General features: G+C 43.1%; 2 protein-coding genes and 2 long non-coding RNA genes across 9 annotated transcripts; all 4 read left to right on the forward strand.

Moving 5' to 3' along the window:
• Positions 1-6906: 6906 nt before the first annotated feature.
• Positions 6907-33604, forward strand: FMR1 (fragile X messenger ribonucleoprotein 1). Of its 6 annotated transcripts, none has more exons than XM_083486124.1 (16): positions 6907-7760; positions 11977-12029; positions 14801-14894; positions 16928-16999; positions 17654-17802; positions 18422-18515; positions 18610-18726; positions 20032-20202; positions 20320-20398; positions 22269-22378; positions 24604-24666; positions 27500-27586; positions 28318-28513; positions 29377-29556; positions 30477-30559; positions 31650-33604. In XM_083486124.1, the coding sequence occupies exons 1-16, from the start codon at positions 7710-7712 to the stop codon at positions 31809-31811; spliced, it is 1761 nt and encodes a 586-aa protein (XP_083342250.1). In that variant the 5' UTR covers positions 6907-7709; the 3' UTR covers positions 31812-33604. The 6 variants fall into 6 exon arrangements, with proteins under 6 accessions (XP_083342250.1, XP_083342252.1, XP_083342251.1 ...); XM_083486126.1 differs by having other exon boundaries at positions 6944-7760; positions 31655-33604; XM_083486128.1 differs by having other exon boundaries at positions 7103-7760; positions 14801-16218; positions 16406-16999.
• Positions 24018-24331, forward strand: LOC310698723. The gene is made up of 2 exons (XR_014521717.1): positions 24018-24154; positions 24203-24331. It is a non-coding gene; the product is annotated as an uncharacterized lncRNA (long non-coding RNA).
• Positions 33605-45015: 11411 nt separating the features above from the next.
• Positions 45016-64962, forward strand: FMR1NB (FMR1 neighbor). The gene is made up of 7 exons (XM_083486672.1): positions 45016-45043; positions 45528-45576; positions 47031-47108; positions 49877-49990; positions 54255-54395; positions 61696-61789; positions 64798-64962. The coding sequence occupies exons 3-7, from the start codon at positions 47042-47044 to the stop codon at positions 64949-64951; spliced, it is 570 nt and encodes a 189-aa protein (XP_083342798.1). The 5' UTR covers positions 45016-45043; positions 45528-45576; positions 47031-47041; the 3' UTR covers positions 64952-64962.
• A 23252-nt stretch (positions 64963-88214) lies between these two features.
• On the forward strand, positions 88215-91914 carry LOC310698946. Its single transcript, XR_014521849.1, has 3 exons — positions 88215-88682; positions 89424-89529; positions 90786-91914. It is a non-coding gene; the product is annotated as an uncharacterized lncRNA (long non-coding RNA).
• Positions 91915-144179: the final 52265 nt, after the last annotated feature.

The following is a 144179-nucleotide window of genomic DNA, read 5'->3' on the forward strand; positions in this document are numbered from 1 at the left end:
CTGACACCTTAATTGCAGTGGGTATCGTAAGAAGAACCTGAAAGGGACCCTCCCATGACAGTTCAAGGGTGTCCTTCCTGAAGGACTTGACAAGGACCCAATTTCCCAATTGAAAAGCATGGGCATCTACATCCAGAGGAACATTTTGACCTGCCTCAGCATACTGGTGCAGTTCTTTAAGATTCCTCTGCAGCTGTGTGACACAAGTAGTTAGCTCATTCTCTCCCACATCAAGTTCAGAAATTGGGAGTTGGGTAGTGTGAGTATGGGATTGGCGCCCAAACAAAAGTTCATAAGGGGAAAGTTTCAAGGATCCCCTTGGCTGACTCCTGATGTTGTGTAACACAAGGGGAAGGGCATTAATGCACTTGAGTCCCATTGCTGCACACATTTTCCCCAACTGATTTTTTTATGAGTCCATTCATACATTCAGTTTGTCCTGAAGACGGGGGATGATATGACGTGTGCAGATGGCATTTGATACCGAATGCCCTTGCCACAGCCTGTATTACTTCTGCAGTAAAATGAGAACCAAGATCGCTATCCAAGCATCTAGGCACCCCATACCTTGGGATAATTTCTTGCATTAGGAGGCGTGCCACAGTTTGTGCAGTTGCATGTTTATAAGGGTACACCTCCGGCCAAAAAGTCAGCTGATCTGTGATGACAAGTATATGTTTGTAACCCAAACATTTAGGCAGTTCTGCAAGGTCCAACTGTAGACTCTCAAAGAGAAGGAAAGCCCATGGTCTGGAGCCAGGGGGTTTTCAGGGTTTCCTTTTTGGGTTGTAGCTGGCGCAAATAGTACAGTTCTTTGAAACAGCCTTGGCATATTGGTGAGCGCCTGGGGCATACCAGTGTCTGAGAAGGCTATCAGCCAACCTATTTGCCCCCCAATGTGTGCATTGGTGTAGAACACATAAATGTTTGGGAACCCATGCCTTTGGCATTATGAGGCGGTCCTCAGAAGGGTCCTAACCTGGCCATTTTTGTGCCCCCATAGATCCTGCCATTTTTTAATTTTTTCAGCCTGGGCAGTGTTATACATCCATGTGTAATCAATGTCTGAAGGGGCTACGATAGCTTGAAATTCATTCTGGGCTGCAGGGAGACTGCGGCTTGTTGAGCCGCTGAGTCGGCAAGGCGGTTTCCGAGAGCTAGTGGATGCAATGGAAGCTGCAAAGTAAGATTTCTTAGCAGCTTTCATAGCCATCTCATAGCCATTTCATAAGCGTCCTATAAGATGTTCTTGAGGCTCCGTCATGAGTCCGTCGCCATACTCGCTCTAGCCGCCTGAGATCCTGCTTCATTTTCCGGAGCTCCTCAGTAAACCAAGGGGCCCGGTTTCGACGGGGTCGCAGAGGACGCTTAGGGGTGATCTCATCAATGGCTGCCAAGAGCCGGTTATTCCAGTCCTCAACAAGGTCATCTAATGAGTTGCCAGGAGGAGCAGGGTCCCGCAAGGCTTGTCGGAATCTATCAGGATCCATCTGTTTTCGCGGATGAGCCCAAATAGGTTCACCACCCAAGCAGGGGATGGAGCAGGGGATGGAACAGATGGCTCCGTCACGATGGACTCGTGACGGAGCCTCAAGAACATCTTATAGGACGCTTATGAAAGCCTATGAGATGGCTATGAAAGCTGCTAAGAAATCTTACTTTGCAGCTTCCATTGCATCCGCTAGCTCTCGCCCGGCACAACTTTTTAGAATAATTAGGTCGATAACGTCCTTAGGACAATCAAATTTAAGCACAAATTTGACCCACAGCTGTGAGGCATTCACGAGCTTTTTTGCGGAGAAAGTCCTGTTGCTCCACCATGACCTCCCTACCAATTTAGATACAGTGACTGAAGTGGAGGCCCCTTGACTGACTTCAGGTCCAGTGTTGGACCATTTCGATCGGATACTCCCTGCTGATGTGGATAGATTCCTCCAAGTTGGTAGGCCCACCACCTGCCTCCTTGATCCGTGCCCGTCTTGGCTGATTAGGGAGTGTCCAGATGTTGCGCGGACCCCCCTGGTTGAAATTATCAATTTGTCCCTTGACACGGGGACATTCCCAGGGGAACTGAAGGAAGCAGTGGTGTGTCCACTCTTAAAGAAAACTTCATTAGATCCCTTAGACCTATCCAATTACCGTCCAGTTTCAAATCTTCCATATCTGGGTAAGGTAATTGAGAGAGCGGTTGCTGAACAGCTTGGTAGGTTTCTGGAGGAAACATCAGCTTTAGATCCATTTCAGTCCGGTTTCCGTCCTGGTTTTGGGACCGACACGGCTCTGGTTGCCCTAACAGATGATCTCTGTAGACAACTGGATCAAGGTGGGTCAGGACTGCTGATCCTTTTAGATTTGTCAGCAGCCTTTGACATGGTCGATCATGATCTTCTGGACCACTGCCTCTCAGACGTGGGGATACAGGGCATAGCCCGTAACTGGCTGTGCTCTTTTATCTCTGGTCGGGGACAGAGGGTGGTACTAGGGAGGGAAATGTCACCGCGCCATTCCTTGGTGTGTGGAGTGCCGCAGGGTGCAATTCTCTCCCCGATGCTTTTTAACATCTTTATGCCCAGATTATCCGGAGCTTTGGGCTGGGCTGTCACCAATATGCTGATGACACTCAGCTCTATCTGCTGATGGATGGCCACTCCGACTTGGTCCCGAACACACTGACCAGATGCTTGGAAGCTGTGGCTGGATGGTTTCGTGGGAGCCGATTGAAACTAAATCCTTCGAGGACAGAGGTCCTATGGCTGGGTCGGGATGGTATGGGGATGAGGGACCAACTCCCTTCTCTTGCGGGGGCCCAATTAGTGCCATTGCCTTCCGTTAAGAGTTTGGGTGTAATCCTTGACACCTCCCTTTCCATGGAGGCGCAAGTTACAGCAACAGCCAAGGCGACATTTTTCCACCTTCGCCGCATCAAGCAGTTGGTCCCTTACCTTTCCCGCCCCAACCTGGCCACAGTGATCCATGCGACGGTCATCTCCAGGCTTGACAACTGTAATTCGCTCTACGCGGGGCTGCCCCTGAAGCTGTCCCAGAAACTCCAGAGGGTGCAGAATGCAGCAGCGAGGCTCCTCATGGGGTCTCTGCCATAGGAGCATATTCACCCAGTGCTTTTCACACTGCACTGGCTCCCGGTAGAGTACAGGGTCAGATTTAAGGTGCTGCTTTTGACCTTTAAAGCCCTTCACGGCCTAGGACCCTCGTACCTACGGGACCGCCTCTCCGGTATGCCCCACGGAGAGCCTCAAGGTCCATAAATAGCAACATCCTAGTGGTCCTGGGCCCTAAGGAAGTTAGATTGGCTTCAACCAGAGCCAGGGCCTTTTCAACTCTGGCTCCGGCCTGGTGGAACGCTCTGCCTCATGAGACCAGGGCCCTGCAGGATCTGATTTCTTTCCGCAGGGCCTGTAAGACAGAGTTGTTCTGCCTGGCTTTTGGCTTGGAGCCAATTTGATTCCCTCCCTCTCTTTCTTTTTTCCTTTCCTTCTCCTCCTGCGATGAGGCTACATTTTAATATTTTAATGTTTCAGTATTTTAATGTTGTATTTTAATTTTGTTTTTAAGTTGTAATCATTCAACTTGTTTTTATTATTGCTTGTAAGCCACTCTGAGCCCGGCCTTGGCTGGGGAGGGCGGGGTATAAATAAAAATTATTATTATTATTATTATTATTATTATTATTATTATTATTTTCCATCTAAGGGATAGCGGGATTGAGGGTATTAACCCTTTTGGTACAGACATTTGAGGGGGTCAGCAGGGCACCTTCATATTGGCTGAGTCTAACATTGCTGAAATGTTGGCAGCCGCGTAAATTTAGCAAGGTGCCTACCGCATGAGGGACATTTAGAATGAGTTCTTGGTTCTGTACGATTTCTAGAGCTCTCTCCACCAATTCGGCTGCTGCTGCTATTGCTCTCAGCCTACTGTCCCTTTTGCAACGCTGTCTAGCTGGATATTATAGTAGGCAACTGGTCTCTACCATCCCTAGAAGGTTTGGGTTAGAACACCTGAAGCTACCCATCTCTGTATGGGGAGAGGAGGTAGTCAGGGAGTCCCAGAGCGGGCACTGATCTCAGTTCACATTTTATGGTCTCAAAGTTTGTGAGGCACTCTTTATTCCATCTAAGGGGTTCTGGTTCATCTTTATTTGTCATTTGTACCTGCGGTTTTGGTAGTTCACCATACATAGTGCTGGCTTTTACTTTTATACCGCAGTTGGGGTTTTATCCCCACTTTTCCAGGAAACACAATAAATATCCTACAGACTCAATGTGGACAACTCCAAGGATTAGTACTGTGACACACTACCGTTTGTCTGGCCTTGACTTACTAGGCTGGCACAGTTGTTGGCCTTCCTGGCTACCAAGCTAACTGTGCGGTCAGTGAGCTCACCCCCTCGGTCATTAAATCAGCCGGGGAGCCCACAGCAACCTCCTGCCTCTTACAATCTAAACTCAGAGTTCCCTACTGGACGCTTGCACAGTGCAGTGCCAGATCGGGACTCAGGAACAACAGAAAGGAAAGGAATCAGACGCCCTTGCGTTCTCTGGCTCATAGGTCATCTCTAACAAAGATAGCCATGGCAGAGGTGTGCCTGCGTGTTATAGTTTTGGAATTATAGTTTAGTTCAGAAGTATGTGCACAACCTTTTCTGGACACCCTCCAAGAGACTAGGTCGGCAAATAGAATTAAAGGGGAAGAGACACACAAGACCCTCCTCTCGGCAACTCTGATGGATTCAGGTCTGTGGTGAAAATTAGGTGATGGAAAAGGGAGGGAGAAAGTTTAGATTTTGAAGGAAAGGAAGGAAGAGTTAAAGAATTTTGGTGGTTGTGGTTTAGAGAATGCAACCCACTTTCCTACTTATACTCACTTCACAAGCGCGCTGTCCCTCTTCCCTCAGGGAGCTTCCGATTTTGAAGACAGGAATGCCGAGAGAAAAACCAGAAAGAAACTCCCCAAAAAACAGCTGGCTAGATCACCATTGCTTTTTCCTGGTTGGTCCCACTGAGGACCCCAGTTAGAGCTGGGATTCAAGGTCTGCCGGGGAAAGATAAGCCCCCCCTTGCAAGAGGCTGTGCGCGCTTGGGCTCTTAGTCCTCGACACCCCAAAATCCCAGTAAAACCGATTCTCCTGGCTGGCTTGCCAAAAATGAAATAAATATTGTTGCTTCCCCAAGGGGGTCCTAGCCTCATAAAGAGGACCGGACCCTTGGAAGGAGCACAGTTGTGAAGGCTCCGAACTGGTTGGGAAATGACAGAGACCACACCAGGATTGGTGAAAAAGCAAAGTTTGATCTTTATTTTCAAAGAACAGAAGACTGTTGCAACAGGGTTCCCGCTCACGTAACAGAAGGATGGTGTGAGAACCTTGAACAAAGGAACTGCCTAAATACCTAAATACCTAAATTCATTTCCATACAGATCAATGTACAGAAAAATGACAGAAATGGCACGAAGAGAGGATTAACATAAGGTAAGTGGGATGTTGTAAGATCTTGGGCGGTTTAATGGAGATGTTGTCCACTCTGAGGTTGGGAACAAAAGGTGTTGAGTGGTTTTTCCTCTTCAGCGGATCTTGAGTAACAGTTCTGTTTTTGCTTCATTTTCAAGAAGTTTTGGGGTGATCGGTATGAAGATTAAATGGCTGGATATTTGGGAAACGGTTATCGGTGTGAAATCCTGTTCCTGCATAATTATCAGTGCTGGTGTAAAGTTCCGCTCTGCATACTTTTATTAATTAAACTGATTTTACGTTGCATTTTGTGTGTATTCACGATGTCATTTGTAGACCCAGTAGGTGGCGCTGTGGTCCTTGAAGGTATTTTGACAGATTGTGAACAGCAGAATATTGACAGATCAAGTATTCGGCAATGGAGAGTCAGACAAGAATATGAAGTCTTTTGGCTACATTCTTCCAGTTACATTTTTCTATTCTAGTTACATTTTCTAGTGTAAGAAAACACTTTTTAGAAAGATACAAAAAGGTGATACATTTGATAAGTCAACAGTTGCATTCCTCAGCTACATTCTTTAGTGGTATATTACAGCGATACAGATGTGCAAGATACAAGTAAAAAGATATTTTTTTGTTAGCATAGAAATACATAACACTGAGAGGTTCATTTATTAACTCCCCTCTCTGATCATGGCTTCTCTTATGACACATTGGAAGACTCCTGAGAGGAGAGGCCCAACGGAAGTCCTTCTTCCTGCAGCACACAGTTAACCTGTGGCGGTGAGGGCCACCAACTAGGATGGCTTTCAAAGAGGACCGGTCAAATTCACGGAGGGTTAACATTGGCATAAGACTGCCAACGGCTACTAGCCACAATGGCAACCGGTGCTGGAAGCCATGTGTGAAGCCAGGGCTCTTGCGCCACAAACAATGACGGGTAGGTCCCTGTGGGGACAGGATGGGGGACTAGATGGGCTACAGGCTCTTTTTGTGTATTTGTGATTGTCACACTTGGAAACAACACACACACAGTGCAAAAACCAAAGCCTCTTATATGGTTTTGACTGCGTTCTTATTTCAATTGTATGTTCTGGTACTTTTCTTCCTCTGAAAACAAAATGCATCCTCTTCCTTCTCCCATTGTTAAAAGAAAGAGTCCAACAACAAAAACCCTCGCTTCACATTTCCTCCCTCAGCCCGCCATTAACGGCCCCATGCGCTTTTTGAAACCTAGGAGCGCCCTCCCGTTCGGCGCCGACTTCCAGGATTTGAGGGGGCAGCTTTCTCTCCCTAACATTTCATTGGGCGGCGCTGCCGTCACTCTTTATAGAGTATATTATGAAAAGGCGGGATTGGCGGAGGAGGCGTCGGCGTCGCTAAGCAGCCGTTCCGCGCTCACGACTCGCGCGCGCCCGCGCGCGCCCCCGCTTGGCCTCAGCCTCTCTTGACCCGCCATGTTCTTCTCGCTTTGTTGCGCGAGATCGCGCTCCATCCATCCGCCCACCCGCCCCGCTGCCGTTGGCCGGCGCGTGAGGGAGCTCAGCCTCTTGGCGTTCGCGGGAGCTCTCGCGAGAGGGCGCGCGAGGTTAGCCCCGTACTCGCGAGCGCGAGCGCGCGCTCTTGCCTCCGCGCAGGCGCAGTCGCGAGGCCTTTTAAACCCCTCTCCCCTGCTGCTGCCGCCGCCCCCTACCCCCCCCCTCCGCCTCCGCCGCACGCACTAACTACTGCTGCCTCTCCGGCCGCCGCCGCCGCCTGCTTGGGGCCCCGCCGCGTCACGTGACGGCGCCAGGTTTTTAATGTTTACATTCGAAGCGGGCGGCCCGCGGCGGCGCCCCTCCCCCGCTCCCCGCCTCATTCTCCTCAGTCGCCTCAGCAGCAGCAGCAGCTCCGGCTTCAGTCTCCTCAGAGGCGTCCTCCCCTCAGCGACCGTTTCGCTTTCATTTCCGGGCAGCAGCGGCGGCGGCGACTCTCGGCAGCCCCAGCCCCCAGCACCACGACAACGGCGGCGGCGGCGGCGACGGTGGTGGTGGCGAGCCGCGTCGAGGAGGAGGCGAAGGAGGAGCAGCAGCAGCCGCTCGCCGGCCTAAGCCGCCGCCGCCTCTTGCTCCACGCGCCCGCCAGGGACACGGAGCCCGGAGGCCACAAGAAAGGAGGAGCAGGCGGCCGCGGCGCCGCCGGCTGCCTCAGCCGAGGAGGGCCTTCCAGCGCCGCCAGCCCAGCCTCCTGCCCGGCAGCAGACATGGAGGAGCTGGTGGTGGAGGTGCGCGGCTCCAACGGGGCCTTCTACAAGGTAACGGGCGGCGGAGGGGCGGCCTGGCGGGGAAGCGGAGGTTCAATGGGGTGGGGGGCAGGCGCCCGACTCGCCAAAGGGGCTCCGGGGCTGCAGGTAGGGACCTCCGGCGACCTCGCCACCTGCGCCCTCGCCCCACCGTCGCCCTTTGGCGATGGCCAACAGCCTCCTGTGGCTGAAGGGCTGCGGGGGTTGGGTTTTTTTTGGGGGGGGAGCCCTGGCCCCTCTCAGTTTGGCGGCCGGGGTACGAGTTGATTAGGGTGAGTTGGGGCGCGTCCACCTTGCGCGTTCCTCTTCCCTCAGGCTTTGGGCTGACTGGTGTCCTGTTGCCTGGGGGGGGCGAGTTAATGGTTTGCTTTGTGTCTGTGTTTTAATTATTATTATTATTACTACGCGTTTTGTGTTTCCATCTTGCATTACTATTCCTTAAGTTTGTACACCGCCTTTTTGCGCCGCCAGCCGCCCCGCGGTCTGCAAAGGGAAGGTGGGCGTATGAATTTAAAGCGTGATTTTTAAAAAAGTGCATCGGACCCAGCCGCTCCTCCTCCCGCAGCTCGGTCCTGCCGCGAGCCGGGCAGAGGCGCCCCAAATGGGAAGCGCCAAAGACCCCGAGCAAGAGAACGGGGCTCCCTCCTTGGGGCTTCCAGCAACTGGAATCTTTTACTGCCTCGCAGGCGGCGGGGAGGGTGTGTGCGCGCACTTTGTCCGTGGTTTTTGTTGTCATCAATTGTACTTTTTAGTTGCTTTATTCAGCGCACGGCAACCCAAAACTGCAGACGGACAGACGACACACCCACCTGCCTGACATAGATAGGATAACTAATATGGAAAAAAGAAATGCATGAAAAACATCCCACCTGCTCCCAAATGGCCAATATTGGTGGTATATGCAGTTCATTTTGGGTGTCTGTATATTATATGCGTATGCTCATGGGGTCGTTTTGGTAAAGAGTAGGTGTCTGAGTTGGGCAGTAGTTAACCCAGCTGAGTTGGGGATACCTAGTTTTGATGAAGGGGGTTAAGGAGTTGAGAGGGTAGGAGGCTAGTGATGCCGTGGTTTCTTTCCCTGGATGATTGAGGCATGCATCCCAGAAGCCTTAAAGGTGTATTTGGGGACCTGGTTAAATATAGAAACGAGTGGGGGAAAGTGTAGGTTTTGAGGAAGAGTTGCAGGAGACATTTAACTTGGATGAGGGGATTCTAGTAGGTGAAGTTGAAAGAGTGTGGCAATACATGGTGAGATGCCCAGTCTTTGTTGCTCCAAGTGCACCCAAAATTTGTAAAAGTTTTTTTAAAATTGAATCCCCATGAGCGCCTTTTTGCATAGTGTTAACTAACACTATCACTTGCTTCAGGTAGGTAACCGGGTTGGTCTGACACAGTTGAAATGTATAAAAAAATTGTCCAGTAGCACCTTAGAAACCAACTAAGTTTGTTCTTGGTTTAAGCTTTTGTGTATATTTCAACTATTTCTTGCACCTGTGGTTCAAACTTGCATTGGTCTTAGGTTGGCTTCTGCAACAAATCAATAGTTAACTTCAAACTGTTAATACATTTGTATCAGTTGGCTGAAGGTTCTTTTTATTTTTCCTTTCACAAAATATTCTCAACCAAATTATTCAGGCATCCTCAGCCCTGTTTTAGCCCTATTGAAATCAAAATCACAATTATTGTGATTCAGCTGCTAGCATATTAGAGTATTAGACGTATTCCATTTGATAGTGGAGAAATTGGTTTAATGGCAACATTCGGAACATGAAGTATCATTTATTGTGGATTTAATTCAATTATCTGTAATTTCCAAAGGATTCAGTGGTATCAACTTCTTAGTTTTCCTAAGAACAATACCTAGGGCATACCTAGTCCTCTAGGCATTGCAGTTGGTATAGAAATTGAACTAAAAATCCTAACTTGAGCAGCTAGGATCTGCTTAGATTCTTCGAAGACATTTGTGCTTAAAATAGTTTATCACTGTTAACTTTCACTTTTTATATAAACACTAGAAGGTAGCTCTTAATGCTTAACACTAGTAGATATTTGGGCATTGTTTCTTCTCTCTGTTCTTTTTGCATCAACTTTGACAAAAAGAGTTAATACTTAGCCTCTTAAATGACCACATGGTTTAAGAATATAAAACCAATCAAACAGGCCAGACCTAACCAGTAGTTCAGGTGGAAGCTGCCTGCCACATACACTTGATGGAATTTTCTATTTAAACGATGCAAAAGAATCAAGAAAGAAGTTGGGAATTGGTTTCTGCAAAAGTTACCTACTTGTTATTTCCAAACAAGACAGTTAATTTCAATGTATCAAGATAGTTGTGTCCAAACAAGACCATTGATAGTTATTAGTGGGGGTTTCTGATACTATTTCTTTTATTCCGATGAAATAAGTGTGTTTTTACTTTCTAAATGTGCAGGTTTATTAATGCTGCTCTTCAGCTGCAATATGTACAGTTAAATTAATTTGAATCCAGCTACAATCAGCAACTTACTTAAATAGTACTAAATAAAAACATCTGCCTATAATACTAGGGAAGCATGCAGTGGTTCTTAAAAGTTTTCTATTTCAGGACTGCTGTGGAGGGTTGCTTTTTCTGAGTCAGAGGACTTGTGAAAAGATTCCAGATTAAAATTCAGAAGTTACATTTGTCCTCTCTGAGCCTAATCTTGCAATGCTAGTGCTCAAATAGTGACAACTACTTATTCACTGTGTGTGTGATACCATACTTTCTAAACATTTGAGCAAAGATGTTCTGGGGTGACTGGATAGTAAATCTGCAACTTTAAATACTAACTTTAAACAAACTTTTTGCTATAACATACCATATTTTTCGCTCTATTGGACCACAGGACGCACCTAGTTTTTAGAGGGGGAAATCAAGGGGGAAAATATTATTCCACCCCCCCAGCCCCAAAGAGCAACGGACAGGCTGTGCGCTTCCTCTTTAGCCTTGAGCAGCATCTGTAGCCTTGCACAACGGGATGGATCGTGCCCGCTGTCCACCGGGGCTGGACTAGATGACTCCTGGGGTTCCCTTCCAACCCTGCAAATCTGTGACCTCGGAAGTTGTTGGGGGTCTCCACCACTGGAGGCTTTTAAGCAGCGGTTGGGGGGCCATCTGCCTGGCGTTCTTTAGCTGTGATTCCTACATTGTGAGGGGGCTGGGCTAGATGACCCTCGGGTGGCCCTCCCAACTCTATATAGTCCTACACTTCTGCGGCAGGAGATCCACAGCCACTTCACACAATGCCCACTCCCAATTTTCATTGGAGAGACATGTGGCTTCACTGTCTAGATAGGTAACCCCCTACCTGCCACTCTTCCCTCACCTCACTTAAGCCGAGGGAATTCCTGCCCAGAGAAGCTCCCAGGTGAGGCAAGGGTTAAGATCTACCTTTGTATCCTCCCTCTTTCCCTTTTCTCTTCTTCTTCTATGCTAGTTCCTTTTCTTGTGTTTTGTTTAATCTGTTTTTATTGTATACGGGATGGATCGCGCTCGCTGCCCAGGCTTCCTCTTTAGCCTTGCGTAGCCCCCGCGGCTGGAGAGGCACGCACGGCTAAAGAGGAAGCCCAGGCAGCGAGCGGGATGGATCGTGTTCGTTGCCCGGGCTTCCACTTTAGCCTTGCACAGCCTCCCGCGGCTGGAGAGGCGCGCACGGCTAAAGAGGAAGCCCGGGCAGCGAGCGGGATGGATCGCCTTCACTGCCCGGGCTTCCTCTTTAGACTTGCGCAGCCTCCCATGACTGGAGAGCTTGCGCAAGGCTTTTCTAGAGGAGGGAGAAGGGACTGACTGGCCGCGTCAGTCCCTTCTCCCTCCTGGGGAAAAGCCCGCAAGAGCTGCACGAAGCTTGTGTGTGGCTCTTGGGGGCTTTTCCTGCTTGCCTCCCCCCCTGCATTCACTCCATAGGACGCACAGACTTTTCCCCTTAGTTTTTAAGATGGAAAAACTGCGTCCTATGGTGCGAAAAATACGGTAATAGTGATAACATGCATGCCATACATATATTTTGGTACCCTTTTGCATTTGTCATTTTTCTCTTCCATGCATGTAACGTGCATAAATTCTTAGCATAGCCAACCAACTGCTATATTGTGCCAGTTTGTTGCATTTAGAATAAGGGTTCAGAGTTTCCATATTATACCATTAAGAATAATTTGTATTTAAATGATATCTCAATACTAATACCTGTAAATTCTCACTTCTCTTTTGCAGGCTTTTGTGAAGGATGTGCATGAAGATTCAATAACGGTTGCATTTGAAAATAAGTACGTATGGTCCTGGTACTGACTTGAATAGTTTTAGGAGATGCACTTATGAATTTTATATAATCTAGAAATGTTGTGGCATTGCGGTAGTGAATAAACTTAAATATTTCTCTTGCAGCCTTGCAACCAGTGTTTGAAACTCCCTTTGTTCTAGGTGCATTGTTCGACAGGGAATTTCATTAGCATGAGCAGTTTCTGAGCTCTGGGCCTAATATTTCCTATTAAAACTGCAGAGAGGAAGGAAAGGAGGACCTTTTTCTGCCTCACTTCCAGCTACTCTCTGAAGACTGGAGAAGAAACCTTCTTAAGTATATTAGGGGTGGGTGGGCAGGGGAAGGACTAGACCATGTGAAAAATGAACATAATATTTCAGCTGCAATTCATTCATTTTCAGCTTTGTATTCTTGTTATTAAAAAGCACGCCTAGACATTCTGTTCTTGCACCCATAACCTAGGTTTAAGGTGCCATTTAGCTCCTAGCTTTCATATCTCTAACACTGCTTGCAACTACTTACAGAAGCGGTTGCCTGCCATTGCTGGCATTTTCTTTGGAACTCGAAGGCACTTGGTCAAATGTTGGGGGCAAATGCATGCTATTAATTTCTCACAAGTATATCCTCACCATTAAGCACATGGGAAAAAATGAGTTGCTGTACACTTAAATAACTCCTCCCCTTTATACCCATAGCTGAAGAGTTCTGTGCATAGAGATGACTATGTAGGTTGGTACTGGGATATTTTTTTCCATGTAGGGGAGACATTTCCCTAATGCTGTAGAATAGTTTATAACCTGAAGAATTGTTGAGAAGTTTTATATAGGGAGATGAATTAAAACAAACAGCATGTCTGTTAAAGATTAATCCATTTCAGCATTTAACATTATTGAACACTAAAAATTGTTTTCTTGAATGATTTAACACACTAATCTAGTTGTCTTTGGTGAACGAATTACATGTATAAATATTATTACACTGCTTAGATAGTTTTATAATTAAGTAGTCTTAATCTTAAGAAAATAATATCAATTGCAGGTTCAGTTGCTCCTTTGAAAGCTACCTTCAAATGCTAACCTTTTGCATTTCTTTCTTGCTCCAAGATACGAAGTTGCATACCTGAACTCAGGAAGCCATAGTTTGTGGTTTTTCATGAACATTCCTTTCTTGGCTCATTGTCTCTTCCCTGCCAGGCTACGTAGGAAACAAGTCACAATCCATGGTTCAGACCTTAATGTTAAGCCAGGAATTGTGTTTTCTTTTCTCCATGCACTCTCATGTAGGGGACAAATATACCAGAAAGAAGCAGCCAGGGTAAACCATTAATTCTGGTTTATTGTGACTTACAAATGATACCTGTGAAAATGTTCTGTCTTGACCTCTTGTATGACAAAGTGATAAACTCTAACCAAAATGTGCTATATTGAAATCAGTGAAATGTTCATGTGATGCATTTCACTCATGGCACTCATCTTTTGCTGCCAACTCACATTACTTTTGGTAATATACTGCAATGCTTCTCTGCGATATCTCTTAAAATGGGAGGTTAACTGTTTAACAGTCGAACACTTTGTTTCGTGTAACAATGCAAACCTGAAAGTCTTAAGAGCACCTAAATCAGGACATGTTTTTTTGGCTAAGGGTTAAGTTACTATGATTAATAAAGTAAAATATAAATATTCTGAAACCTGTCTTTCCCCCCCTTTTTGATGTCTTTTGTTAGGGTTTGTGATTTTGTGTTGACTTAAAATAGTGCTTCAACTGTCAATATACTGTTCTAAGATTGATTCCTCCTTTGGAGTTAGTTCAAGAAGCTGTTGTGCTATGACTATTACTCCTATGCATTGAAAGTGAGGATTGGAGAGAGCATTTATACAGTTTGGGGCATTTTAAATTGGAGGTGCACAACTCGAATTAATAATAATAAGAATTTGAGTTGTGCACCTCCAATATACACATTTGTGCACGAGCCTTCAAAACATTCTATAACATTAGGTATAATGCTAATAGAAAAGCATGTGTCTAGAAGTTCTTCCTCTGCCTCCGTTTCAAATATTTTTTCAGCTCTTATCAGAAACTGATGAGAAATAAACTTCCTGATATCTTCGCCTGCCAATCTGCACCATGTAGGATCCCTCTTTAAACTTTTTTCAGACATGTTTTTTGCTCCACCACTGTAATGACTTTTCAGCAACCTTATTACAGTACTTCACTTTTTTCCTCAGCAACCCATAGCATGATATTTTCACTAAACTCAAAATTAAGATGAAGGAGAAGCTGTGCAGTCATAATGATCCAACCATTATTCTATTTTTGATATTATTGAGTGCATTAAACAAAGATTAGAAAATTAGTGTTTTACATTCTTGGTGGGGGACTACAAGCTGTCAGGAAATAAGTTACAGTTAGTCCATAGGCCTTCCATTGTGCTGGTTTGCCTTAAACTTTGTCAAATAAGTCAAAAGAAATTTATCTGGGACAATGAGTAAAACAGCTTTTGGTTACACTTTTAAAAGGCTATTTTTTACTATTTCAGAATTACAAAGATAAAAATCCATCTCTTTCCCTCATTTAACACTCTTTCCAAGTTAGTTAGCTTATATAATCAGTCCATTGCAGACTCCTAATAATTTTGAATTTGTTCAGATTATTCCAGCTCACAGGGTTAGGGTCCAGGTAAGTAATCACTGGCCACTGTTCTTTATTGATGTTGTGTACTTTCTGCTTCAACTGATTCAGTTACTATTTAATAGCCTTTGCTTTTATTTTGTATTTCAGTTGGCAGCCAGAGAGACAGATTCCTTTCCATGATGTCAGGTTTCCTCCACCTGTGGGTTACAATAAAGATATAAATGAGAGTGATGAAGTTGAGGTAATAACTGTTTTAATTGAAGTTTTTAGGTCAGGGAAACATAGATAAAGTTGTAGGGAAACATAGATAAAGTTGTAGGTTTTTTAGAGGAACATAATTGCAGTCTTTGTTAAAACGTTGTTAGGCTACTTTTTCAAGCAGTGTGCATCAGAAGCAATTCACACCCATTAAAAATCCATTTGAAAGAAACAATCACACAAAAGATCTAAACCAAAAGAAATCGTACAGGCATAAGAAATCCAGGAAAACAGTAGATGTCAGTGTGTGGACATAAAGGTACAGGTGTGCATGCAGTCAAAATAGAACATTTTTCTGTTTACACTTAGATTTTCACATTGAGAATCTTACATTATTACTAGTTGACAGCTGATGGTGTATGCAGGATGAGTGATATTACATGCAGACTCCAGAAGTGTCAAGGAGATCATTTTTAGCAAAAAATGCAATTCTGCTAGCTAGGTCTTCAAAAGAACCCCAAAGTGCCATACTTTCATCATTCTGGGTTTAATTTTTTAATTGCTTTTTTTTTAGAAAGATAGCTTGCCAGTTTGAGGTAATCTAGAAATAAAACTGTAAGTAGAAAAAGAAATATTAACAGAATAAATCTGGTTATTTTCCACAACTTCACTAATTCAGTGGAAACAGGACTATAAACCGTCTTTTCTATACCCATCAGAGATAATTTACTGTTGCATGTCTCTCCTTAATTGTAGCCTCAATCCCACATGCTACATGCATCGAGAGCTTCTCATAGAGATCTGTCTTAACCCATCCTGATGCCAGGCTGCTGCTGATTTGCACTTCAGCACAAACCCTATGTTGGGCAATTAGTTCAAGTCCAGCAGAGATTCTTTTGCATCTCAACTTGGAACATCCAGCAACCTGTTACTCAGTCTCTAGCCCTTGGCTCTAATCGTCGAGCAGCTTGCATGCATTGGATTTAAAGCAATGCTGTGGGTTTTCTAAAAAATTTTGAGGATTGAAAACTTTTCATTGACCCCAGCTGATATAGTTCTAACATAGTGTGCTTATTTGCCTGGTTTTTATTAAACTAAAAGCATGCACGGTTTTACTTGATCTACAAATATTTCAGACCTTTTCCAATAACCCAAAATCATTTGAACTGCAGTGTTTGTTTAAAAGCTTTACTTGGAAATTCCTAACTGCACAATCCTCTACATGTCTCCTTAGGAGTTAGTCCAGCTGAGTAACAACTGGCTTACTTCTGGGTACTTGGTTACAGACTTTCAGCAATCACATATTTTCCCCATATGTTTAATGAATTTGTTGAGGGTAAGATTGTGCCCACTGGTGCTGTCCCACAGTTTGCACGTATTCAGCTGTTTACACCATGCACAACTGTATTGTCTGGTACAAACTATATATGCATATAGTTGTACAGAACCTGCTCAGAGCCATTCTCAACTTTCTCACACTGGCTGAGGCAAAGCCTGATGCTACAATCCAGTTCCCCTTCCATGTATTCATTGAACATGTATGAAGAACCAAAGTATAACTGAGAAACTGCTCAAACTGACTCTTAATGCATTCAGTTTGGTTTTTTGAAACACTGTATATTTTAGAAATAGAAAGCTTGCTATTGAAAGAGAGTAGAAAATATACATTACAGATTCTTTCCCCAACACACTTGCCTTGAAAAAACTAGCTTGCAGATCACACCCAGATGAAGTGCAGGATGGCTTTGAATATGGCTAGACCATGTACATTTAATACAGCAGAATGGTTATGGTGCTGCAACTCAGTGGTATGTAGGGGGATATGAATAATAATCTCTTTTCAACTCCTAATTTCCAGTATAGTGGGGAGCATTATTAGTGTGGTGTACTGTTTTTCCACTAGATCATAGAATTGTAGAGTTGGAAGGGTCCAAGAGGGTCATCTAGTTCAACCGCTGCAATGCAATCATTTGCTCAATGTGAGACCTGAACCCATGACCCTGAGATTAGGAGTCATATTCTGTGACTGTGTCTACTGCATAATAATAAGATATTCTACACTGTGATTTTGTTTAGGTTTATTCCAGGGCTAATGAAAAGGAACCATGTTGCTGGTGGCTGGCTAAAGTGAGAATGATAAAGGGTGAGGTAGGAATATATATATTTTAATATTCTGGGATTGACATGTTAAGTGTAGCTTTTGGGTTTCAAGTTCTTGTGGGTCTCTTTTCAAGTACTTCCAATTTATTGGAAATTTCCTCCTAGAACCCTAGTTTAAATATCTGTCAAAGGGATGCAGACGGCGCTGTGGTCTAAACCACCAAGCCTCTTGGACTTGCCGATCATAAGGTTGGCAATTCAAATCTGTGTGACAGAGTTAGCTCCCATTGCTTTTTCCCAGCTCCTGCCAACCTTGCAGTTTGAAAGCATACCATTGTGAGTAGATAAATGGGTACCACTGCGGCAGGAAGGTAAATGGTGTTTCTGTGCGCTCTGGCACTCATCACAGTGTTGCATTGCTCCAGAAGCAGTTTAGTCATGCTGGCCACATGACCCAGGAAAGCTGTCTGTGGAAAAACGCAGACTCTTAGCCTGAAAGTGGAGATGAGTGCCATACCCTGTAGTCAAATTTGACTGGACTTAACCGTCCCAGGGTGCTTTACCTTTTACCTTAAATATATGTTAAAGCAAAAAAAATGTAGTTTCTCCCAGAAGTAAGTGAGACCCCTTCGAAGTACAGTTGTAGCACACATCACTTCTCAGTTAAACATTCTCTTAGACAATTTTGTTCTTTTGAATTAGTTTTATGTAATAGAATATGCAGCCTGTGATGCTACCTACAATGAAATTGTCACAATTGAGCGCCTACGATCTGTGAATCCCAACAAACCTGCAACAAAGGATACGTTTCATAAAATCAGACTTGATGTACCAGAAGATTTAAGGCAAATGTGAGTATAAAGATCTTTTATAAAGAGTTTTAATCCATTTTTTAAAGTTTGTAATACCATCTCATTACAGTTTTTGTTCTCCTCCAGTAACAACAAATGCATGACTTTTACAAAGATGTTTACAAATGCATTGCAGTTTAGATAGTTCTGAAAGCCCTGAAAGGCATTGTGTACAGCAACATAACATTTAATTAAAATATTGTATTCATTGCAATGTATTCATGAATATGAATGATTAGGATGCCACATCTCACCTGTCACTATTTAATTGCCTGTACATGTATGGGGCAGATAACCTAACTAGTTGAAACCAAATGAAAATATGTAAGTATAAATTTAACTACTGTTGGAGGCTTGTGAATTATTTCACTTTTAGTCACTTAAATATCATACATGACTCAGGTCTTTTTGCTAGACTGTGGCATTTCATTGTTACTTGTGATAAGGGCAGGTCAGCTAAGAAACACAGTGGAGCTCTTGGGCAGCTCTTCTCTTACCTCACACTATGGTGCAAAGCATACTAGGTGATACTGTTCTTCATGCAATCCTGTGATTGCTTTACGATAAGATGGTTCCATTAAATGAACATTCTGAATTTTTTAAGTACTTTGTGTTTTAGGTGTGCTAAGGAATCCGCACACAAGGACTTCAAGAAGGCAGTTGGGGCATTCTCAGTCACATATGATTCTGAAGCCCATCAGCTTATAATTTTGGTATGTGTTTCTGCTTTTGATGTATTCAAACTGTTTTACATTGGATGTGATACTGATCAAAGATCTCTTTTCCTCCCGTCCCCAAATTCTTTAGTCTATTGATGAGGTAACAACAAAACGTGCAAATATGCTCATTGATATGCACTTTCGAAGTCTTCGCACCAAGTTATCATTGATTATGAGAAATGAAGAAGCAAGCAAACAATTAGAGGTACTGTATCCATTTTTATTTGAAAAAAACTGTACTGAAACTCCACTAAAGTTGTATATGCTCTACTGATACCTCTGTGGAGAGTTTTCAGGTGGTATACACTTCTGGGTTTGCTGCGTTCGCAACCCAAAGTTTACGTATCCAGAGGGATATGTAAGCGGAAGTATGACTGTATTGGCCTACTGTCCTAAAGAGGTAGATAACACTTTGATATTTAATTCATTTCTAGCAGTAGCCCTTGAAATAGTCCACTGTAGTTTCCATTTTACAGGCTTGCCTACCAGTAACTATTGAGACCATATAATTTGAACCTAGCTCAACTTTTGGAATGGTGAATACCATAGATTCCAGCGTATTAGGTGCCAATTGGGGGGGGGGTGTCGTCTTATACGCTTCGGCAGCTTCGCTGGGCAGCGGCAGTGGGCGATGGGCTGCGTGCCGGAAGGAAGCTACCCAGCGATGCTAAGCCGGCTTTGCTGGGCGGCTTCCTCCCGGCGCGGAGCCCATCACCCACTGCTCCTTCGGAAGCTGCAGCAGCAGTGGGCGGTGCGCTCTGCTCCGCGCTGGGAGGAAACCGCCCAGCGAAGCCGGCTTAGCATTGCTGGGTAGCTTTGCCAGGCAGCTTCCCCCAGCGTGGAGTGGAGCCCACCGCCCACTGCAGCCATACCCAGCGTATAAGATGACCCCCAACTTTTTAACCTCTTTTCTGGGGTTAAAAAGTCGTCTTATATGCCAGAATCTACGGTACTTTAAAATGCTAACAGATTTTCCACACGTAATTGCTTTGCTAGCTTAACTGATTCTATTTGGTACTTTTTAAGGCGTCTCAAAGAGAGCGTGAGGAACTTTGCTGATTTTGCACTCCTCTAAAGTTTCATTTCTAACGAAGAATGCATCTTTCCACAGAGTTCAAGGACGTGGGTGGCACTGTGGGTTAAACCACAGAGCCTAGGACTTGCCGATCAGAAGGTCGGCGGTTCGAATCCCCGCGGCGGGGTGAGCTCCCGTTGCTCGGTCCCTGCTCCCGCCAACCTAGCAGTTCGAAAGCACATCAAAGTGCAAGTAGATAAATAGGTACCGCACCAGCGGGAAGGTAAACAGCGTTTCCATGCGCTACTCTGGTTCGCCAGAAGTGGCTTAGTCATGCTGGCCACATGATCTGGAAGCTGTACGCCAGCTCCCTTGGCCAATAAAGCGAGATGAGCGCTGCAACCCCAGAGTCGGTCACGACTGGACCTAATGGTCAGGGGCCCCTTTACCTTTATCTAAAGTTTCATTTCTAACCAAGAATGCATCTTTCCACAGAGTTCAAGGCAGCTTGCTTCACGATTTCATGAACAATTCATTGTACGTGAAGATCTAATGGGTCTGGCCATTGGCACTCATGGTGCTAATATTCAGCAAGCCAGGAAAGTACCAGGTGTGACAGCTATAGATCTTGATGAAGACACTTGTACATTCCATATTTATGGGGAGGTGAGTTGCATCTGTTTCTCTGTTTCTCTCTCACTCTCACACGCACAAACACAAACACAGCTCTGATTCTAAGACACTGCAACCCTTTAACATCCATTTTATTTGCATTTCCTATAGGATCAAGATGCAGTAAAGAGGGCAAGAAGTTACCTTGAATTTGCTGAAGATGTCATCCAAGTCCCCAGAAACTTAGTAGGTATGTTGATTTGAACTATGATTTTGAAGCTGTTCGGAACCTAAGGCCCAAAGCAGGGAGTAGTCGAGTGCTGGGATACCAAAGAAGGATGTCAAAAATGCCATAATGTTTTCAAAAATGCCAAAGTTCTAGTGCTTTATTAAAGAAAAGTGCATGCTTATGAGCTTGTAAGTTTTGCTAGACTTTACAGAAACGGCAGCAAGGAGATGGTGTGTTCATACCCAAGCAAACATTCACACACTTTAGATACAAAGCAACATAACCACTTTGGCCTGATTTCCCATCACTGCACCTGACTGAATGAGGGCATAGGTGGCAAATACCCAAATCTCAGATAGCTTCCCATTTCCGTTCTCAGAGCCCAGCAGCCAAACCCCACAGATAAGGATAACATCAAAGCTAGCCAATTAGTCGATATCAAAGCAAGCGAATGTGAACATATATGAGCTCATGATTACATCAACTACCAATTAATTGTGGCATTTTCAGAAAAAGAAAAAGGTCAAGAAAAGTTCACTGTTGGTTCAAAAGCTAAGTCAGTGCTCTTTTCCTTGGAAAGATCAGAAGACTATTTGAAACATGGCTATACTATTCTTTAAGCTTCAGTTGTGATACATGTGTTGTGGTTTAACATCCTAACAATACACACCATAAAAAGTCCACACATAGCTTCTCAAAACCATGCATTAGACAGCTTTGAGTTAAAAGATGCTTATTAATAGAATAAGTGATATATTTTATCTATTAATTGTGTCTCTTACTGGATCCAGCGTCTAGCAATTGATCACATGCACTAGAGCCAGGAGATGCCATCCTGCATATTACAAATATCTAGGAAGCCCATATGGATAACTTTTTGCTCCTCTTTTGTGCCTTTCCACTATCTGAGCATTTCAGTTCTCAAATTATGAATACTTGACTTGCTAACTAAACAGCATAATATTTACTTTTCCTCATTGAGAGAGACATTATTTTGTCCACTGAATCAGCACTTGCTTACTTAACATTCTGCACCCCAAAAGCTGGAAGAACCACTTTGTTTAATTGAAATAAGTGTTAACATATTTGAATTTGATTTCAGTTTCATAATTAATTAGTTTATTTATAAATGTTATAAGTTTATTTTGTTTATAAAAATATATCATAAAAATAACAAAGCAGTTTACAATAATGACTATATCTAATAAAACACACCCAAAAATCCAAGACCCTCTGCTAACTGTTATGGAGAGATGGAGTCTTAATTATCCTATTTTTATATTCTTAAAAGTTTAGAGTCAAACAGAAATCTGCCTCTTGCGTTTAAGTAGGTATAATCCTGCAGTGCATGAGGATCAAATAACTGCAAGTTATAGGGTTGTATGAAGACTAGTTACAGTAACCAGGTAGCATACTTGCATTTTCAGGAGATAAACTGATTAAAAATGGGGATATGAGATTGAAGTTACTGTTTTTAAAATTGTGGTTTTTTTAAAAAAAATTCATTATGCTAATCATGATCTATAACATCTGGAACACCTGATTTGGATTAAGATGAATGTACATTGCTGTTTTGTAATAATGTGGGGTTTTTGTTGTTGAGTTAGTCCAATTTTTTAAGCCATAGGCTAGTAGAAAAGCGTAAATACGATAATCAATGAAGATGGAGCATGTGTGTGTGCATGGTTCTCAATCTCACAGGAAAGCTTCTATGTGCACTCAACCAAATTCACTTACAAGCCTCATGGAAGGGAGTGGTTGGTATGCAAACTTTCTGTAGCAACACATGGTTGAAACTTTCAGATAGTTGCTGAAAGATCTTTTGTGCTAATATTTCTATTTGTCTGAGCAAAACCCTAAATTTTCCATGTTGTATATGTTTTTATAATAGGAAAAGTTATAGGAAAAAATGGAAAACTCATTCAAGAGATCGTGGATAAATCAGGTGTTGTAAGAGTGAGAATTGAGGCTGAAAATGATAAAAATATTCCACAGGAAGAGGTATGTGAAGTGAAATAAAGTGGACTTGGTTTATATGCTGTTTCATATTTAGCGAGGGTGGGGGGACAGATGCAATTTCCTAAGCACTGTCCATTTCTATTAGAAAACTTATGCATATAGGTTCTAAGTAAACAACCCTGCCTAATTATGTTTGATCTTTTTAAATAAACCTCTGTTTTAAGAATAATATTTCATTGTACAGTGGTACCTCTGGATGCGAATGGGATCCGTTCCAGAGCCCTGTTCGCATCCTGAAGCAAATGCAACCTGTGCGTGCGCGGGTCGCAATTCGCTGCTTCCGTGCATGCACGTGACGTCATTTTGAGTGTCTGCGCATGCACAAATGGCGAAACCCGGAAGTAACGCGCTCCGCTACTTCCGGGTTGCAACGGAGCGCAACCCGAAAATGCTTAACCTGAAGCTACTTCAACCCGAGGTATGACTGTACTTAAAAGTGCCATTAGTTATCCTTATTTTTAGCCTGGTGAAATAGGTCGCTATTTCCATTTTAGAGATTAAGACCTTGAATTAGGAGAGAGGGGAACTTTCCCCATGAATACACAGCAGGTCCATGGCAGAGGTGAAATTTAAACCAGGATGCAAGTCCCCGGAGTAGCTTATCTGATAACATTAGCTTGATATTGTTGAAATCTGAAGGTTTTCCTTTATTATGTTTGGATAATTTGTACCAGGGTGGATTTGATTTAAATCAAATTGATTTAAATCATTTTTAATTTTTTTATTCAGAAAGACTCATTCTTGCTGGTATAATCTTAATATTTACAACCAGAGGAAGGTTTTATTTTAGGAATAATAAATTTTCAGAGTAGTTTTTTACAGTTATATTAAAAATTACTGATTTGGTTATACTATTAGAAATACATAGGCAGATAATTATGAAATTACTGTGAGGTTTAATCAGTAAACTGTTTATATTTGGACAACATTTCTGCTGTACTTTATTGGAAGGAGAAAAATGATCATTTCCTAAATAACAATTTAAGCAATTTCTTTAACTAAAGCAATAACATTGTAGCATATGTATACATGTTTGTTAACTGGTGTGGTTAAATGTTTTTGTTTAAAAAACAACAACTTAGTTTTAGCACACATGAAAAACTTAAAACAAATCCTCATTTCCTGATGCATAGCCTTTGGACCATAATGTAACTTAAATAGAAAACTATACTTAGAAAGATTTTTACTCCAGAAGCATTTTATTTTTAAAAATCTGATTTAAGTCAAAGAAATCCTATTTAAATACAAAAAAAATTGATTTTTAAAAAATAAATAAAAAATCATGGATTTTTATCCACTCTGTCCTGTACATTAATAACAAACAATTTTCCATGTATAAATTATTGTGTAGTAAAATGTCACCATGCACATACAAGTCAGTATCAGCAGACTTGTGTGAATCCCAAGTTTTTCAAAGGTATAATGAGGATTGCTCAATGGACATAAAAAATTAGTTGACTGAGGAGGGGGGCGGGTATGAAATGGAGAATTGTGAAAGAGACTGGCTTAGAACCCAGGCATCTTAAAGGTCATAATACAGACTTCCCTTTTTTAGGTTCTGAAAGAGCAACAGATTCATGTATGGGAACATCGAGAGTTGTATTTCCATTTCAGAATTTAAGTATATCTCACAGCTTAGGTTTTGGTGATGGTCTTTATATCCTGCTGTATCTTATGGGCTCAGAACTTTAATAGATTGAGTCCAAAGTTTGGTGGTGGTATTAAGCCAAAAAAATTGTATTGTAATTTTTTTATACAGTTTTGTACAACTGTACAGTTTTGTACAATTGTAATTTTTTTATACAGTTTTGTACAATTGTACAGTTTTGTACAATTGTAATTTTTTTATTGTACAGTTAGTGCGAATAGCATACTTGTCACTTGCCTTTGGTTTTTTTATCAAACACATGTATTAATAAATATTTAAAACACAAATCTGTTGCATTGGCCCATTGCATAGTTTCTTTGGAACTATAAAGTGCTTGTATGGTGACCATATCTCAAAAAGCAGAAAGTAACTACTGCAGAGAGATACTTGCACACCAATGTATACTGTAAATTAGGCATATACCTATTTGCAGTTTTCAAATGCTTCTTTAAAAGGTGGGTTGCAGTGTTTATATCCTGTCAAGTTTTGAGTTGAAGGTTCTGTGTTAACTCCTATGTATTTAATGACATCACTAATACTTGCATTCCTTACACTGCAGGCGTTAGTTGTGTCATCAACTGTGGCAGGGAGAAAGCAAAAACCTGAACTCAAAACTTGGCAGGTAAGTAACATTGAACCTCCCCTCCCCTCGTTTTTTCTCTCTTCTTTTGCAAGTTGATTTAACACTTAACGTAAGTGATAACTGAAGGATCATCTTTTAACATGTAACAATGGAAGGGGAAGGCATTGTTTGCTGGGGAGAGGATACTGTTGGAGAGGTGGGGGACCCAGATTTCTACTGGCAATCTGCTCCCAATCTCTTGCCCATTCTCTATGTTTAACACTCGATTGGAAGCCACCCAGAGTGGCTGGAGAAACTCAGTGAGATGGGCGGGGTATAAATAAATTATTATTATTATTATTATTATTATTATTATGTTAATCCCTTTCCCCCTGGAGGCGTAGGGGAATTAGAGGTGTCACTGAACTGTCTTTTTCCTCTTGGGAAGGCTGCAAATCCTTCTGGACTTTGCTCCCTAACTTTACAAAATGTAATGTGTCATTTAAGTGAGGTAACCACTCCCCTAGGACTATTGTGCCCTCTGATCTGCTGGTCCTGTTGATGAACACCAGGCCGGTACTTAACAAAATCTCAGATCTGATTCTGGATAAGGGAACAGACCTGCCACATATTACCAGGACCTGGATGAATCAGCTGGTTAAAATCTATCTGACCCAGCTTTGCCCACCTAGGTACTCAGTGCATCACCAATCCAAATTAGATGGTCTGAAGGGGACTCATTGTCCACAAGGGTAATTATGTTCAATATAATAATAATATAATAATTTATTATTTATACCCCAGCCACTCTGGGGCAGCACCCATCAGAATATTAAAAACCTGATAAAACATAAAATATTAAAAACTCCACTAAACAGGGTTGCCTTCAGATGTCTTCTAAAAGTAAAATAGTTGTTTATTTCCTTGACATCTGATGGGAGGATGTTCCACATGGAGGGCACCACTACTGAGAAGGCCCTCTGCCTGGTTCCCTGTAACCTCACACCTTGCAGGGAATTGCCAGAACATGAAACCCCCTCTCTTCTTTCCTGGGCGATGAGAGTTGTACCTGGTGTTTGGTCAGAGAAATTGATTGGGGCTGCTATGGGTGTCCTGTCAACCTCAGAAGCCCACTGTTGAAATTCTGCAAGGCAATCTGAGGAGATAATTGCCTGCCTCCATGTGAAGCTAAGTGTTGCCATTGATAAAGTTTCTGAAGTGTTCAGCGTATCATCCTGTCCATTTTTATGGAATCTGTTGCAGTTACTCATGTCTGAAGATGTACACAAGATGTATGCAGCTTGCTATATGCTCTCTGCCCATGCTCAGCTCATCTGGTTTGCATCTAAGAGTTGGGAACACTGTTTTTGGATTGTTTCATTCCTGTACAGGTTCTCTCCCACCTTGTGCTGGACGACTCTGCCTGGGTCCCTTTCATCATTCCCATTGCTATTTAATACTTATATGAAGCTGTTGGGTGCATTCATTTGGAGGTTTGGGACAAGGTGTCACCAGTATGCTGAAGATACCCAAACAGCTACTAAATTCTTACAACGTGTAGACACTGTGGATGGGCAGTTTCCAGGCCCAGCAATTGAGTTGTATACCAGCTCTGGATGGAGTTTTACTCTCTCTAAAGGAGCTGGTGCATAGTTTGACTCTGCTGCTCAACCAGTTGCTACCTCTAGAAACCCAGCTGGCCTCATTGTCTTGGAGCGTTTATTACCAATTTCAGTTGGTGTGCTAACTTTGACGGTTCCTGGACAGGGATACCCTTGCCATGATGGTCCACGCAATGATAAACTCATGATTAGACACTTTCAGTGCTCTGCACATGGGGCTACTCTTATGCCTGGTTCAGAAGTTGCAACTTCAGATGTGTTCATGGCACACTCAGCATTGAGATCAGCATCTGCTGCCTACTTACTTGTGAGCCAAATTCAATGTTTTGTTGATTTTATCCTGGGATGAGGATATCTAGCAGACCACCTCCCACAGTACAGATCAAGCTAATTTGTAAGATCTTCTGAGGAAACACCACTGGTCAGTTCAGGACCAGCATGTTGTCACTTTAGGACAATGCAAAAGTGGGGCTTTTCAGTGATAGCACCCACTTTCTGGAATCCCCTTCCTCAAGTAATTCATGAGGAAGCGATAGTACTGACTGCCAAAGAATTCTTTAAACCTTTGTTGGCTTATACCTTCCTCAACTGACTTGTTTTTGTCTTTTTCTTTTTTACACTGTTTGGCTTTAATTGAGATATACAGGTAGCTCACAACTGCTTGCATGTGAGATTTCAACTTTGCACAGTAGAAATAACACAGATTAAATACACGAAAGGCAGAGTGGTTTTTTTGTGCAGTTCCCCCGCTCAGAAAGAGCTTTTAAGTTCTTCCTCGCTTGCGGGTTGGAGGGTAGGCCTATTCAATGCAACAGCTCCAGAAGATAAGGTTGCTCCCCCAGGGGCAGTTCCAAAGCGTGGTTTTTTGTATATATGCACCATCTCCAGAATGTAACCCTCATGTAAGTTGTGAGTTATCTTTATTATGAATAAATATAATTTTATAGAATTGTATCGAAAGTTCTACTCAGAGAAGACCCATTGAAATTAATGGACATGACTAACCTAGGTCCATTAATTTCAGTGAATCTACTCTGAGTAGAACTTAGTTGGAAAGAACCCACAGTCTTTATGTAAACCACCTGGAGACTGATACTTTATTATTTGCTTGTAGTATTTTATGTTGCTTAACAAAATTCACATAGATTTTAAATGCCATCTGGAAAGTTATGAGTATCGATAGAGCTAGGAATGTTCATTCTTTTCCTAAAGAAATTGCAATTGCTATGGCTTTGCACCTGAAGATCTCTGATTCACCAATTTCTTTCCAGGGAATGGTTCCTTTTGTCTTTGTGGGAACCAAGGACAGCATTACGAATGCCACAGTTCTTTTGGATTATCACCTCAACTATTTAAAGGTAAGGAAAAAGAACATACTTCGTGGGGAGTGGAAAAGTTAGCTTAGAACAGCAATGTCCAACAGGTCGATCGTGATCTACTGGTAGATCCCTGTGAGGTTTTGATAGATCGCGGTCGATCTCTGGCTCCCTTTCCTTAGTGCCCCCAAACTGACTCCTGCCCCCCTCGCCCCCCCTCCATAGCTGTATGATCTCTGGGAGGGAAGATGGAGCTTTCTGGAGCTTTCTCTGCTGCTGTTTTGATCCATAGTGATCTTTTTGTGAGTGTCTTTACCCCTTTGTCCCTAGCCTTTCCTCCCAAAAAAGCTTTTTTTTTACCCCTAATAAAAGCTCAACAGATTTGAGCTGACCCCCCCCCCCAAAAAAACCCGGGGCTTTCCTCCTCCCCCAAAAAAGCTCCACAACTTTGAGCTGAACCCCAGAAATACCCCAAGGGTATATCACTGCCAGTTTTTAATTCTGAAAGTAGATCTCTGTCACTTGAGAGTTGGCCGCCCCTGGCTTAGAACAATGGTTTGTGATATTTTTCTGAGTTTCTAAGCTGATTCAAATTCTGATGTTAAATAGCTATGTAGGAAACAGAATTCTTAACAATGCTGAGTAACTGGTTTAAATCCTGACATTATCATATATTTCTTAAGCCAGTTGTGAAAGAAGCCAAACCTCTGACCAAGACACTTAATAAGATTGGTTAAAATGGCAGCAACGTCCTGTAACTTATTTCTCTATAGGAAGTGGATCAACTGCGTCTAGAGAGATTGCAAATAGATGAACAGCTTCGACAGATTGGGGCCACTTCCAGACCACCACCAAACCGCACAGATAAAGAAAAAGGATACATGACTGATGATGGCCCAGGCCTTGGAAGAGGTAGCCGACCCTACAGAAACAGAGGGCATGGGAGACGTGGACCAGGCTATGCTTCAGGTAGGTAACTTGGATTGTTCAGACTTGTACCGTTCTGATTTGTTATGTGCCTTTATTTGTTATGTGGTTGAGTATGTCTAAAAATGTGAATGAGTTGCAGATATGGAAATAAATGTGACTTCTGCATAATAGTTGTGACACCTACTATGTTCATTGTCAGGTTCATTTGGTTATGTCTTAATGTCCATTCTGAAATACTATACAGATTGAACATCTATAAATTTAGCTTCATTAATGTACTAATGTACCTTAAGTTGAAAGTAATGTATTGAGTTCAAAGATCCTAATTTCTTATCTAGAAGGAAAAATTACCTATTCCATTATCCATAATTGGATAGTGAGGTTCTCATTTGTTTCTGGGTGCTGTATAACAAATTACAAAAACACAATGAAAAGCTTTTATTTTTACTGAAATTTTGACATTGTCATGTGAGCTGTATTGGTCAGTGTCTACAAACTGTTGTGAATATAAGTCAGTCTACACATTGTTCTTGTCACTACTTGCAGTAGTCTTAACAAGCCGTTCTGTACAATTTCTTCACACATGCTACATGTAATCAGGACTCTTATTGCCGCTATGTTAAAGCAAATTTTAAACAGCAGCTCATATAATAAATTCCTCTTCATTCTTAGCACTAGTGAATTGAGCTGAGATCCCTTTTCTGAAACAGATAAGCTGCTTAAATTAAGACTAGAACTTTACTTTTACATTGCCCTTGCTGAGAAATATTACAGAAACTATATGAAATCAATATTTTAGAAAGAGGCTAGTTTTAACCGGTGGGTCATTCAGTTGGTTGGATTTTTCTAAAATATTGTGAAAATAGACTGTGGTATGTCTTGGTTTTTTTAAACTTTGATAGGAGCTAATTCTGAAGCATCAAATGCTTCTGAAACAGAGTCTGATCACAGAGATGAGCTTATTGACTGGTCATTAGCCCCAGCAGAAGAAGAGCGTGACAGCTACCTTCGTAGAGGAGATGGGCGAAGACGTGGTGGAGGTGCACGTGGTCAAGGAGGAAGGGGTCGGGGAGGTTTCAAAGGTGAGTATGATTATGATACTACATGGCAGATGAGCTATTAGAGCTCTTGATCATGTCCTGTACAACTGGTGTGTGTCTGAAATGAAGAAATGAAGCTAGTAGATTTGCTGAACAACATTGTAGCAGTAACAAAACAAAAAAAACCCTGTTTAAAACTGAATCGGGCTAAACCATATTCCATGCAAACTGAGGAATGGTAGAGGCAAAATAGCAACTGGAATTTCCAGAAAGCAAGGAGTGAGAGAATACAGAGGAGAAATACATATCATTAAATACTGTTGTCCACTCACAAGAAGGACACCAAATCTGCCCAATTAACAAGCTGTTTTGTTCCTACACAATATATGTCCCTAAAGTTGCACAGCTTGGGGCATATCAAGGCAGGTTTGCTATAGGTCCCACCCTAAGCTACTGATTAGAGGTTTTTCTGTGACTCATTTCCCTAAAATGTTTTATGATTTTTATCTATCTTAATGTGTGAACATCTAATTTCCACCAGAAATGTAAAGCATTCCTTTTTTTACATTTGTATATCACTTTCCTACCAGTATACTCAGTGCAGTTTACTATTTAAAAAGTACCGTATTTTTTCCATGCATAAGACACCCCCCACCCCAATGTATCAAGACGACACTTTTTTTAATCAAAGCACCGGTATATTTAGTACCATATATTTAAACAGTAGCGATCAGGTTGGACAAAGGTGTTGAGCTTTTCTTCAGCAATCACAAGCTTGCCCAGTCCACCACTAAGCCTGCACTGAACACAAACCCCTGTGCATTCACCATCTGTGTATAAAACAACCCCCAGTTTTTGACTAATTTTTTAAAGCAAAATATTGTCTTATACTCAGAAAATACGATAAGATCCAAAGAACAATAACAGGGAAGACTTTTCTAAAATCCATTTTTGATGTGCAGGAAATGATGAACAGTTGCGAACAGATAACCGTCAACGTAATTCAAGAGATACTAAAGGGAGAACAGCAGATGGGTCACTTCAGGTAAAAAAATCATTTGTTTGTTTATTTATTTATTTATTACCTATGCACTCATCAGCATCTGCATAAATGGAGTTGCTCTTGATAGTCATGGAGTGATGCATCCATGCACACCTATCCCTGTCTGCATAAGAGTCCCACCCCCCTGGCAATTCTGCAACTTCACATTTGGTCATTGGAAGTTGCCTCAGTAATGGTATATTACTACCAATGACTGAAGATGTTCATTAGCCCAAGGGGGAGGGCTAATTTTTAGCAATTCCTCCTTCATTCCCTTGTGTGCCCCTAAATCTGACTGGGTAAAATGAACACTTTGAGCTGGTGTAGGAGGGATGGGAATTACCGTATTTTTCTCTCTATAACACGCAATCGACCATAACACGCACGTAGTTTTTAGAGGAGGAAAATCCGTAGGCATGCCATCCGTAGGCATTCGCTCCATAACACGCACAGACATTTCTCCTTACTTTTCAGGAGGAAAAAAGTGAGTGTTATGGTGCAAAAAATACGGTACCTAAAATTGTCGTCGCCTCCCCCAATTCCGCTGGTGGTTACCATCCATCAGTGAACAGACACCATTTGGTACCACCCAAAAAAATTTTATTTAGGTTTTTAATCTCCATCATTCCCAAAGGATCAAGTAGAGTAATACTTTTGAACAGTTGACTTAATAAAAGCTCTGAAATGCATTTTTAGAAATTAGAAATCCTGTTTTTCTAAAAATATACAAAAATAAACCACTGCTTAGCTTTAACTACTAAATGCTTACCTGTATAAGATCAACTTCCATCTTATTTGGAAGGTAAATTCCAGGTTTTGTTGGGTTTGCCTAGGAAACCAGTCCTGCAAAATTACTAATAGCTATGATACATACAGTCAAGTGTTGCAGAAAGTTCTGACCTTTGTACAAGCCTAAATGCCTAAACAGTATTAAAAATAAATTTGGTTCCTTTTAACGTTACACTTCTAGAATATATTTTATTTGAAGAAGGGGAAGAACTTCTTAGATAAAGTGCTCTCCAACGAGTCTTGATAAATGTTCCTTTTTAAATTATCAAAGGGGTATGCTTTATATAACTCTAATTTGTTTCAGATCAGAATTGACTGCAATAATGAAAGGAGTGTCCACACTAAAACATCACAGAATACCTCCAATGAAGGTAGCCGGTTGCGCACGGGTAAAGATCGTAACCAGAAGAAAGAGAAGTCGGACAGCGGGGATGGTCAGCAACCGTTGGTGAATGGAGTACCCTAAACTGCATAGTTTGAGAAGTTATATTTCCTAAACTGTTTCAGTAAAACTTATTCCACATTAGATAAACTTATTAGGCCAAAGACAAATAGTAGGCAAGATGGCGCAGGGCATGAAATGAATATAAAAAGTTCTTTTCGCCTTTTTTAAACATCAGTATGCAGTTTTTTCAAAATAAGATGTTTTACTTGCATTAAAAATACCTTGAACTTCTGGAAAAATTGCTTTTAAGTACATATTGCACTTCAAACGATGAAATAATCCATTTGTTTGTTTATAAAATAATGAAACTGTACATAGGTATTTCTGTTCAGTTGTACCATTTCAATGAATTGGTCAAAATCACTGCTAAATTTCAATTTTTAGAATAAATAGTGTTTGCAGTAATCAGATTGGGCTTCTGTTTTCAATCTTTTAGGAGTTACTCACCTTAAACATTAAAAGGTTCTGTTTTATGTCCTGTGTCAGTTCACATTTTGGTTCACTTTTTCAGTATTTTAGTGAACCTCTCGATATATGTGTAATGTAACTAAATTGTCATTTTCCTTAGCAAAAAGTTGTATGATCTGTGCCTTTTTTATATCTTGGCAGGTAGGAATACTATATTTGGATGCAGAAATCAGGGAAGCTGAGTTGGAAACACTAAATGTACAATATATGTAGCAAAACTTCTCCAACAATTAGTACTTTATTAGAAGAATGCATGCTTTCCATATTTTTTTCCTTGCATAAACATCCATTTAGGCAATTTTAAGAACATAAAATTTATTTTGCACTGAAATAATGGCAGATTGTGTTACTGAGATAGTGTGTTTTGTTTTTGTTTCCTTTTCAGACAGGACAAGAGAAGTTTTTTGTTTTGTTTTTGTTTTGTTTTTTTAAACCTATTTCCATTTGTGATAAACTAAAACAATTCATGGTTACTGAGGGAACAAATTGTAACTTGTTCATAAGCTAGTAGTTTGTGCCTGCTGTTGGCCAGAGGACCAATTTTAAATAATAGCTTTCTTTTTAGTTCCCCTACATTTTTGTTTGAAATTTGGAATCTGTCTCAGATGAGAAAGGAAGTTGATTTCTATATGTGAAACTTAGAAAAATTCAGGGATAGTGTAGTTCAACAGCCTTGGAAACAGAACAGTCTTACAAGGTCTCGTGTACAAGTAGATTCAAAACATGTTACTGAAGTTGGCATTAAGTTTAGTTGCCCATAATAGGGGTGGGGGATGCTTTTTATTTCTGATCATGAATGAAATTGTACTTGCAAAAAAAAAAAAAAAAGTGTAATAGGACTTCCATTTTAAGCTATTCTGTTTTTCTTAAATTACTCCAGTAGGAGTTTGGGTGATTATGTACAGAATTGTACAAACCTGGCCCTTGTATCTGCATGTTGTGCATTTTTGTTTCTCTGCTGCTTTTTCTCCGCCCATCCACCCCCTTAGATACAAGCAAGTATATAAAAATGGCAACAAACTGCACACAACTTAACAAATATTAAAAAGTCTTAAATATTGCCAAACTTTAAATGTTGATTTCTAGTTATTTATTTTGGGGGAATGTATAGTATTTGAAAAAACTGAAATTGGTACCTTGCACACATCATCTGTAAGCTGTTTGGTTTAAAATACTGTAGATAATTAACCAAGGTAGAATGACCTTGTAATGTAACTGCTCTTGGGCAATATTCTCTGTACATATTAGCTACAACAGATTGGATTTTATGTTGACATTTGTTTGGTTATAGTGCAATATATTTTGTATGCAAGCAGTTTCAATAAAGTTGGATCTTCCTCTGCTAATGGATGTTGATGCAATCTTTATAAATGATTGCTTTTCAAAAAATCAACTTAAAAAGAAGCAAGAACCTATTTTATTTCTGTGTTAAATTGGAAACATTGTTTACTCCAGATGTGTGAAAGCTGAAACATTTTCAGTTTCAAGGATTTGGCTGGTAATGTGCCATTACTGGTTGAACAGTACATATTTAGCAATTATATGCACTAATTTTACACTCAAGGCTGACTTCAGTAAGGTGCTAACTAGATTTGACTTACTAAAACTGTAATAGGTTAATCACATTTTCAAATGACATTTTTGCAGTATTTTTGTGCTTTAGATGTGTATCCCTTTCCAAGTCAAAAAATCCACTGTTTATAAGTATTCGTACAATTTAAAAAATTGTAAAATCAAAATGTAAAACTCATTTTGAAAATCATGCGTGTTACAAAAGGTTGAAAGTGCAGCAAATGTCTGATGTTTGGGTTCACTTCCTTATTGGTAACTTCACATACAGTCTAATGAATTACAATTATTTTGAAAAATAAAGTTTTTTTAAAGAGTGAAAGGTATCTGTGAATGACCACAAAATTCAAGTACAATATAAGATAGCCCTCCCCAAGAACTTGAAACACAAAACCAAATTTGTTTACTCTCACACTATTGTATCAAGGATGAAGAGAAAATGTTGACTTGTTTCCATAAACAAGGTTGTTTCTGATACTAGTAAATGTCTTCCACAAAATGATCCAGTTTCATGCCTTGGACCAAATTATTTATTTTATTTAAACAATATATACTGTAACCTATAAAATCAACCTTAATTTGAAATGCCTGCTGGTATTACAAAGTCTTCTTGGAAGTTAAGTAGGGAGGGGACTGTCTTTGGCATTGGCCTTGACAAATAAATAACTCAGGCATTTTTAGGGGTAAGTTATTTCTATTGACCCATGATACTAGCTTTTTCAAATGTGGCTTGGCTATTGCCCATTGCTGGCTGGGGCTTATGGGAGTTGTAGTTCAGCAACATCTGGGAGGCCAAATATTCCCCACACTAGCTCATTTGTTGTAGAATAGAGAGGACTTTATTCCTAAAAACACTTGTCTTGGGCATGGGAGAGAGGCTAAGATACAAAATGCTCAGGCTCCTTGTGAATTTTCATCTAGAACATAACAAGGTATCAACCTAAGCTTTCTGACAGTTCACCTGAATTCAGTATGGATGCTCCTGCATTTCATTAATGCTCCTGTTTCTCTGAAAGGGGTGATTTATTATAAAGTTTTTTGTCTAAATAATCATCACTGTAGATGATATAGGCTATAACAAGCTCCAAACTTGTTTTCTCTCTAACCTTGTCTTCATTATGTTGACCAATTGAAGAGTGCTAAGTATTACCTCCACCTTTTTTGGGCCGATTTAGAGAGGGCTGTTGCATGTTCCACTTCCCAAAAATGGGAATCTCAGATGGTTTTGTAAAAACCAGAATGTAAACTAGGAAGAGCTGGGGAAGCACATTGCACTCTGCAGATAGCAGCTATGAAGGAGAGATCATTTTAAGTCCATGGTCACTTTTTTTTTAAAAAAAAAAAAACCTTTGTTATTTATATGAAGTCTAGGCACTCTACCTTTTCTAGCAGGGTATGCGTTTTGCAAAAAAAAAAAAATTAGAGGACAACCGGAAAGCAGGCCAAGGGTTCCTGTCCTTGTGACCTCTTATATTACCAGCACCACTACAACAGCAACAATTTATTATATGCAGAGCATGTTTATGTGAACTGGCAAAAAGTTTCACTACAAAAGGGTTAATATTCTTGATGCAAAATTGCTTTCCCACAAAATCATGGCTTAGAAGCTGATAAGTCTTTAGGTTCCTTAAAGAAAGAAAAAAAGATTTAATGAGATAAATTGAGACAACAGGCCCCCATCCATGCCACATTTGAAACTTCTTGAAAATTATTCAAAACGGCATCCACCACAACATGGAAGGTGACTTCCAAAACCAATTTGTCATAAGGCTTTGGTGGGTAGAAGGCTGCTCAGAGTTGGGTCGCTTTTGTTAATAAGCACATTCTGATGAAGCAACAGTTGTATCTTTTTGGCCTCTAAACTTGTCAGGAGTAGGAGATAAAACAGCTGACTGGAGAAGTAGGAGAGCATTTTATATTTGCTAGTTGTAGACCTTTCTGTAGTTGGCCTGCACAGTTGCCATGCTGTGACTGGAGAAAGCCAATCAATAAACAGTTATGTGTAGACCTGTTTTTTATTCATATAACGAAATTGCTGAATGGGTTAAAAGTATGCAAAAGGCCCAACAACATAAGTTGCACCAAGGATCCTGTAGATTTGTTTCTATTTCCTATGTTTTGTGTCTATTCACAACAATTCCAGTTAATTATTATTATTATTATTATTATTATTATTATTATTATTATTATTATTATTATTATTATTATTTATCCCCCGCCCATCTGGCTGGGTTTCCCCAGCCACTCTGGGCGGCTTCAAACAAAGTATTAAAATACAGTGGTCTGTTAAACATTAAAAGCTTCCCTAAACAGGGCTGCCTTCAGATGACTTCTAAAAGTCTGGTGGTTGTTCTTCCCATTGACATCTGGTGGGAGGGTGTTGCACAGGGCAGGTTCCACTACTGAGAAGGCCCTCTGCCTGGTTCCCTGTAACTTGGCTTCTCGCAGCAACGGAACTGCCAGAAGGCCCTTGGCGCTGGACCTCAGTGTACAGGCTGAATGATGGAGGTGGAGACGCTCCTTCAGGTATACTGGACCGAGGCCGTTTAGGGCTTTAAAGGTCACCACCAACACTTTTAACTGTGTTCGGAAATATACTGGGAGCCAATGTAGATCTTTCAAGACCAGTGTTATGTGGTCTCGGTGGCTGTTCCCAGTCACCAGTCTAGCTGCCGCATTCTGGATTTTTTGTTTCTGGGTCACCTTCAAAGGTAGCCCCAGCAAGAGCGCATTGCAGTAATCCATCGAGACACCGTATTTTTCACCCTATAAGACGCCCCTTTTCCCCTCCAAAAATGAAGGGGAAATGTGTGTGCGTCCTATGGTGCGAATGCAGGCTTTCACTGAAGCCTGGAGAGCAAGGGGGGTCGGTGCGCACCGACCCCTCTCGCTCTCCAGGCTTCAGGAAGCTATCCGCTAGCCGTGGCAGACCCAGATCTCCCAGGGCTAGCGGAGAGCTTGCCGGCACCCAGAAGCTTGGGGCGCGCTGAGCTCCGCATGCCCCAAGCTTTGGGATTAGCGCAGTGCTCCGCTAGCCCTGGGAGAGCCGCACGAAGTCGCGCAGCTCTCCCACAGCTAGCAGAGACCTTGCCACCACCCAGAAGCTTGGGGTGCGCTGAGCTCCGCACGCCCCAAGCTTCGGGATCAGCGCAGCGCTCCGCTAGCCGTGGGAGAGCCGCGCGGCTCTCCCATGGCTAGCACAGACCTCACCAGCACCCAGAAGCTTGGGGCGTGCTGAACTCCACGCGTCCCAAGCTTCGGGCTTAGCGCAGCGCACCGGGGGGGGGGGGGAATAAAAAAAATCCTTTATTCCCCCCCCAAAAAAAAACACTAGATGCGTCCTATGGGCTGGTGCGTCCTATGGGGCGAAAAATACGGTAACTAGAGCATGTACCCTATCCGCGGGCAGATAGGGTCTCTGCCTGCGTACCAGATGGAGCTGGTAAACAGCTGCCCTGGATACAGAATTGACCTGCACCTCCATGGACAGCTGTGAGTCCAAAATGACTCCCAGGCTGCGCACCTGGCCCTTCAGGGGCACAGTTACCCCATTCAGGACCAGTGAGTCCTCCACACCTGCCCGCCTCCTGTCCCTACAAAACAGTACTTCTGTCTTGTCAGGATTCAACCTCAATCCGTTAGCCGCCATTCATCCTCCAACCGCCTTCAGACACCCACACAGGACCTTCACCACCTTCACTGGTTCTGATTTGAAAGAGAGGTAGAGCTGGGTATCATCTGCATATTGATGAACACCCACCCCAAACCCCCTGATGATCTCTCCCAGTGGCTGCATGTAAATGTTGAAAAGCATGGGAGAACCCTGAGGCACTCCACAAGTGAGAGCCCAGGGGTCTGAACACTCATCCTCTACCACCACTTTCTGAACATGGCCCAGGAGGAAGAAGCGGAACCACTGTATAACAGTGCCCCCAGCTCCCAGCCCCTCTAGATGGTCCAGAAGGATGTTATGGTCAATGGTATCAAAAGCCGCTTGAGAGATCCAGCAGAACTCGGAAACAGCTCTCACCTTTGTCCCTAGCCCGCCGGAGATCATCAACCAGTGCGACCAAGGCAGTTTCAGTCCCATGATGAGGCCTGAATCCCGAATGGATAGGATCCAAATGGTCTGCTTCCTCCAGGCATGCCTGGAGTTGTTCAGCAACCACTCGCTCAATCACCTTGCCCAAGAATGGAAGATTTGAGACTGGGTGATAGTTGGCCATATTGGCCAGGTCTAGAGGTGTTTTTTTGAGAAGTGGTTTAATGGTCTAGGAACACTCCCTCACAGAGAGAAGCATTCATCACCCTGCAAAGCCCATCGCCTAGCCCTTTCTGGCTAGCTTTTATAAGCCAGGATGGGCAAGGATCAAGGAGACAGGTGGTTGGTTTCATGCGTCCAAGCAGCCTGTCCACATCCTCGGAGGTAACAGATTGGAATTGATCCCACACAACTTGACTAGACAGGACTCTAACACTCTCCCGCCTCAGCCCTGCTCTCACGGTGGAGTCTACCTCTTTCTGAATCTGAGCAACTTTATCTGCAAAAAACTTTGCAAAATCATTGCAGGAGATCATGTGGCCCGTACTCAGCCCCGATGGAGCAGGTGGTTCCACTAAATTGTGAACCACCCAAAAGAGTCTCCTGCTGCTGTTTTCTGCAGATGCAATGGAGGCGGCGAAGAAGGCCCTCTTCGCCATCGCTATTGCCACTTGGTAGGCTCAACATTGAGCTTTAACCCATGTCCGGTCAGATTCAGAATGAGTTATTGTATTTTTCGCTCCGTAGGACGCACTTTTCCCCTCCTAAAAAGTAAGGGAAAATGTCTGTGCATCTTATGGAGCGAATGTGTGGTCCCTGGAGCCAAATCGCTGTTGCCTTGCACTCCTGGGGTGCTCTTTGGGGGTGGGGGGAGGAGCCACGGTGCTCTGCCGGCAGCCTCTGCTTTCCCCTGAAGCCCCAGCAACGTTTGCAAGCAGAGGAAAGGCTGGGGTGCTCTTTGGGGGTGTGGGGGGAGGAGCCACACTGCTCTGCCTACAGCCTTTGCTTTCCCCTGAAGCCCCAACAAGGTTTGCAAGCAGAGGGAAGGCTGTGTGCTCCTGGGATGCTCGGAGGGGGTGGGGAGCCGCAAATTGCCGTCTCTCACTGCCTCCAAATTCAACTGCAAAGGATTGCCTAACTGGATTCTGAGCTCCATTTGAAGTTTAAAAACATTAAGTTTGTGGATTTCTTCAAGTAGCAGTTTTGCAGAAATAGTCATAAATATCTGCAAAGCATCTCCACAAACCAGTAATAGTGAGCTCAGCTAAAACCGAGCAGGCAGCTGGCTCAGGAACAGTTTAAACTGCACAACTATAACCAGACATCCTGTGTGTTTCTGTGTGGACCATGTTCCTAGCAGCTAATCTTTATTGCTGAAAAGAGGCACTGATATTCCACTCCAAATCTATAATTCATTATACAAATAGAGGAGGAGGAGTTGTGCTAAGATCAGACCATGTCATTACCGAGGAAGCAGGCTTAGTCGTTGTCTGAGGACTATCAGGCCTCCAGGTCTGGTCCTGACTGGAAGGATACTGGAATCAACAAGGGAAACCCACATGACCTGAAAGTGTTGCTGTGCAATGCCAGGTCAATGATGAATAAAACCACTGCCATCCACGACCTGATTGTGGATGGAGGAGTTGGCCTGGCATGTGTGACAGAGACCTGGTTGGATGAAGCAGATGGGCCTGTCCTTGCCGCTGCTTGTCCACCAGGTTTCTCTTATGCACAGCAACCCAGGCCTTGTGGGCGGGGAGGGGGGGTTGCAGTGATTTTTAGGAAGTCATTGGTTTGCACCAGGTGTCCTATTGGAAAGACCCAGTTCTCTGAGTGCATGTTCTGGAAGTTGGGCAATAGGGGCAGTACAGGATTCCTATTGGTGTACCGACCTCCCCGCTGCACCAAGGATTCCCTGCCCGAGCTGCTTCAGGTCGTGGCAGATGTCCTCCTGGAGACACCTAGTTTGGTTGTCCTAGGGGATTTTAACATCCATGCCGACACGACCTTACAAGGGGCCGCTCGGGACTCCATAGGGCTGTCCCTGAATAAGTCTGGCCCAACTCATAGCCACGGGCATGCCTTAGACCTGGTGTTCACCTCTATGGATGTTGGTGATCTGACACTAAGTAAAAGCGAAAACAAAGAAGTGCCATAGTCAGATCACTTCCTGGTCAACTGAACTTCTCCGCGACCCTTCCCCTCTGCAGGGAGGCGGGACCGATTCAGATGGTCCGCCCCTGCCACTTAATGGATCCAAATGGTTTCCAGAGAGTGGTAGGGGATGTTTTATCCCATGTTGATGGCCTTTCACTGATTCCCTGGTGGCTGCCGCAGGAATGTGGAGTTAACCAGGGCTATTGACTGTTTGGCTCCAAAGTGCCCTCTCCAATTGCATGGAGCCCGGACAGCCCCGTGGTTTTCCATGGATCTGAGGGCAATGAAACAATTGTTGAGACGGCTAGAGCGCCGGTGGCGGATAACCCATTCTGAATCTGACCGGACACGGGTTAGAACTCAATGTCAAGCCTACAAAGTGGCGATAGCGACGGCGAAGAAGACTTTCTTCACTGCCTCTATTGCATCTGCGGGGGAAAGCAGCAGGAGACTCTTTCAGGTGGTTCGCAATTTAGCGGAACCACCTGCTCCATCGGGGCCCAGTAGGGGCCACATGATCTCCTGCAATGACTTTGCAAAGTTTTTTGCAGATAAAGTCACTCAGATTCGAGAAGAGGTAGACTCCACCATGGGAGCAGGGCCGGGGCGGGAGAGTGCTAGAGTCCTGTCTAGTCAAGTTGTGTGGGATCAATTCCAATCTGTTACCCCCGAGGATGTGGACAGGCTGCTTGGACGAGTGAAACCAACCACTTGTCTCCTTGATCCTTGCCCATCCTGGCTTATAAAAGCTAGCCGGGAAGGACTGGGCGATGGGCTTTGCAGGGTGGTGAATGCTTCTCTCTGTGAGGGAGCGTTCCTAGACCTGCTGAAAGAGGCGGTTATTAAACTGCTTCTTAAAAAACCATCTTTAGATGCGGCCACGATAGCCAACTATCGCCCAGTCTCAAATCTTCCATTCTTGGGCAAGGTGATTGAGCGAGTGGTTGCTGAACAACTCCAGGCACGCCTGGAAGAAGCGGACCATTTGGATCCCTTCCAGTCGGGATTCAGGCCTCATCATGGGACTGAAACTGCCTTGGTCGCACTGGTTGATGATCTCCGGCGGGCTAGGGACAAAGGTGAGAGCTGTTTCCTAGTTCTGCTGGATCTCTCAGCGGCATTTGAAACCATCGACCATAACATCCTTCTGGACAGTCTTGAGGGTCTGGGAGCTGGGGGCACTGTTATACAGTGGTTCCGCTCCTTCCTCCTGGGCCGTGTTCAGAAAGTGGTGGGGGGGGATGAGTGTTCAGACCCCTGGGCCCTCACTTGTGGGGTGCCTCAGGGTTCTGTCCTCTGCCCCATGCTTTTCAACATCTACATTAAGCCGCTGGGAGAGATCATCAGGGGATTTGGGCTGGGTGTTCATCAGTATGCGGATGATACCCAGCTCTACCTCTCTTTCAAATCAGAACCAGTGAAGGCAGTGAAGGTCCTGTGTGGGTGTCTGAAGGCGGTTGGAGGATGAATGGCGGCTAACGAATTGAGGTTGAATCCTGGCAAGACAGAAGTACTGTTTTTGGGGGACAGGAGGCGGGCAGGTGTGGAGGATTCCCTGGTCCTGAATGGGGTAACTGTGCCCCTGAAGGACCAGGTGCGCAGCCTGGAGTCATTTTGGACTCACAGCTGCCCATGGAGGCACAGGTCAAATCTGTGACCAGGGCAGCTGTTTACCAGCTCCATCTGGTACGCAGGCAGAGACCCTATCTGCCTGCGGACTGCCTCGCCAGAGTGGTGCATGCTCTGGTTATCTCCCGCTTGGATTACTGCAATGCGCTCTATGTGGGGCTACCTTTGAAGGTGACCTGGAAACTACAACTAATCCAGAACGCGGCAGCTAGACTGGTGACTGGGAGCGGCCGCAGAGACCACATAACACCGGTCTTGAAAGACCTATAATGGCTTTCAGTACGTTTCCGAGCACAATTCAAAGTGTTGGTGCTGACTTTTAAAGCCCTAAACGGCCTTGGTCCAGTATATCTGAAGGAGCGTCTCCACCCCCATCGTTCTACCCGGACACTGAGGTCCAGCACCGAGGGCCTTCTGGCGGTTCCCTCACTGTGAGAAGCCAAGTTACAGGGAACCAGGCAGAGGGCCTTCTCGGTAGTGGCGCCTTCCCTGTGGAACACCCTCCCACCAGATGTCAAAGAGAACAACAACTACCAGGCTTTTAGAAGACATCTGAAGGCAGCCCTGTTTCGGGAAGCTTTTAGTGTTTGATGTATTATAGTATTTTAATGTTCTTTTGGAGGCCGCCCAGAGTGGCTGGGGAAGCCCAGCCAGATGGGCGGGGTATAAATAATAAATTATTATTATTATTATTATTATTATTATTATTATTATTATTACAAGTACAGTCCACCTATACGAACCCAAAAACATTGTGTTCTCTTGTTATTGAATGGAAGCTATTTATCTGCCCTCTTTTCCTCCTCTGTTCTTTGCTCAGTCACTCCATTTTGAATCTTCCTTTCAAAACAACCATGCCTGTTTTGAGAAAACTTCAGAGATTTAGGAACTGGAGCGCAATCATTTGATCTCTTTGCTGTTCCTCCATACTCCAAGCACTTCTCATTTGCACAACCCTGGTTTCTCTCCCTGACTATAAATATTCTTGATTAATAACAGTAAAATGCTCAAATTTTAGTTTTCGTGACTGCTGCCAATACTGACTTCCCAGTGATAATGAAAACAGCTACATTATAATGGAATGTCTGTCCTTTTTCCATTCTCTTCATTATATACCGTGGCTCGCTTTAAAGCAGCAAAGTGGACGGGAGTACAACATTTGAGTCAGATTTTTTCTCTCCTTGTTTTCCTTCTCTAAAAACTTGGGGCGTCTTTTGGTCAGGTGCGTCCTATGGAGCGAAAAATACAGTGTCCGCCACCGGCGCGCTAGCTGTCTCAGCGATTGTTTCATTGCCCTCAGATCCGTGGAAAACCACGGGGCTGTCCGGGCTCCATGCAATCGGAGAGGGTGCTTTGGAGCCAAACAGTCAATAGCCCTGCTTAATCCTCAGGATGAAGTTTTTCATCTTGTCTCTTTCCCTACCATTCCTTACGTTGTGATGAAAAGAAACACTTTTTATCCTTTAAATTATCTTCATAATTGCTTTAAGTGGTGTGGCCTATCCCAAAATGAGAGGAATGCAAAACAAGAAAGGAATGAAGTCTTGTGGCCAATAGTGCTTCTGAAACTCAAGGTGTCTGTCTTTTATCTGCGCAAAGATCACACCTATACCAGTGTCACTAGCAGAGTGACACAGCAGAGCTTCAGAATCTTTGCCCTTTTCTGTTTTCAGATGTTTTAGAGTTGACAGTGGAAAAATCTTTTTGCTCACACAGTTCAAAGTAAATTGTTTTATTGTCTCAAGTCAACCTGACAATTATTCACACTATACGCATGTAGTTAAGAGATCCTGGTACATCATAAAGAGGTTGTAGTCAAATTAGTAAAGAGACTCAAAACTGGAGAAAGCTCCTCACTTCTGAAATCCAAGGCCACAATTTGCTGGATACTGAATGCAGCCTTGGCCTTATACCCGCCAACGCATGTATGCATTATCTGGAGGATTTAGGGTTGGATTAGTTGTGCCAGAAGCATATAGCCTTGAGCTGTTTCAAGAGGCCTATCACACAGCTGGTATCCTAATCTTGAACAGAAATCAGATACGGAAGAATGGTAAATTGAGACACAACCCAAGGACATATCCCCAAATTACACAAAAGCAAAAGTGCCACGTTAATATTCCTGATTCTGAGCTTCGGATGGCCGGGGGGGGGGGGAGGTGGTGGCAGAAGAGAAGCTTCAGCCACTTAACACCTTGAGTTCTTCTCAACCTCTTGGTTGTAAGAGGTTCTTCCACTTTTCCCCAGTGAAAGTAACACAACCTTAGGCACTTTTTGTCCCTTCCTAGCTAGCGATCACTAGGAGCTTGTTCTGTTTCATTTCTCTCATATCCCTGGCTATGTAATGTTACATTTTCTTGATCCCAAGTCATGGTGGTGCATGACAAATGCCTAAGATATGGTTACCAGATGTCCTCATTTCTCGGGCACAGTCCCTGGATTTACAAATCTGTCCCCGGACAAAATCTGTCCCCGGAATGTCCCCAGATTTCATTTAATGTCCCCAGATTTATATTTTAAGTGTTGTAGATTAATTAGTAGGGAATGAATGTTGTGTGATTGGTTCAACGACACAAGACATATCATATGGGGACTTCTGGTGAGGCAAAATGGCGGGTGCCACGGCAGCGAGCAGCTCCTGAAGCCAGCCAGAGCCAACTGCACTACCAGGCTGGTTCTGGGCTGCTGAAACTGCTGCTGCTCCACCACTGCTGAGGTGGAACCAGAGACGCTTGGCACATCAACTGGGGGAACCGTTGAAACCCCCCAACCCAAATTGAGCCAGGAGCAAGACCACCCAGCTGACTGCCCAGCGGTGCTCTGGGGCCACAGAAACCCTGGAGCCAACGCAGGGAGAAGGAGAAGAGGAGAAGGAAGAGAGAGAAAGAGGAAGGAGAAAAAAGAGGAGAGCCCTGACCTGGCTGCGCCGCTGTCGCTGCTAAGGAGGAGAGCCCTGGGCGGGCAAGGACACGTGGCCGAGCCCAGGCCTGACCCGAGCCTACTCCATGGCGGCTAGTGCTCCAAGAGAGCAGGCCGGGGCCCAGAGGAAGGCCACGTGACAGAGGAGATCACAGAAGAGATTATTTTTTTAAAAAAAAAAAACACACACCACTTTTTTAATAACTTTTTTTTCTCTTCTTGGATTCTTTGAAAAAAAATCTGGTAACCTTTTAAGAGTCATTTGAGACCTTAAAGACTTGTGGCATAATTTCATTCAACAACAAATCATGATCTTTAAAATATTCAAACTGGTTAAAATAGCCACCTCTCTGGAAGTCATTACCAAGCGTGTAAGTCATAATAGAGATCCCCATAGCTACAGCACTGAACCATTTCCTTAAAGAGTCTGCAAGTTGACAAGTGTGCAGTGACCTCAAAATACAGAAATGTATGTAACTTCAGTTGAGCCATAGGACAATTGATTCTTTTCTAAAAGCTAGAAAGGGTGGCTGGAGATCTCTCAGTAGCTAAGGTTAAATGAATCTACTTTAACCTTACTGTGAGTTTTATTTATCAGTTTTATCATAACCCTGTATTAGGTTAGGTGATTTGTTTCTTCTCCATCCATGTCTCTGCAGTTAATATGAATTAGGATGCCCTTAGTTTGCTTAGTAATATTAAGGTCCTGCACTCCAGTTTAAAGTAAGCAAGATTTGCACTGTTCTCTGGAAAGTTAAGATCTGCACTAAAGGTTTCTACCATTGGGAATGTCCCATTACTGGCTAAAAGTCAATCAGTGTTTGCTGGTTAAACCCAGAGCTGATTTGATGCATCAATTTAATTTGATTAACATATTACTAACGTTGAAGTGAGAGGCTACTAGGGCAGCAGATTAAACATTTTTTAAAATATATATATATATAAACTTTCAGAAACTACAGGTGGTGAGCATTATCAGACCTACCTCCCTAACACCTGGAGGTAGTGGGCACCATCCTGACACATGAGGTAATGAATTTTGGGTATCTGCTGGGACGTGTTATTTATTTAAAGACAAAATTATGGGGAGAGTCTGCTTGTTTTACTTAGGTGAGAATCTATGCAAATTCAATCTAACTACTTGAGTAAAGTTCAATCAGCTAAGGTTTCTTCAATCAGGCGGCAGCATGATTTTTGTTATTCACCTTTGTTGCCTATTTTATTCCATTGAGCTCAGACCACTGTACTTAGATGCACCCCGATACATTCTCAAAACCCCCCTGTTAAGTGCAATGCCTGAGAGAGGAAGACTGGGCCAAGGCCACCCACTGTAAACTTGGTTATCTTCCCCAGCTAAGTCTAAACTAAAGATGTGGAGCCTGGGGCCCTCCAGGTGTTGTTGGGCTCCAGTTGTTGCATTGCAGAGGGTTGGACTAGATGACTCTTGTGGTCCCTTCCAACTCTACGATTCTAAGTTCTCACCAGCCCCAAGCCACCATGGCAAATGGTCATGAATGATGGGAGTTCAAGAGCAACTGGAGGGCCACAGGTTCCTCAAACCTGGTCTTAACTCATAACTGCCACACTAACTCACCCTCATCCAACCTTCATCCAACGACCCTTTCATGGTCTGAAATGAAATTTATGGAGTTGAGAGATTTGCTGGACTCAGTAGCATCAACTGAGTTGGCAAGTACCTGGAGTGAGTCAGCGGTAAAGCACACGAAGCAAGTGGAGTTAACTCTTTATCAGCAAAAACAGGATCTCCACAGGAGTGCCGGGCCTAATGAGCACAGCAACTCCTTTTTGGTACGGCTTGCCCCCATGAAGCAGTTGCGGAGACTGAAGGTCCCCACCTTCCCACAGCTGCCTAAGTCCCCACCTCTCCAGGATTTCCCCCAAGGAATGCAAGACTTGTCCACACTCTACATGCCTCTCTTGGTTCTGCGGTACAAGGAGGGAGGGGAGCTTGTTGCAGCAGGAAGGGGAAACACCTGTGACTCTTCACCAGCCAGACTCATCTCTGCTTCTTGGCCTCCCTCCTCTCCTACTTCAACTTCCGTTTCTGATTCTGGACTTCTCTCTGCCATAGACTCTCCCAGCTCACTAAACCCTGTTATCTCTTCAGCTTCTGATGTCGCCTCTTCCCAGTCTACTCCCTCTTCTCCCTCTGACCACTCCATTGTCCCACCACCAATCCCTCTGCTCTCAGCCTTCTTCCCTTGGGGGTTCCCCAGCTAGTTCCTCCCACCAATCCTCTGCACCCAACCAGTCCCTGACATCAAGTGTGATTCTAACATGTTTTTTTAACGTGGAATTGATCTGGGGTTCCCATACAAAATGATTGTGTTGCCCCATGCAAAAGTGATCCAAGTAAGACAAGACTTTTGAGTCTTCTTCCCTCAATAAGCAGGTGAAGGCTTGCTGGAGTTTACATTATTTGTTTTTCATTGCAGAAGTAATACTGATGATGATCTCTGTGACCCAGATTTTAGCAAAATGCTTGTGTGTATTGTATCATGCTGTTGGCCCAAGTGAGTATTTTAAAGAGTAGTTCTTAAACACAAGGTAGCTTGCAATGTTTGACAATAGAGGAATTGCTTGGGGAAACTTATAAGGCTACCAACTTTTAAAATTCAAGGTGTTGTGTGTGGGGTTTTTTTAATAGAATGGCTAAGCACTAGTTGACCATATCCAATCTGTACTCTAGTTGCATGTATCTGTTGATCTAAATGGCATGTGGGCAAACTGGTAGCCTGGATTAGTTCTTATCCCCCAATCAATTTCTTCTTCTCTCTCTCCCTACTACTCCCATCACTGCTTTGAAAAGTGCCATCACTCAGTGGTGAAGTATACATGCTTTGAATACAGTAGGTATCAATTCAATCCATAGCCCAGGGAAAGTATTGCCTATGTGCTTAAATAGGACCACTAGGCTTCAAAGGTTGGCCTACTGGGTCATTTTCAGCTAACAATACCCAACTTTCCTAAGCTGAGAAATGAATTGAGAGCCCTAGCACTTGTCTAAAGCTGTAGACAGCTGCTGCAAGTCCTGAGCTAGCTCAAAAGTAGCCAGCATGTTTCATTCTGGCAGTTGTTGGATTCCAGCTTCCATTAGTCCAATGCAATTTTGCAAATACTCAGGATTATATACTGGCATCCAGCTCACAAATGCATCCAGGCACCAGTTTAGGACCTCCTGATTTGAGAAGTTACAGAGAAATGGAACTGAGTGACATCCTGCCAGAAACCTTCCAATGACCTCCACAGCAGCTTCATGTAGATATTAAATAGTGTTGGAAACAAAATTGTGGTGCCCAACAACTCCTAGGGGTCCAAGGCACCATCAGTCAATACTTTTCAATGGAACAGACCCTGTAAGTAGTAGTGAAGCCACCGCAAAACAAACTACGAACTCACTGAAAGCAGACATACACTGGGTCTGTGGTATCTCAACCCACTGAGTCATCTAGGGGAGTCAACAGGTTCATGGTGCTTCTGTCTTTCACCCAAATGTCACCCATCAGATCAAGATCAAGGCTGATTCTATGCCCAAACTGGCCCTGAACCTGAACTGGAGTATATCAAGATAACCAGTTTCAACCAAGAGTGGAAGCACCACCTCCTGGGTCCAGGCCCCAGGGTGGTTTTTTCCCTACATCACTGAAGACACACCACTTTACTCTCAACAGCCAGCAAGAGCAGCACTCAAGTCCATATGAAGCAGATAATTTTGCCCTTGCAGATTTTCCTTTACTGCCTAGGACCTACAGGACCGCCTCTCCCGGTATGTCCCACAGAGAGCCTCAAGGTCCATAAATAGCAACACCCTAGAGGTCCCGGCCCTAAGGAAGTTAGATTAGCCGCAACCAGAGCCAGGGCCTTTTCAACACTGGCCTGGTGGAATGCTCTGTCTCATGAGACCAGGGCCCTGCAGGATCTGATTTCTTTCTTTCCACCTGGCCTTTGGCTTGAAATCAATTTGATTCCCTCCCCCTCTTTCTTTTTTCCTTTCTTCTCCTGTGATGAGGCTGCATTTTAATGTTTAAATGTTATATTTTAATCTTGTTTTTTAAGTGGTATTTCAGTCAACTTGTTTTTATTATTGGTTGTTAGCCACCCTGAGCCTGGTCTTGGCTGGGGAGGGTGGGGTATAAATTATTATTGTTGTTGTTGTTATTATTATTATTATTATTATTATTATTATTATTATTATTATTATTATTTTCCACGGTAGGCATCTGATGGCTCCAAGACTGGGTTAATGAGAGTAAATCATTGCCACTTCCATTGCATAATAGCTTTTCTAAGTGGTACATGGATTGCCAAGTAGGCTGTTTTCTCCACGTTAACCACCACACAGGCATGATTATGTGCTCTTCCATGTGTACAGTCTCCTTCAGAGCAAAACTTATACGCCTTGTATGCAATTGTCTCCAGCTGCCTGGAACTCCTCAGTAAATCGGGTGGTTGCCTAACTTCTGCAGCACCAGAGAGGACATTTGGGTGCAGTTGTGTCTATGGCCTGCCATGCCTCACCATTCCACAGGGAGACTAGGACCTTGGCAGAATTGCCTTCCGGAAAATCTCTTGCAGCATTCAGGAATCCATCAGCTTCCACACATCTCTAGGAGTGCACCAGATGGTCTCTGATCCTCATGGGATAGCAGCAATTACCCTCCCAAAACCAGTGCTACCTTTGTGGAGCACTGAGTATCTGGGAAGACATAGGTGGGTCAGGTTGATTTTTCCCAGCTAACCTATTCAGGACTTGGCAATACAGTGGTACCTTGGTTGTCAAACTGCTTGGCTCCCGAACAAATCAGCTCCCGAACGCCACAAACCCAGAAGTAGTGTTCTGGTTTGCAGACGTTTCTTGGAAGCTGAACATTTGATGTGGCTTCCGCTTGAGTGCAGGAAGCTCCTGCAGCCAATCAGAAGCCACACCTTGGTTTTCGAACAGTTCTGGGAGTCAAACGGACTCCCGGAATGGATTAAGTTGGACAACCAAGGTACCACTGTATGTGCCAGATTGGCTCCTTCATATACTTACAAAGCATGGGTGAGTGAGATTTTATTTTGAACTGACCTGATATTCTCCAACCACCACTAAGACAGAGGGCATAGTACTCAGTCCATCAGTTACCTGAAGAACAGGGGATCAGAAGCTGAGTGGGGGGAAAGTGTTTTGATTGGGGCGGGGGGGGGAGAGAGTTTAAGTGGGAAAACTGTATTATGGTACTTAAATGAGTTTTCCCCTTGAGTTGCCGTGCAGGAGTTTGAATTGTTGTGTGTTTTTCAGGTTCTGCATTTCCGACCTTGGATGATTTAAATGAAACTGAAGTTGCTCCCCCTGAGCCAAGGACGAAAGTACAGATCGTATCTGAACAGCTGGTGACCTTTTTCAACCCAGTGAGTAAGTGCTGTTGTAGCATCATTTTTCATTGCCCCCTCTTCAAGTCCTTGAGAGGATTAGAAATGTTTGTTACTGTGGTCCTTCAGTGAAAGGTCTCTTTGTTGAGCTATATTGAGGGGTGTTGTTCTATGCAGAGTGCCACGTTTCATGTTTGGAAAAGGAAATAAAAAGGGGTTGTCCAAAGGAATTAACCCCCCATTTCCTCTCATGTTGCAGCTGCACATGGATCACCCATACTGGTTTGTAAGCATCTTAGAATAATAGAATTGTAGAGTTGGAAGGGACCATGAAGGTCGTCTTATTTGAGAAGCCCTCAAAGCCCTCCTGATGCATAGGACTAGTTTGAGCTGTTCTTTGGATGGGTTGAGATGCTCCCAGTGCAGAATTAATGGTAGGTAGCAAATGTTTGCATAGTGCTGTATCTAGTAACCCAACAATGTATTGACAGCAAGAGAAAAAAGTCAAGGCAGCAGTAGCTGCTGCTGTTGTTTGTTTGTTTGTTTTTATAAAATATTTATTAAAGATTTTAAACAATGTAACAGCATACACATACACAACCCAAAAACAATACAAAACACCATCACCAAAATGAGGAAATACACACACAAAAAAGAAAGGACAACAGACAAAAAATCATATAAAAGATATAAAAAATAATTCAATTTCATAGACCAAATTTCCATGACCCTCTTTTCTGACTCCCTCACACCTCCCTTTTCTGTGTCCCGATTTACAAAATCTTGTTCAGCAGTACTTCACCTTCTCTCAAAACTTGTTTTAAATCGTACGTTTCAACTATTGTGTCTCCAATTTTACCCTTTGTTATCAGATATTTAAATATTTAATCTTGACATAATATTATTCAAATTTCACCTTTGTTCTTAATGAGTTATTTTCATACTCCTCTCAGCTAGGTCACTAATGCCATATTATCTTTATATCCTGCATCATTCTAGCATTCATACAATTTACAATACTTTTGCAAATAGATCTTAAATTTCTTCCAGTCCTCTTCCACTGTCTCTTCTCCCAAGTCTCGGATTCTGCCAGTCATTTCTGCCAGTTCCATGTAGTCTATCAGTTGCATCTGCCATTCTTCCAGGGTGGGCAAATCTTGTGTCTTCCAATGTTTTGCGATGAGTATTCTTGCCGCTCTTACTGCATACATAAAGAAAGTTCTGTCCTTCTTTAACACCATTTGGCCAACGATGCCCAAAAGGAAGGCCTCTGGTTTCTTAGGGAAGGTATATTTAAATACCTTTTTCAGTTCATTATAGATCATTTCCCAGAAAGCCTTAATCTTGGGGCACGTCCACCAAAGGTGAAAGAATGTTCCCTCAGTTTCTTTACATTTCCAACACTTATTGTCTGGCAAATGGTATATTTTTGCAAGCTTGACTGGGGTCATGTACCACCTGTATATCATTTTCATAATATTTTCACACCAGTGGTCCATAACCATTCCCAGTCAGCAAACATAATATTATAACCAATGTCTTGCGCCCATTTTATCATTGCTGATTTAACCATTTCATCCTGAGTGTTCCATTTTAACAGCAAGTTGTACATTCTTGAAAGTACCTTAGTTTTTGATTCTAACAGTTCTGTTTCTAGTTTCGATTTCTCCACCTGGAAGCCTATTTTTTTATCAGCCTTAAAGGCCTCCCTAATCTGACCATAATGTAACCAGTCTCGCACCTTTCCCTTTAATTTTTCAAAACTCTGCAGTCTCCAAGTGTCTCCGTCTTGTTCTACTATCTCCCAATACTTTGGTGCTGTTGTTGTTTGTTACCCACCCTTCACCCTAAGATCCCAGAGAATGTTACAACAATTGAAAACACAACATAAAAACAGTTTGTTTTCAACTTGCAATGAGGGAAGGGGGGACCATCATAAAAATAGACATCTCAAGTGTCAAATGTCGGGGTAAAAAGGGGCATCTTTAGCATTCACTAAAAGCTTCAAAGTGAAGAATCCAGACACACTTCTGGCGGGAGGGGATTCCACAACTTAAGGGCTGCCACAGAGAATAAGCTTTCCTAGGCTGCCGCCACCTGAGGGTAGTGGAACAACCAAAAGGACTTAGAGATACGTGTGGATATTCACAGACATGTACATAGTTATCCAGTGGTGGTCCTGCTCAGAGTATACCCATTGAATTTAAAGGACTTAGTCTCTTTATGTTTGATGGTTTTACACTGAGTAGGACTTGTATACAATCCATAAATCCAGTGCTGGGCAGGCCAATAAAGCAGGGTTTTCCTTTCTCTCCCATTCATGCCATACTCCAAGAGCATAGGGGTTGGGCCAAGCAGGCTAATGGAGCACAAGACAAGCCTTGCTCCTCCTCCTGCTGAGCTGTGGTGCATGGATCCCCAGCATGCTGCACATGTGCTTGCAGGTGTCCACAGCAGACTTCCCTGGTGCCTGCAGGCCCCCATCCCCCCTCTAAAATTAATCTTGCAACAATCCTTCCTTAGCCAATGGAATGCTTTTCACCCACCCCCAGTTTGACTGTGGCAAGGAGGCAATTTCAAGTGAGTAACGGCTGGGGGCTGGATAGGGGAGCAGCTGCACGTGTGTCGTGCCCATGACCATTTCTCTTTGCTTACACATGTGCCCACAGACTCCCGAAAGGTCGGCAACACTTGCTGCAGTGGCTGGATGCTGAAGAAGTTGAAGGAGAAGAAGGGCGACCCTGCTTTCGGTTCCCTCTTTTTCTCCCACTAGTGGATTTCAGAATCAGTTTGCTGTGCAGTGTAGGGGCTGCTTTTTACAAACGAAGCAATTGCAAAGCCCCATTAAGTACCTTTGCAAACCGCTTAGAGACTATTGTAGTTAAGTGGTATAAAAATTGTTTAAATAAATGAAAGAAGGGCCTTGCACAGATCTTGCTGCATGGCTCTTTTGCTTTTTGGCGGCAGTGTTGCTGTTTCCACCAAAAGCAGAAGCAGACTTCAAAGTGGCACTTGGAAATAATCAGCTCATTAGTGTGTGGAGATTGCCCAGTTTGTTCCAACCTTCAAAGGAAAAAGGCCCTCCTGAATCTTATTCAGATACTCCAAAGCAAAGGGCTCAATCAAAAACATACTTTCAAAACCACCACATTGATGCCTGACCCCTCTGTGTCTTTCTGTGCTTTCCCCCCCTGCTACTATTCCTTTCCTCCCTTGCATGGAGTTGATGCATAAGTGAGAAGGAACTCTCAGCAAATTTCCAATAAAACATAATATCAGCCATTTGCATATCCCCCCTGGAAAAAGGAAACATGTCTCATAGAAAGAGGACACTGAGCTAATTTGTATGGATAGATCAGGGCTGGGAAAACTCTAGTCCTCTGGTCATTGCTAAACTACATATCCCATTAGTCCCACCCAGCATAGTCTAGGCTGCTCAGAGTTGTAGTCCAGCAACATCTGGGGTGTGTGTGTGAAAGGTTCTTCACTCCTGATATAGATACAAAAATGGATTCAGAACCATCTTTCCCATAGGGCTTAGTGGTGCGTCACGCCAGGGCGCTGGCCTCTCAGGGGCACCCTAGCAAGTGGGGGAGCTGTGTGGCTTTGCTGGCAGCCTCCCCTTTCCCTGCACGCCTGCCAGCTGTGCCCCACCAACCATATGGCTGGCGGGCGCGCAGCTAGCCTCCCAAGCCTCTGCGGGGATTGCTCTCCTCCCAAGGAGGCTTGGGAGAGGTGCAACTTCACTCCCAAGCCTCTGCGGGGTTGCGCCCCCCCCCCCAGATGGCTGGCAGTGCACAACTATGGCCACCCCAACACTATCCATGGTAATTTGGGGACGCTGGGCAGATATTTGCACCCCGGCACCGCATCTGCTAAAGACGGCCCTGCATGGATTCAAGCCATAGTAATTCTAATGTTGGTCCCACTGAAATTAAAGGACATGACTAATTTAGGTCCACTCATTTCAATAGGTCTGCTCTGTATGGAATGCTCTTGGATACCCTGTAATTGGGGAAGATGGTGACCAGGAGAACTTCATGCCTGCTCAGTCACCTGCCCAGGTGTTGTCACTCACTGTTGACGAGTGACTCTAAGAACCCTCTTGCTCTCTCTTCTTAGGGTCTTTTGTCTTTAAACGAGACTTGGACTGAAGAAACCTAAAGGACTGTTCTCTTTAAAGTGGAACACATGGCCACCCTAAATGGAAGCAGTGATCTGGAATAACTTTGCCTTGTGCCTCAGTGTGTCCGTGTTTAAACTGGGCTTGGAACTGAAATCTTGCATTTCTGCTTCATTTCCCAAAGCGTGTCGACCCAAAACAAATCAGGCAGTGGTGCCTTGCCAAGCTGGGGAAAAGAGCAACAAGTCATTGTGTCTGGAACACAAGTGCTGCTTCTCGTCTAAAAAGCATGTTCAGCTGGACTGCTACACTCCACTCAAAGACCGTAAGTGGCATTCTGCCTCCAGGGCTCTTTCACTTGTTCTGCAAAGCTGGACACACATAGTTTCTTATGCCTACACTGCCACCTTCAGCCAAGACCTTGTTGCTGCTTTTCCCAAGTGTAGTATAGATACAGGGTCAGGTTTGTAAGCAGTAGTGGCTTCTAGTGTCCCTTGGGATTAGTTGGGGCAGAAGCCAGCAGTAGGTGAAGTCAGAGCCAATGACAAGCAGAGCCAACTCGCTCTGATTCCCCCACCCCACATTCCTCCATTCAAGGGATAACAATGAAACTCGTGGGGAGGAAGATGAAAATGCATTGCCAACCCCTGGATTGGTTGTAATCAAGGGGGCAGGCAGGTGGGGGATGGCTGAGAGCAGCTCAGCTTCATGGGGCAGTTCCCCACTTGCCCTACTTAATGGACTAGCCTCCACTGCTTGCAGGTCTGTGTTGAGGACTTACATAATGCACCAGGAAGCTCTCAAATGAGCATGAGGGGCCATAGCTTGGAACATAGGATTGTCACACATTAGGTCCCAGGTTATATCTCTCTCCTTGCCAGTTAAGTAAAAATCTCAGTTAGCCGATCTGGGAAATATTTCTGTCTGAGAAGTCATACCAGTCAGAGCAAACAGTGTTGGACTAGACCAGGTTAAGTGTTGTGCTGTCCCACTTCAGTTGTTGATGGGCTACAATTCCTTCATTTCATCATCCCTAACAACAACTAGAAGGCGACAGGTCCTGCACCCTTTGACTTCACAGAGTAGTCATCTGTTTCATTTTACATCAGTGCACACAGATATTGTGGCTCCCATTGTGTCTTGGAGTGCATCTTAAAATGGTTCTTCAAAATTCAATGTGCTTCTCCTGTAGAGTTTATTTTCCATCCAGTTTGTCTGTTTGTACAGCAGTTTTGGTACTTGAATGCTTCAGGGTGTGCAGCATATGTCAATAAACAACACGTGCTTATAGTCCACAAAGCACACGCTGTGTGCATTCTAACAATCTGTTGACAAAACACAAACCCTTCACAGGCCTCTTAGACTCCAGCATCTCACAAATTATTGGGTTACCTCCTGCAATGGGTAATTGGCAATTTTATTACCCTGTTCAATCGTCTGATTCTTCACTTCGCTGAACATGTTTGCTATTTTCCCCTGCCAGTTTTGAGAACAGTGGGAGGCAAGGCCTGTTGCTTTCATGTGGTCTTCCTGGAGACTTCTGGGTGGCCTCTTGGAAAGAAAGCTGCCAGGCTAGGTGGACCTTAGGGCTGATCCAGCAGGATTTCCATCACAGTTATATTTACAACAAATGTAGATCAGGAGCCAACAAAAACCCCTCTGCAGCTAGTTTCACATGTTTGGAGTCTTCGAGTTTGTTTGTTTTCTCAGACAGGCAGCCTCTCTTCTTCTGATGCCACATGACAAACTACTTTTGCAACTTAAAAGGGAATAATTTTTATTTTACTTATTTGCAATGTTTATATGCCAGCAACATTATAGGGGAAAAATATTATGGCAGTGAACTGCATAAAATCAACAATACAGCCATTCCTGTACCTTAGCTGTCAACTTTCAGATTTGAAAATAAGGGATCAGCAGCCTCGAAAATAAGGGATCAGCAGTCTCACTTGTCCCGGGGACAGTCTATGGGATATCTAACAATCCGGGATAGCAGCGGGAAGCAGCGGGAAACAGCGCTGGAATAAGGGAATTTCCCGCAAAAAAAGGGAAGGTTGACAGCTATGTCCTGCACAGGGATAGCCTTACCATTGTAGTCCAGGCATTGGTAACCTCAAGGCTGGATTACTGCAGTGCACACTATGTGGGGCTGCCTTTGGGCCTGATTAGGGAGCTACAGTCAGTGCAGAATGTGACTGCCAGACTGCTGGTGGGAGAATATGGCCAACATGTGAGACCATCTGCACTGGTTGTCCATCTGCTTCCAAAATAGATTCAAGTATATACAGTTTTACCGTATATAATCAAGTATAAGCTGACTTTTTCAGCACATTTTTATGCTGAAAAAGCCCCCCTCGGCTTATACTCAAGTGAGGGTCCTTTCAGGCTGCTCCTTCCTCCTCCTCCACCTTTGCCGCTGTTGGCGTTGGCAGAGGAGGAACAAGCAGCCTGAAAGCAGCCCTTTTGTTCTTCCTCTGCCGCTGCCTCCACCACCAGGTTTGTGGTGTGGTAAACCAGCTTATACTCGAGTCAATAAGTTTTCCCAGTTTTTTGTGGTAAAATTAGGTGCCTCGGCTTATATTCAGGTTGGCTTATACTCGAGTATATATGCTAATTCACAAAGCACTGAAAATGTTAAGGACCTTAGGGAACACCTGAACCTTTCTATCCCAGGACAATCACTGAGATCATCTGCAGCCATGTTGGTGGTGCTTCCCCAAGTTGGCAAGGCTTATTTGTCAACAACAAGACCTAAGCCCTGAGTGTCATTGGTCCAGCATTATGGAATAGTCTGCCAACAGAGATTCGGCAGGCACCTTCTGTTTTCAGTTTTAAATGCCTGCTGAAAACTTTCCTATTCCAATAGGCTTATGCAGGCAATTAAGGCTGCATCTCTCCATAATAGCTAGCTGATTTCTGATTTCAGAATTTTAATGTGGTTTTTATTGTAGGGTTTTACGTATAACTGTTGCAAACCGCTCTGATACTTTGTATGAAATAAAATTGCATTCATAAAGCAAGTCCCAAACTCGCTGCAAATCAGTAGAGCAGATTAATGCATCAACATAGCTTGATCGCCCAAGGGAAGCCTGAGTAAACAGGTGCATGTTAAGCAGGTGTCGAAACAGTGGGTGCTTATTGGAATTGCCTTCCAAAGAGAAGGCTCTGGCTTTATTCTATTTAATTTATTTTTACTCAGACAAATTATATACCACTTAAGCACAATTGTCTCTAAGTAGCATACGTCAAACTCAACAGTGCAATAAATATATAAAACCAGTTTAAAACTATAAAATCAGATCTGACTGTTAAAAGGCCTGCTGGAATAAAAAGTGATCATAAGATGAACCTCAGGAGCATATGGCAATGCTAACAGCATTGAAATATCTCAGCAGAGGTGCAGAATGTAAAGCATTCCCAGAGATAACCTGGTCTTCAAGTTGTTCCATAGAAAGACCTTAAACTTGGCCCAGTATCATATTTGCAGCCTCTGCAACTCCTTCAGCACAGATGTTTTGCCCTGTGAATGAGGTACCTCTTCCAACAACCTAGCAGCAGCCTTCTCCAGCTCAACTATAATGGATGCCCCACAAATAATGCAATGCTGTGATACATTCTGGAGGTTACAGATGCCTGGACTTCTGCAGTTAAACAAGCCCAATCTAGAGCTGGCAGGAAGGGCTGCAGCTCAGTGTAGGACATCTGCTTTGCATGCAGGATGTCCCTGGTTTGATATCCAGGTAAGGCTGGGAAAGATTCCCTGGAGTGCCTCTGCCAGTCAGTGCAGACAATACTGAGCTAGATGGACCAATTCAGTACAAAGGCAGCTTCCTATATTCCTTAACAGCCATAGGCAGTCGTAGCCAATGTAGTCACTTGTGTGTCCAGTGACAAAGATTCAGCCAGGAGTGCACCCCAAAATGTTCAAATTCATATTGTGATAAGGCAACCTTTCGCAACTGGGTGGCCTCAAAATGCTGCTAGGCTCTAACCCTAACCCTAAACCCTAAACCCTAACCCTAACCCTAACCCCTAACCCTAACCCCTAAACCCTAACCCTTAACCCTAAACCCTAACCCTAAATCCTAACCCTATCCCTAAACCCTGACCCTAACCCTGACCCTAACCCTGACCCTAACGCTAAACCCTAACCCTAACCCTAACCCTAACCCTAAACCCTAACCCTAAACCTAAACCCTAACCCTAACCCTAACCCTAAACCCTTACCCTAACCCTAAATCCTAACCCTAACCCTAACCCTAACCCTAACCCTAACCCTGACCCTGACCCTAACGCTTAACGCTAAACCCTAATCCTAACCCTAACCCTAAATCCTAACCCTGACCCTGACCCTAACACTAAACCCTAATCCTTATCCTAACCCTAACCCTAAATCCTAACCCTAACCCTGACCCTGACCCTGACCCTAAACCCTGACCCTGACGCTAAACCCTAACCCTAAACCCTGACCCTAAACCCTGACCCTGACGCTAAACCCTAACCCTAACCCTAAACCCTAACCCTAACCCTAACCCTAACCCTAACCCTGACCCTGACCCTGACCCTAAACCCTAGCCCTAACCCTAAACCCTAACCCTAACCCTACTACCCTAACATACCTCACAGGGTAGTTATGAGGGCCAACTGGGTGTTTATGCCACCTTGCAGGGCTGCCAACTTGAATAAAATATTGTGGGAGCCCTAAACCCTGACCCTAACCCTAATGCTAAACCCTAATCCTAACCCTAACCCTAAATCCTAACCCAGACCCTGACCCTAACGCTAAACCCTAATCCTAACCCAATCCTAACCCTAATCCTAACCCTAACTCTAAATCCTAACCCTAACCCTGACCCTGACCCTAAACCCTGACCCTGATGCTAAACCCTAACCCTAACCCTAACCCCTAACCCTAACCCTAGCCCTAGCCCTAGCCCTAAACCCTAACCCTAACCCTAACCCTACTACCCTAACATACCTCACAGGGTAGTTATGAGGGCCAACTGGGTGTTTATGCCACCTTGCAGGGCTGCCAACTTGAATAAAATATTGTGGGAGCCCTAAACCCTGACCCTAACCCTGACCCTAATGCTAAACCCTAATCCTAACCCCAACCCTAAATCCTAACCCTGACCCTGACCCTAATGCTAAACCCTAATCCTAACCCTAACCCTAAATCCTAACCCTGACCCTGACCCTAATGCTAAACCCTAATCCTAACCCTAAACCTAAATCCTAACCCCAACCCTGACCCTGACCCTAAACCCTGACCCTGACGCTAAACCCTAACCCTAACCCTAAACCCTAACCCTAACCCTGACCCTAAACCCTAGCCCTAACCCTAAACCCTAACCCTAACCCTACTACCCTAACATACCTCACAGGGTAGTTATGAGGGCCAACTGGGTGTTTATGCCACCTTGCAGGGCTGCCAACTTGAATAAAATATTGTGGGAGCCCTAAACCCTGACCCTAACCCTGACCCTAATGCTAAACCCTAATCCTAACCCTAACCCTAAATCCTAACCCTGACCCTGACCCTAATGCTAAACCCTAATCCTAACCCTAACCCTAAATCCTAACCCTGACCCTGACCCTAATGCTAAACCCTAATCCTAACCCTAAACCTAAATCCTAACCCCAACCCTGACCCTGACCCTAAACCCTGACCCTGACGCTAAACCCTAACCCTAACCCTAACCCTAAAACCTAACCCTAACCCTGACCCTAAACCCTAGCCCTAACCCTAAACCCTAACCCTAACCCTACTACCCTAACATACCTCACAGGGTAGTTATGAGGGCCAACTGGGTGTTTATGCCACCTTGCAGGGCTGCCAACTTGAATAAAATATTGTGGGAGCCCAGGTAAGCACCATCCTGCATAATAAATCACATGACACGGTGCACACAGACCATTTGAATGGCAATGCCTATCAACTTTGCAGGGGACCAGCCCAGGGGCAGAGCTTCATGCTCCAGCACCAGGGGGTGGAAAGCAGGCAGGGGCGGGGCTGGCATGCGTCACACGGTGGGGCGCGTCACCGGCAGGGGCGGGCCACGCATCCTGGGGACATGGCGCGCCATCCGCAGAGGCATGGCACGCGTCCTGGGGGCATTGCACACTGCCCGAAGGGGCGTGGTGTGCATCCTGGGGGTGGGGCACACCGCCTGCAGGGACATGGCACCCAGTGCAGGGGGGCGGGCAACTGCGATGGCTCCCTACTGGAATCACACTGCCGGGGGCAGTGCACTCCCCCCGCACTCCTCTTCCTCCGCCAGTGGACCAGCCCCTGAAATATTTTATTGTGGGGGCTGGAGCACCCACAGCCCCTAGGAGTTGGCTCCTATGCCACCTTGACCGCCTCTGAAAAAATGTAATAATGAAAAATACTGGCATAAAAGGACATATTAATAATAATAAAAAAGACCTACCCACATGATGCTGACACGATACCCTGCATGAATGCTGTGCAATAGAATGTACTTTCACCCAATTATTTGTTTGCTTGTGTTGCAACACAAAAAATCTCTAATAAAACTAATTTTTTTAAGGGATATTAACTGTAAAGTAATTGTTCATTCCCCTCCTATAGGGAATACTCCCCCCAAGACACTTCCCTATCTAACACTCAATTTAAAATGAATGCCTTATCACAGCTTCCCCTAGCCTGCTGCCCTCCAATAGCTCTAACTCCCATCAGTTTTGACCCCAGGCCAGGCATTTGGGGGCTGATAGGAATGACAGCACTTTAGCTGTTACACCACAATGGTTCTCCTATGTTTCTGTGATAGCACAGGAGTGTTGGTTTACATCAGAGCAGTTTGAACTCAGGGTTGCATCCCAGAAATAAACTTTTCCCACTAACCATGTAACTGCGGTACAAAACTTAACATCCTCTATACAGGTGCAGCGGAATGAAGTGGTAGAAGTCCAGAGGCAGGAGTGTGGACATTACCATGTCAGACTGCCTGTGAAGGAACATATATTTGTTTTAAATCTAACCCACATTAAAAACAAAACAAAACTGAGAGGTAGAGCTTCTATCTCACTCCTGTGCTAGCTTTCTAGCTGCAAAGACTTGACTGCAACAAGAAAGGAGTTGGGAAAGATCATGGCACCCAAAACATCACCATTCTGTAGTGATTTTAAAAAAGGGTGTGTGTGTCCCAGGACACTTGCAGGGTATGCTTCATAACTTGGATAGAAGGTGAACAAAGTGTGTAGTAGTTGCAGTATGTAGAAGGAGGAGATGCAAGACGTTACCATGGAGTGGTTTATGTGCAAGAGGGGTTGCACAAAAGGAGGGGAAAGGAGGTATGGAAGTGAAGGCATGTACAAAGGGGTATAAAGCAGAGCTGCAGAGTAGAAAAGGGAAGTGGCTTCAGAAATCAGGTTGAGCTTAAGTAGTTGCATTGGGTGGGAGGTGGAAGCTCCAAGAGGTTAATGTGGGGAAAATGGCAGGGGTGGTGGTGGAGCAAACAGGAGCACAGCTCCTAGTGTACTATAGACATCCACGTGCTTTGGAGATTATTTATTGCAGATGCGGCCATGAAGCAAAGCTGACTCATTACTAGGTTGTAGGACAGTTACAAGCCAAGCTGATGTTGATTGAACTGTAACAGGCCCTCAACAGATCCTGCGGATGCTTGGTGCCGGGATAGGAGGACTGACCCTTCTTGCGTGTCTTCCATGTTGCTGTTTTATTGTGGAGAGGAGGTAAGAGATACTTCCTCCTGTGTAAAAGCACAGCTGCATTATGGGACACTTCGGCACTCTCACAGTAAAATGCAGTGGAGTGGAGGGAGCAGAGGTGCCGACTCCTAGGGGCCAAACCCTTTTGGATGCCCTCAACATTTGCTTGTGAGGGACACCCCCCCCCCATGTTAAAAAAAAAAGGTCATGTCAGGTTGGAGGAGCCAGGAACAGAATGGCAATACGGCCTTAGTGGCTGGGTCATTCTCCTTCTTCTCCTGGTGGCAGTAGCAGCAGCAGCCATGAACCATTGAAGCCACCACATTCCTGGCTCCTCCAAGCTGGTGTGATGTCCTGACATGATATCATCACATGTGGGATGTTGGGGCCCCCACCACACTTGCAAGTTGGTGTCTCTAAGATAGAGTCCCTCCATCTCCAACTCAGCGGCAGAGCACATCCAAAAGGCCCCACGTCCAGTCTCTGACATCTCCATTAAAGGGACCAGGAAGCAGGAGATGAGAAGACACATTTCCACCCCATACCTAGAAGATCCACCTTGATCACTGTGACCTCCTGATGGGACATTTCTGGAGGTTCCCCATGCCCCAGAGATTAGATTGGCCTTCACTTTAGTGTGGCAGGCCCTGCCCCGTGGAATTTCCTCACAGAGCTACAATTCCTAGCAACCTGAACGAAATACAATTTCCAGAATTTGAAGGGGGGAGTGGGCCACCATTTGCTTTATATGATTGCTGAATGTGCTTTAAACATATGGTATGGGTGTGGCCACTGACCATCAGGGTAGACAATAGGCAGGCCAACAGTCTGATCTGGGGTACCGTAACTTCCCTATGTTCCCACACAAATTTTTAGCATAAAGTTGCTCAGCTATCAAATTATTTACCATGAAAAATAAATTGCCCTGCCTGGGCATATGGAACCACACACACTCAGGCATTATTCCTCTCCGCTCGCCAGATGGTTATTTGTTGAAAGTTTGCACACATGGACCTCCTGCATAGAATCTTTGCATTTACAATTTCCTCTGCTCTCAGCACCCAATGCTGAAACTGCGGATAGCCAAGCAGAGCCACTGGCACATCTCCAAACAAGAGACTAGAATTAGCAAAGAATGGTCTGCTAAGATAAGCCCTGGGAAATGAATGTGTGAGAGATGGGATTCATATCAATGCTGAAGTGATTTGCCCAGGAAGGGCTGTGTAGAGTGGATGGACTGCTGCTATTGCTAGGAATATTATTGGATGTTGCTTAAAAAGGCCTTTTTTAAAAAGAAGAAGAAAGCAAGCAAGCAAAAAAGGCCATAATTAACTAGATGTTGAACCATTTTAATTTCTAGCACACCCTCATTGAAATGTTTGAATACATCAAAAGAAGCAAAACTGTAAGGAAGCATTATCTTTTCTAGTTTCAAGATGGCACCTCTTTTGGCATAGGGTTCCAGTGAGTTGTTTCAACACATCTGCAAGAGTGTAACATATATTGGGAAATTACCAAAGCTGTATGTGGGTCTTTCATCTGCAGGTGCATTGCACAAGTAAAGAATTTCTCACCTGTTGCTGCTGCATTTGGCTTTTTGAAAGCTAAATTGGACATGACGGATTGGCGTGCCTTCCTTGTTCTTATATAAAGGAGAGGATTTAGGGGGATAGGGCTTACTGCAGCGTTGGGGGACTTGTAGCCTTCCAGAGGCTGTTGGACTCCAGCATCCCTGACCATTGGCCATGCTAACTGGGGCTGATGGGGGGGGGGTTGAAGTACAACATCTGGAAGCCCACATGCTACCCACTCCTGGTTTACTGGAACTGAGCTGGGGATGGAGAAAAATGGACAGAGCAAATAGACTAGGGTGGAAGGAAGCAGCAAAACCCCTCTCTCACACCTTCCTATAACTGTTGCAATCATCTGAATTTCTCTTGCTTTGAGTGAGATTAAAAAGGTAAAGGGACCCCTGACCATTAGGTCCAGTCGTGGCTGACTCTGGGGTTGTGGCGCTCATCTCGCTTTATTGGCCGAGGGAGCCAGTGTACAGCTTCTGGGTCATGTGGCCAGCATGACTAAGCCATTTCTGGCAAACCAGAGCAGCACACGGAAACGCTGTTTACCTTCCCGCCAGAGCGGTACCTATTTATCTACTTGCACTTTGACGTGCTTTCAAACTGCTAGGTGGGCAGGAGCAGGGACCAAGCAACGGGAGCTCACCCTGTTGTGGGGATTCGAACTGCCGACCTTCTGATCAGAAAGTCCTAGGCTCAGTGGTTTAACCCACAGCGCCACCCACGTCCCTTTTGAGTGAGATTACTGGTTCTTAAATTCAGTGCTTCTACTCTGACCTGCAGTAGCTCAGGTCTCAGGCAGGGATCCTTCCCTTCCCTTGCTACCATGAATGCATAACGTCCCAGGTTTGATCCCTGATATCACCCTGTTAAAAGATCAGATAGGAAGGGAAGGGAAAGATGCCTGCCTGAGCCCTGTCGAGTTATCGCCAGTCAGTGCTGAAGCTGGAAAATAGTCTTACCTGGTATAAGACCTGGGGCAGATCTATACTCATGGTTTTTAATGTTAAAGAAGAGTTAAGGAATGGTTTCGATAACATAAATGGACACATGACTTCCTACTTTTTACGTTAATAATGACCTTGTCTTTTTATAGCTTAATTTTTAATCATTTTATGCTGCTACATTGGTGAAACACTGCTCACATATCCCCCCAGAGGGCATAACAGAGCAACCAGTGACCACCAGCAGGGAAAGAAACAGCATTTTGGAAAATGGTGTGGCTGGGTATTACTTACATTTGACCGGGCAGGAGGGGGGCATGATAAAAATGTTAAATAGCAAGTGGCATTTTAGAACAACATATCTAATATCGTTCTGATACGGGAAAATAACATTGAACAGGTCAGTATAGCTGCAGCCCTGGTTTATTACCCTTCCCACCATTAAATGTACCTGGAATGTGCCAGGAAATGCACAATATCCTCATTGAAGTGTTTTTTTGTGGCATTTCAGCCCTTGTTTTAATGCATTACGAAGAGGCCCAAAAGGAGATGATTCTGAAGAAGACAGTGGTGATGAGAGTGATGAAAGCAGTGATAGCCATTCTTCATCATCCGTCCAAGATGATGTTGAGAAACAAACGAGCAAGAAGGAAAAGGGCAAATAAACCACTCACCATATTTCACCAACTTTTGTATGTGTGTTTTGTATTCATATCCTTGACCTCTCCATTTTTTCAGTGCTCACAACAGCTTATATAAAATCACAACGCACACACACATAACGCAAAGAATTAAAAAAGAATATAACACAATCCAGCACCAAAAGTAAAGAAAAAAGCAATACAATAATTAGGCAGGAGGACAAGTGCAAGAGAAAAGATAAGTTTGAGTCTTGAAAGCTAAAAGGAAACAGGAGTAACATTAATCAAATTCTGGGGGCCAGAGTGCGTCAAGGTCGAAAAGGCCCTGCTCATGTAACTTAATGTTACCAGATGTCCCCGTTTCCCAGGGACAGTGCCCGGATTTACAAATCAGTCCTGGACAAAATCCATTGAAGTTGAAAAGTGTCCCCAGATTCATGGAAAAGAATCTGGTAACCTTAATGTAACTACCAGCCTCCCACCTATAGGAGAGGATATATGGAGCCAAGCCTCTAATGATGGACTCAGTGAATGAGCAAGTTCATATGAGAGAAGACAGTCCTTTGGATAAACTGGTCCCACACCATTTTAGGGCAGCTCCCCCTAAACAGTCCTCCCCTAAAACAGCTCCCATCTTGCATGCAGAAGGGTCCCAAGTTCAAGCCAGTTCAAAAGAATTTCAGTGGAGATGGGAAAAGATGATTACTAAAGACTCCAGAGAGATTACTGCCAGTCAGAGAAGGCAGTCTTGGATTGGATGGGAGGCATAGTCTGACTCAGTTGAAGGCAGCTTCCTATGATCAACAGCAGACATTGAGGTGTCCCAGGAGCAAGAACGTAAGAAGAGCCTTAGTGGATGAGGCCAGCATCCAGTATCTCCTCCAGCATCTTGTTCCCACACTGGTCACCCAGGTGCATGTGTTTCTGATGGTGTTTTTGTACTTTAGCCAGAGATGAGGACCTTTTACAAGAATGCCTCAGACAGTCTTTTAAACAAGCAGCCACAAGATGGTGGTATAAGCAAACAATTTTCCATTGCTTTTCCCTTTCCTCTGGAAGTTGCTGTGCATGTGACGATCCCATTTAAAATGAAGAAGCTTCTTAGAAACATGAACTGGTTTTTGTTTCATTTTTTTAAAAATTAGCATTGTGTATCAGTTCCTAAGAAGGCAGATACTAGGATGCAAAGCTACTCAAACCACTCAGTAATAAAGGCTCTGTATAAGATGAGGGTATGGTGGCAAGGCTTACTCAGTTTTGCAAGGGCACATGTTTCTGGACTCAAAACTCCCATCAATCCCAGCCAGGATGGCCGAAGGTCCAGCATTTTGGGAGCCACAGTCGAACAACACCTGGGAGCAGGGCTGGATTTAGGTTTGATGAGGCCCTAAGCTACTGAAGGTAATGGGGCCCTTTATATAATCCAGCTGTCCTTTGTCAACAACAAATTATCACTGTTTTTTGTGTTGAATATATGCTATATGGTAATTTATGGACCTAATAGGTATCTAAAGTCATTTGCATGTAACAAATAGGAGCCTACACAACACAAAACACTGTTGCTGTATGTAGGTTTTATTTTATTTGTTTTTTAACTTAATCTACATCCAGTTTTTTCCCCTTTAAATTTTTTTGAGGCCCCCAAGAGAGTGGGCCCCAAAGCTATAGCTTGTTTAGCTTATACATAAATCTGGCACTGCCTGGGAGGCTCCACATTCATTGCCTCTACTATATAGCATTATTCCTTAGATAGCTTAGTTGGCTAGAGCATGGTGCTGATTATGCCAAGGTTGCAGGTTTGATCCTTGTATGGGACAGCTGCATATTCCTGCATTGCAGGGGGTTGGAACAGATGACCCTCAGGGGCCCCTTTGAACTCTACAATTCTAAGAAACTATGGAAGTACAGTGGTACCTTGGGTTACATACACTTCAGGTTACATACGCTTCAGGTTACAGACTCCACTAAGCCAGAAATAGTGCTGCAGGTTAGAAACTTTGCTTCAGGATGAGAGCAGAAATTGTGCTCCGGCGAAGCGGCGGCAGTAGGAGGCCCCATTAGCTAAAGTGGTGCTTCAGATTAAGAACAGTTTCAGGTTAAGAACGGACTTTTTGAACAAATTAAGTACTTAACCCGAAGGTACCACTGTATAGACCTGGATTTGTGGCTTAGGTAGGACATATTTTATTGGTTGGTTTTATTGGAGAATTTTTATACTGCCTGTCTGCTAAAGTGGTCCCTAGGCTGCATTATAATATGTGTACTACTAAGTGAAGATGATGTAAAGTCCCTAAAATTAAGAGGGCATCATCCCACCAATGTTGCACACAATGGAGTCCAGTTTAACACAGCAGAAAAGTTAAAACATGTCCTTAAAGCTACCCTGTTGAATTCCAAGAGGCATCTCTTGAATCTCCGGAGAGTGCTCAGTCAATGCTGGTTATGTAGTTAACCAGCTAACCGAGTGTGAGCTTCATCTTTCTGACCTCTTTACAGTGCCATACTGAGAACATACCATTCAACTGTCCCGAACTGAGCGGGACATCATGGATTCACAGAAACCGCAAATGCTTCTGTTTGAATTCCGGAGTGTCCTGTTTCTGCTGCCTTGCCTCTGCCATGGCCTCCACCACTGCTGCCACGGCCTCTGTGGCTGCACACCCAGAAGTGGGTGCAGCACATCCAGAACCACACTTCCAGAAGCGGACACACCACTGCACCTAGGAAGAACAGGCCATGAGAAGGCCACGAGCAAGGCCTAGCCATAGCGGGAGAGGAGGAGAGACAGTCAGCAAAGGCAAGGTAGCTGCAGGCAGGGGTGGCTGCAGTATGAAGATCGGGTGGGTGGAGACAAGAAATAGTGTGACTATGGATGGAGTGGGAGGGTGGGAGAAAGAGCAAGGAGTTCATGGGTGGGGTGTGTTTGTGTGCAGGGTGTGTTTGTCTTGCTTTCCCATCCAGAAAGGTTGGATGATAGATAAGAATGGTTGGTGTAATTTAAAACTATATGAGGTTTCAGGTTTGAGAACAAAGGAACACAGGAAATTGCCTTATACTGTGTTAGGGCATCAGACCATCTAGTTCAGTAGTGCCTACACTGACTGACAGTGGCTCTCCAGGGTTTTGGGCAGGCTTTGCTCCCAGCTCTACTTGGAGATGCAAGGAAGTAAGCTTGGGAACCTCTGCGTGCAAGGCAGATGGTCTGCCACTGAGCTATGGCATTTCCCCAAGACATACACTCAGTGGTGAAGGGCAAGGCCATGATGCCCTGGTGGAATGGAACATTTTCTGGAATGCTCTTATCTTTTGGGAACCAACTTCATTTCAAGACCCCGCCCCATGAGGTCAGAGAAAGTCCTTGTTTTCTCAACCAAACTCCCAAATTAAAACAGTCAAGGAATAAGGGAAAGATTTTGAATTTTTCAAAACAGTATTTCATGATATGTAAATATCAACAGCAAATGCAGAGAAACACTAAAGACTATGGCAGTAGAGGGTGGTCCATTAGGGTAAATGGGACACTGGTCCTCATCCAGTTCAGGTGCTGGCACCGGCTACCTGCTCTCCCCTCTTTAATCATAGTGTCTTCTGTAGAACTCAACAGGGAGGGTAATGGGGCAAAATCAGAATTGGTTAGATCTGCCTATCATTGTTTCTGGCCCTCCCAACTGTTGCTTCTTCTGCCTTCTGCCCTAGTAGGCACCAGCTATCACTGTACTAGGGGTTATAAACAATGTTAGTAATACCTAGATTGGGCCCATTGGAATTAATGGACATGACCAAGTTAGATCAGTTTCGGTGCTCTGAGTTGAAAGCAGTCGCATATAACCATTTATGGTTTGCACATACCTAAGAAAGAGTCTAGATAGATCAACTGGTAGATAGGGTTGGAGCCATACATTCTCTTCTTCTTGAAGTTTTCCATGATAGTTCCTGAGATCAATGAGCAGGCTTTTGGTTTGTTGTTGTTGAGTACAATGAGATACCATTTTGAATCAAGGTGGCAGACTGAATTTTTCAAAACCGTGGTGATTTTTTTCTAGAATTCTCAAGCAACAATGGGTACATGGCTGCTAGTGTACTATAAATAAGGATTATGGGTTGCACCCCATGTTAATCATACTTGCAGTTAATGGACATGTGTACTTTACATCCATTAATGTTAATGGGTCAACTCTATTTATTTCATAATATTTATACACCGCCTGGTTGTAAAAAAACAACAACCACATCTTAAAGTGGTTTACCAAAGAGATGAGCAGAACAAAGCTGGGTTGAATCCTAAGGTTTCTGTCATCCAACAAGAGTCTTCCTCTAACTGAGGAAAAGAAATATATATATTTTTACCCTATAGCACCATCTTGTGCATGATGTCTCAGAAGTAAGTCCCACTGCATTGAACATAGTTTTCCATAGTAGAAGTTGGTATAGCTGGTATGAGGAGCAGGTGTCCCTCTAGATGTCACTGAACTATCAAGCCTAAGATTAGTCACCATACATAGCTAGAAGGCTGCAATCCACTTGATGGGGCACAAGTTTGTGCCAACCTGCTTTAAGTATAGTCTATTTGGTGTCAGATGCCTGTGGGGAGTGGAAAACCTATGGCCTTCCAGATGTTGCTGAACAACAACTCCCAACAGCAAGCATGGCCAATCACCAGGGATGATGGGACTTGTAGTTTGGCAACATCAGGGGCAGGTGTTGAATGTTCCCCACACTCATTGAATATATAGGACTGTAGCCATAAGAGTGTTCAAAAAAACTTTGCATCCATTTTCTCAGTGGAGATGCAAAGCTTGGTCTCAAACATGAGCCTCACCTAGGCCACTATAGGCAAGTGGCTTTTCTCCCTCCTGGGTTCATTGAAGCTGCTCTGAGCTTCTTGGGGAAAAGGTTGGGGGTACAAACGAGATAACAAAACAAAATAATCCTGCTCCAGTCTTCTGTGTCATTGTGATTGCAGCTGTATTTAGCAAGACAGCTCTCTGCTATTTAAACATGTTTCTCAAGTTCATAAATTTGAGGCCTACAACCACAATGAATACTGTTAATTTTAGCATGTAAGACCCACGATTACTAGTACAGCAGCATCTTCAAGAATAACTCTTTGACTTAATAACTGTGTAGTATTCTTGTCTTATGTCTGGTTTCTTGTATCTGTGTCTCTCTCTCTCCATAGGAGAGCTTTCAGCAAGCTGTGTTTTAGGTCAAGAGTTCATTTTGTAATGAACTGAGGAAATGTTATACATGCATTTCACTTTTTCTCTATGCATGGGGGGGGGGGGAAATACACAGGAAACTGCTTTATATTAGGGCATAGGGAAATACTAACACAGGATTTCCTACTCTGACAGGCAGCAGCTCTCTCTAGCAAAAGTCCCCTCACCATCATCTGCTACCTATTCCTCCTTTTTTTTGTTTCAGTTGAGGAGGCATTTGCTGTGAAGCAAAAATCAATCCCCATTAATCCTGTCTCGTTTACAGCGGCAGGAGGGTTAGATGTTGTAACATTTGGGACTTTTTAGTTTGGGGGGGGGGGAAAGGTGAGCAAGAAGTGACAGAGGTTTATAAAATTAGGGAGAAAGTGGGTGGCTAAAAGTTTGTCTCCCTCTTTCATAACACTAGAACCCACAGACAACGAAGCTGAATGTTGGAAGATTCAGGATGGATTAAAGGTCAGACTTCTATTGAAGCACCACAGAGTTAAACTATGAATCTCACTCTCAAAGGAAGCAGTGATGGCCACCAACTTGGATGGCTTGAAAAGAGCTCTGGCTACAATGGCTATGTTCTGCCTTCCACAGCCTGGGGCAGTAATACTTCTGAATACCTGCTGGTGGAAACCATAGGAAGGGACAGCGCTCTTGCACTCAGGTCCTGCTGGAAGGCTTTCCACAGGCACCTGGGTAGCCACTTTGAGCACAGGATGCAGCACTAAGTTCATAAAGTGCAGAAATATTTTGTTTAAGGTGTGCAGGTGTGCAAAACACAATAATGCCCCACATCCACATTCTTGTTGCGCTGTCCATTGCTGGCTCAAGCAATCTCTTTGCTTATGCGGGGACTGGGGAACCATAGCTCACTGGCAGAGTGAAGGAGTTGTTGCATCCACTGTTCACCTTAGTCAAGAGTTGACCCATTGAAATTGATGGACATAACTAACCTGGGCACCTTGTCTTCAATAGGTTTGCCTGCAGAAGATCCCGGGTTCAATCCCCAGCCATTGCCAGTCAGTGTGGACAATATTGAACTTGATGGACCAGTGGTCTGATTCTGTATAAGGCAGCCTCCTATCTTCTAATGAAAATAAAACTAAGAAAACAAAAGGGCATCCCACTTTCTTATTGCTCACTAACAGCGGGGGGGGGGGGCTTGCTCACTAATAGAGATGGAAGAATATATAATTTTCAGTTGGGAAAACGCAGCAAGTTGCTGTTGTTGTCTCCATTTCTCATTTTTCCAATCTAAAGTTTAGTTCTCCACATTTCTGCAGCAATTAGCAAATTTTCTTTTTTAAAAAATTTCTTTTTAAAAAATCATCACAACATTTTTGAGCATTTGAGTGGGAATTCCTCCTAATAAAAACATTTTTGTAAGCAGTTTTGAATAATGTATATATTTTTGCTAGTAACTTTCCCTGATATAATGGCATTTTTGTATGCCATTTTCACTAATATGTTCATTTTTATGTACACTTTCCCCTAATATAAACATTTTAGTTGGTTGAACCACTGCATTACAAAATTCAAATAACTGTGAATTTTGACAGATGGCTATGGTTTGGTTTTCAAATCGTTTAAGAAGGTGCAAATTTAATTAAATTTGGCTTTAAATGTGAACTGGGTCCAAATTCTCCCTTGCCTTTATTCACTATAACTTGGTAAGAGGGCTTTAACAAACCTTTAACTTATTCCACCCCAGCTGGAAAGCTGAAAGTTCGTAAGGATGGCACTGTGACCTGTTGAAGAATCTGAAAAGGGAGAATTCTTAAGCTGTTCCGTAACTGCAGTATGAAAGTTAATTGAGCATTTTGATCTAGCTTGGTGCTTTCATGAAATTGAGGAAGTAGGAATGATTCCAACTGATGTGCCTTACAATCTTAAGCAAACATGATAAATGAAGGATGGGCCCTACTACCCAATTAGCAGCAGCTAAAAAAAGAGCTATGTAAGTCATAAGTCATAGGTGGACATAGTGTTTGCCTGTCATCTGGCTGTTCGCCTTTCACAACTTCATTCAGTGGAATTGTATCACAATTAGTCAGCGAGGTCTCTTTTTGCAGAATGATCACTATGTCCTTGTTTTTAAATACCTGCAGCAGCATTCTTTCTTATCATAGCAATAACGTACTGTAAAATGCAAGCTATGAAATATGTTGTACTCATTGCTATTTTTCTAGGAAAAGACATGACAGAATGCACAATGAATGCCTCCCTTGTTCTCTTATAATGGTAATGGCGCCCACCTTAGAGGTGCCGGATGAGTTCTAGCTGAAAAAAAGTCCTGGTTGTAGTGACATGTGTTTGTGGTTGGGAGGGGGGAGGGGGAACAGCCACAGGGCAGACACAGCTTTGGCACAAAAGACAATCTAAATTGTTCATTTAAAGCACACCGATATAACCAAGTTATCCCCTTCAAAAAACAAAAACCCTCTTTAAAATATAAAATAAAACCAGTGATTTTAATATCGTTGTACTTATTAAATCATAAGTGGCTTGCCTGGGTAGGCTTGCTGAGATGAAGAAAAGGTGATTCGCAGGAGCTGAAAGCAATACAGCGAATGTGCCTGCCTAATATTAATAGGGAGCTCCAAAGAGTGTGTGCTGCCCAGGGCCGGCCCAACCAGGAGGCAAGGTGTGGCAATCGCCTCAGGTGGCAGGATATGCAGGGGCAGCAGATCCAGCCTCCAAAAAATGCTTTACCCACTATTGCCACTGCCACAGTTGCAACATGGTCCTTGGAGGCTGGATCTGCCACCTCCTTGGCTGTTTCTACAGTGGCTTCCTGGCAAACAGGAGGCACTGCTGACCTCCTTCCACCCTTGTTCTCAATGCAGATCTTTACTCACCCCTTCCCTGGCAGGGGGTACACTTTCTTGTTCACTTCAGGTGCCAAAACGTGTGGGGTTGGCCCTGGTGCTGCCACACCAAGGGATTGATTTCTTGTAAGTGCGGAATGAACTTCCATTGATTTGCAAGGTGCCAGAAGGTGTGAACTGTTGGAAATCTGCCACTGTCGTCATGCTGGAGGGCAAGCAGCCAAAGTCTGGGGAAAGCCCTTAAACAACTACAGATGCTCCTCTTCCAATTTTATTGGCTGACAGTCCCACAGAGATAGTGCATGAGAGAGAAGCAGCTGGAGCTGGAGAGAGGGGAGGGTGCAGCTGAGGTGACAAGAATTCCAGTTACCTCCTGGGAGTTGGGGGGGGGGGCTTTGCAGTGGCTGTGAAGACACAGTGGTGTGGTCCTTGCATCCAACAGGCTAGAGGCCAAGGAAGATTGCCCTCTACTCTCTTGGCTACCCAGAGAGACTAAGGTAAGGACAAGTATGGATGGCATAGCTTCAGTGGTGACTGTGTCCCAGTATCTATTGCCTAAGGTCACTTTACCTAATGGTAAGGCCAGCCCTGGGAAGAGAAGAGGAAGGTTCATAAGAGCTTAATGAAATTTGCAGCTCATTGCTCAGGAATTCTAAAACAACAACAAAAGCCAGCACAGTTTTAAAATTGGGTTAAAATCACAGTTCTGTGATTCTAAGTCTAAAAGAGTCTGTCTGCCATCTTGATTCAAAATGGCCTCCAATTGTGTCCAAACATAGACCAAAAACTGCTTCTTCATTTCATGAACCCTCAGGCAAATACGCTACCTCTCTAAAAAGAACATGGGCAGATCCACACCATATATTTATAGCACATTCAGCACACATTAGTTCTGTGAAGGGGAAACTACAGTTCCCAAGTTTCTTTTGGGGGAAGTCATTTGCTTTAAATATGCATGGGATGTCTTTTAAATGCATGGTGTAGATCTGCCCTAAATGTGGAGAGGTTTATTAACCCCCCCCCAACACTTATAAATTCAACATTTGTGTAGTTCACTGTAGATTAATCATCACACACACACACACACACACACACGCAAAAGAATAAGGACCAAACGGAAAAGTATCAAAGAAGTAATGACATTTAAAGCAAGCATTTCTCTCTCCAACTGAAGCAAAATAAAATCCTAGCCCAGGAGGCGAGTTTCTGAAATGGCAGCTTTCTCTATGCAAGTCGAGTGTCATCCAGATTCGATCCTGCTGCAGCGTTCATTCTTTGCCAACAACTGCTAGCGTCCAATTGCCCACCTTCCCCGCTGTTGAGCTACATCAAGATTAGATGCAGGGAGATGAGCAGGCTTACAGCTTCATCTGTTGGCACCGCAGGAACGTAGAAGGAAAACAGCATGGCAAGCGGGTTGGGGAGAGGAAAGAACTTTGGAAGAACTCATAATCTGTGGATTGTTGTTTTTCAAGGCCTTACCTTGAAATAGCTAGCATATGGAGCAAAGAAAATGAGAGGGAGACGAGGAAAAGGATTTTCCCACTGAGAACAGGGAGAAGATGAAGGAAAAACCTCCCTCCAGACAAAAACACCATCAAAGGAATTTATGTCCTCTCATTTTTCTGCCGCCCAAACATGAGAGGATGAAACAAAACCATTTCACAACTCTTATTACAGATCCCATCAGCAGTGGCTGGTCCATTCGGGAAAATGGGGCACTGCCCCACAAAACACTGCCAGCCTCCCCCACTTGCCTGGCTTCTTACTTACAACTGGCTCAGGAGGCCACACTGCCTGTCAGCTTCCTCTTCCTTAGGCCACATTCACACCATACATTTAAAGCACTACAATGCCACTTTGGATTCCCCCAAGGAATTATGGGAGTTGTTGTTTGTTAAGGGTGCTGAGAGTTGTTAGGAGGTCCCTATTCCCCTCCAAGAGCTACAATTTCCAGAGGTCCCTGGGAAGAGAGATATTCAGGGCTATTTTTCAGGAGGAACTCACAGGAACTCAGTTCCAGCACCTCTCAGGTGGGCTCCCTTGCTCATTTAAAGAGAGCAAGGGAGGTGCTCATGGTAAGTTCTGGCACCTTTTTCTTAAAAAATAGCACGAGAGACATTGGTTGTTAAAATGCTCTGGAATTGCAGCTCTGTGAGGGGAATAACAACTCCAGGTCCTCTTAACAAACTACAGCTCCCACAATTCTTTGGGGGAAGCTATGGCTATTTAAAGTGGCATCATTAAAGTGTTTTAAATTTATGGTGTGAATGTGACCTTAGTCTTGCCCTTGCAGAACTCAGCAGGGAAGAGAATTAGTTGGCTCTGCTTCCACATACTTCTGGGCTCTCTGCTGTCTGCCCCACCAGTCCCAGTGGGCTCCAGCCAGCAGAGGATCCTACATGCTAATAGTGACTGTTCTTCTGTAGCCAGAATGACATCACCATATGCAAGAGAGGGGTATCAGCTGGGGTGGGGGAACCTGAGTTTTGCAGATTTATTTATTTTTTAATAGGAGCCACAGAACCTGGGGACATTGTGATGGGGAACAAAATGCACTATCTTCTAAGAATACACATCCAGTGTTTGATTGTGGCACTCTCATTAACAACCAATTGCTTTGCATGTGGGTTTTTATGGTATTAGTACTCTGTTAAAGACATTTTAATTAATTGTGGGCCTGGTAGCCAATTGATTGATTTATCAGCTGATGAAATTTGCACAGAAGTAAAACAGTATTTCCAAAGCAAGCGGCATGATTTGCCTGTTAGATTATGCATACATTTATTCTACGTGGCATCATCTCATTCCCTTAAATGAGAGAGAGAGAGAGAGAGAGAGAGAGAGAGAGAGAGAGAGAAGAATGCCTCTTTCAAGGTAGCACCTAGAATCTTTACAAGTACGTCAATATGAATAATGTTTTCTTCATACAAAAGAAATATGATGCTCCACTCACCATGCCCCTCTTTTTAGTCAATAAAAATACTTAATGATTAATTGATTAGACATTGGAACCCCAATTAAGACAGGTATTTAGCTCCTGTGATGTGTTTTGCAAGCCAAGACATGCTTCAGGCAATGTACTACAGTGATTCAGACAGGGTAAAGTTGTGAACTACTGTTGTGCCCTCTGCACACTGATTAACATTCATCTAGAATCACCTGTCAGTGTTGGCTGTATAGCAAAAAGGGATGTGGAAGGGGTGTATAAAAATGTTGGAATGGGAAGAAATCACATGAAAATTAGTTCAGACAGACCACAGAATACTTTATTTCTGCCTCTATAATGAAACCTGACTGAACAAGAGACCTCCACTCATTCTGCAATCCACTGTAGACTCCCCCCTTTTTTGTTTAACCCTGAACAGCCCCTATCCATGCATGGTGCTGCCCCTCTTAGCTTAAGTGCAGAGACCTCCACATGGAGATGTTCTGGAGTGACTTGTCATATCAAGAAGAAAAGTGGGAGGAACTCAAGGAGCTGGAGTCAGGAAATCCCATGGAGGGACCTAGCAGGTTTGGACAAGTTTCATGTGGTTCATAGCAGGTCTTGGAATTGTATGGGGAGAAGATCATGGATGTGGAGCCGCACCCTGGAGTAGATTCCAGCAGGTTGTCAGAAAAGAAGCCCACGGACACTCCCAAGCAGCCCCCTTCTCCACAAGAATTTCCTTGGCCATCATCTCCTGCCAGTGGTGCTCCAACTGCAGGGGAGCTGCTAGAGTGCAAGTCTACCTGTGAGCTAAGGACATGGAGACACCAGAGTCAGTGCAAACAGACAGCTTGGGCTCAGCTCACTCAACAGAGTGTGTATTTGGCTGCCCAGCCCACAGATGCTTCTTGCTTGCTCTGCTAAAGCTGTGCCTGCCCTGCTCTTTAAACCTGGGAGGTGTGTCAATGGATGGATCAGCATCTTACCTTGTTGAACCATGTGTATCACCTGCTGTGCTTTTAACCCTTGCGTTATCTGTGCGCCATACTGATTTGAGCATTAAAGATTTTGGCAGAAATAGTAATCTGAGTTTGAATTCTTCATCCAGCAAGAGCAAGGCTGCCTGCTGTTCCTGCAACATATCCAGCTTGCCAACTGTATACCTGCCTCCAAATCTACCTATTGTTGCTAAACTTAATGAAATTGATCATACCTTATTCAGGCCCTACATAACCCTCATCCCAGATACATAAGCAGTGCATGATTTCAACTGTCCAGAATTAGCATAATAAGCATTATTCCATTCACTCAGGTTTGTAAAATGTCCTCTTTTTCCAGGACAAGGCCCCTTTCCATGGGTAGAGTCATCATAGCAATCCATAATTAAAAGTAGAAGTCAACAAATGTATCCTCTTTTTTGCTCTTCAAAATAGGGCAATCCGTCCAAACAAATCCAGAACAGCAATTCTTAATTTTATTGCCAATAATGCACATAAAGAACCACCTAACCATATATTTGCCTAATGAGCCTCATAGCTTAAAACCAGAGGTCATGGTCTATTAGTTAAACAATAGGCATTGTTAGGCCCTTCTGGAGAGAACAACCCCAAATGCATATAGGAAGCCCACAAGAAGGGATCACTGCAGAAAAGAACCATTCTGATGTGGCCACCCTCCAGACCTCTCATGGAGGAGGCACATGAAGAAGGGCCTCACATGATGATCACAGGGTCCGGGTAGGTTCACATGTAGGGAGGTGGTCCTTGAGGTATTATGCTCCTGATCCATCTAGGTCAGCTTTGTCCTCTCTGCAGCAATGAATAGTGGGGTGTAGCACACTGAACACCCCGCTGCCTTGCCCCTCCCCTTCTTGGCAATCCACAACTATTAATTGTCTTGGGAAGCCAACAGCACAGTCTCACCTGCATAGCCCTGCTGGACACTGTTGTCTGCTGAGCCATGGGCTTTCCACCCCTGCAATGAATACATATGCCTTGAGAATTAGCTGCTGGTACTAATTGCCAACTGACAAGATTACAGTCATACCTCGGGTTGAATATGCTTCATGTTCAGTGCGTTCGAGTTGCGCTCCGCCGCAACCCGGAAGTAACAGAGCGCGTTACTTCCAGGTTTCGCCGCTCGCGCATGCACAGATGCTCAAAATGATGTCTTGCGCATGCGCAGAAGCAGCAAAAAGCGACGCATGTGTGCGCAGACATGCTGTCACTAATTATGTTTGCTTCTGGATGCGAACAGGGCTCTGGAACGGATCCCGTTCGCATCCCAAGTTACCACTGTATTGGAACATAGGCAACTGCCTTTAACAGAGTCATACCATTGGTCTATCTAGGTCAGTATTGTCTTCACCGACTGTCAGAGGCTCTCTGGGACATCCGTACCTGGAAGTGCGAGCAGTTGAACCTGAGACCTTATGCAAGACCCTCTGCCACTGGGCTGCAATATGGATACTTGCTTCTAGTAACCATTTGATTTAACTGTCAGATAATACCTGGTGGTGGTTGTTTTAAAGGCAAACTGCCCATGTGGCTATAAAAGCTACAGGCAGCTACAGTCTACACCCTCCAGAAAATACAGAGTTAAGTGTACGACTTACACTCCAACCATGAAGTGCAAAAGCATTTACAACACAGAGGATACCAGAGATTTCTTCCCCTCCTACCATCTGCTGTAATTTAAAACTATAGTTAAAGGGTATACAGGTAGTTTCATCCATAACTCTTTGAATCTCCCTTATTTTATGGGCTTCTGCCAGGACTCTTACTGTTACTTTAATGGAGTCTTTTGTAGTTTAATTTTATCTCTATATGAACTAGGCACTCACTCACAGGTAGACTTGCTGGTAATATTGCTTCCTTGTGAGTCATTAGTTGTTTCATATGAGCTGGATATACGATTTACTCGTTTTTACTCAACTATAAAAGACACTGGAAAATTCCAAGCCAGACGGGTTATCGGGCTTCCTGAAGGCATGGCTGCACGATTTCAGGAAATAAATAGAATGCACAGATCACACAAACTCTTTGCCCTTCATAGTTTCTAAAAGCTTCATAAACATTCTCTTAAAAATTGGATTCCACAGCACGGAGAGTTATTTTATTGCAATCAAGTTCTTCCATTTCCTAAACACTTTCACCGTGCCTTGCTATAAAATGACAAGCTTCTATTATTATTATTATTATTATTATTATTATTATTATTATTATTATTGAGAGTGGTTTGTGGGACAGATTCATGGGAAAACCTCAGCATAGAGGAAAATCTTGATGCAGGAAGGTGTGTGAGGGGATGAGATTTCAACCAAGTTTTGTTTCAAGGTTCTAGTTATCTTGATCACAGCAGCTTTGGACAGAGCGAACTGGTTTTATTGCCTGCCCGGTGGATCTACCTGGCAGTAGCAGACAACCCTTTTTACTTCCCACAAACATAAGAACATGAGCCTGCTGGATCAGGCCAATGACCCACCTGGTCCAGCATCCTGTTCTCACAGTGGCCAACCAGATACTTGCAGGAAACCAGCAGGGTTCCCCTGACAGCAGGCAGGACCCGAGCACAAGAACGTTCTCTACTCCTGCTGGACAAAGATCCAGAATGTCCCTTGTAAAATCTCTTCAGCACGTTGTGGGAAATGTAAAGAGCATTTGCCAGTAGTGTGTTATGCTTCCATGGTCTTGCATGGGTCTCACTGCTTCCACTCAGATCAGTTGGATCCCAATTCATACAATCCTTTGCATACTTTTCTGGGAGTAGGCTCCATTGAACTCAGTGGTGCCTGCTTCTGCCTGCATACATCCAACCAACCTGTGAAACAAATTGAGCTTTACCAAAAGATATTCACCCAGCTGAAATACCACATTTAGCTTTTAACTGGCCATGCAAACAATCTTACCCAAAATTGGTACCATTTAACAATGGTTCCAACTTGGCCCCGGGTGCCCGGGGTCATGGGTGCCATGCAGTGTGCATGGCCCTGGCACCAAAATTTGTGGGTGCCCATCCCCTTCATGGTGAATTTTGTGGGTCTCCATAAGGCAGCGTCTTCTGTTCATTCACCTGGAAATATGAGGGGCTGAACATGTGCCCTTCCTGCAAATGCCATGTAGAAATTTCCTCCTGTGTAAAGTACATATGGGACAATGTACCCAGAAATCCATAACTGGAGTTTCACAGGCATCTTTTGGCAATGTTCCGTCAAGTACCGAGTTAGCATAGACTAAGAACATAAAGTCAGGAAGGCTCTTTGCAACAGCCTAAAGGTTGAGCCATGGAAATAAACCTTCCAAAATTGTGCATCACTTTAGCTGCCAAATATAGGGAATAAAGACTGAGGTCTGGATCTCTTCCATATCCTGCTGAATGTAATAACCCCTTAATTTATTTGTAATGGTTTCCTGGGCACATCTTAAATCCATCTTGATTAGGTTTTGCAGATCCTAGCCCCCCCCCCCCCCGCTATGTTTTATGGTTGCATTTAGAGAGTTATATGTTGACATAACTGTCTTTTGGCTGCTCCAAGAAGCATTTCTTGGTAATCTACTAGTGTCCATCTGTTCTAATTTAACTCAATACATGATGAAAGCCAGGTAGATATGCATTCCAAATGGCAACAATCCACACTCTTTTCTAACCTAAACTATTGGTAGACCTGATGCAAGATGCTAAAGGGGCCTTAAAAATTAATTTGGGGTGGGGATAACACTTATTTTGTATTGGTTAACCCCTCATGTTTTGGTGCCAGAAACATGATCCCAGGGTTTCCTAGCAATAATTACAAATGCTATTGACCAAAGAACTGTGGTATGACCTTCCCTATGTTGGGAACAGTCATAGCTCAGAGGTAGAACATCTGCTTTGCACATAGAGGGTCCCAAATTCCATCTGCAGTATCTCCAGTAGGGCTGGAGAGGCTTTTGCTAGAAACCCTGGAGACCCACTGCTGGTCAGTGTAGACAATACTAAATTAGATGACCAATGCTTTGATTAAGTCAGTTTCCTGTGCTTCTGTGTACACATCTATTTATTTATTTTTTCGTTAATTTGTTGCTTAAATTCATATCCCTCCCTTCATCACTGCCATGATCCCAGGGTGTTTCATTTCCATACCGTTTTACATTCTTAAGAGAAAAAAATCTCAAAGCGGTTTATAGCCTACTTGAAACATCGAATGAAACCACCCAAAATAAAACATTACAGAAGAAAGTCAAATATAAAGTATAAAGCAACATACATAACAGGAAACTAAAACATTATCTTAAAGATTTCAAAAACAAAACATTGCAGTGGAGGTCAACAACAGAATGCACATTTAACGCAGCAAAGTTAACAAAAAATAAAACCCACCTTATATATTTCAAAATAAAACCTTACTAAAGGAACTCAAATATAAAATGTGCATTTAAGAGAGCATAATTAGCAAGACAAAAAAATATATATGAGCATAAGCACAGAACGTATCTGCTGCTGTGGCTGCCAATTCTGGCAATGGTGGTTCATGGTGGGTGTTGGCTGTGGAAGCTCAGGCTCAGTGACCTGGGTCTGCACTAAGAGACAGGCAAGATGGTCTCCCATTAGTCCCCAAGGAAAGCCTGGGAGAATAAAATTGTTTTTATTTGTCATCAAAATAGACAGAGACAACAATGCCAGCTGTATTTCAGAAGTTAGAGATCTCAATTACTGAGGAACTATCACAGGTTAGGTCCTCTCGGGGGGGGGGGGGGGGAGTCACCATGCAATGTGCCCCACTCATTAGTGCAACCACAAGAAGTGTCTCTCTTAAGATCTTAATATTGGACAGGAGAATATAGGAATCTGTTAAGTACCTAGGACCCAAGTCATTCAGTGTTTTTAAATGATAAGACCGACAGTTTAAACTGGGCCTGGTATTGCATATACATAGCCAATGCAATATATCCTAAATTGGAGTACAGCCATCCCACTCAGTGGTGATGGTATTTGGACCAGCAGTAGTTTCTGTACTGTCTTTAAGAGAAGTCCCACATACAGTGCATTGCAGTAATCTACCCTGGAGTTTGCGTACTGGGGAGACCACATTTCTTCCTTCTAATCTAGAGAAGCCCCATATTCTAACATAGCTTAAAATAGCCAGATATACAGAACAACAGTAATTCAGCAAGCCAACAGATACCTAGGTATTTATAAAGTTTAAGGAGGTGGGCTGATTCCAACTCTCATGGCCAACTCAATCTCCCCAAGTAATTTATGACACTTATTTTATTTTTTTTACATTAAAAAAAAAAGTTTGTGTGGTATACAACAAACCTAATTTAGAAAGCATTTCATTTTATATCTGGTGGAGAGGAAGAAAAAAGGGGAGAAAACCAAACTCAAGGCCGCAAATGACAAAAGATACTATTTAGAGCCCAGATGGCAGCATAAAATAAATAGCCATTTCCTCCATAGAAGCACAAGCAATTTGGCTGCGCGGAACTGCGTTTCCAGCCGAGTTCCTTGAAACAGATGTCGAGATTGCTTGTGCCTGGAAACTTTTTAGGGAAAAGCAAGATGTTCAGGTAGAAAGTATAATAACAGGCACCCTCAGCTCTTTGGTGTCTATGCAGGGGAGATGAGTATTTACAATAAAAAAAAATTGTGAGCTTTCTGATGCTCGGCACGTAAACAATTCTCTTTGGACATGGGAGGCAAGATCGATACAGCTCTGGAAGCTTTCATGATGCTCCTCTTTTTATCTATTTTTTTTTTCTGCCTGTTGAGGAAGAAGGATGGGTTTTCTCGAAGAGAAACCTAAGGAAAAATCTCAATAATACGTCAAATATGGAGGCGTATAGATACCATCAATTGGGTTTTATGGACTGGTCGTTTGTGTTATTTATAGCGGAATGGGGACACCATCAGTTTGATTGTATGAATTGGTCACTTCAGATACTGTTGGCGCTCTCTCTCTCTCTTTCTGCTCATCCATACTGTCGTTTAATGTAGACACGAAGAAACCTGTGCCTCTATTAATTCTCCATTGTTCATATGACGTTGTCCTCTAAATCACTGCCTCCCCACCCTTTCCCCTTCGTCAGTCTGGATTTTCTCTTACCAGGGATACTCCGAAAAGGGGAAGGAATGAGTAAATGCAGACTAAGGGAGGAGAAAGTTTGGGCAGTGATTTATAGGTGAACATTATATGGACAACTGAGAATTAATCAAGGAACAGGAAGCTTACAATCCACATTAAACAGTATGGGTGAGCCTTCTCTCTTCTTTTAAGTCCAAATTGTCCTCAAAGCACTGTATAACAATGGCTCTATTGCCTTTAGCATCAGAGACAACATGCCTCTGAAAACAGGAATCTGGACTTCCCATTGGGGCATCTGCTTGGCCAGCATATGCAGAACTAGGTTGGATGGTCATCTGTCATGAATGCTTTAGTTGAGATTCTTGCATTGCAAGGGATTGAACTAATGACCCTTCCAACTCTAAGATTCTGTAATTCTATGATTAGATGGGCCATTGGCCTGATCCAGCAAGGCTCATCTTTTGTTCTAATATTATAAAGGGTTGGTGATGATCTGGCCAGGGAGAGAAGAGGGTGTGTGTGTGTGTGTGTGTGTGTGTGTGTGTGTACAGTCATTGTTTCTCTTGAAATAACCTGCTTGCACATTTTTTTAATTAAAGCCCATTGCTGAACCTCCATAAAAGCCACAGTCGGTACTCTAATGACTGCAGAGAGATGCACAGCTCTGTTCCTCATGCTCACAGAAAGACGTTTCACCAAACACTGCAGTGCTTCTTAAAGCCTAGTGGAATTCTGTCGAGTTGGTGCTGTCGGTTGTTGGAGAGTGGGGAGGACTCCTGCTGGAAGGAGGAACCATTGCTCAATGGTTAGATTGCACATTGTGTATGTATACAGTTCCAGATTAGCCCATGGCATAAGAAAGATTCAGATAGAAGTGATAGGAAAGGCCTCTACTTGAGACCCTGGAGGGTCACTATTGAACCAGGTGGACAAAGTCCCCTCCTAACAACCATAAAAAGCTACATCTTGCAGGTTTCTTTGGTGGAGGCCATGGATGTTTAAAGTGAATGTGGCTATATCTCATTTACAGGAAGGCAAAAGTCCATAAAGTTTTTACAAATCATTTACTCAGGAATGCATTATATAAAGTCTGGAACAAATATAAATTGCAACTGGAACCACAAACCCCCTGGTGGCTTTCGACGCTGGAGGCGCATGCTGTGAAAAAGCTTAATATGAGAACAAACTGGACATTATATAGACAACTACTGGAGAAAGATCAAGGAAAACTCAGAATAAAACCCTATGAGAAGATACGACAATATGTGTCAGATAGATGGCAATACCTGCAACTAAGAAGTGTATTTAATTCAGATCTTAAAAAAGGTTTTGCAAAAGAGGATTCTAAACTGAGCACCACAATATTACAAAATAATAAGAAAATACTGTCTAAAACATATAATCTTTTATTTGATTGGGAATTGATGGATGAAGAAATGAAAGAAACTACGATCAAATGGGCTCAAGATGTTGGGCATACGATATACTTAGAGCAATGGGAGAAATCCTGGTGAGAGGATATAAGATTTACCACCTCTTACATGATTAAAGAAAATTTTGTTTAAATGTTCCACAGGTGGTATTTAACACCAGTTAAGCTGGCCAAAATCTATAAATTGAAATCCAACCTCTGTTGGAAATGTGGCAAAGAAGCAGGAACAACAATACACATGTGGTGGGGTTGTGAGGAGATTAAGAAATTTTGGGGAGTAATACATGAGGAAATGTTGAAAATCCCAATTGCTAAAAAACCAGAGGCATGTCTCCTAGGCTTGATAGGGAAAGATATAGCGCAAGTGGAATAAAGAATTTTTCTATATGCAACTACGGCAGCCAGGGTAGTGACTTCTTCTAAATGGAAATCTCAAATCTTGCCCTCAAAAGAGTGGTGGATTTGCAAATTAAATGAATATTTAGAACTGGCAAAGCTAACCTCAATCATATGATATCAGTCAAACCAAAAATTAAAAAAGGAATGAAAATGTTTCAAATATTATATGTTAAAATATTGTTCTAAGAAAGATATGCTAATATGCCTAGAATAAAAATGCAAAGTACATCTATGATTTGGAAAAGAGAAGAGATAAAAGAAATACAAAGAATGATATATTTGGAGAATGCAAAGATAAAGGTGGAAATAGAGATTCAAAGAAGTCAAAATGTAGCGGAGGGAAGCTGCGGGTGGGAGGGGGAGAGTATTATATGATATGTAATATTTACTTTCAGTGTTTCTGGATTGTTTTCAATCTATTTCTCTCTCTTTGTTGTTGTTGTTTTTCTGTACTACTTACTTAAACAAAATAAATAAATAAAATTGGGGGGGAGGGGAATAAAAATAAAGTGAATATGGCTAAAAATGTGATCTAACATAAGGTAAGTTCCTATATGCTTAACAGGCTAGGTTCTATGGCTTCTTCTTCTTCTTCTTCTTCTTCTTCTTCTTCTTCTTCTTCTTCTTCCTCTTCCTCTTCCTCCTCCTCCTCCTCCTCCTCCTCCTCCCCCTCCTTGTTTCATAAATCACCTTTCTTATATGCCTCAAGGTGATTTACAGGCAAGTAGGGAAACAGCTTAAAACCATTTTGAAAAAAGTGTAAACCTCCCCTGAAGATAAGTTTTAAAACAATGCAAAATGAACACCTTGAAACAGGGACCTATTTATCTGGCTGAGAAAGCCTGTCGAAACAAAAATGTCTTCAGTTGTTTCTGTAAAGTACAGAGAGTGGGCGACTGTCATATCTCAACAGGGAACATCTTCCACTAAGCAGGTGCTGTCATGCTGAAAGCCCTGCTCTGAGCTACTGCGGAGAGGGCTTCTGATACCTGAGGGACTTCAATGAAAGACATTCCTGTAGAATGCAGTGGGAGCAGGTGCATAAGGTGGTCTCCAGTTGGCCTACCTGTCTAATGATGAGGGATTCCCTTCCATAGATGCTCAGCATGAATCAAGCAAGCAGGGCAAAATGATCTTGTGAAATCAGTGTATACAACTGTGCATACATCTGGTTGTATTGCATTTTGCTCAGCGGATGCTTAGGAATTCCCATTTGGGTTAGGGTTAGGGTTAGCTGATTCTTGGGCATACATTTGACAAAATAGGCACTTCGGCTGCATACATAATATGCCTTCAAAACATATTAAAAAAAATCCCTCTGACAGCTAAAAATGTGAACTTATTCAAAGACAATTATGAGAAATGCTGGATAGAAGTAAAAAAGGATCTAGAAATATGGTCAAATTTGAAGCTTTCACTGTTAGGCCGTATTGCTGTGATCAAAATGAATGTATTGCCTAGAATGTTGTTTTTGTTTCAAACATTGCAAATTGTGGACAAGATGGATTGTTTCAAGAAGTGGCAGAAAGATATTTCAAAATTTGTCTGGCAGGGCAAGAAACCCAGAATAAAATTCAAGATTTTAACTGATGCAAAAGAAAGAGGGGGATTTGCCCTGCCAGACTTTAAACTATACTATGAATCAGCAGCTTTCTGCTGGTTGAAAGACTGGCTGCTTCTTGAGAACACAGACATTCTGGATTTAGAAGGTTTTAACAACATTTTTGGGTGGCATGCATATTTATGGTATGACAAGGTTAAAGCACACAAAGCTTTTAAAAATCATATTGTCAGGAAAGCATTATATAATGTCTGGATTAGATATAAAGACCTGTTGGAAAATAAAATCCCAAGGTGGTTGTCGCCAATGGAAGCTAAGGCTGTGAAAAAACTTAATATGGAGGCCAAATGGCCGAAATATTGGGAAATTTTGGAACAAGAGGGGGATAAACTGAAATTGCAGAGTTTTGAGAAATTAAAAGACAAAGTGCGAGACTGGCTCCATTATTACCAAATAATGGAGGTTTATAAGTTGGACAGGAAAATTGGCTTCCAGGTGGAAAAATCAAAATTAGAAACAGAACTGATAGAACCCAATACTAAGAACTTGTCAAGAATGTATAACTTGCTGTTGAAATGGAATACACAAGATGAAACAGTGAAATCAGCTATGATAAAGTGGGCACAAGATATTGGTCATAACATTATGTTTGCTGACTGGGAACAGTTGTGGACAGTTGTATGAAATTTACGGCATGTAATGCCTTAAAGGAAAATATTATGAAAATGATTTATAGGTGGTACATGACCCCAGTCAAGCTTGCAAAAATTTACCACTTGCCTGATAATAAATGCCGGAAATGTAAAGAAACTGAAGGTACTTTTTTCACCTTTGGTGGACGTGCCCAAAGATTAAGGCTTTCTGGGAAATGATATATAATGAAATGAAAAAGGTACTTAAATGTACTTTCCTTAAGAAACCAGAGGCCTTTCTCTTGGGCATTGTCGGCCAATTGGTGCCAAAGAAAGACAGAATTTTTTTTCATGTATGCTACAACAGCAGCAAAGTATTGGAAGACACAAGATCTATCCACTCTGGAAGAATGGCAGATGAAGGTGATAGACTACATGGGACTGGCTGAAATGACTGGCAGAATCCAAGATCAGGGGAAAGAGACGGCGGAAGAAGATTGGAAGAAATTTAAGACCTATCTTAAGAGACATTGTAAAATTAATGAGTGTTAAACTGTTGCGGCTATAGAAGTAAGCGGATTACAGCTGTAAAGACTAGGTTAAAGGAAAAGAAAGGATTATAATTAGATTAAATTAAGGGTGAGGATTTGCGGAACTAAATATTTGAAATTGGAATGCAGAAAGGGGAGGTATGAGGAGGTCGGTGAAGTAAGTTTTAAGAGAATAAGGATTTGAAATTATATTTGTTTGTCTTTGTGTGTGTTTGTTTGTATTGTGTGTGATTTTATAATTTGTGAAAACTTAATAAATATCTTTAAAAAATAATAATAAAAAACATTCCTTCTGCCATCAGAGGCGCTGTAATTTGTTAAGGGTGATGGGATGTAATGCTATGCAGGGGTGGACTACAGTGCCCAGAATTCTTTGAGGGAGGAAATGTACCTTGAATGTTCTTTAAATGTATAATGTGTATGCAGCCATGCATGATGATGATGATGATGACCTTATTAAATTTCTATCCTGCCCTTCCTCCCCAAAGGGACGAGGCCAGAAAACAATCAAGCAGGAAAACAATGTGATTAAAATAAAATTGTAATATATTTAAAACATCTGAAAGGAATTAAGAACATCAAAAAAAATAAAACGGTCATATACCCTTGTAAAGAATAGTGGATGGATCTGAACACGGGAAAATAAATGCTATAAATAAGTCAGAAATGAGAGGGGAAAATATCTATGGAAAATCGTGTTTTAAAATTTCCTGCTCTCTGTCGTCATCTGATGTTGCATGTTTATAGTTCATTCAAATCACTATTGCTTTCCTAATGTAGCTGAGTCCAAGTTTCAATGAGGCCAGGATCAATAATATTTCAGCCACCAAATGCCTGGGTGAACAGGAATGCGCTGCTGATTTGCGTCCCCCTGTGTTTCCTGTTGCACTGCTAATTTGTGTCCGTCCCCCCATTATAATTCAAGCCTTCCATTTCCAACTGCAGTGTTCTGAGGTGATATTTGGAGCTTACATTTGGTGAAGTTGTTTTTGTTATTTATTTTGCATTTTTTGTTTTGATGCTTTTTCAGTTAATTTGTTTTTGTGACTGTGTGGATCCCAGTTCAGCTACTGATTGATTGATTGATTGATTGATTGTGTGACTGTGGAAATGAATAAATTCCAAACAATGACTATCATCAGTGCAGGTAAGTTTTTTTTAAAATTCTATTTTATCATCTACAATACTGTTTTATTTATTTTATAGTACAGTACATTGTTTATTGCTTTCATTTTATGGATCAATGGTCTCATAAAATAGTAAAATTCATGTTAAATTGCTGTTTTAGGGGTTGTTTTTAAAAGTTTGGAATGGATTAATCCGTTTTGCATTACTGTCTATGGGAAAGTGCACCTTGGTTTTGGAATGCTTTGGTTTTGGAACAGACTTCCAGAACTGATTAAGTTTGAGTACCAAGGTACCACTGTAATGAGGGAGATACATACACCACACCTGGGAGGACCAACCAACCTACACCATTTTACGTGGCAATTACCTGCAAGTTGGGTAATACAATGTGCATCATCTTTATGTATGGAGCTTGGATGAAGCAGCTTCTTTTCACCATGGCTGGCTGCATATTCACCAACATATTACTTCCCCTAAAGAATCCAGGGAACTGTAGTTTATTATGGGTGCAGGAACTGTAGTTCTATGAGAGGTAAACTACAGTTCTTTGGATTCTTTGTGGAGAAGCATCTTGCTTTAAGTGTATACATAGCCCATAATTTCAACTGATGGTGGCTGCTTGCTCAGCCAAATGCGCCTTTCCTGCGTCATTCAGTTTGCTTAGGGTAGTTGCTTTGTATAAATCAATTATTCCGTCAAAGCTACTGCTAGTACCGCAAACTAGCCTGCATTAACTTGGATGCCTTTTGTGTCTTTAAAGGAACACCCTGCATTTGATGTATAGCCAGGAAATCTAAAGGAACATCTACAATGAGAGGGAAGCACAACTGCATGAAGGCTGCAGTTGTAACCCTGTCTACTTAGAGGTAAGTCACATTGAATTCAATGAATGGGAAACAAACATATTCAGTAAAAAGTAAGCTGATAAAAAGACTAGCAAATAAAGTCAGGAGACAAGCAAATTCTCTACGGTGTTCACAGCTGTTAGTTTCATAGAATTGCCCTTCCAAACAGATGGCAAAAAATGGGGGGTTGATGCCTCCATGTCCTCTAGGCATAACAATTACAAAAATGCAATAGAGGATGCAAGTACAACATCCCTGAAAGACGTGACTACAGATGCTGAAATACCTCCAGTGAAGGATAACTTCCCCCTGCCCCCCTGAAGCAGCTTGCTCCACTGTTGAACAGCTCTTACCGTTAGGGAGTTCATGGAGGGTAAGGCTATTGGTGGCTACTAACCTTGATGTCTTTATGTTCTACCTCCACTGTTGGAGGCAGTAAGGCTTCTGAATACCATTTGGCGGAAACTGCAGGAGGGGAGAGGACTCTTGTGCTCCTCCCTGCAAGTTCCCAGAAGCATCTGGTTGGCCACTAGGGGAGTGGAGCTGCATACACAGTAACCCATTTGTAGCACAATAGTTTAGTTTTTCTCAGTCTGGACTCATTAATGCTCTTCCTCAACATGCTGCTTTCCATCTAGATTGATGGGTGTGGTTGTTGGATATCCATTTGATTAGGTTATCCATGCCTTTACGCCCCCTGCACATGCCCAGGTGAATAAAGATGGAAGTGGTCATTACAATCTTGGTATACATCCACTCACGATGTCATTGGGCAGACCTGCCTGCATCTGCTTTCAAATGGACACACTAAGGGGCAATGCAGAATTAATTTGAAATGAGCTTTCATTCTCAGAATAAAAGCAGCTTCTCGGGAAGTGCTTCTTAGGGGCAAAAATATGCAGCGAAACTAGCTTGGCCAGAGCTGTTCGGCAGTGGAACAGACTCCCACAAGATGGGACTCTTCTTCCATGGAGGTTTGTATGCTGAGGTTGGATGGCCATCTATTATGGATGCTTTAGCTGCTATTCCTGCATTGCAGGGGGTTGGACTAGATGACCCTTGGTGCCCCTTCCAACCTTAAGATTCTATGATTCTATGGGTGTGGGCTATATAAGGGGTGAAGTGCTGCATCTCAATGGATTCTAGAATAAAATGTCATGTGTGCCAGTCTAGGATACATCAGGGTTCTCCTTATGTTTTAAGTATTCGCTTTTTGTTAGGAAGTTACTCCTAATAAAGTTGGTAAAAATATATTGCCCTTCTATTTCCACACATAGGTTCTAGAGCTGCCCTCTGGAACAACATAGAACAAGCCAGCTACATCTTCTATATGACAGCAGCCCTTCAGATATTTGAAGGTTGCTATCTTGTCTCCCCTTAATTTTCTCTTCTCCGTTCATAGATTTTATGTTGGGGTTACATTCCAGGCCCCCATGTGCATAATTGAAATGCACGTAAGTGGGGAGCTCCCTGCAGTACATATAGCTTCCTGTCCAACGGCTATTGTGCAGGGTAGCATGGCAGCAAGAACTCCTGCATGCCATTTTGTAGCTGTTGGAGTCTCTTTTTTCTGGATGTTTGGCTCACTGATGTCCTCTTCAGGCTCTTCAGATGGGTCTCCTTATGAGCCACAATGTACTTTCCAGCTCTCTCCCACCATTTCTGGTTAGAATTTTTTTTATTTTAAATTATGTCCAAGCACCGCACGTGTACATGGTCACGTGCGAGCTGATGACATGTAAGCGTGGGGATGCCTGTACTCTCATTTTAAAATGCACAATTTGTGTTCATGTAGGCTGTGTATTTTTCCTTTTCTCTCTGCTGTGCCTGTCTTTAGAATCCTGTGCTGCATATAAAATTGTGTATATTACCCCCAAAACTGCACCAATTTCAAGAGGACTTGAAAAATAACAATTGGCAAACTGATAAGAAAATGTGAGGAACTAAGATAAAGGTTGGAAAAATGAGAAAGTGGGAGAAACCAGAATTAACTGATTTGCCAATCTCTGTCCAAGGGGAAGGCCTGAGCTCAACAGCTGAGCATCAGTTTCCCACGCAGAAGGTCCCAGGTTCAGTTCTTGGCATCTTCAGGTGAGACTGTGAATGTCCCCCATCTGAACCCCTGGAGAGCTGCTGCCTGTCAGTGGGACAATGCTGAGCTAGAGGAATTGATTGTCAGACTTAAATATAAGGCAGCTCCCTATGTTTCCAAAGCAGCACCTTGTCAGCCTGCCAGCACTCTCTGACTTATCCAGATCCAAGGCTTTGCAGCTGGCGCATATTTTAATGCCAAATGACTGGCACCATTGATGTTGGAACACATAGTCTCTTGGTGCCCACACTGCTTGCACATTCATTTCAGTATGTCGCACTGTGTAACTACTTTTTGCTGTTGTTGCAACTTAAGTTTATATCTCCCCAGAGGTATTTACCCCACTCCCAGAATTCACACAGAGGAGAATGTGGGTCCCCTTTGCCAAGCAGCCGTCCGCCTGATAAAATTAAGAAGAAAAACAACAGAAAGAGAAGCAGGGAGACCTCCTGTTAATTTACTGCCCTGAAACAGTCAATTAGAGACTTGCCAAACTGTCTGGCATTCGTTCCAAGTCCTTTGAAATGCCAACCCCCAAATGAAAGATGGAGGAGAGGATATTGCCTGGCTCTTTCCAAGAATTGGCCCAAACAGCAACCACAATGTGTCAACTTGCGAGCTGGGGCTAGTTTTGCTGATAGCAGAAATAAACGCCTGTTGTTTGTCAGAAATTGGGTTCAATTTTCCCAACAATAGTGTTGCTTCCCATGCTACACTAGTCTCACATGCTACTTCCAGAAGTGTCTGGAATTTAGTAATGCTCTGTGTTCTCTCTCTCTCTCTCTCTCTCTCTCTCTCTCTCTCTCTCTCTCACACACACACTCACACTCACACACACACACACACACACACACAGCCTGAATCTCTAATTGAAAGGACATGTGTTTACATCTAAGAAGTCTTGAGGGAATATTTGAATCACTCAGTCTCCGTTGGATAGCTCAGCTGGTGGAGCATGAGACTCTTAATCTCAGGATTATGGGATTGAGTCCCACACTGGGCAAAAAGACTCCTGCATTGCAGGGGGTTGAACTAGGTGACCCTTGTGGTCCCTTCTAACCCTACAATTCTATAAGAGTCTATGAATCCACTGCTAGAGTGAAATAGCCCAATCACACTGACATCTGCCAAGGACAGTAAAAGAGGTGGAGAATGGTAAGAACTTAGTGGAAGAGCATCTGCTTTGTATTCAGAAGGTCACAGGTTCAACCCCAAACATCTCCAGGTGGGGCTAGGAGTGTCCCCTGCCTGGAACCTCAGAGAGCTGCTGCCAGTCAGTGTAGATGACATTGGGACCATTGGACCAATGGCCTGACTTAATAAAAAGAACCTTCCTATGTTAATTTGTGAGTCTCAGAGCTGAGGGTAAGGGGAAAAGTTGACCAGGTGGTTCAGCAAGCAGAAAAAGGACAGACAGCTGTTGGGTCAGCAATCTCAGGCAAATAGACTAGTCAAAAAATTAAGCAGCTGCAAAGGCCTGTCACATAAAAAGGCATTCAAGAGATGCATGGAAGTCAAAAGTGATGGTCTTACTGGATCTCTGCAGGAAGAGTCCTCCAGGGCATGAGACCACTGGCACCAAATGCTGGACTTCTGGTTGAGGCCAGTCTCGTTTCTGTAACATGGGAGACAACTAACACTGTTCCTCCAGATGATTTCAGCCATTAGGCTGGGATATAAGAGCTCAGGCAGTCAACAGCAACAACAAATTTTTTATTATTTGTACCCCGCCCATATGGCTGGGTTTCCCCAGTCACTCTGGGCAGCTCCCAACAGAGGACTAAAAACAGAATAAAACATCAAACATTAAAAACTTCCCGATACAGGGCTGCCTTCAGATGTCTTCTAAAAGTTGTCTAGTTCCTTATCTCCTTGACACCTGCTGGGAGGGTGTTCCACAGGGCGGTGGGCACTACCGAGAAGGCCCTCTTTCTGGTTCTTTGTAACCTCACCTGTTGCAGGGAGGGAACTGCCAGAAGGCCCTCGGAGCTCTCAGTGTCTGGGCTGAGCAATGGGGGTGGAGACGCTCCTTCAGGTATACAGGACCTAGGCCATTTATGGCTTTAAAGGTCAGCACCAACACTTTGAACCGGTGTTATATGGTCTCAGCCACAGCTCCCAGTTACCTTAAGACTCTTCTAAAAACACAAGTAGAGAAAAAACAGACCTTGTAAGAGTCAGGGAGCGATTGGAATATTTCTGCTACCCTGTAGAAGCGTAGATATTCAATTACTTTAATATGAGTGGAAATTATTCTAAGATTAAAAGTAATCATGAGGCATTGGCATAGGGGAGCAGATGATGCCTGTACCATGGAATCTGTTACACACTTGGGCTTCAGAGTGATTGATTTTATTCAGCCATGATATGCACTTGTAAAAGTAGGCTTTTTCTGTCCATTGATCCCATGGGGAGCAAGTGTTTAATGTCAACGCTGAATGTTAATGTACAATTAAAACCAAAACAAAATCGATATTCCTAGCGGGGAGGGAGAGAATGGGTTGCCATTCATAGGCTGCCTTGCTCATGAGATTCCCGCCCTGGTCCATGAAACTGCTCCAGTCTGAATGGTCTGTGAACTGCAGCTGTCATTTTTAAAAGGTTTTGGACACACTGATGTTTATTGTAGTTTAAACCCCCCTTTCTTTCTTTTAGTGGTGGGCTTTAAAACATTTACTGCCAATAATTTGGAGAATGGTGTGGGTTCTTTATATGTTAAGATTTATTACAGTCAGGAAACAAGTGTGTGTTAAACAGTCTCTAACCTTTCTTTAATAGCAATCCTTAAGCCAGGCCTGTACATCTTGGGTGACTCATAAGCCATTTGTTTCTATCGTAGGATACTTCAACATAGCCCTGTTTATTGTATGATGCAGGCACTGCCCTCAGGCAGTGGCGTAGCGTGGGGGGTGCAGGGGGGGGGCTGGCCGCACCGGGCGCAACATCTGGGGGTTAGGGTTAGGGGGCGCAAATCCACGGGTTAGGGGGCGCAAATTACTTGCCTTGCCCCAGGTGCTGACAACCCACGCTACGCCACTGGCCTCAGGCCAGGCCAGTCCGTATGTGGGGCTCAGGCTTTTCCATAAGGGGACAGAGCTTTGATGTTGCTTCAGCAATAGTGAACTTAGGTCCTATATGCATTATACATTGAAAGCACAATGATGCCACAATCATGGCTTACCCCAAGGAATTCTGGGAACTGAAGTTGTTAAGGGTTCTGAGAGTGGTTAGGAATCCCTCTCAGAGCTACACTTCCGAGGCTGGTTTAATGGTCCATCCCTCTTAATAATAATAATAATAATAATAATAATAATAATAATAATAATACCTTTATTGTCATTGTACAACCTTCTTCCTAGGAAATTCTGGGAATTGTAACTCTGTGGTGGAAAGAGAGGCCTGTTGTCAGGAATGGAAATTAGTCCAGTATTCATTTTCATCATGGGGTGGTTGTTGTTTTTGAGTCTCCAAACAATATGTAATTAATTGCCCACCCCATTGTTTTGAAGTTTCCTTTACACCGAAATGAATGTAGACTACATACATTGCACAAGTAGTTATGCAATTCATGCTAAATAGCAGAGAGCAAGATGAATAACATAGTATTTGATGGAAAGCGAACTGCAGCAGAACAGAAACAGGGGTGATTGTGGCAAATACAAGTTAGAATGGAAATTGCTGCCCTCTTACATTCCTCATTGTCACTGAGCACTCTGTAACCTTGCTCCTGCCAACCTCATTTTGCTTAAGTTCTTTTCAGGCTGGTGCTCACCCAACTTAAAGAAAACACCTTAAGCAGAATGAATGAATGACTCAACCACTTTAAGCAGAAGTCATATTGCATCATCAATAAATTGAAACATCATAGTTCAAAACTCCATTCATTCTCCGGTGCATTAGTCCTCCTATTTAGGAGAAGTCTTGAAATGTGAGAGCTTTTGCCATCAAACTCTTTTTCTTCTTCACTTGATTCATCTTTTGTCTCCTCTGTGCCTATTACTTCTAACCAAGAACTGACAACCTCTTGTCATTCATTGTTCCTTTCCTCCCACATCTGCTCTCAGCATTGACAAAATGTTGAGGGGGTTTTTTCAGACCCGCATTGATAATTTGACTGACAATAGTTTATAATCTTGTAATAATCTCACTGCAGGATCTGTCAAATGAATGATCCTAGTTGAGAGCAGGGGGGAGGGATTGAAATTTAATTATAAGATACATGTTTGATATTAGGAAAGGATAAAAATGATTCTTAGTTTTTATTTGCAGAAGAAGAAGGTGCCTTAATTTCCTCCTTTCGGCTGCTGAGTGAAACTGAAAAAAATGTAAAAGGAGAGAACTATGGTCTTTACATCCAGTGTTCTAGCCCAGTGGTTCCCAATGGTTTACTTGAAAATTGCTGAGAGTCTTAGTGGTAGGGTTGCCATATTTTGAAGAGCAAAAAAGGAGACGCTATGATGGCCATTCAAAGCAAATAAATGCAACATGTCTCAAATTTTCCCCTGATAAAGAGGACGTGTCCTGGAAAAAAAAAGAGGGCACATGGCAACCCTACTTGGTGGACTACTTAATGATTTTTTTGCCTGTTGTAGCAACTGTAATTCCATGGAACTCAAATTTTAATACAAGAAATACAGTGGTACCTCGGGTTAAGTACTTAATTCATTCCGGAGGTCTGTTCTTAACCTGAAACTGTTCTTAACCTGAAGCACCACTTTAGCTAATGGGTCCTCCTGCTGCTGCCGCGCCACTGGAGCCCGATTTCTGTTCTTATCCTGAAGCAAAGTTATTAACCTGAAGCACTATTTCTGGGTTAGCGGAGTCTGTAACCTGAAGTGTATGTAACCTGAAGCGTATGTAACCCGAGGTACCACTGTACAAGAAATAAATGCAATTAAAATGTGATTGAAAATCAATATGAATATTCAGTGTGATGGAAGTGCTGTTTCTCATCTTCATTCCATGGATCACCTGAATTACATCCATGGACCACTGGTGGAACCCACAGATTGTGAACCCCTAAGGCTATATAAATGAAGAGAGATGCCTTATCCTGAGGCTATTGGTACCTCTAGCTCAATATTGTCTTCTAGATGAGTGAGGGAAAGAATACGGTGTTCACATGTAGCTCCATAAAATGAAATCTGTGTCATTTTCTGTTGAGTGCACTTCTCTGAAGTTGTTTGGCTTTGTGGGTCCTTGCTGATAAAACTGTACTTTTTGACCGTCAATCACAGAGAGTTCTCTTTAGCCCCTGACCCAATGAAATCCTAGAGGCATAAACCACAACTGGGATAAAGCAAAGGGAACCACACAAGAATATAGTTAGGGATCGGTGTGTGTGCAAATATGGCTGCCTTCCTCTGGCATTGGTATGACCCTAGTGCCTGCACCATGGTTTGCTCTAACCCTAACTTCCAATATATACATGATATACATGATCCATATACATGGATAGTTTCACACTGAATATTTTGGACTCCCATCAGTTCTGGCCAACAGGGGTCAGTGTCAGGGATGCTAGGATTTGTAGTCCACAACATCGGGAGTGCACCAAACAATGGAAGTCACTAAGAAGTGTTAGAGAAAGTCAAAGTGCAGCGGCAGAAATAAGGAATCTGTGGCTCTCCAAATATTGTTGTACTATAGCCCCCATCAGCCCCATCCAGGATGGCTAGTAGTCAGAGATGATGAGAGTCATGGTCCAGCAACATCTCAGCATCTATGGTTCCCCATACCTGGACTATGAAAAGGAGTTGCAGTTGTAGTGGGCAGAAAGTCTTGTTCAATAACATAAGTCACTTGGGGCTTCCACCACTGGGCTTATGCCTCCAATCAAGACAATAATGAAAAGTTACCTTGTGGTACCTTTTCCATGTCAATATGGAGAGATGAACCGTCTTGTCAAAATACCATATGGGAAATCTGAAGCATGAAAATGTAAAATTCTCCGCACCACTAGGTGGCAGTATAAACAAGCAGCTTAAGGACACAGAAACTGGACTTAACACTGAATTGTGTGGGATATTCAGTCCTATATAACCAACATGCTTAACTCTAATTAATGCATGAAGGGGTTAAGACCAGTGGCGGATCTTGGGGTCTCAAATATTAGCAGTGTCCCGTTCAGTGCCCAAATTTGATGCCCCCGCCTCTTGCCTTCAATTCTACATAATAGCTGTGGAACCCCCTCTGGCGCTCCTAAGTCTCCACACCCAGTGTGATTGAACTGGTCACGCTCCCCTAAATCCATCTATTAGGACAATAGAGTATGTGGTCCTGTCAGGCTTAGCAAGGCCACACACCCTCATCTTGGGAGAAAGGGTTACTCTCTCTTCCACCCTACCGATAAGGAGGTCTAAGCTGGATGCTCCAAGCTTAGACCATGTGGCTTAATCAGGCCATCTTTGTGTCTCTATACAAATAATTTAAAAACATTTACCACTTTTGGAACCTAAGTTATACTGCCTGTCTTTTGTAGCTGCTGTATGAGAAAGCACTTGACTCTAACCTTTGAAGTGTTTTAAGTAAACTATTTTTAACTTGCCAAATGTGTGGCTTCTTTCTATGCTAAGAGAAGAGGGGAACTTTGGAAGCAACTTAGAAGGGGATATTTTGAAGGTCTTGCTGCTTTTATTCCCACACTTTACTTTGCTGCATATTTTGTGATTTTAAGTCTCTGCTGGTGTTCTCTCACCAAAGAGTACTTGCTATAAACCTAGATCTTGGCATCCAGGAATTGTCCTTTTTATACCTAGTACAGTGGTGCCTTGGTTCTCGAACTTAATCCATTCCGGGAGTCTGTTCGACTCCCAAAGCCATTCAAAAACCAAGGCATGGCTTCTGATTGGCTGCAGGAGCTTCCTGCACTCAAGTGAAAGCCGCGTCAGATGTTCAGCTTCCGAAAAACGTTTGCAAACCAGGACAAACTGTTTGATTTGTTCAACAACTAAGCCATTCAAGAACCAAGGTATTACTGTATATATATATATGTCTTTTAAACAAAATACAAAAAATTAACAAATTGCTCTCCATGGAAGTATCTCCCCCAGTCCTTCCTGGAGATGTTGGGGATGGAACCTCCAATCTTCTCCATGCAAAGCATCTGCTCTATCTATCGATTGCATTGATATCTGACCTTTTACTGTTATTATTTTGTTTGGCCAACAGCTTAGATTGCTTTAAAAGAGAATTGGACAATTCATGGAGGACAAATCTATCAATGGCTACTAGTCATGATGGCTGTGCCCTGCCTCTGAGGTCAAAGGCAGTAATGCTTCTCAATACCCATTGCTGGATATCTTAGGAGGGGAGAGCACTCTTGTGCTCAGTTCCTGCTTCAGGGTTTTCTACAGATACCTTGTTAGCCACAAGATGCTGGACTAAATGAGTCATGGCCCTGATCCAGAAGGCTCTTCTTATCCTGCTATGCATTGTACTGTTCTTTAGTATTCTGTGGTTTACTGTTAGCTTCTTTGAGCATCATTTGGGGAGATTGCAGGGTACAAATGGAACAGAACCATTGATGGCTTAAGGCACCCTTCCCCAATCTGATGCCCTCCAGATGTTTTGGATGACAGCTCCCATCATCCTTAGCCATTAGTCATGCTGTGTGTGACTGATGGGCATCAGAGTCCAACAACTTCTAGAGTACACAAGATTCTGGAAGTTTGGCCTAAGGGTACCATCATCAGCCTTCCACAACCATTAGATGCACACTACTTACATTTGTACACATGTAGTCTCTCGCTCTCACACACATCTGGAATGGTAGTGTGAAATTGGAGCTGTTTATTAACTAAGGACACTGGTCTGTACACCAGCAAGTCCTGAAAGTCTGAAATAAATTCAGTGAAGCCGGAATATTATTTTTGCCCCCTTCTCTGAAATTTGGTCCACTCCTTCCTTTCTTGAGTTTCTCCGCCACACAGCACCTCTAGGTATGAAAGAATAGGAGGGCAGTGAGTTGTGACTCTTCTCTTGAACCCAGAGATGAAGTGGGCCGTCCCTGAGTCTGTTCCAAGTAAGAGAAGTTTATCTGAATCAGATAAATAGGCTCCTTTTGAAATGTGAGGTGCCTTTATGTTGGCGATGAAGCAGCCTCTTCTTTTCCCTCTTCAGACGAAACTTGCTCTCTGTCTGAGCACTCTATGCAGAAACCTTGGGAGAACAATTATTTGCTATCTTAAGATATCATGACACATATCCTGGATACAATAACCAGGAAACTCATACAAAAAGATGAAGAAACAGGCATAAATGCCTCCTGTATCCTCCTTTTCAATCTCTCCAGCTCTGTGCTGGATGTCTTCAGAGTTTTCTTCATGGTTCTTGCACATGCAGAGTTCTGAACTGATTTCCCCTATCTCAGGAATAGTGAGCATGCTCTGTATGGAAGGAGGCCCCAGGTTCAATTTTGGGGTATCTCCAGATAAGACTGAGAAATAATTATCATAATTACCCACTTTATAGTTTCCTGCATAAGCAGGGGGTTGGAGTAGATGACCTCAGAGGTCCCTTTCAACTCTCCGATTCCTGTTTAAAACACTGGACAGCTACTGCCAGTCAGAGTGGATAATACTGAGCTGGATGGATGAATGAATGGTCAAACTCTGTACACAGCAGTTTCCTCTGTTTCTTTGTCTTAAAAGCTGAGTGGTGAGAGCATCTGCTTTGCATGCAGAAAGTACCAGGTTCAATCCCTGGTATCTCCAAGTAGGGCTGGAAATAACTCCCATCTATAACCCTGGAGAGCCTCTGCCAGTTAGAACAGGAATTGCTGAGTTAGTAGGACTGATGATCTGATTTAATTTAAAGCAACTTCTGGTGTTCCTCATAGCAACTCTCCCTGTCATGGGCAGGCCATTTAGCTGCCATCCCTGTTTATCTTCTAAAACAGCAGGGAGGGACCTCCAGCTTGAAGACCAAATTAGGTCTGGCAGGGGTCCTAATTTGACCCATGAAGCCGTTTCCCCCAAACCATGTCCATTGGATATCATATGTGTTGCTGTGTTTGATATAAGAATATAATAAGAGCCTGGTGGATCAGGCCAAGGGTGCATCTACTCTAGCATCTGGCCGACTAGATGCCCCAGGAATCTCGCTCATAACGATGCAGTTTCAAAGGAAGTGATGGCAGCTTAAAGAGTGCTCCCAATTGTTTATTGGCAAGTATGGCTTGCTGACAGCACCAATCATCTGATTGGCTCTGACAGCAAGCTCTTCTGAAGTTGTCTATTTGTAGATGTAGTTTTGATTCAAAGCCCATCTGTAGTTGGGCATTTTCTCTCTTTGTAGACAGCTTTCACAGTCTGCAGAAAGAAGAGTGTCCATTTGCAGGTGCGATTTGAATTTAAACCATGCCCTCAAATGGACAAAGCAGGGCTCACTGATCATCACCTACTGCAGGCCTCATTGAAGTTATCACCTAACATCATAGTGACTTCAGGTGACTGGTAGGTGGGCAGCCCCACTCACATATCAAAGTGACCGAGAGGGGGAGGGAGACGGGAGGATCTGACTTGCAGAGACTGAAAAGGTTGCCTGATCCCTATTCTAGGACTGCATCTCACCACATGATCCTTCTCACACACTGATGTATGCACAGGAAGCCTTGCTTTGTTGCTTTGGGCTAGTGAGACAAGATGTTCTGTTGTATCACCCAGTTTATGGAAAGCCTTCACCTGAAAGCCTTATCTAATTCCTTCTTTGCCTCTCTACATCTCGTGGCCATCTTGTTCCGATATGCTTTTGGTATGAATTAGTTGTTAGCTTTTAGCTACATGCTGTCTAGTTTACTGTTGGTAAGGAATAGCATGGTCCTCGCAGAAACAAGTCCCATTTGAACTCAACAGTTGGGTGTAGAATTGCACATTAAGCCATCTCAGTTTCTTTGCTGCTCAATTTTCATAGTTCAGTTGCTTTCAAAATCCTTCTAGATATTTTATTTCTTGATTCTTAAAGGGTATAATCCTTTGGCCTCTTTGTGGTCCTGGAGGGGGCAGGGATCCCAGAAGTCACAGGGCATAGCAGATTTCCTCTCCATGGGTGAAGAAGAAGACCTGCCCTCAGAGGGGGAGAGCTATCCCTCAAAGCCCCATCCCAGTCACAGTGCAAAGAATATTTGCTGGGACTTCCCAACATTGGAACATTGTCTCCCAGATCTTATACAGAGCCCAAACCAAGCAGGGTTCCACATCATGCATAAGTTGCTTGCGATTTTTCAGATATACCTTCTGTCCACCATGGAAACAAAATGGCCATACCAATATGGACGTCACTCTGATGCAGGAAATGCATTTTTATGACAGAATTGCTAGATTCAGCCATTGCACAGCAATCTATCCAACAGTGAGACTGCTGATGAAGGGGAACGTAGATGTCATTGCACTCCAACTCCCATAGCAAGGCTGGTGGGGTTCACAAGAGGCTGGGAGATAATAAATCAGATAGGTTAACTCAGATGGGTTATCAGATGGGTGAACTCAGCAGGGTGATTAGAAATCAAGTTTTAAAAAGACAAGCTTTAGAGTACTTGATTTGTGTTTCTTGCCCTATTATCTGCCTCCAGAGGTGCAGATATCATTATGGAGAGATCTGCTTGGTGAATAAGCTGTAACTTCATATGGCATTTCACTTTTGTTATGTGAATGATAATCTGTACTCCGTGTTTTGTACCCTTTTCTTTTTGTTTATTGTTTACTGAAAATCAACAGAAGGCATATGGGAGTTGGAGCCCAACAGCTGTAGGAGGGCCACAAGTCCTCCCCTCAATATAATAAATACATTGAACCCCACAAGGGTCTTTAATTCAAGGAGCATGAATGACTTCACTGGGCATTTTAGCTACAATGCTGTTAAACATTTTTCAGTAGCAATCCTTCATTAGAGCTGGATCTGGTCCTTGCTGTTAGCAGAGACTGAATGTTGAAAATCAGTGGTGGGCTGTGGGTGTTAGGACTAAAATAGTGGTTCCAGTCATCTCAGAAATTTGCAGCAACTAAGAAGGCCCAGCTCCCCCACTTTGCAATCTCACTTTCAAATACGTTGATCATGTATTGCTAAGAAGGCAGAGTGTCTGTAGTAGTTGCATGCCACTCTTAATTAAAAGAAAATGTTACTTCCATAGCACCTTTTGAGAGAGGATATCCTGGTGAATCCCATTAGATGTGCTAATGAATTTGCACTCTCTGCAACCCTGTGGGATGTGGTAGCAGTTTTATTTACTAAGACAGGCATCAGGCATTGAGATGTGATGCTCAAGGCCAGGATCACTGGTGTGAAATCAAAGTAATGCCAGGAAGATGTGGTGTAGATTAAGGCAACGGGACCCAAAGTTTAAGATTTTCAAGTTCTAAGCTTTGTTCTGCAGGGGCAGTTGAGGCTTGGTAAGAACAAGGAGCAGGAATGGGGATCTGGACTGAAAAAGAGAAGAGAAATCAGGTTGCAGGAGCAAGGATGCTTCCTAGGAGCATATCACATGTATAAATCAAACAATTTTGGTTTCTCGGTTTCTCATTTTTCCAAACTTAAATTCAGTTCTTCACACTTCCAGATTGATCTGCCATTGCTTTTTAAAGTAAAAAATGCACTGGCATTTAATGCAAAATTCTCCTAAAATATGCAGTTTTGTATGCAGTTTTGTCTGACATACATTTTTGCAAAAGAGTTTTCCTAATAGATTGCATTTCTGCAATATGCTACATTACACATCTTAATGCACACTTCATCCTATTATATGCATTTGTATACACATTACTTCACCCAGAAACCGCATTGCAAAATTTGGAGCAATGCGATTCTGAAGGATGGTTGTGAAGGATGGTATATTGTTTCAGAGATAGCAGATTTGGTAGGTTTGCCTTTACAGTACAGTATATGTGAATTGAATCAAAGGGATACTCTGTTTTTAATTGATTTTTTTAAAGAATAAAAATGCAACATAAAATGGTAAGTAGCAGAAGCTGGCATGAAGCAATATAAAATATATAGAGCCAGAGTGGGATTTGTAAACAGCAGTACATATTATTCACTGCTTATTTCAAAGCAGAGGCCAATAAAGGCGTTCTGACCCAATTCCTAAAGCATAACATAGTTGGCATCAGGCAAAAACCTCTGAGGCGGTTTTCTATCACTGGGGTGCCACCACCAAAAAGCCCCTATGTGGAGACAGGGACACCTAGAGAAAGACTTCTGGGGTCAGGGGATATTTCAATATTCATGCAGCTTCCTGCAGGATCTCCCATTTTTGCACCTGTCTCCCATATAGATGTTTTGTTTTGTTTTTAAATATAATTAATTGGTACAAGGTTGCCCACAGGTGTTTAACCAGCCTTTCCCAAACAGCCAATTTAGTTCCTAAAAAAAGTTATTTAATTAACCACCTATAAGTGATTTGAATGAAGGGTGTTTTTTATTGTTATTATTTCAATGCCTTGCAGCTGAGACAATGGAAATCACACCATGACTGGAAGCTTTAATCAAGGTCAGATTCTGGAATTTTCCTTCATCGTAACTGGGGATCTCTCTGGTGGATTTAACCTTTCAAATGTCTCTTGAGTTTAGCCCTACAATATGTTCTTTGCTTGGGCCTCTCTGTCTTAGATGTTCCCAATGCCAGGTAGCAGGTCTCAATGACATTATTATTTTAAAAAGTTAAAAAGGCTGTAAAACAAAGGCAGTGATGGTGGTGGGGTGTTTGGGAGGGTGGTATTCAAATACGTTTGTTTAAAAACAAAAGAAATCCAGCAAAAGTCAACATTATTGTTTAATAATTCAACCTTTAAAGGGCTAAAAGGAAGATAAGTTATGACTAGTTATAAGATAGAGATTTGAGGGCTAGGCAGCTGTCAGACATAAAAAGGGCTCAAAAACAGGGCTCTGGGTGGATTTAAGGCTAAGTTGAAAGCTTTCAGTGGAATGTCCCCCCAGCCCCAGCCCAAATTTGCAGGAAAATTTCAACTCAGTTTGGGAGCTTAGGTGAGTGGCTAACTAGGGATGAAAAGCAAGACATAGCTCTCTGTTTTGCAGAAGTACTAGGTGCCTACCATCTCTACTAATGCCCCTTGAAACAATTTTAGGATGAGAGAATATAACAATTTTGGTTCTTCTCCATTTCTCATTTTTCCAACCTTAAGTTCAGATCTCCATATTTTCCTTTCTTCTCCTCCTCCTTCTCCTCCTCCTCCTCCTCCTTCTTGTTTACATGCACATAAAACATATCAGCATTTTAGAGAAGGAAGGCTTTGTACACAATTATATACAATTTTTCATGACACACACATATTTGTGTGTGTGTGTGTGTGCGCGTGCGTGCGTGTTAAAAAAATGTCCAAGCTTATTTATTTATTTAGCACACATTCGTTTTCTAGATAACTGCATTTCAACATTTGGAAAAGTAAGTTTTTCAAAGGATAGCTGTGTTTCAGTTTGCATCTTGTTTAGGGATGTGCTGATGAGATAAGTTCCCCTTTAAATGCAAACTGAATAGAATGTCACTTTAAGGGGCAACACTTATACAATAACCCTGCTCCAGGAATTATACAGTTGCCCCCTTTGCCATGGCACCACCCTCTGGCGTCCATCTGGAGTGCTATGTGTGTTGGCTCTCCCCCCAACATGGTTTAGAACATGATTCAGAAAAATTTCCACACCTTCTGGATAGCCCTCCATGGGCCACAAGACAAACCCAGGGACTCACTTTTATGTATTATGATGCCACTTCCTTCTTGACAGATTGTTTGCAGTGGGGCTTATGTGAAGGACCATCAGGGACCTCCCCACAGCCCCTCTGTGTATCTCTCCTGCATGAATGCAGGATAAAGAAATGCTGGTGGAGAATGGCAGGGGGACAATCTTGTAGCCAGACAAAACTTGCCATGTCTCTTCCCTGCAGTGGGGCCTGATAAGACAGACCAGCTGAAGAGAAACTCATTTGTTTGCATTGGGGCTTCAGAGAAGAAAAAGAAGAGTTTGGATTTGATTTCCCGCCTTATCACTACCCGAAGGAGTCTCAAAGCGGCTAACATTCTCCTTTCCCTTCCTCCCCCACAACACTCTGTGAAGTGAGTGGGGCTGAGAGACTTCAAAGAAGTGTGACTAGCCCAAGGTCACCCAGCAGCTGCATGTGGAGGAGCGGAGACGTGAACCCATTTCCCCAGATTGCGAGTCTATCACTCATAACCACTACACCACACTGGCTCTTTATAACTGTTATACTGTAAAGAGTTATTTATAACTGAGGAGGATGGGAAAGGGAGGGGCAGAGATGGTTTGACTGGAGTTCCAGTTGAGCCATAGCCCAGTGGGGGGGAGGTGAGAATGATAGAACCATAGAATTATAGAGTTGGAAGGGGTACCAAGGGACATTTAATTCAACCCCCTGCAATACACGAATCCTGCCCACAGCCATCCCTGACTGGGCTTGAACCACCAATTTCTGGTTAACAACCAGACACACTGACCCATTGTGCCACCTATGGAGCAGGCCTTTTTTTCCAGCCTGAACCTGACGGAACTCAGTTCTGGCACCTCTCAGGTGGGCTCCATTTCCATTATAAGAGAACAAGGGTTCGTGGTAAGTTCCGGTACCACTTTTTAAAAATAGAAAAATAGCACTGCCAAGGACTCTATAGGAACTTGAGGGGCCAGCAGGCTACAGGATGAGGTATAGGACCTGACACTTAACCCAACCAGTGCCCACCCCCAGACAAGGAACTGCGGGAGGGTATTCGCTGGAGGAGGAACATATGATACAACACCGTTATCTCCAATGAACAACTGTTTGTGGTTGTGGCAATTTGTGAGCAGCAAGACTGGCAACATGGACACCCTGGAGCTTTTGATATATCCCTGTCCATGGAAGTTCAACAGCTTGTTTTGCAAGAATGAGATTCAGCAGGATTACAGGGAATGATGGGAGGTGGTGGGGGAGGCAAGGGATGGAGAAGAAAAGGAGGGGGGAACCACTCACAAATATTACAATGATCTTGTTGAAGGGTACAAGAAAATCTCCCAGGATAAGAGGAAATAAATGCTAGATTGCAATTGTCTAAAAGCCGAATTATTCTTTGTTTCACCAGGTTATCTCCCCCGCACCCTGTTCCTTTTGGTATTTATATAGCCTAACAAATAATTCTCCTGAAAAAAGGAGAAGGTGGGGGAAGATGGCCCAAGTATTTTAATGAGAGCTCCACAGTTTCCATGGAGATCAAGAGTCTGACAGCCAAGTACTATAGCATGCTCTAAAAGGCAGAGTCTGTGTTTCAGTGGAAAGCACAGTCTTGAGAAGAATATGTGGTTTCTTGTCTTGCTTTTTTTATTTTCACACCCATCCAGGCAGTGCCCATTTGAAACAAAGCTCAAGCCTAACCTTCCACTTGTCCACCTCAGACTATTAATTGTCAAGACCATGATTATTATCTTTAAGGCGTATTCATCTCAGAGTCTTCTCACCTGCCAGGGACTCCGAGTATCCATTGTATTTGGATTCAACTAGTACTGCCTCCAACAGCATTCCTTTCCACATGGGCTGCTTCTGATGGAAAGGTGAGACAGAGGTTCACCTGGGGCCAGTGGTTGCCATTTGGCTACTTTCCTCCCAGAGCTTCTGCCACCAGCAGCCATTCTCACCTAACATCTGAAGGTGTGATGAGACAGTGAGGCCCCCTTCATTGGCTCAGTGGGGGCCAACTGCCATTTGGTTGCCTCCTCTTCCAGAACTGCCTCCACTAAATATATACAGTGGTACCTCGGGTTACATATGCTTCAGGTTACATACGCTTCAGGTTACAGACTCTGCTAACCCAGAAATAGTGCTTCAGGTTAAGAACTTTGCTTCAGGATGAGAACAGAAATCGTGCTCCGGCGGCACAGCAGCAGCAGGAGGCCCCATTAGCTAAAGTGGTGCTTCAGGTTAAGAACAGCTTCAGGTTAAGAACGGACCTCCGGAATGAATTAAATACTTAACCCGAGGTACCACTGTATAAGAGATTTGCTGACTTTGCAGTCATCTTTAAGGAATGCCATAGTTCAGTGAGAGAACATTCTATGCCTGTCCAAAGTTCTGAACTCTTCCCATGGCATTTCCAGTTCTAATTACCTTGCAGAACTGGGGAAAACTAGGGAGATACTGCTTGTCAAAACAACTAGTAGCAGACATGAGTTATAAGATACTCCAATCTAGTATGGATATGTTCCCAATGCAAAGCTATGCTTTGGAAAATAACAACAATTTTAGACAAGGGCTAGATGACATGAGTTCCCAGAATATGCAGAACGGATAAGGAAGTGCTGTGGTCAAGATGACCTCTGGGACTCTAGCCATTTAAGGAGTTTATTTATAAGCTAAGGACAGCACATTTTTGTCTTGTGGACAAACTTATTTTATTTGAAAAGTATGAGCTGACCACAGCCTGATACATTAGGCTGAACAGCAGCAAGCAATGGATGGGCCTGCCATTGAGTAGCCAACCTGATCAGCATGCCATTTCATGAAGGACTGCTCCAGACAACCTATTTATTGAGCATTCATCTTGAATTGCTTACACAAAGTTTATGTGGTGGTTAGAGTGTCTTTACTGAGCATTCGTTCTGAATTGTTTGCCCCAGGGAGATTATACAATGAGCATTCCTCTTGAGTTGCTTGTGGGGTGTTTAAGCACCTTCATGTTAGGTAAACATAAAGGGACCCCTGACCGTTAGGTCCAGTCATGGCCGACTCTGGAGTTGTGGCACTCATCTCGCTTTATTGGCTGAGGGAGCCGGCGTACAGCTTCCGGGTCATGTGGCCAGCATGACTAAGCCACTTCTGGCGAACCGGAGCAGCGCACGGAAACGCCATTTACCTTCCCGCTGGAGCAGTACCTATTTATCTACTTGCACTTTGATGTGCTTTTGAACTGCTAGGTTGGCAGGAGCAGGGACTGAGCAACGGGAGCTCAGCCCGTTGCGGGGATTCAAACCACCGACCTTCTGATCAGCAAGACCTAGGCTCTGTGGTTTAACCCACAGCGTCACCCGCGTCCCACCGTCATGTTAATATCCGTTTATTCCCCACCTGTCAGTGCATAGGAGCCAACTCCTAGGGGCCGAGGGGTCTTTGCCCCCCCCCCATAAAATATTTGAGGGGAACACCCCCACCCCCACATTGATGGGCATTGCCATTCAAATAGTGTGCATGTGTAGCATCATGTAGGGTGGGGCTTACCTGACCCCCATATTTTCTTCAAGTTGGCACCCCTGTTTCAATGCATTTTGCAATACTTTCATAACCATAGAAGTACTGTTTCTTTTTTAAAGTGGATTTGCTGCACAAGAGCAACCCAGCTCCTAAATCCATGTTAATGGTGCAAACCGAAATTTCCTGCTAGATGCCTGATTCCCTCTCACAAAATGCTGACAGGCTGGAGGTGCTCTAATTCTGCTTGCTTTCACCCAAAAAAGAGGACACCAGATTACATAAAAATTGCATATGTTAAAGTATACATTCCAAGATGTATACTATAATGTAAACATAAATGCAATTCTCACTATGTGAAGCAGGCTGTGATCAGGAGATCTGTGCCTGGTCCTCTTCAGTGTGCAGCTCAAGTGCTGTTGATGGGCAACCTCAAACAGACACACTCCCCTTCACTCTCTTTCCTTAAGGTTATTTATCATTGATTGATTGATTGATTGATTGATTGATTGATTGCATTTATATCCCCCCCTTTCCTCCAAATAATTCAAGGTGGGACACATTGTTCTCCTCCCATCCCATTCTATCTTCACAGCAACACCATGAGGTAGGGTGATCCGAAAGATAGTGAATCTAGCCCAAGCTCAATTTCAAGTGAGCTTCATGGCGGAATGTTGACTTTAACCCTGGTCTCCCAGGTCCCAGCCTGACTCTCTAATTACTACTGCATACTGGTGATCTATTTAGGAAGCCCTTCCATCAGAGAATACCAAGGAGAGTCCTCTGTTTGTAGGCAAGTGAGGATGCATGTTTGACCTACTCCTTTTTCACCTTTGGGAAGGCTCATACAACACCTTCCATGATTCAGGGAAGCTTTGAAGTTTAGGTGTTCCCCTTGTCCTATAGCGTCTTTTGGTAGTTGCCAGGTATCATTTAAGACCTTAATTTTTCCACATTACCATATTAGTTTTGATAACCACGCAGAGACAGATGGCTGCGCGTCGGCTTTCCAATGCGAAGGAATAATTTCCCCAGCTCGAGCTGGTGTAATGAGAGAGCCGCATTAAGCTGAAGATGAGGCGAAATCGAAGCATCTGTCAGTCCTCGCCTGCCAGCTCTGAGATGCTGCCGACAGACTGATATTTCACAAATAAAAGTTGAGACTATTATAGATTTGTGACACAAAAAAAATTATGGTGTTGGATAACAATGCTATGGCAGATGTCACAAAGTCCATGCTTGAAGGTTTGGGGGCATTTTCCCTCTCATTCTCTCTCCCTCCCCTTCATTTTTTATTGCTGGTCTCTGTACCTCCTTGGAATCAGTCCTTGCTCTGCACAGCTTGTGTGGAGTGTGCTCATTATACAGAGGGGGATTTTTTTGCTTAAAAAAAAATCTGAGGAAACAATGAGGCTAGGATGAAATTGTTGCTCATCTGGTGATAGTCCTGTTGTTCTGCTTCTGAAGTTATCTTTGATCCAGAGTTTGCCTTTTATTTCGTTCCTTTAAAACAGGGGGGAGGAATGTTTTCCAGCCCAAGGGCCTTCAGGGCAAGCTTCTGGGGCCACATGATAGTGGTGGGAGGAGCCACTTGCTTCTGTGCAGGCAAGTAAGAAGCATGGTCAGAGTTAGAATGGAATCAGAGAATCATGGAGTTGTAGATTTGGAAGGGACCATGAGGGTCACCTAGTCCACCCCCTGCATTGCAGGAGTCTTTCACCCAATGTGGGGCTCAAACCCATGGCGCTGATATTCAGAGTCTCGTGCTCTACTGATGGAGCTGTCACAGCTTCAGTTCAAGGGCACCTTCCAGGCAGGCAAAAACACTTGAGAAGGATGCAAAGCAGGCCAGATGGGAAAAAATGGCTCCAGAGGTTTGGGTCCTGGGGAGGCTCCCTGATCCTGAAATTTCCCATCCCTTCTTAAGAAAGCCACTTGATATGGAAGCCCCAGGGATGTGACCAGCATTATTTCCCACATAGTTTCAACTCTGGAAGCATATCCAACTGTTGTCAGGGTCGATGTGGATCTTGAGATTATGTACCTCAGCACATTTCAGCTTCTCAACGTTTATTTCTGACTGCAGGCCTGAGAACATTATTAGGGTCAAGGCTAGGCTTCTACTGCTTCCTGCCTGGATCCAGCTATCAACCACAAGCTACAGAAAGGAGGGTGAAGCTAAATTAAAGCCTCTTCTTTGATCCTAAGAGCCAGTGGCCATATCACTAAGCTGTATAGTTAGGAAGCATAGGAAGATACTGACACCTTATACCAAGTCAGGTGGAGAGGCCTCAGCCCCATAGAGTTGGCGTGCCTGACTGGCTACCAATGAAAGTGCAGCTTTTGACCTTAAGGTGCCAGGAAGTAACATTCCTCTTCTCCCAGGTTTTTGGCTAATTAAACAATCTATGGCATTTTAAACTGGGATGGTATGTATATTGTATTCATTCGTTCCTGTGATCCTTGGGTGAAGGGCACTATAGAAATTTTATAAATATAATAAATGACTTGGGAGCAGAGTAAGCAAAAGAGAATTTCCTTTGACATGAACTTGCCTAAGCAGGTCAGTTCCAACATGAGGAGGCCTCTGTAAAGTGGACATCCTACCTAATGCTCTGGAATCAGGCTGCATTGGTGGCCGTCTCACCATTTGGCACAGAGCACCAATAGTGTGTGTGTGCGCGCGCGCGGCGTTTGTGTGTTTTTTAAAAGGCTGACTTTGAAGGTTGACTTCTCATTTTTCTTAAGCTCAGCTCTCTGTTTCAGTTTGCTATTTTTAAAAAAGTTCACATGAAAATTTGTCAGCATTGCTCGTAATATACACCTTAGTAGGCAATTTTGCCTAATATACACATTTTTGGAAATGTATTTATATGGTGGTGGTAGATAACCAGTAGTTTGGTTATTGCTTGAGGTATTAGAAGTCCTGTACTGGGAATCCTTTAAGGCAAACAGGAACCCAAGAGGAACTGAAAGAACCTTTGCCATGCAAAAAATGAGTATAATTTAAATTTTAAGCCATGCTTTCCTTCATAATATTTTTTTTAAAAAAAAACTAAGCATAGATGCAAATTGCACTACTTTTGTTTTAAGTTAAAAAAAACAAACCACACACACCATCATGGTTACAGATAGTTAAGCTTTCTGTATACAGCTTGGGCATGCTCTTGTTTTAAAATCTGCAGTTGAATGTAAGCTGGAAAACCCTTAGAATTCAAACCTATAGGTCTAGACTCTTTGTTTTCCTTTTGTTTGTTTGCGGGAACTGGCTTCCTTCAGCACGTAAGCATCCTGAGTCGTTGGTATATCTCCTCTGATGCCATCTGTTAGAGTGGCTGGATGCCCGCTTGCAAGGTGCAATGCCAATTTCAGCAGGACATAGGTGCCAATGCAACATAGATTTAGCGAGATGCTCCATGGACAACCCTCCTGATGGGAAACAGCAACAAATTAGGCCCCTGTGCTTCATTATGTGAGATAACATCTGTTTCTGCCATCAGCATCCACATTTATTCCCCTTCTCTTGTCTTTGCGTGCTTGCAGGTTGCAGAAAAGGCAAGTTACAAAACAATTGCAAAGCTGGTGTGCTCTTTTAACAGATGCTTGTCTTTGAAGCTGGGAGCATTTACCTGTCTTTCCTGTCTTTTTCTATTAGTACTCTGTGCTTGACTCTCATGAGAGAGAGAGAGCATGGAGCATTTAACAGGATATCCTCAATGGGCTTTAAGCAATGTTTCATCTAATCATCACCTGGTGCCCACAGGAGTACCTGTTTCTCAGGTTCAAGTTACACATTACCCATTCAGCTGCTGCTGCTGCTGCTGCTGCTGCTGTTGTTGTTGTTGTTTATATGGTGATTAGGCATGTTGGGGAATATAAACAAAAACAGAAATGGGTGGGGTAATTGTCAATGTTTGATTATTCATTCTTTGTCCGGAATGGAAATCAATCTGGCAATTACAACTGGTATTCACTGTTGTTGATTTAATGATATGTAATTGATCACACACAAACACCCCAATTTGCATTGTGTTTCTTTTGCATTGAAACAAATGGGATGGAATAATGCAAGGGCAATTACATAATTAATTACATACATTACATTATGTTACATAATTTTGCCACAGCTGACAGTGAGATGAATAACGGTTTTTCCTCCCAAAACATGAACAGCAGCAGAATGGAAACAGTACTGCATGCAATGACTACAAGGACAGGAATAATGCCTTCTGACATCAATGATGATGGTGGTGTCTTACCCACTGTTCAACCTTAAGGTTCTAAAACAATGCAAAAAGACAATATTGAAATCAGTTAAAACAATTCATGATCACAATAATAGGGTGGGAGATGCACACATACACACACACACACTATGAAAAGCCAGGATAAAGAGGAGTGTCTTCTGTATATGAAGGTGCCGGGTGCATCTCTGTGTGCAGAGAACTCCAAAGTTTAGAGACTACCACAGAAAATGCCTCTCTCCCAGGCCACCACTCTGGGAACATCTGAGTGTGATGGGACTACCAAGAGACCCCCTCTGCCAATCTTAACACCCAAGGTGTTCTGCGGTGGTCTTTCAAACATATGCAAATTGGGCCAATTTAATACCCTTCCTTTTTCTTCCATATAACCTACCATACTTTTCCATCTATAAGACACTCCCATGTATAAGATGCCCCCTATTTTGTGGGACTCAAATTTAAGAAATTTAAGAAAATGGGGGGAGATGGTACAGAGTTTTTGAGCTTTTTTAGGGGGGATTGCAAAAGATCGCTCACCCACACACGTCGCTAAATCCGCCTTCCGTCTGTCCCATTGTCAGCCCAACTGCTGGAGCAGCAGCCGATCAACACCACCCAATGATGCAGCAACCAATAACACACATAATAGCCACTGACAGCCTCGTCAGCAACCAATCAAATGCCCACCCTATGCACTACCCATGTATAAGATGACCCCCCCCTTTTTAGCATGATTTTTAAAGGAAAAAACATAGTCTTATACATGGAAAAAAATGGTAATTTTGACTAAGTCAGTATATGGCAGCCTTTTCCAAACCTTTAGATATTGTCAGTAAAGAGTATTTTCATCCCCCATTTTAAACTCATGGTTTTCCAGCAGTGAAAACTTGGGAACAGGACCCCCCCCCCATTAGCTATGACAACAAGATGCTATCTACAACATTGTTTCATTTTAAAATTATATATATCTTTGCTGTTAATCACTTGCCCTACATTCATTCATTCATTCACTTACTTACTCATTTATTATACCCAAATGCTTTGGGATTAAACCTCCAAGGCAGGCAAGCTTCATACAATCTTCCTTTTTCTATTTCTCTATTTTCCATCATTTGTTTTTGTTTTTGGGTTTCTTTGAGGGGGAGGGGGATGTTCAAAGTTAGATTAAGCCTAGGTCCTGCTTAATGAGCTGCTGCTTCCTGACTTTTTCATGCCAAAAATTCCTCTTACTCAGCGGTATGTTCATACTATATAAATTATAAAATATCTCAGATCCTCTCCATACACAGAAAGACCCTTACCCTATGCAGTAGCATATCCTAAGAAAAACAGCAGGGGTTTTTGAGACATGGGGAGCTAGATTTCTTTGATACCACAGATAAACACACACTCATCTGTTTGATGCTTCTATTTTAGTGGAAGAGTTAAGATCAGCCTCTCATGTAGAATCTTTCCTGATATATTGTAGTAGGAGCACCTTTCAAATTGATAGGGTAATCTGAAAACTTGGGGTGTTTTTGTTTAGCGGAAGAAGGATTTTGGGGGCACTTCCAGACTGCTGCTATTTTGTGGGCATATCAGCAACTTCAGGTTCCACAGTTAAGTGGATTTAATGTTCTTGTGCTAACAATTCCACTTTCAAAAATAAAAATGAAAACCAGACTTTTTGCAGTAAGGGAAATGATGGGACAGTGTGCTGGGATAACAGTTACTTCCCTGAAACAAATCAGAATGAATGATTAATAAATAGCTGACAACATATAGCCTCATTGCAAATGCTGTACAAGCCAATTAGCATGAATGGTCAATAAATAGTCTGAAAGTGGCCTTGATCTTCCTGCACTATCAGTATTCATAACCCTGGCATGAAACCTAGTTCCACCCAAGGCAATCGGGTTGTTGGCTTCACATATTGGCCTTCCATTTTGTTCCTGGAAAGTTTATAAATGCTAATATTTATGGATATGTGCCAATTATCCCATGTTTAGCCAGTTTAGTTACTGTCACTTCTTTTTCTTCCAGGTAATTGAACAACACTGGCCAGATAAACCATATCCCTCAACCATCCCACTTTAACCACCCCAGAATTATAGAAGCCAACCCAGCTTCTGATTGGATCCTGGGATGTCCTGTTTTGGCTCCACCCTCTGGCTCACCTTAGACACCGCTTCCCAAATTCTTTTGGGCAGGAACGTGTGGGGTTTCAGAGCCACAGACCTAAACCAGAGAAACTGCTTCTCAATTAGGTGCTTCAAAATAATCACACCTCTACCCAAAAAGCAGAGGGAGAATGGGAAGCAGGAGCCTTTTGCTGGGTGTATATATATGGTGCTGAAGGGATACATACTCTATTTTCCCCTCCCCTCTATGGTTGACCATGTAGGACTCTCTGGTTTGGGTCTATGGTTCTGAAACCCTGTGCGTTCCCCACTCAAAAGAATTTGGGAAGCAGCAACTTAGGTGCCGGAGGGTGGAGGCAGCAGTGTGGTGGGAGCATCGTGGAAAAAGAGAGCAGAAAAAGAGAGGGCAGAGGATTGAAAGAAGGTGGTAGTTAGTGCAAGCAAGAAGGCAAGATGAGGGGAAGTGGTAACTGTTAGAGGAGTTGTTAAGAGGGAGATACAACAGTATCCTCAGGCACAGGAGAAGGAGGCTGGGTGTGGGCTGGGTGTGCATGCACGTGTGTGAATGTGTGTGTGATGCCTTTCACTCCTTTTCTTCTGACTGCATAGCACAAAAAAATGGTCAACAGAGGGGGAAACTTCCCTTTTTTGCCCCTTCCACTTTAAAAATCCATGTGTTTACTACTTAATTAAATTATGGAACTTGTAGGGAAGAAATTATCCACAAGGCAGAAAATGAATTTTAGGTTTCTTATTTGCTTTGGTGGGTTTTCTTCTTTTTGTAAGAGGGTCACAAAGTGCTTTTGTATTTAATTGCACAAGTCAGCTGGTTCCCGCATGCATCCCGATTTTCTTCTGTGGAATGTTGGAGGGTATGGATAAACAGATTGTTGGAAGTTCTGCTGGCAGGTTGGGGTGGGGAGCTTTACTTCTCAGCAAGCACAGGTTATAAACAAATATGAAAGTCAGAGATCATAGAATTCCAGAATTAACAGATGGAAAGTTCATGTCATCTGCTCCAGCCCAGCAAGCAAAAATGATTAGACCGCCACAATAAATGAGAAGCTGGACTTGGGGGTAAGAATGTAGTGTGTATGGAGAGAATTTGACATATTTTGCAATTTATATGGTACATAATATATGCTACAAAGTTAGAGGAATTGTCTTGCATGGGAAGGTCAGCAAATCGTAGCAAATTAAGCAAGTGGCCAACATAAAGAGATTGGTTGTGTTCTAGGAAGTGAGCAGAAATTTGTTCTTATTTGTTCTGCCTGAAATGACACGTTAACTGAAACACAGCTACCTTTTGAAATCACACTTTTCCAAACTTGGCAGTGCAAATCTCCAGTGGGATATGGAGTACAAATACATATATCAGGAGAGAGTGCATTAAAATGCATATTATTGTTGAAAACATCATTTTAAAATGTACTATATTTGGATAAATTGCCTGCAAAAATGCATATATTCAGGGGCATCGTGTACAAAGATGTATGTTTTGAAGAAATGTGCACTCTGAGATTGGATTACACCAGGAAAAATGAAAAAAATGGATGGAAAACTTATATCTCACACAGGAAAGGTATTGAACACAAACTCCTTTTGCAGAAATAAAAGTTAATAAATGTGTAACTACGAATGAAAGTCAAGAAACCAATGGCTGTTAAATAAAAGATTAAGATTGGAACTGTTGTAAATGGATTAATCAAGATTGGAAAAGGGAGAAGAAATAAGAACTTCACATCCTGAAACCCAGGCATGGGAAGTTTTTAAATAATTGGCTCTCTTTTTAATTGGATTGTAATTTAGTATTGTGACAATGTGGCTCTTATTGGATTTGTATAAAAAAATAAAAAAATTATATGAAAAAAGAAAAAGAAATGTGCACTAAAATTCAGGCAAAATTTTGTGAGGACTTTTATTATGATGATTGCAAACTGATGTGGAAATGTGGTGAACTGAACTTAAGACTAGAAAAATGAAAAACAGAAAGATTGACAGATTTGTGCATCCTTAGAAGGAAGTACTGCAAAGCAGAATATTCCAGATATCATGAGCAAGTAAACAAAAGCATGTCCTATCATGGAATGAAAATTAAAATTCTAAAGGTCATTAGCTAATACAACATGAGGGAATATTTCTTAGCACAAAATACATACTGGTCTTTCAAATTCCAAGCAAGAACAAAACACTCATTCAACAAGTACTGCTAAAGGATGGGGGGAAATGTTGGGAGTCACTTTCCTCTTATTCATCTTTCTACATCTAACCTTGATCCCACCACCACCACGAGAAGAACAGAGAGACTCATGATCAAATTTGTGTGACTTCAGGTGATCCCAAAGGCTAGGAGTGCCTTTACCAGCTTGGGCTGGCAATACAGCTTTAGCCATTGCTGGACTGGGATAGCCTGCCCATTGTTGTCCATGTGCCAATAACCCCCAGATTAGATTACTACAATGCACAGTATGTGGGGCTGCCTCTGAGCCTGGAAGCTTTGGTTGGGGGCAGAATAATGCCACCATGTTATGCTGCAGTGAAAGAAATTGACTGACTTCCAATAAGCTTTCAGACAAAGTTCAAAGTGCTAGAAGCTTAGAACTAGGATACCTAAAATATTATCATATCCTTTGTATATAGGTTGCCACTCTACAGGAGTCTTCAAGAGAAGAACTGCACCTTTTCTGGCAAGGAGGGGAACCTAAAGATCCACCTAATCACAGCATAGGTTTTGTGGTGAGGAACTCCCTTCTATCTGCAATAGAACAACCGCCCAAGGATTGAGGCTGCTTGCTTTGCCTTCACCTCTCAACTACCTCCAGTCTGGTTAACATCTTGATTGCTTATGCTCTCACTATGTGTTCTGACATATAGAACAAGGACCAATTATTTGACAAACTAGACAAGGCTGTCAGGAGGGTCCCAGCCTGTGAACACCTAGTCCTGCAGAGGGATTCCAGTGCCAGAGTTGGGGACAATCAGCACACATTGGACAAGTGCATAGACCACATTGGTATTGGCAGCATGAATGAGAATGGACAAAGACTGTTTGAGCTGTGCTCATATCACAGCCTCTGCATCACAGACACGTTCTTCTCTACCAAGGCAAAACACTGAGTTCCTGGAGACATCCAAGATCAGGCCACTGGCACCAGATGGACCTGATTGTGACCAGGCGATTGGCACTGAACTGTGTTCATGTCACATGAAGCAACCACACAGTTTGCTCCCTGGTGGCAAGCAAAATCCTTCTCCAGCCAAAGAGGACCCATAGCACAAAGCAGAAAGTGCAGCCATGAATTAACACTGCCAGAACAGAGATACCTGAACTTTGTGAACACTTCTCTGATTCCATCAAACAAGCTCTACTCAAATGCCCCAGAGACAGTGTCAAAGCAAGAGTGAACTGCATCAAAGAGGCAACCTGCAACACAGCTATGTCCTCTTTTGGCAAAAGAGAGCAGCAGATTCATGACTGGTGTGAGGCTGGCATTAAGGACAAGGAGCCTGTTGCTGCAAAGTGTGAGGCTCTTGTGAACTACAAGTGTGTGCTCTGTGAGAAGACACTTGCTGCACTGAGAAAGGCAAGGAGCAATGCCCAGCAAATTGCCAGACTACTTGCTAAAGCTGTGTTAGAGTGTTCAACTTGCTGCTGACTCGCAAAATGTACAAAGGTATGAAGAAAGCCATTGGGCCAACAGTCAGGAAAACTGCACTGCTGAAAGCTTTCTCTGGAGGGATCATCACAGACCATAGCAAGAAGATGAAATGATGGGCAGAGCACTATCAAGAACTGAACTCACAGGAAAACATAGTCACTGACATAGCAGGTGACAAAAACACACTCCAAAGAAGCTCTATAGAGACTCATCAACCGTTTTGTCTAAACCTACATGGAGTTCAGCCTCACCATTAGCCTGATGAAGATTAACGTCTTGGGTCAGGATGTCACTAGCACTCCACGCATCAGCATTGGTGACTACACACTTGATTTGGTCTACCTGGGCTCCAACGTAACCAACAGCCTTTCCATGGATGCTGAGATGGACAAGCATCTCCAACAGGGTATGGGAGAATGTGGTGCTAATGGCCAATACCAGGATGAAGGTCTATGGAAGCGATTTATGGGCAACTTACACCTGACAGGAGCTACACCTCAATACCTTCCACATGTGCTGTGCCAGGAAGATTTTGGGCATCACATGGCAGGACAGAGTCTGAAATAACAATGTGCTCTCCCAAGCCCATTCCCAGCATGTTTGCATTTCTTTCTCAGTGATGTTGGCTTGGTCATGTCCACAGAATGTAAGACGGCAGGATCCCCAAGGATGTGCTGTATAGAGAAGTGGCTTCAGCTAGCAGGCCCATTGACATAGCTCTCTCTCCCTTACAAACATGACTGCAAACATGACATGGAGGCTGGCAACCTCCACCACAGCACCTGGAGATACCCAACCAGGTTAAGTATCCATAGTATAGACCAGAACATGAATTATCTCTGGAAGGAGCGCAGAAAGAAGAAATGCTATAGTACACCTGCATCAACACAATCTGACACCTTCATCTGCCCCAGCTGCAACAAAACATGTTTCTCCTGTATTGGTCTCTACAGACACAGCAGGAGCTGCAACCTTCCAACAGTCTGACCACCCCCGAAGGAGCACTCCTCCATTGACTCCTAAGACAGGTGGATGGCAACCAACATACTCATTTATCACAGTGCTCTGCAGAATAGGGCCTCCTGCAGGAGGTGCATTCTACCTGATGTAGGAATCAGATCCTTAGTGTGGTGGCACCTAACCCTTTGGAACTCCCCCCATTACAAATAAGACAAAGGCTGCCTTACTGTTTTTAGGTACCTATTGAAAGCTTCCCTCTTTCTTTTAAGTCTGTATTTGTACTGGATTTGAAATTGTTTTTATATATGTTTTGCTAATTGCTTTGGGATGTTTGGAAAGTGATTCATAAATTTGATATATCTATATGAACCTCCATGGTCATTATAATCCACAAGAGGCAGCTTGCTTTTAGATTGCTCCTCTCTTCATTTTACAGGCAGGCAGAAGTTTTTCTATTTATAAAAAGGGGTTTTGTCTCTTGATGTCCCTGTTCTGCTGCCACAGTTTATATGTCATTTTGTATTTTGATTTTCCTGTTTTAATTGGCTTAGCTGGCTTTATCTGTTTTGGTTTTTATTGTTATATTGTACACTGCTTGGAGAACAAGTTTCAAAACAGAGAAATAAAGCCATTTATTGATAACATTTTCCACCCCCCATTGTGACCCCCATGTGAGAACATGGGGAGGTTCAGATCCCGGACTGAGATGTGAGGTGAGCCCAGGGAAGGGATATATTTAGGAAGACAGTAAGCTATACAGAAGGAACACGAGTGGTGCTGTGGGTTAAACCACAGAGCCTAGGACTTGCTGATCAGAAGGTCGGCAGTTCGAATCCCTGCGATAGGGTGAGCTCCCATTGCTCAGTCCCTGCTCCTGCCAACCTAGCAGTTCGAAAGCACGTCAAAGTGCAAGTAGATAAATAGGTACCGCTCTGGCAGGAAGGTAAATGGCATTTCCGTGCGCTGCTCTGGTTCACCAGAAGTGGCTTAGTCATGCTGGCCACATGACCTGGAAGCTGTACGCCGGCTCCCTCGGCCAATAAAGCGAGATGAGTGCCGCAACCCCAGAGTCAGCCATGACTGGACCTAATGGTCAGGGGTCCCTTTACCTAAGCTATACAGAGTCCATCTAGCTCAATATTGCCTACACAGAATGGCGAAAGCTTTCCAGGGTTTTAGACAGGAATCTCTTACAGCTCTACCTGGAGAAGCTATTGGGATTGAAGCTGGGGTCTTCCGCACGCAGTATAGGGTGTGTTAGGGGAGGCATAGTACCTCTGGTGGGGGACATGTCATGCTCCTTCTAGAGTAGTTTATCCTCCTTTGGTTCCCACCCTGCACTTGGCTCTCACCTGGGGCTCCTAGGAGCTATCAGCATGCAACAGAGGTCACACCCCATGAGTGGCTTTGACTGACCAGCTAAACCAGGCAAGGGTAGCTGATGGGTCTCGTACTCTCTAACAGCCCAGAACTTCCATACACACTGCCCAGGAGAGGTGTCCTGGAGAGGTTACTTTGGTGCTGCTAATGCAGCAAAAGCAATGTTGACTTTAATAGTGAAACTAGTAAACCTCGTAAATCTAGCCTCTATGTTCTGCATCAGCTGCAACCTCCAGATGAACTTCACAAGAATGACCATGTTTGATTTGTGCCAGAATGTGTTTTACATTTTTGTATGGAAATAAAATTCTCCTTTTAAAACAGGGATGCTGCTTAAAGAACTCAATACATAGACCCAGAATAACAGATGGATGAATCTGTTCCTTTCAGTTTCTCTCAGTTTTGCATTTTTCCAATCTGAAGTTCAGAAATGTTTCTCTATCAGTTTGCAATTTTTTTGAATAAAAAAGGTCAGCATGAAAATTCACCACAATTTTAGTATAAACTTCTTACAATGTACACTTTCTTATGTCATTTTATGTAATTGTTATGTAATCTTTATTAAAATGCTCATTTTGCAAGCGATTTCCTCTACATAATGCTTCTTTGTATGCTATCTTCATATGCATTTTATTGCACTCTAATACATGCATTTTTAGGGTATTTTTTGAGGTTGGGGAACAAATTGCAAAATTCAGAGAACTGCAAATGTTGTGTGATAAACTCATTTTGGTTGATGTATTGCTTTGGGAGGTGCAAATTAAGAAGGTTTACATTAAAAGGTGAAGCTCATTTTCCCCGTCTCTACTCATAACCCAATTTTGTACAAATTTTCATTTTTTGTGTGTGCATGCCTCTGGGAAATTAAAAACAGCTGCTATTTTCTCCACACTGCACTTATGCAGTGCACTCAGTTAAAAAAAAAAGTGTCAAAAGGTGGTTAATAAAAGTGGTGGAGAATTGGGCAATCCTGGCTGCAATACAAAAAACTCAGGACTCAGAACTCCAGCCCTTCCCATTATAATGCCCTGATTTTACCCTAAAAAAACAATTCCCCACATTCCATGATCTGAAAACGAAAACCTGCTAAGTAACAATCCACACCCACCCACTCTTGTTTTTACTACTGTTTCAATATCTTTATGATGTTGGGTTTTTACTACTGGCAACTAATAAATGATATTATGATATAATAATATAATGATATGCTTATTGGCCCTCAAACAATGTCTACTCTCAGACGTCCCAAATTACTACTCTATAATCAGCTTTGAATGCTGTCATTTTATTAAAATCTGTTTCCATATCTTTATGATGTTGGGTTTTTGCTGCACTCTCCTGTTCATCCCAGAGTTCTGTAATTAAGGCTGGAACTTTGCTTCATTTTCAGGAATTATTGTGCTGCAAAAGAAGGAATTATCAAAAGTGCAATAATATGTATTTTTAGGCAAGGGAAAGTGTCAATACTCATCATTTAGATTCTAGGCACTACAAAAGGAAGGAAGGAAGGAAGGAAGGAAGGAAGGAAGGAAGGAAGGAAGGAAGGAAGGAGGGAAGGAAGGAAGGAAAAAGAAAGGGAAAGAAATTGAACATAGACACATGCACCCCATTAAAACTTACTACAATAATAGCAGTGATTAGGCCATCATCATGAAAGGGATCACTGATTGCACACACCCAAAAAAACCCTCATGGGTTAATGTGGAACACACCAGTGATTCTTAGGAACAATGCTGCTGGATGAATTTATTTATTTATTTAGCAGGTGCTAAACCTGCTAAGACATTATAATTTGTTTCCTCCTACATTAAAAGGAAACAGAGGTAGGATCAAAAATGGTTGGCCCCAGTGCTTTTTTCCCTAAAAAAAAAATGTTTAGGGATACTCTCATTTTGGGTGCTACCCTTCCCCCTCACCCCCTTCCTCCCCCTGAACCCCTGGATGAGGGACTTGAGGCGGCGGCAGCTCTGAGAGGATGGGAAGGCCTCTGACAGCGGCTGCTTGAAGCAAGGAGGGGCAAGCGCTTGCCAGCTGGCTCTAGCCCAGCAAGAGGAGGAGGAGGAGGAGCGCCGTCACCTTCACCGCAGCCCCCCAGACCCTCCCCAGGCACCGGTGGAGAGAATGACAGAGCTCCAGGCTGCACTGCTACTGCAGAGACAGCTGGGATGTTGGTCCATTGGTCGGCCAGGGCAACACAAAATGTTTAGGGATACACATACCCTTGTGTGTCCCCCCCAGAAAAAAGCAGTGGTTGGACCGATTGGGACAGCATTGTCTGCAGCTAGGGGTGGAACCTGGAGAGCATGTACTTTCCTTAAAAGTATCACTACACCTAATAAAAGCCCTACTGGAGCACCGCATTCTGTTTCCCCACAGCATCCACATTGCATGCCTCTGGAAACTACTCAAGCTGGGTATGAAAGCATGAAGTGGTTAATTCCACAAAGTATGCTGTCCTGCCAAGCTTAGCTATGCCACTTCATTTTGCTTGGAATGAAATAAGTAATCAAGCCTGTTGTTCTCCCCCAGCCTACCTGAGAAGCTCAGTGTGTGAAGAGGTTTGAGCTGACTCCTGCCGCTCAGCTGCATGGCTCTCATCAGCTACTCTTGAGTTCCTATACAAATAAGCGCTTCTTGGGCACAGCCATTGCAGCTAGGCAAGCCTGCCCAGCGCCAGTGACCAAGGAGGGAGCCCATTAGAGGACATATAGCCCAAGACTTCCTCAACCCTGAATGTAAGAAGAGCTCTGTTGGACCAGGCCAATGGTCCAGAATCCTATGAGGAAGCTTGTAGTCAGGATGTGACTGAAACAGCAGCTCTCTCACTTGTGATTCTTAGCATTTAGTATTCAGAGGCAAACTGCTTGATAGCCTCACATTATCAACAGAGGTAGCTGTTGATAGCCTCACATTCTGAATTTGTGGAATCCTCTTTTAAAGCCACCCAAGTTGGTGGCCATCATTACATTTTATGGAAGCAAATTCTGCAGTTCACCTAAAAACTGCACAAAGAAATGTCTGCTTTTATTTACCTTGGATCTCCCAATGTTCACCTTCATTGGATAGCTCCAAAGACATATCCTGAAACAGTCAATCTTGGAGAAGTTATGATTTCTCACCTAAACAGACCATTGGTCTTCCATCAATGATGACACACATTTGTCTAAATAAAAAAATTCCTTCCAGTAGCACCTTAAAGACCAACTAAGTTAGTTCTTGGTATGAGCTTTCGTGTGCATGCACACTTCTTCAGATACACTGAGTGTATCTGAAGAAGTGTGCATGCACACGAAAGCTCATACCAAGAACTAACTTAGTTGGTCTTTAAGGTGCTACTGGAAGGAATTTTTTTATTTTGACTATGGCAGACCAACACGGCTACCTATCTACTACCTGAACACATTTGTCTGTGAGCAGACGATTAGGCCTGGGTTCCCATGACAAAGCATTTTCATTTGAATGGAAAATATACTTCAAGAGCCTCCACACAGCTTCTTTGGATAAAATGCAGTATGTGTTTCTTAATTATTTGGAGAAAGAAAGGAAGAGAGGGAGGGAGGGAGTAGACTTGGAGATTAGAAAGCATCTTTTAATTTGGGCATGGATGCTCTTGCTAACTTCCAAGCAAAGATGATGAATTGCAAAAATTCCTAAAACTTATTCCCAGCAGACTGTCAGTTTGCACTTTTAAAAGCAACCCTTGAATGATTTACTGGCGCTGGTAATAGCTCGCAGCTGCAGCAAAGGAAATCCCGTTGCTGTTTTGCAAATTTATTTTGCTTCATATGCCTTTTCTCTCCTCAAAATACGTCCCTCGTCTGGTCATTATTGCTGGGCCAATTCCCAAACAAAACGGAGTCTGTTCATTCACCATCCAGTGTGCTTAGTATATTATATCCTGTCGGTCATCCATCCCCTTCCCCTCCCCCCACCCACTTTCCCATGTGCTTCATCGTTTTGCTTTTAAAATTAATGTATTTGTAATTGCTTAACCTTTTCTTCCTCCATGTGTAGAGGGACATTTCACCAAGAGCTGACAATACCAAGGGAGCGGGAGCATGGATAGAAAAGTGGTTATTTCTCTCTATAATGTATAAAACATATGTCCGAACACATACGAAATCAATACTGGATGAAGCAAACTGCAGCCAAGATGTAATTTTTTTATGTTTGTAGAGAGACCTGAGTGCCTGGGGAAGCATTAACCCTGGAATGCAGTCAAATGGTATATTTTGGAATTATAGGAACCATTGCACAAAATGTCACCAAGCCAAAATTCGTTTAGCAACAATGGCAGAAAGCGAGTGGTTAAGACCGAGCAAAATGGTTAGTATCAGGTTCTGAAGCTGGAACGTTCCTTATTTAGATTTACAACAGCCTAAATAAGAGGTAAAAAGTTAGGCATTTTGTGCTCAGATTCACTATTCATTGTTTTTTCATCATACTCTTTCTCCTGGGAGATAGCCATGGATTGCATCCAGTGGTGCAGTTAGGGAAATCTAGACTGTGTGCTTTGTGGGATTCCCTTATTTAATGACAGTGGGCATTTATTTCGCTTCAAAATGCGGTGACCCAGGCCTGCTGTATCTGGGAACCCTCCTGCTCATTCTACATAGTGGAGCCCTGGACTTCTGCCCCAAAGACATCATAGGACAATGGTCTGTAGATTAGTGGTAGAACATCTTTGCCTGCAGTTGGTCCCAGGTCCAATCCCCAAAGGCAGCTCCACATAGGCTGGAAACGTCCCTTACCCAAAACCCTGGAGAGCTGCTGCCAGGCAGTGTAAACAATACTGAACTTGATGGACCAATGGCCTGACTCAGTTTTAGGCAGTTGTGTATGTTCCTGTGCTCACTGTTTACCTCCAGCCCATTCTCGCTCACAGAAATGATGTAAGATAAGTTAGACTGGGAAGGGATGATTGATAAAAAAAAATGAACCTCTGAGTTTCTTGACTGACAGGGAATTTGATCCTAGCTCACCTAAGCCCAAGTCTGACATCCAGTCCATTACATTGCACTGGCTTTCAGTTAACATCTCACTCTGATATGTGTGCTCTTCATATGAAAATCAAGTTTAGCTTTCATTTGGCGCTCAGTATTAAAAATGACCCATGTTGAGAAATGGACACATTCCATTTCCCCCCCAGACGATTGAAGTAGCAACATGACACAAAGTACAACATTGAATAAATGGGTGCATAAACATTTTGTGGTTAAGCTGTATTTTGGAAACTCTTAAGATGGGATATGATCCATATATTTTTTTTAAAAAAGGTAGTTTTCCGAGCAGTTATTTACACTGAGTTCTTATTTGCCCTGAATAGTTAGAATGTGGTGGGACTAATATTCTGTTACTTTAAGTATAGAGTGGGGAAGGAGAGAGGGAGTTGGGTCTCATGTTTCTAGCCCTCAGTGGTGTACACTGATTCTGCTTTGGGGTCCTTTGAGCCTCCCGCCCAAAAACCCCCAGCATTGTACTTAAAGTATCTATTTGCAAAGAATTTGTAATCCAATGTCTGTTGAGGGACGACATACCCAAAACTACTGAGATTGTTTCAGGATACAGTATTTAGTCGAGATTTTAAAAGTCAAATTTAAAATTACTTAATTTTACTTAATGGTGGCTACCGAATCTTTTATATGTTTTATGTGTTTAATATGTCTGAATTACCAATGTATTATTATTATTATTATTATTATTATTATTATTATTATTATTATTATTTTATTTTATTATTATTATTATTATTATTATTATTATTATTATTATTATTATTATTATTTTCTCTCTCTCTTACGATTTTATTGCCTAAATTATGCCAATAAAGTCTGAATGAACGAACGAATGAAAACAGTATTGTATATAAAAATAAGGGTTCATTTGTGGTTCTAATCACCCAGTGTCTTCATTTTTAGGAATTAAGGAAGCTGCCCTGTACAGAAGAAAACCAACAGGCTATCTAGTTCATTACACTGGGGTTTCCTCCATCCATGCCTGGAGATGCCAGGGATTGAACCAGGAAAGTTAGTTAGTTAGTTAGTTAGTTAGTTAGTTAGTTAGTTAGTTAGTATCCAGGCCTTCATCCAAAGATTGCAGAGTGGTTCACAACATAAAAATAGAAAATGAGAACACAAAATACATAATAAAAAGGAAAGAAAAACAAAGCAATAACCCACCTTCCTACCAACACATTTAAAAGTCCATGGATTGCTTAATCAGCCAAAGGACGGGTTATAGTCCATTTTCACCTTCTGCATGCAATGTAGATGCTCAGGCTAAGTCTCTTCCCCTAATTTTAAATGGATGTAATAGAAAAATGAGATTTCACAATACCCAGAACCAACCTGAGCTGAAAGCATTTTGAAACCGGCAATAATGAAGACGCAAACTGAAAATCTTGTCCCTCTTTTCCCCCCAATGAAAACTCAATATTGCACGGGGTGAATTTAAGGTCAGCTTTTTTGAGTGAGTCATCAGTAGGTTTTTTTTAAAAAAAAACACAACCCACAGCAGCAAGTGTTAGAGATGCATGCAAGATAATGCGCTCATATCTTTGGTTGAAGTTTAATAGGAAAACGGTCCTCATGTCAGCTAGCATCATACATAATAATGTTAACACCACTACAAGCAGGTTGTGGTTTATTGCTTCAATTTCTTATGTACTGGCAAGAGAATTAAGAAGATTGATGCTTTAAGATGGTAAAGCTCAGTCAAATTAGGAATCTGAGTGGAGGGGGGAACAACACTTCTTCGAAGGAGCTAAAATCAGTCAGGGATTTGTTACTACTTAGCATCAAGCCATGGGATCACCAAGGCAGATAAGCACAGGTTTGCTTGAACCACTAAAGGATCAAGGAATTATGGGAATAAATGCACAGTGGGATTTCTAGCTAAATTCTGGTGCAACCAGTGGTTTTATGTGCAACTGGTAGGGATGGTATACGACATGGATTCTGTTCACATTCAAGGCTCTCTTCCTATGCTTTTCTCTCCTTTTTGCTTCATATCTGTTCAATATGTATATTGAAACAAAGACGAGCGGGACCTTCAGCAAAGTATTGCAGCATGGAGTGCTAATACTTTTTTCTCTTTCTTTTCAGTATAAAACTTTATCACCATTCTTTAAAATAAGAATAATGAAACTGATGCAATTGTTGCATCAGAGGTTGAAAATCAAAGTCTTATACTAAGCAATCCTATACATGCCTACTGAATGTGACTTAGGTAAAGGTAAAGGGGCCCCTGACCATTAGGTCCAGTCGTGGCCGACTCTGGTGTTGCGGCGCTCATCTCGCTTTATTGGCTGAGGGAGCTGGCGTACAGCTTCCGGGTCATGTGGCAAGCATGACTAAGCCGCTTCTGGAGAACCAGAGCAGCGCATGGAAACGCCGTTTACCTTCCCGCCAGAGCAGTACCTATTTATCTACTTGCACTTTGATGTGCTTTTGAACTGCTAGGTTGGCAGGAGCAGGGACCGAGCAACGGGAGCTCACCCCGTTGTGGGGATTCGAACTGCCAACCTTCTGATCGGCAAGTCCTAGGCTCTGTGGTTTAACCCACAGCGCCACCCACATCCCTTACTCTCTAATAATTGTGTTTAGGATTGCTGCCTTGATTAGTTACCCCCCCCTCCTGACCACAGAGAGAGAGAGAGAGAGAGAGAGAGACGGAGAGAGAGAGAGAGAGAGGTAGGACAAATGCACAAGAGTAAGTGCAGTGCCTTTGCAAAGCTCACAGCTGCTTTTAATTTTGTTGAGGAGCTGAGAAGGGAAGGCAGAGTCATTTGGTGGGCCTCTTACAGAACCTTGGAAAATTACACTGCCATTGACTAGAATACATCAAGTACAAAAGGAGCATATAATGGGGGGGAAAGTAGTTACGCACCTCAGCCCTGAAATGTAGCATTACATCCATCCTGAGAGGTAATCAGTCTTGCCATCATTACTGTGCTGCGTGATCACTCCTCCTTAGCATGATAGGAGTGTTGCCGGAGACCTGTGGGTTGGCTCAGCTGGGCTGCTCTTCATAACCTGCCTCTGTGGTTCTATCAAAGCTCAGAAAACATTTAGTGGTGCTGAGCCTGTCAGAGAACAATGGCATACAAGCTTAATGGAAATTGATGCAGAGTGCTTTGTATGATCAGTGGTGCAAAATTCTGATGCTCTGTCTCCACCAGTGCTGAAAAAACAGGCTTTGGTGCTTTCTGACTGCCATCGCCTTCCCTTTGTCCCCAGTTGCAATGAGCAACCACTCATTGGAGCAAGGAGCTATAGTGGATCAGACTAATGGACCATCTGGTCTACGAATGGGGGGGTTGCATCCCTCAATATTTGGACCAACTCCCATCAGCCCCAACAAGCATGGCCCATGGTCAGAGATGATGGGAGTTTTACTCCAACAATATCTGGAAGGTCGCAGTTTCCCATACACATGAACTTCTAATCCAGGGAACGGGGCACTGTGGCTCTCTGGATCCCATTCAACTACATCGTTATTCTTTTTTCTGTGCATTGGCCATGCTGCATATGGCTGATGGGGCTTGGAGTCCAACAAAATCAGAAGGGCCTTAGCTTCCCACACCTGGACTGATCCATCATTCCATTTCCAACAGCGGCCAGACATATAGTTATGAGTTTGAGGCAGTAGGTTGTATGACAGACCCTTCTGATCCCTGAATCCAGCAAGTGTTAAACGCTAATCGAATCTTCTAATTCTGAAAATAGCAAAGCTAGCTTTCTGATGAGGTAACAGAGGATTATGGGCCTCGGGGCTAGATGGCAAATGGGTGGAGCACTCTCCCTCAACACACAAAGCCAGAGTTTGGAGTAAGGTTTTGCAGGGATGTTACCTGCAAGAAAAGCAGCAAACTGGGGAAAGAGAGGAAGAGCAATGTTTGATTTCTGTTTGAATCCAAGGCTGCAGCTAGGGGAGATGCCATACCCTTTTGGGGGTGTAAATTCCGTGAACCCCTCCACTGTAGGCTTAGGTTGTATATATGTGTAAATAAACCATATCTCATAATGATACCGCAGTCTCCACTATGCCTCATTCTAAAAGGAAACATGATCCCTGAGCAGAAGCCTGGAACCCCTGGAATCTTGTACAGCTTGGAGATTGGGGTAGCATGCAACAATACGTTTCTGGGGAACCTACCAGCAAGTAGCCTGAAAACAATAGCCTTTCCTTGCTTTCGCTCTGCCCAGCAAATGATATTCAATAGCATATGCTTAGATGTGGAGGCTGCATATAACTGCCGTGATGACTCATAGCCACAGATAGCCTTTCTCTTTATAAATTTATCTAAGCCCCTTATAAGCCAGCTATGTTTCTGGCCATCACATCATGTGACAGCAAGTTACATGTGTGACAATTATTCAGTGTGGTGTAGATCCAGTGTGGTGTAGTGGTCAGAGTGTCCGGCTAAGACCCTGGAGAACAGGGTTCAAATCCCAGCTCAGCCATGAAACGCATTGGGTGACCTTGGGCCAGTCATCATCTCTCAGCGTAACCTATCTCACAGGGTTGGTGAGCGTATAAAAGGGGGAGGAACAGAACCATGTATGTCACCCTAAACTCCTAGGAGGAAAACAGTCAAGAATTATGGGAACTGTAGCTTGTTAAAGGTGCTGGGGGTTGTTAGGAGGCCCCTGTCCCCCACACAGTTACAACTGCATGGTTTCCTTTGTAAAAGGATTGTCTGTTAATTCACTCAAGGAACTGGCACTATGCAATGGGAATGAAGGTCTCCTAAGAACCCTACCTCACCCCTACGGCTTCCAGAGTGCACTTGTTTAAAGTAGCATCATAGCACTTTAGATGCATTGTGTTGTTGTGATCTTACGCTGGGACATGATGAGCCTAAGCCAACCATAAGTTGTTTTGGATGACAACCGCTTTCAGCCTCAGTCAATATAGAGTGTAATAGGTTGGGTAACCTGGCTTAGGTGACTCAGATCTGGGTCCACCTTCCTAGTTGCAAGTGATATTCTCTGAATTGCAGCCTTGGTATTTATCACAAAGTTCTGGTTCTAACTGATCATCCCATGATTAAATCAGAGAATGGTTAATCCAAATACATGCGAAGACTCAAGGATATAAGAAGAGCACTTCCCCGGGAGTGCATTTTCTTCTAGTGTGGTCTCTAGGAGACAAGCTATCAAGTTGTCCAGTTCTCTTTAATTTGGTAACGATTGTGGATATATTTTTGTATGTGATTAATGTTTAGTTAGAAATTACCACTAGAGCTTGAAAAATTCACACTAGCTGTTTTTCTCTTTAGGGGAAATGAAGCCCATTTTTATTTATTCAGCTGCCTCTCTCCCTTTCTCCTTTATGCTTTTCCTACTTGATTCATTGAGCTTTTCTGTTTCTTTCTTTCAAGAAAAGAAAACAAACTTCGGAAGCCACGATCCAGAAACTCACCAGTATTCTTAGATGAGTTGCAAGGACATACAGAGAAGTTCTACAGGCTGGGTCTGGAGTAAGTGGTTTGTGGATCGCAGGTATAAAACCTCTCCCAATGAATCAGTTTCATACGGTGCTAGCCCTACTCAGAGTAGACCCATTGACATTAATAGACACCACTAATTGATGTCCATTCATTTCAGTGAATCTACTCTGACTAAAATTTTGTTGTTACAGTTTACACAGAAGTAAGTTTATAAATTGTTGTTTGATCTAGCAAAACACTTACAGAGCACCTTTCATTCAAAAATTGCAAGGTAGCACGGTTACTAGTGTGCAAAAGATAGCAGCCCTGATATCCCCTTCTGAGTGGTAAGAGAATTTAGGCCAACAGAGGGCCATGGCTCAGTAGCAGAGCATCTGCTTTGCATGTAAAAGTTCCAGGTTCAATCCTGGCATCTCCAGGTAGGACTGGGAGACCCTCCTGTCCAAAATCCCAGAGAGCTTCTGTCAATCAGTATAGATAATGCTGAGCTAGTTGAGCCAATGTCCTGACTCTGAATAATTCAACATCCTGTATCTTTTCTTTTTTTAAAAAAAGATGATTTGTGTGTTATTTGCTTTACTGTTTTTAATCCCTATAGGGCCTCCTGGAGAATTCTAGGCAGAGGGAGGCCAGTTGCTAGGTCAACTCCACCAGGGTTTCTACACAACCCCAAAGATGTTGCCACTCAACCCCAAAGTGTCAGTGTTGAGAAGGTGGCCCAGAATCTCTGCGCACCACACCATTCGCTACTGAGGAAAGCCAATAAATTATATAAACCAGGGACAGGGGACCTTCAGCTGTAAGGCCAGCTGTGTCCTTCTAGGAGTCTCTATCTAGCCTTCAGAACTCTTCCTAGGCCATTCATCCTCTCCTTGGGACATATCTCTCACTAGTCTCTAGAGTGCTTTTGCCTGGCTAGAATGGTTCCTTGAACTCTGACAACGCCTTTTGCTTGCCTGGATGAAGGAGAGAATGAATGTGTGTTTGCAGAAACTAGCCTACTGTACAAGGGTAAGAGCTGTGTTTGTTGCTCTGCCCACCTTTGCACCTGACCCCACCCACCAGCATGTGGCCCTTGGAAAGCTGCCCAAAAGGGCAATTGGCCCTCAGGCTGAAAATGATTCCCTGAACTCTCATATAAAAAAATAAGCAAACAAAGAAACACAAGCCCCACATATCCTTTTGTTTTCTTGGAGCAAAACCAGGAGCTCCCATTTAAGTAAATGCCTTTATTTCTAGTTGTCTTTTAAGCTCCCTGCATAACATGACTTTGTCATGATGCGTTGGCTGCAATACAACGGAGAAACCTGTGACCTGAAACTGGCAGGTTTTATTCCTGGTCTCTGCTTGCTGGGAGCTCAGCTAAGCAGCCTTTTGTGAACGGTTTAATTACTTTGGGGCGTGCATGCAGAGAGATGCTGAAAATAAAATAATGGTGTGCTTACCTGGGCCAGCAACGCAGAGGTACAATTCATTATTAAAATGTGCCCCTCCTGCTCACTTAATAGCAACTTCCCAATCACTCGAGTTTGCCTGGGAGGAAACTGAACAATTTGTCTCCATTCTGTCTAGGTCAGTGGAATCCTTTTTTGTATCTGTAAGCAAGTAAGTCAGCTCCTTGGTATTTTAATGAGAAGAGAGCAGAAGGGGCAGGGGGAGGGATGTGCAATGCAGGTATCTTCTCAGAGAACAGCAAGCATAAATAGATTTGAATACAGGAAGCTGCCTTATACTGAGTCAGGCCATCAGTCCATTTAGTAAACTCGGTATCCATTTAGCTCACCACCCAACAACGGCCCTTCAGGATTTCGGACAGGAAGTCTTTCCCAGTCCTACCTGGAGATGCTGGGGTTGAACCCAAGATGATCTGCATGCAAAGCAGAAGGCTTTGTGCTGCTCCTACACTGAGTAGACCTGTTGAAGTTAATGGACATGACTAAGTTGACACCCACACAATACATTGAAAGCACTATGATGCCAGTTTTAAACAGTCATGACTTCCCCCAAAGAATTCTAGGAGGTGTAGTTTGTGAAGGGAGCAGAGAGCCCCCAGGAGCCCTCTATTCCCCTCAGCTACATTTCTCAGAGTGGTTTAACAACAAAATCCCTGTTCACAGGGAATTCTGGGAATTGTAGCTCTATGAAAGGAGTAGGGGGTGTATCCTAACAACCCTCAGCACCCTTGAGAAACTACAGCTCCCAGAGTTCTTTGGGGGAAGATGTGACTGTTTAAAGTGGTGTCATCGTGCTTTAAATCTATGGTCTGGATGTGGCTAAACTTAGGTTCATGGTTCTACCCTGAAGAGAACTTAATTGGCTGCAACCCAAACTTTGCAGCTAGAGGCGGCTTTAAAGAAGATTTGTCAAATGAGCTCATTAACGCAAAGCTTTGCAAAGCGTTTCCATTTCAGATGTCATGAGTCCTGATTTTATGATGTTTTGGCGACAGCATTAAACCCTCTCCGATTCTGACAGCATGTAGCCAAAAAACTGCAGAATGTATGCGGGGACTCCAGAAGTTCCACTAATTGCCTGTAAAACACAACTGCCAACTTCTCCCTTTCGGCAGACGGGGCTACAATAGACATTTTCCCTAACTGCACAACAACCAATTGCTCCTAGTTCCACTTGTTTGTTTCAAGCTAGAGCAATAAATGCCAGAGGTGTGTGTGTGTGTGTGTGTGTGTGTGTGTGTGTGTACACACACACACAGAGAGAGAGAGAGAGAGAGAGAGGCAGGAGAAGTAAAAAGGCTCTGATTGTCTAATGGAGCAATGTGTGTGCATTTGCACACATTTGCATAGAGTGCCATTCCTCTCTTCTGACTACCTGGAACCTTTAGTATGGACAAATCTGTCTTATTTCCTTCCTGTGTCAATGTTGTGTGTTTTGCATGTGTTGTTCCGCCCATTATTTTTTTAAAAAAAAAATCAGTACAAAAAATTGTATTTCAATGCATACCAAAATCTGTATTCTCTCACAGCAGGAAGAGGAAACCCGAGAAGCTTTGTTTATGTCAGGCAATGCAGCCGGCAACAGCAGTAGTGGTAGATGCAAAACTTTGATGATGAATAAGCTTAGGATCTCTCTATGAGAGCAGAGAGAGGAAAGTTTACTAAACTGCTTCAAGAACCGAAAAGAAGATGTGACCGCATTGCTTAAGCAATATGTGACTTTGTATATTGTAATATTTATATGTCATTATTTTAAGACTGTTTCCAGTATAGCTTTGAATCTCATTCTTGCGGTGGAGAGCAAATTCATTTTCTACTCTCGACAAGTTCCAGATCAGGGATTGCTTTGTAGCAAATCTAACAGCTACCAGTTAGCATAAGGCTGAATTCAAAGTGCTGGTTTTGATCTATAAAACCTTACACAGTACAGGACTTCTAAATCTCAAGGACTGCCTCTTCTCACTGGGACGCGAGTGGCGCTGTGGGTTAAACTACAGAGCCTAGGACTTGCCGATCAGAAGGTTGGCGGTTTGAATCCCTGGGACGGGGTGAGGTCCCGTTGCTCGGTCCCTGCTCCTGCCATCCTAGCAGTTCGAAAGCACGTCAAAGTGCAAGTAGCTAAATAGGTACCGCTCCAGCGGGAAGGTAAACGGTGTTTCCGTGTGCTGCTCTGGTTCGCCAGAAGAAGCTTAGTCATGCTGGCCACATGACCCAGAAGCTGCATGCCGGCTCCCTCAGCCAATAAAGCGAGATGAGCGCCACAGCCCCAGAGTCGGTCATGACTGGACCTAATGGTCAAGGGTACCTTTACCTTTTACCTTTACCTCTTCTCACATATCCAACACAGCCCTTGTGGTCTTCATCAGAAACCATTCTCTGTCTGCCTCACCCGAAGGAGGTGCAACGAGAGATGACCTTTTCAGTGGTGACTCCCTTGTTGTGGAATGCTTTCTCAAAGCAAATGTGTCAGGCACTATCATTTTCAACATCCAACCAACTAAATGGGGTGACTCACTTTGCAGGTAAAATGATAATTTGGCATTCCTTCTACACTATATTTGGGGGAAATATTCATATGTGCAGCGAAGTGTGTTAAGGAATTCTGTCAAAACATTCTCAACTCCAAGGAAACTTTGGGAGAAACCATTATTTTTAATGGCACAGAACTGGTTTTACTGGTCAATAGGCCCACAGAAGGGGTCATCAACCTTTTTAGGCCAGTGAGTACATTTGGAATTTTGAGCAAGTGCTGCGGGCACCAGTCACAAAATGGCAATTGTTGGCTGTTGCATGACATAGAATGGCCACCACATCTGAAAGAGCTTGAAAAGGAGACAAGAACACAAAACGGGGCGGGACCATGCCTCCCATCTCATGCGTTGTGGATTTTTGAGAGGATATTCATGGAGACACTTCATGGGCACCGTACGTAGTAAGGGCTGGTGCGCAGGTGACCCCTGGCCTATAGAGTGTTCAGTGTTCTCAGATGGTGCAGTCAATTGAATGGTGGAAGTGGATTAGTTAGCAAGACAATGTACCATATAAGATTTGCATATTTAAAAAAACCACTAAGATATTATGAAATGTACAATAACCCCTTTGGCAGCTTCAAGCCAGTGCCTGGAGTGTGTGCAAGGGAGAGAGATATTAATGGCACGTAAATAAACGTATCCTTTCCATTTAGGTCACCCTTTTCAGTTCCAGAAGTCATTTTAATAGCAAATCATATCAGATGTTTTCCAGGACAGGGTGCATCTGATATGCCTGCTGTTTGGGTTCATTATGTCAACCTGTCCTTCTTGTGTCTCCTTTTAATTGCATTTTATGTTCCACAGAGCAGTGTGTTGTCTGGTGGGATGTTTATTCACTGTAACAATTAAGAAAGGGGCATCAGAGCTGACTCTGCATTCTAGGTAAGGAGGTGGAAACAATCTAAATGACTGAGGGAGTGGCAAGGAGTGGGGGGGGGGGAGAGAAGCAAAACAGAGGTGAATGCAAAGACAGGTGGTAGGAAAATGAGGACACCGTTGTTGTAAAGTATTGTTATTTATTTAAAAAGCCAATGTATTTATAAGGCTTCAGCATGGAGAGGGTGGAATGACCATAGAATTGGCACAGGAAAATTAGAAACATCTCAGGAATCACTCATATATTGAATTCTGATTAGTGCAATCACTTGGGGAGGGGGGTGTTGGCTATTCCTAAGGGGGTGATGAGCGCTGTGGTCCAAACATCAGAATGGGGAAGGCTGGACTGAGGCATTAAGCTTTGGTGGTGGTGGTGGTGCTCTCAATGTATTAATTACACAAAAAGGCATGCTTCAGCAGTCCTACCTTGCAAGGGAGGCATAGGCTAGAGAGCCTACCCATGACAAGCATGTTCCAGTTTTCCTAAGTGAGATGCCAGAGGAAGGGTCATAGCTCAGTGCTAGATCATCTCCCTTGTATACAGAAGTTAAATCCTTGTCCTCTCTAGGTAGGGCGGAGAATGCACCCTCCCTGAGGTGCTAGCAGTCAAGTTAGACAACGTTGAGCTTGCATGTGGATGTAGGAGCAAAGACTTTCATTGCATGTTTTCATTATTGCTGGTTTCAAAATGCTTTGGGGTTAGGTTTCTTGTTGGTGCTGGGAGATCTCATTTTTATTATTATATCTAATTAAAATCAGGGGAAGAGCTATAGCTAGAGCACCTGCTTTGCATACAAAAGGTCACACAGGTTCAATCCATGGCATCTCCAGGTAGCATGGAGAGAGACCCTGGACTGAAACCTGGGAGAGCCACTGTCAATCAGTGTAGACAGTTCTAAGCTAGATGGACCAATAGCCCGACTCGGAATAAGGTAGCTTCCTATGTTTTGGGGATGTGAAATTATCTAAATAAGCAATGGTATTCTTTGTGTTGTGACATGGCTTAGCAAGAGCATGTGAATGGAAGGAGATCCTATCTGATGTGCTTCTCCCCAGTCCTTCTATGGCAGCTTAGCAGAGTAGAACAGTAAAGCTAAGCTTTGATATAACATGTCATCCAAAACTGGGGTCAAAGTCAAGCTCAGCTCTCATTGACTATAAGCTATAACAAAGTTTGTTCTTGGCTGAAGGAGGAGAGAGATGAACCATGATCCCAGATCTGGGAGACTTGCTGAGCCAGGGATGGGGATCCTTTCTGGCTAGTGGGCTAGATCTTCGCTTGGGATGTGGGTGGCGCTGTGGTCTAAACCACTGAGCCTTTGGGCTTGCCAATCAAAAGGTTGGTGGTTCAAATCCCCATGACGGGGTGAGCTCCCATTGCTCGGTCCCAGCCCCTGCCAACCTAGCAGTTCAAAAGTATGCGAAAAAGTGCAAGTAGATAAATAGGTGGGAAGGTAAACGGCATTTCCGTCCGCTGCTCTGGTGTCAGTGTTCTGTTGAGCCAGAAGCGGCTTAGTCATGCTTGCCACATGACCTGGGAAAACTGACTGGAGCGGACAAACGCCGTTCCCTCGGCCTGTAAAGTGAGATGAGCGCCGCAACCCCAGAGTCATTCGTGACTGGACTTAACTGTCAGGGGTCCCTTTACCCTTTACCTTTACAGCAGTTGGCTAAAGAAGGAGAGAGCTGAACCATGATCCCAGATCTGGGCGACTTGCTGAACCAGGGATAGGGAACCTTTTTGGCTAGTGGGCTAGATCTTTGTCTCCTCCATCCCACCCCTTGGGCCAACTTTGAGAGGTGGTACCAACCACTTGTCAATCATCCAATGTCAAAGATGGCAGGTGGTGGTCCTACCCCTCTCTTGAATTGAGCCCATGGGGATGAGGGCGAGATAATGATCAAGCTGGCATGTGGTAGGCTCAGGCCTGCTTTCTGCAGGGATCAGCAGTATAAGCAGACAATTCAGCTGTCTCTATCCGGCCCACACATAACATTACATAAGACATCAGTTGGTCCAGAAGCTAGGTATGTTTTTTTTAGAAAATGGCCTGGTGGTCCAAATTTGGCCCATGAGTGAAAGGATCCCTCTGTGTTTAGCTGCCATGCTGTGTTTGTTCTGGGACTGTAACACTTAAGGTTGGTGGGGAGATGGGATGTGGTTCAGTTATTTCCTGCAATCAGTGAAAATAATTGGCTGCACACTGACAAACTTGTATATTGGGGAGAAAGCTGGGCTTCAGTTCTTTTCTTTGACATTCATTTTCTTATACATAAATTGCCTTACTAGTCTGACACACACTGCACCTTGCCAGTCAAAAACAAGTTTGCAAAAGAGGGGAAAGGAACATTATTATTATTTTCCTTGAAGGCTAGTTTGCTGCTCAGGGTGAGATTACTGTGTACCAAAAAAGAAAGAAAAAAGAAAGGTGAAAGTTGGTCCTTGAATGGAAATTTTGAAAAGACAGGCTCCCATGGGGTCTTCCAGGTGATCTTGCCATGTCTGACTTCGAAGTCTTTAATGTAATTTGTTCAGAGCATTATACGTAAGGTCAAATTCAAACGAGGCTTGATTCAGTTAAAGAGGAATAACAATGAGGACTAGTGTGTTTCCGTACAAGCTCACAGGGTGCATTTACATTCCCATTCCACTTCCAGGTCCACGATTGTGAAGCTGACTTTAAAAGCATGGCTACCTGATGGCTAAAAGGCCAAAATGTATAGAAAACCAGAATTCATAACAGAAATCTGACGCTCGGAACATGGTTTGGCTGGACACATTTAGCCATTCTCAGTATCAGAATAGTATTGTTAAGCAATTCGCAAAGGACAGGGAAAAGTCCAGGGATAACACTAAATCAACTTTTGGCAACCTGATCCCAGGCACTGTCTTCACTTTCTCTCAGACCCAAACAACGCAGCAGCATCCTGTTAAGTCCATATCTTTAGATACAGGAAGTGCCATGAGAGTGCTGGCCACTACATATAAATCTGATGGGTGCACCTCTGTATGGTGCAGCTGCCACTCAGTGGAGCAACATCAGCTTTGGGATGGTCCTGGCAGTTCCGCGTCAGCTGTGACGAGACCCGCTGGGACTCTAGGACCCTGACATCTGCCCCATCATAGCTAGTACTGGGCCCATGCCTAGAATCAGAGTATTGGATCTAAAAAGCAAGGCTAAAAAGAAAAACCCCACACAACTAATCTATACCTTGGAAAGTCCTTCTCAAGGTTTAGAAGATAATATTACTTTCAGTGCAACCTTCATCAGAAGCCTTGGAAAATCTGGAACTCTACTTGATACTCTGATAACACTGATAGTCTCTGCTTGGACTTTTAACCCATGTGCAACTGTACTCATTCTGCATGCCCATTTTATAGTTTCATTCCTCATTTTTTAATTTTCATCTGATGTTCTAATTGCTCTTTCTGTTCTGCATACATTTCAAAATGAAATAAATAAAAACTTTAGCAAAAAGAAAAGAAGGGTTCAGAAGAAAATGTTATTCCAATCTAACGCTTGAAAATTAAATATTTCCCACAGCCCCATCCCAAGGCAATAGGGACCGAATTGGTCAGTTTTCAAGATGAGTCATAGAGGGGTTAGAAAAGGCTAACCAAAGAACAATCAAATCTTGCTAGCTGCAATAGCTGCATGCATGGAGAGATAACAATTTTGCTTTGGAAATAAAGACTGAATTTTCCTCTGATCGAAAAGACAGCACTGGAAATAAAATAAAATTATGGAGGCCTTCACAAATACTTTATTCCATCTTAAATCCTCCCTACTCTCCTCATGCCAAAAAAATATAAAAAAATCACAAGCCGTGAACTGGTGTTTTGCTGCCTATAAATCCCCTTTTCCTCTTGTTCTGAATTCCTGCTGTGCCTTTCTCATCAGCAATGTCAGAAATTTTCAGCAAAAGTGGAGTTTGTCCAGGTGCTGCTATTTAACAGCTTCTTACCTTTGGCACACACTTTCTAGGTTCAGACAAACTCCATCTCCTATTTTGACTCCTGTGCTTCTCACAAAGCTATGATTTCCCTGGGGAAAGGGATTGGCTGTTAATCACACTGAGAATTGTAGCTCTTGGAAGGGGGTTGCAGTTTCCTAACAACTCTCAGCATGCTTAACAAACTACAGCTCCCAGAATTCTTTGGGGGACTGTTTAAAGTCATCTGAGGCCCCTCTCTATGCCCCATCCCTCAGAGGTCTGGAGGGTGGCAACATGAAAATGGGCCTTTTCTGTGGTGGCTCCCCAACTGGAATACTCTCCCTAGAGAGGCTCGCCTGGTGCTATAATTACATGTCTTTAGGCACCAGGCAAAAACATTCCTCTTTACACACACATTCAACCACTGAATAATCTATGGCCTGTTAAAGCTGGAGCAGGGGGCTGTTGTTATGATTATTTTATTATTTTGCTATCTGGTATATGCTTTTTATTCTGCTTTTATTCTGTTTTTTATTGTTATTGATGTTCCATAAAATGTGTTCTTAATGTTGTACACTGCCCTGGGGTCTTTTGATAAAGGGTGGTATATCAGTCAATCAATCAATAATAAATTGGCATGATACTGTTTTAAATATATAGGGCAGATGGGACATTTGTTTCAAACAAACCAAGAGCAATAAGCCAAGGTGATTTCTGGCTTACTGCTCATGGTTTATTTTGTTAACATTAAATGTCAAGCTATGGGGTAGCCCTTTTTCGCCTTGCTGGTGTCATGGGGAAGGAGGAAATCCCACAGGGACCTGATCAGTGCAATGAGGCAAGTTTGCCATTGAGCCATGATTTAAAACAAACTACGACTTAATGTGATGTACGAAAGCAGCCCTATGTATTGGTTACTCTTTCAGTTGGCCATGGATATTGCTGGTTAAAGGAACAGATATCATTGGGAAAGGGCTACATATTAGATCTTGAAGGACATGATAACAGATCTGGCTGCCATGTTTATCTGTGGTTTAACAAGGTTGAAGTTCATAAAGTTTTTTTGAATCATGTTATAAGGAAAGCGGCATATGAAGTATGGGATAAATATAAAAATCTATTCAAACATAAAACACCATGGTGGCTCTCTCTCTGCTTGAAGCAATATTGGTGAAAAACAGAAATATGAGAAATGACTGGGCAACATATAAATAATTATTAACAGAAGTAGATCAAAATTTAAAGTTAAGGAGGTTTGAAGACATAAGAGAATTAGTAACCAATTGGTTGCAATATCACCAACTTAATGAAGTGTTTAAGATGGATAAAAAGGAAGTTTTTTTCTAAACAAAACCTCCCAATTTGAAAGGGAACTGTTAGAAAATAAAACTAAACTGATTTATAAAATGTATAAACTTCTATTAGACTGGCAAATGAAAGTACAGGTCAAATCGGTTATGATTCACTGGGCGAAGGATTTTGGTTGTAACACTGAATTAGCAGCATGGGAGAGATTATGGACAATAGGATTAAAATTTACAGCCTATTATACTTTGAAAGAAAACTATATGAAAATGATGTATCATTGGTACTTAACTCCTAGTAAATTAGCTAAAATGTATAAATCAAAGTCTAAGACATGCTGGAAATGTAAAGAGAAAGAGGGCACGTTTTATCACATGTCGTGGTCATGTAAGCTGATAAAAGACTTTTGGGAAATGATATACAATGAATTGAAAAAAATACTGAAAATAACTTTTTCTAAGAAACCTGAAGCTTTTATTTTAGATATTTTAGGTCCAGAGATCCCAAAGGACCAGATGAAATTATTCATGTACACGACCACAACTGCATGGATGCTGCTAGCCCAGAGATGGAAAGATGGCACAACTTCAACCAAGGAAGAGTGGCAGATAAAACTGATGAACTAGGCTGAGATGGCAAAACTTACAGGAAGAATTAGAAACCAGGAAGAGGCTGACTTTAATAAACAATAGGGAAAATTTATAATTTACTTTTAAAAATTACTGTAAACAATTACGGTACCCTGTTTTCATGGACTAAACCCCCAACACTCATATAATGAAATTTTGGGTGATATAGCACCAGTGAATTATGGGGAAACAGAAGCACACATATAGGGAAGGGGTGGGGTGTGGCAACATGTCTGATGTTCATTGTGGGCTGAGAAAATTTGGCTGGGGCAGATTCTTCATGGTTGGCCTTGGGGGATGGGCAACATGCACTGAATGGGGCCCCTGACAGCCCTTCGCCAATGCCAGGTGTGCAGGGCAGAGCCAGCTGGCAGCGTCAGTGCTGTGCTTGCCATACATCTGTCAGCCACCACCATTGCTGTGGGTGCTTTTCCTGCAGGAACTACATACCCGAGCCTGGGGCTGAGAGTTGGCAACATGAACGGAGAGGAAGGATGTGAGCAGGACAGGAGAAGAAGAAGAAGAAGAAGAGTTTGGATTTGATATCCCGCCTTTCACTCCCCTTCAGGAGTCTCAAAGCGGCTAACATTCTCCTTTCCCTTCCTCCCCCACAACAAACACTCTGTGAGGTGAGTGGGGCTGAGAGACTTCACAGAAGTGTGACTGGCCCAAGGTCACCCAGCAGCTGCATGTGGAGGAGCGGAGACGCGAACCCGGTTTCCCAGATTACGTGACTACCGCTCTTAACCACTACACCACACTGGCAGCAGTGCACATGTTTTGTGCTTGCTCTTGCGTCTTGGCATCTGTGCTGTGGCTGAACACTGGTGCACCAACTCCTAGGGTCTGAGGCAGTTTCGGCCCCATGGCTCCTTGCGACATTGTGCACGACATCATGACATTGCACGGTGTCATGTGCATGGTGTCATTATGTCACGCAGAGTTCCACACAGGCCCCCTCAATCCTCTTAAGAAGATGGCTTCTCCGCTAAAGTGGATTATATGTCTAGACAGTGCTTTTCTTTCAGAATAAAAAGGTGCCGGTACTTAGCATGAAGTGCCACACTTTTAACCAGTGCTTTTCTTCTAGACAAAAAGCTGCCGTTACTCCATACCTTTGAGTACCCCCAGAAAAAAGCCTAGAAGGTCTGTGTCTTGTAGGTGGAAGAAAGGAACAGAAGGGAATTTGCTACCCTAAATCAGAAGACAGAGGAATATGTCTGGACAGAAAGATTCATATTAATTTGTGCGATCTCGCCAGATTTTCAATTTTTCAATGTTCATTCAAATTGCGTAGACTTTCCAATAACAATACATCATTTGATTTCCCTACTGTGGTTTCTTATGTTATCTTGGAATTACTGCATCTTGGAATTAACTCCACTTATTATTTACTCTCAAAAGTTTCCTTAACAAATATACTTAACTGCTTGTTCTATGCTAATGCTGCTAATGAATGTGTATGCTCACTATAGTTTTTCAGATAGTTTCCCAGATATTTTCCCCAATCTTTATTAAAAATACTTTCTTCTTGGTTTCTTATTCTTTCAGTAGTTCAGTAGTTCTGCCATTTCAGCGTAGTCCATTCATTTTATCTGTCACACTTCCTTGGTTGGGATTGTATCTTCTTTCCATTTCTGAGCAAGCATTATTTGGGAATCTGTTGCTGAATACATAAACAGGTGTTTTTTTCTGGTCCCTGGTTATCTCTGCACCTAATATTCCTAAAATAAAAGCTTCTGGGTGGGTTGTTTTTTTTTTAAGTAATCGTAAACTTTTAAAAACTCATTACAGATCATTTCCCAGAAAGCTTTTACTACCCAAGACCACCACATATAATAAAAAATACCTTTTTT

Source organism: Podarcis liolepis (assembly GCF_965112155.1).
Source record: "Podarcis liolepis genome assembly, chromosome: Z".
NCBI classification, from domain to species: domain Eukaryota; kingdom Metazoa; phylum Chordata; class Lepidosauria; order Squamata; family Lacertidae; genus Podarcis; species Podarcis liolepis.

Coding starts and splice junctions, on each gene's coding strand:
- FMR1NB (XM_083486672.1), top strand. CDS start 47,042: ATGATGATCTCTGTGACCCAGATTTTAGCAAAATGCTTGTGTGTATTG. Junction 47,109..49,876: donor GTATCATGCTGTTGGCCCAA/GTGAGTATTTTA, acceptor TGTGTTTTTCAG/GTTCTGCATTTCCGACCTTG. Junction 54,396..61,695: donor CTACACTCCACTCAAAGACC/GTAAGTGGCATT, acceptor GAACTGTAACAG/GCCCTCAACAGATCCTGCGG.
- FMR1 (XM_083486124.1), top strand. CDS start 7,710: ATGGAGGAGCTGGTGGTGGAGGTGCGCGGCTCCAACGGGGCCTTCTAC. Junction 7,761..11,976: donor CCAACGGGGCCTTCTACAAG/GTAACGGGCGGC, acceptor TCTCTTTTGCAG/GCTTTTGTGAAGGATGTGCA. Junction 17,000..17,653: donor TGAGAATGATAAAGGGTGAG/GTAGGAATATAT, acceptor CTTTTGAATTAG/TTTTATGTAATAGAATATGC.